This window comes from Rhineura floridana, chromosome 2, assembly GCF_030035675.1.
Source record: "Rhineura floridana isolate rRhiFlo1 chromosome 2, rRhiFlo1.hap2, whole genome shotgun sequence".
Lineage (NCBI taxonomy): Eukaryota > Metazoa > Chordata > Lepidosauria > Squamata > Rhineuridae > Rhineura > Rhineura floridana.
In genome coordinates this window covers 136841180-136963207 of record NC_084481.1, presented here as the reverse complement: position 1 = coordinate 136963207, position 122028 = coordinate 136841180, and the positions used below count along the sequence as shown (strand labels likewise).

Here is a 122028-nt window from a genome sequence, read left to right as displayed (position 1 = left end):
TAGTGGATCCTTCACCTCCAAGAAGACCTTCTAGTTGAGTCTCACAACTTCTGTTCTATTAAGAAATCCGTGGGCTGTATGTAGACACTCAATCGTCTCCTCTTTCTGGCTCTGGCTCTGGCTCTTTTCTCCTCACCCGCAGTCACCCACTTACACAGGTACTCCTCTCTCTCTCTCTCTCTCTCTCTCTCTCTCTCTCTCTCTCTCTCTCTCTCTCTCTCTCTCTCTCTCTCTCTCACACACACACACACACACACACACACACACACACACACACACCTCTTTATCTGGATGTACACCAATAGCCATTTTATGGAGAAAAGTTAGACATGAAACCAATATGAGCCATCATCACTGTTTGTAAGGGTGCTCTAGTCAACCCAGCGCACGCCAGTTAAAACCTCTGCAGGAATGGAGTCGGTAAAACAAAGGATTCTGACCCCTGGCAAGGAGGGGCTGAAAAATTTCGCTGGAAAATCCCTTGGTCAACTCTACAGGTAAGGTACAGATTGTCTTTGGTGGGCAAGCATTTTTAACTATGGGAAGCTTCCTAAGCTGAGACTCCTGACTGCACGTCTGATACAAGGATAATTTCACAGAGGTCTGGCCGAATAAAAATTAAACCTGTGTGTAGTTTTTCTTTGTGTTCTTTGGGTTTTGCTGACTACGTCTTTAACTTCAGTAGGATGGTATCAAAATTCTAACGCTCTTTTGTTTGGAAGTAGGCACCACTGATTTCAGTAGGTTGATTTCCAAACGTCCACAGCCTTAAAAATCGCACTAATGTTTTATTCTTTTATCCTGATCTGTTTATTTGTAACCACATTCAGAGCAATGTTGACAAGGCTTTCTTGTATGGGAGGGAGGACCCATTTGTACTGTATTTTTTCCCCTTCAGTTTACAATGTATTTATTTACAGGAAAGTTTCCATTTTTTCCTGAAGGACGAATTAGCACGATTTTCTATTTGGATTCCCCATTCCCCAGTGTATTCGCCCTTCAGACGAAGAAAAACATGGAGATGCATAAATAATTGATAATCTAATGTATTTTCTCTGGCTATCTAGAACGAACATAGATGGTATCCCATAAGAAAGATATCTAAAATGAAACTTGTGTCCTCCTGTTGAACCATCACTTTATCCTTATACATACATACACTACAAAGGAAAATCTTTTTAAAATTACCTTAGTAAACCTCATTTGTATTCGATTTCAATGGAACGTGAAGACTCAGCAGTCTGTCCTCTGCATGAAACAAAATCCAAAACGAAATTCAGCAGTAGTTCAAATAACAGAATTTTAGAATGAAAAGATAATGTCAAATCAATATTATTTCAACATTCTTTAATTCTTTCTTTAAAAAACAAAACATCAGTGCTTACTACTTCCCCCAATGCACAGTCAGAGTGGCAGGTTAATACCTCCACAGAAAGGTCACCTTTGATTTGAGCAAAACTACTGTTGAGACAAGCAAGCCTTGTTGTGTTATTGAAAAATATTAGGGTACATTTGAGTAACATTTAGAAAACGAGGCTTGTACTGATTTATAAGCCAAAAGGTATGTAGTGATTTTATCGTAGGAGCTGAGTTTATGCCCCCCCAATACACACCATCCCACGCATTTGCAATCATGCTCATTCATGTAAATGTTGCTTTATATAGACTACAGAGGGTTGAGATAGAAACAAAATATAATAAAAGGAAAGTGTTGGTTCCTATTATAATCTACTATTGCTGCTTTATTGCTAAAGAACTTCACAAACCTGTCTTCAACAAGAAAATGGTACGAACTGTACATTTTTTGATAGTTTTAAAAAACCAAATATTGTATTAAAATGGCAAATGAACCCTAGGAATGCTTAATTTCGCACTAGATACATAAATAAGTCTTCGCTGGAAAAGCAGGCTCTAGTTTTCTCTCCGTGGTTTTAGATGAGAGTAACCTCTTTCCCGTTCTATTTCTACAAGCCTTTTCTTCTGTTTTTCTTGCTTTGTTTTCTAAGTATGCAATAGTGAGCTTTGGAAAGGATTTTCTGTATGGTTGCAACGAGGCAATGTAAACATCAACTATTGTGGATTATATTGCTTGGATGAGCCTGGAACCGGCCATTCGATGCTGTGCTGTGTTATGCTATGCAAACTGAGGTCAAGAACAGAATTCCTTTCGAAACTTGATATTCGCAGGTATTACAAGGCACTCTGTCCTTGATCTCAACGCCATAGCGTAGCATCAGATACCCAATTCCATCTCACCCAGGCAATATCAGAGGTACTTCACAATAGTTGATATTTAGTGAAGTTTCATCATGATTTCCAATGGGGGTGGGGAAATAACTTGCACTCCTCTACCGAAAGGAATATGTGAGTAAAACTAAATCCTATACCCACTCATTTTTTAGTAGACATTTATAGGATTGTGCTGTTAGTGAGCTCAACTGGCACCGAATCTAGCTCAAATTCCCGTGCAGATGATCTTGATGCTAAAATCCTGTTCCTGGATAGGATCAGTCTGTCTTTATTGACTTGTATCTGGAAGCAATTAAGGTCACCGCAACACACCTGTTCAAAATTATTAAAGTAAGAGGGAGAATCCCTAGCAGTGGGAGCTCGGGTATACAAACCATCGACAAAATTACATTGTCCAAGTCGTCCTTTCATGAAAAGCAAGCATTTACCTGTGATGGAAAGACCAACGAAAATTAAGGAGGGCACCCAATTGAAGGGCATCACAGGAACGCCAGAAACGGGGGCGTGCATGGGATCCACGAGGATTCAATCCCCGCTGTATTGCCAAAGAATCTTTGAGTGACAATTCAGACCCATCCCTGTTTGCCTTAATAGTGCTAATCAGGGAAGAACTAAAAAAAGAAGTGTTTCTCCATGTAATGACTGCATATTCCCACCCACCCCCTTGACGTGCTTGAAATGCAGTGAAGCCTTGGCTTGAGCCCTCCTTTTCACACCAAGAGAACTGAGCCCATTTCACGTTCTTCGAGGCTTTTCAGACCTCAACGGGCAGGGTGTATGAAAAGGGAAGGCGTTCATGTGCGAGGACATTGGCCGACAGGTGCGGTGCTGAAGTGCAGGACCGAAAAACGTGAGAGGCAGCCATTTTGAGCTCTGGCATAAAACCAGGCACCTGGCCGTCTTGGAGAGAGGCTCTTCCCCTCTCAATATGCCTCACCAGGATGCACACGCTTGCCCACTTCCCCCTGGGGGTTGCCATGTAATTGTAAGTCAGTTACAGCCATCTCTCAAAGGCAAGCCAACGTGTTTAGCTTCCAGGGTCTGCTTCTCCTTGGAAGTAGCCCAACATGGCGTCTCTGCAGTTGCGGGAGGATGTCACGCCTCTGAGCACTTCCTATGCCGTATATTCGCGAAGCCTCTACATGAGGAAGGGGGGGAACATGACCGACACCACTGCAATGGCATCTCCTGGAACTTCTTTGTGATGCATTGCTACCAAGTGCAGAGACTGCAGGGTTGCCAAATCACACCTTCTAGTAGCTCAGATGTGTGATTGTGTGGGCGGTTATTTTTAGGGGTGAGGAACATGCATTCTATGCATGTTCAGAAGAGCCTTGCCCTTTGAACGTTTTAACGCAGGGGGAAAGGGAGAGCATCTGCTTTGCATGTAGAAAGGCCCTGATTCAACCCCGGGCGTCTCTGGGAAGTGCTGGCAGAGCCTCCTGTCTGAAACCCTAGAGAGCTGCTACCAGTCAGTGTAGACAACACTCAGCTAGATGGACCAGTGATATTACATAGGGTAAGGTGGCTTCCTATGCTCCTATATATTCCACTGTGACTTTGCACTGAAAATTGATTTTTAGTCCTGACTCCTGGTTCAGATGAAGCCCTGAATCTACCGGCCACTGCTTTAACCCCCCCCCCCCGTGAATAAATACATAAATAAATAAAAACCCGAAAGGGAATTGAAAATAACCCGCAGAATAATGGCTCCTCCGGTGACTCTTTTTCTTTGAGTCCCTTGACTGAGATCTCCTCTTTGGTTGGACAGAGTCCTAGAAAAGAAGCACAAGACCGGCGACAACATCGAGTTGACAGAAGATGGGAAACCCTTGGACGTGCCCGAGAAGAAAGCGCCCTTCTGCGACTGCACCTGCTTTGGGCTACCGCGGAGATACATCATTGCCATCATGAGCGGCCTGGGCTTCTGCATCTCTTTTGGGATCCGCTGCAACCTGGGAGTAGCCATCGTGGATATGGTCAATAACAGCACTATTCACCGAGGAGGAAAAGTCATTAAAGAGGTGAGAGAGAGAGCGCTTGGGTCAACCCTCTTCCACGGTGCACCATTACGACTTCCAAACGCTCTGCAACCATCCATTTTAAGAGCATAGGCGAGACGACAGAGAGGTGGCCTGTATATTGGCGTCTGGTTTCCATCTTCAGGGCAAGCTTAGCCTTCAATTGGGACAGAACAAGGAGTGATGGATTTATTGATTGATTTAAAACCTCTCTCCCTCACTCTTCCTTACCCCTCCTTTCATCCGCCTTCTTCCTCTATTCATTTCCCATTTCGTTCTTTTTTCTTTCTTTCTTTCCATGTTTCTCTGTTCACAACTTGACCCAATTTTGTTGTCGATGGTAGGAGCGTTGTAACGTACCTAGTGCCTTTTTATACTGCCCTGCTTCCATGGAGCTCGGGACGGCCTATATGGTTCTCTCCACACACCCCACACTTTATATTCACAACAACCCTGTGAAGTAGGTTAGGCTGAAAAAAGAGAAACGAAGTAAATGCCCCAAGATCAGCCAGAGGCTGAGTGGGGCGTTGAACCTGGGTCTCCCAACTCCTAAGTGCACACTCCCCCCGTCCTCTCATACACTTGTCAGAATCAAGCCATTGCTTTTCCGAAGGCAAAGTTCCCCTCAGATCAATGGGGCTCACAGCCCACCTTCGTCTGTGCCCTTTGAAGGAAGTCCCATTGATTTAAATTGAACTTACTTCCAATTAGATGTGGTGAGCAGGACCGCAACCTCAATCGATTTGAAATCCTAGGTTATCCAACTGTGCATGGGGCTGCAAGCAATTTAGGAGCCCCCAGGCCACCTCAGGAGAGTTTCTGCTTCTGCCTGTTTCCTTCTGGCCCAGAGCACGGGTCCGAAGATCAGACTTCAGCCGCTACATGGCAATGAGGCTTGCACTCAGCTCCTCTGGCCAAAATCGATAAGGAACAGGGCAGAGATGGTGTCTCTGGATCCTTAATAGGCCCTTAATAAATATTAATAAATGTTATAAATAATAATTACACGAAGCAGCAAAACGCCGAAAAAAAGGCTGACGAGGTTTTTGTGGTTTACGAACCATCGGGATTAATTCATCTGTTGTTTTGTTCCCAGATTGTCAAATCAGACCCGTATTAAAGTTTAAGAAGAGAAATGGGGGACGGAGGGAATCTTGATTTAGAAAGGGAGGAAAGCCAAGCACGTCTTTCACAAATCCCTAACCTAGGAGAATCGGGGGAAAGTGCAGCTCAGTTTATTGGAAGATAAACGTGCTTCATGGAAATGCACAATCTGGAATGCAAACTGTGGGGGGGCGTTTTCTTCCGCGAAGAAAAGATGAAGAGGTTCGTGTTGAATTGTTTTTGTTTTAAAACAACAACAACAACAACAACACACAGCCCGTAGTCCGCGAGGACACGAAATGCTTCTCAGAGTCACCCTCCCCTCCCCCACCTCGTTCCAGGAAACGTTCAGACTAACAAGGGAGGCAGTCCGCGTCGAGGTGTCTGGTTTCTACCATGAAAGGCATTGCAAGACGGATCTGCGCTCACCACTTGTGTCCGGAAGCTTTTGAACATTAGATTCGGCCTGAGCCAGGCGATTGCCCAGGAGAGAAGTTAGTCCTCATGTGACCCTTTTCTAAATGGAGGGTGACAGGATTAAAAACAAAACAAAACAAGCCACCAATTTGTCGCGACTGGAAATGAGATAATGCCCCCCCCCATATGGTAGTCCGGACTGAAAGTCCAGCAGTCCAGAGTTCTCCTAGTATACTAGTGCTAGGCATTACTATTCCTGAGGGTGATGAAGAGCAATCCCGAACATAGAGGTTGCGAAGAGACCTTAGCAACCCCCTCCCCCTTTTTAAAAGGAGTGGGCTTGGGGTAATTGTTGAATTTGGCCAAGAAGAGGGAAAAGACGTTCCTACGTTGCGGCTGTAATCGACAGGTAATCTCCGCGGACTTCCGCTTAGCGTCAAGCTGTCCGTTTATCACTGCTTTGATCCTGGCTTCTTACAACCCTTCTTCTTTTTCTCCCCCTTCCCTTTCCTTGGCTCGGTCGCTTTCGGAAGAAAGCGAAGTTTAACTGGGATCCGGAAACAGTTGGCATGATCCACGGCTCTTTTTTCTGGGGATATATAATCACGCAGATCCCCGGGGGATATATTTCATCCAGGCTGGCAGCAAACAGGTAATGGCACCCTCATCTCTCTCCTCCACGGGCGAAGTAAGTACACGAGAGTGGGGCTTTTCGGGGGGGGGATACGGCTCGTGTTTCTAAACAGTCAGCCGAAAAGGCGGCCGTAACAAGAGAAGGGACAGAGCCGCGGACCTGTGGTGGGCTCCCAGGCCCTCTTCTCTTCTGCGAGGGCAGCCGTTCGCTGCCGGGCGTCGCTGGTGGAAAGAAACAGCCTCCTCTCTTTGGGAAGCAGCGGCCAACAACCCCGCGTGGCTCCTATGTCAGAGCGGTGCGGCGTGAAACCCTCCCACGGTGCAGCCCGGATCAGCGCACTGCGGAGAAGCGCCCCCAGCATCCACCTGGGCACGTGGGCGGCCGGGAGCGCGCACACTCACAGCCCATAATAGTTTGCCCTGATGGCCAATCTTTGTAGAATGTTTGGGTTAGAGTAACTGGAGAATTCTCTCCTTCGGAGAAAAGGCAGGTCCTTTTGTCGACCCCCACGCTCTCTTTAGAAGGGCTGATGCCTGACTTCCCTGACTTCAACGTGCGGCAAAGCAGCCCAGCAGGTTCCGGGACCCTCCTGCTCCATCTGTTGGGTGGGGCCAGGCCTTCTGCCCCAATGGCCTGCCTTGACGGCACCACCAGACACCATTCCTGGCATTCTCTCGCTTCCTCTGCCCAGGACTTGCTGTCTTTTGCTGCAGGGGTCCAAATGAACGCTCAGATCGGAACAAAATCCACCGCCGATTCTGTGCAAGTTTAGATCCGTGAGACCTACTCTCAAATAAGTGGTCTATTGGATTGCAGCCTGAACACGTTCCTTGGGGCGTCAGTTCTACCTGAAATCACTAGGCTCGATGCTATTCTTTGAAAGTCCGCCGTTTATGTATTATTTATCGTTTCGGCTTATGCTCCGTCTTGCAGTTTCTACACAGAGCGCCCAAGGCGGCTCACAACAATGACGACAACAAAGAGGGAGAAAGTCAAACTACTTCGCAGCCTAGTTAAGATGAAGTCTTTTGATTGCTGAAGTAATGAAAGACGCAACACTGACCTTCATCAAACGCTTAAGCTTAACTAAACTGAAGATCATTCTACCGAAGAATCCAACCACTTTTATTTAGTTATTAAAATTACATCCCGCTCTTCCTTCCAAAGGAGCCCAGGGTGGCACAGTTATAATGCTAATTTTGCATTATTGACATAAATAATCATAATCATAATTACTATTCAGTTAGCAGGTTAACTACTGTACACATATTATATATTAGATTTATATCCCGCCCTTTCTCCCAATAGGAGCCCAGGGCGGCAATATCCCGCGGAGAAAGTAGTCGTAGTCCGGACAGTAATGATTGTTTTTATTAACATTTATTATGATTTTTTTTGTTCCTGGTTTTATTTCTAGATATTATTATTCGGACCTTAAGATATCATTCAAATATGAAAGCCAGGTAAATTGGCTCTAAACTAGTGTGTAAATCGTCTTTTCTGAAAGAGGGAATGCTTGTTTGTTTGTTTACCCCACGGTTCGAAACTATTTCATCTGTGCTGTTGGGCTCTCTGCTTTTATGGGCTACTTAGAGTGGAGACAGTCCATTATTTTGCCCAGGTTATACCCGTAGGGGTTTGTGAAAGTCATCGATGCAGAGTTGAAAACGTTATTATTAATTATCCTCCCCCCCCCTTTAAAAACACACACACACACAAAGACTCTATGCCTCTCTCAGATTAAAGGTGGCGGCATTATTAATGGACACGAATGGGAGCTGCATGAGGCGCCTTCTGTATGAAACCAGCGAGAAAAGGGGGAAAGTGGTTTCCAAGAGCTTTGGACGATGAAAGGGAAGCGCAGATGGCGCGGGGTCTTAAGGCTTCGTTTCTATGGCGTCTGCCAAGCAGGCTTCAGGCACCCCCGGGGGCGAGTCTACCTGTTAATTAGACCCTCCGAGCATTCCGGGCGCAGGAGGCGCGCAGAGCCACCCCGCTCCTTGCGGCCGACTCCCGGTTAGGAGACGGGTAAGGAAGGGGTCCTAGCGCCGCTCGCTCGGTGCCAAGGGAAGCTCGAGGCGCTGGAGCCGAGAGTCAGGCTCGGCCTAGACGGCTCGAGGACTGGATGCTCGTGAGAACGAACAGTCTCCTCGCCTAGCCTCTGGAGAGCCGAGAGCTCTATTAAAGAAGATGCCACCAACCAACCTGCCAATTGCAGACCTGCTGATCGCACCGCCTGCTCAGTTTCCCCTGAGGGTGTAGACCAAGAATGTTAGTTCTAAAAACCAAACACCCCCAACCCTCAGTCCGAAGTCCTTAATGAAGAAAACGATATTTACACCAGTAGTGTAGTGGCAAATTCAGAAGTGCAGGGCCCTTTCATAATAGCCACAGCCATGCCCCTCCTTCCCCTTTTTGCTGCTGTGTGGAGAATAGGGTCCTTGTTAATACCTTCTCCCACCACAACAGACGTCCCTAGGAGCCAATCAGCATGAAAGAAGAGAGTGTTGGCTACTGAAAAGAGATTGTCTCCAATCAGGAGGAAAGAACAAGGCAGCATGTTAGAAGACTCTTCTGAGTGGCTAACACACTCCCCGTTCATGCTGATTGGCTCGTAGGATGCTGGAAATATAGGGACCCTTCCGGGACCTGATCCCAAAAAAGTAAGGGGTCTTAGACCCCCGAGACCTCAGACCACTACACCTCTGATTTGTATGAACATACTTCCCCCCTCAAGTGCTTCTATGAGCTTCCATTTCACACCAGCCTAATTCTTTGAGGGGGTGGTATGTCAAAGCCATAGCTATTTCTTTTCTTGGCCAAATCTAGATTTCAACCGGTCCTTTGTCTTGAGTATAACAAAGCAGGAATTTAATCGCCAATTCTGTCATCGCTCTCCCCCCTCCCCGCACAAAAACATCAACAAACTACAGTTCCCAGGATTCTTTGGGAGAAGGCATGTTAGAGTGCTTCAAACGTATGGTGTGGAAGTTTACCGGCACTAACAGAAAAAGTGGTAACTCAGCTATAGCGTGACTTTCCCGAGGGAAGGGGGAGAAAGCGGCGGCAGTAGAGGGAAAGCGGGGGAAAGTCCTGAAAGAAGGGGAAAGTTAGGCAGCTTGTCTTCCGTGGACATCATCAACGCGAATGTCTCCGTTTGCAGCCTAAGGTGGGTTCTTCTCCAAGTCGGAGAGCATCATCACCTGATCCAGGAACTGCACTGGTTTAAGGCTGGGATCCTACCTCCAGTTATCTGGGAGGAAGTCCCATTGTAGTCAGTGGACCTTTCTTCTGAGCAGACATGTACAGGATTGTGCTAGTAGACATGCCCATAAATGGGCAGGTGGGGGGGGAGGAACTCCAAAGAGGAAAAAATGCACCTTTAATTCATCCAGACTAAAAACTCAGTTAAACCGGAATACACAGATTTTGAAAGGCAGCAGCATCTCATGCATATTGACTTGGGCTCCCTTTAGGAGGGATATAAATTTAACAAACAAACAAATAAGTTTGAATCTAATTACCTGCGCAGAGGAGTAGGGTTGTAGCTTCAGTCTTGGAAGGAATTCTTTCCAGCCAAAATAATATGCGGTTGGTCTAGCTGGTGTATCCTTCCAGACCTAGCAGCCGGGCTCCACTCACCAACTCTGAATCCTCACCATCCTTTAAGAAAGATTTTGTCTTCAAGATGGGCTACCACCCTATTGTCAGGATGACAGGCTGCAAGGCCAACTCGAAAAAATTTAGCTGACTCTGTCTTAGGGAAAATTAATGTTGCTGCCCCCTCTCTGGGGGATTTGCATTTCATCTTGGAGGTATCTCCTCTTCAGAGGGATTGTAGCTCAGTGGTAGAGCACATGCTCTGTATTAGTGGGTCCCAGCAGTGGCGGCTGGTGGTTCCATGTCAGTGGAATCCACTCCAGGTTTTAGTCCGAACTTTCAACTGTCCAAGGTGTGACCTTTCAAGGACTAGTTTCAAGGCAAGTTCAGACCAAAACCCCTGGCAGATTCCACTGCCTCACTGACATGGAAACACCAGCCATCCCTGGCTCCCAGGTTCCATCTCTTGCCTCATCAGTCAAAAATGTTGGAATATGTGGTTCAACTTGAACTGGTGGGTTGAGGCTGCATGGGGGTAGATAGAGAGGAGACCTCCTGATTGCTAGGCTATGCCTATCCTTTGATCTCCTGCTGACCCTTCCTGTTAGACTGATATTCTCAGGATGTTGACCACATCTTCTGGCTTCTTCGTTCTCTTGAGAGGAAGAGCAGGCATCTTCTCTTTGTCTGTCTCTCTCCTCCCACCATGAGGGCAAACACTAGGCCTAGTGTTTGCATCTCCAACTTAGCTAGTTAGCTAGATATAGAACTCTTTCCTATCAAGTATGTACTTCCAGAATAAAGTAGTAGTTTCTTATTTTAAAGCTTAAAGTCTCAGTCTGACTAATTCCAGGGAAGGTGTAATCTTTACCAAAGATTCAAACACACAAAGCTCACTCAGATGCTCAAGTGCCTAATTTTGCTACTCTGCAACAAAAAGGACGTGCAACTACTAGCAGCAGACCTCTGCCTAAAAGCCTGGAGAGTAAACCAACTTTGTGTTGGCAGTGTTGTCAAGTTTTGATCTCCTTTCTTTGGGGCAACAGCAACTTCTGTTTTGTTCTTTTGTTGTAGCTCCAGAAGGGAGATAGAGCTAGGATCCTCCAGATGGATAGGCTTGTTTACCTTTACCTGTGATGCTCTGACTGACTTCCTTCTGTCGCTAGACTGTTACATCTTTAGGGAAGCTTACCTGCCCCTTCTCCTTCCGCCCTTTCCACTCCTTTGTTCTCTGGCTGTCCGGGAGACAGGAGACATTCCTTTGTCTCTGCTCTCTCCAAGCACTGGGCTAACTCCCGCACCTGGGCGTTACATCTCCAACTTAGTTAGTTAGAACTAGGTTTGCCTTTCTATCTATGTATTTCTATAAATAAAGTAGATTTTCTTATTTTACTAAGTCTCAAGTCTCAGTGATGCTGATGCAGGGTAAAAGCCTGCTTTCTTAGGTTAACGCACGCACACGCTGGCGCACTCGCATTTCAACATCTGCTGTTACTCTGCTGCTGTTGTGTTGCTTAAACGAAATTAAGCACACAAATTACACATAGAGCAACACTTTGGCCAACCTCATGCGCTCCAGATGTTTTCGACTACCGCTCCCATCAGGCCCAGACAGCAGGTCCTCTGGCTGGGGCTGATGGGAGCTGTAGTTGAAAACAACTGGAGGGCACTGTGTCGAGGAGGGCCGGAGCAGACAGCCCTGCGCCAGACAGACAAATAATATCACCTTCTCCATCCATTCCCATGAGTCCGCCAGTTGCAGGACCTTAGAATGGAAGGGCTGCTATTGAGAACCCAATTGCGCTGGGGAGGGGACGGGAGAGGAGGGATGCGATCCTCCCACACAATCGAATCATTCTGTTTCCTCCTTAAGCCTTTTTCTGCTTCACGCTGGTCTGGAGCGAGGGAAAGGGCCTGCAGCTGGGAAAATCAACGGGGTGATCCTGCTCCAAATTCTCATCAAGGAGATGCAGGATGTCTTCTCTGGAGGATGCCCTCCAGATGTTTCTACTGCCACGCCCATCAGCTTCAGCCAGCTTTGCCAGTCTTCGGGGATGATGGGAGCTGTCGCCCACAATACCTGCAGGACAGCACGTTGGCTGTCCATGCAACAGAATGGCGTTGGACTGAACAAGGAACGTTGTGGGTAAATCTAAAGGAAGCTGGGGAGGAGGAGCGAGGGCAACGCGTTTCCAACCCCTGCGTGCGCTTCACAAGACAACACTGTAGAAGGGAGCCGGGCGCCTTGCAAGACGTCTAAATTGGGCGGAGAGAAGCGAGGCAGGTTGAAGCAAACCGCGGAGAGGAGCTCGGAGGGGAGAGAGCGGCATGTGGAGGGTGATTGGGCATTTGTTGCTGGCAAGGAATTGCTGGTCTTGTAAGGGCTCGCTTGTCTCGACATCAGCAATCGGGTATTAACTAAGCCCTTATTGCAGCCATTTTCGTATAATGCCATGTATTTTACACAATACAAAGGGGCAATGAAAGCCCCAGTTAACACACATTCAGGTGCCCACCAGAGAGCTCTTCTTACAAGTCCATTCAGCCTCGGGTTAAATAGAAAATTACGATTACGTTTTTACTTAACTAACATCTTATTAGCTAAACTTTTAAAGTCGCCCACGACGGTCTTCCCTGGTGCTGTTTTTGTTTTTGCCTCATTGCCTTTGTATATTTTTTGCCAGCGAAAGTCATCACAGTTGTGCCCATTTCTCTCTCAGGTCTGTTTTTAAGCTGTGCGATCAACGGAAAGTGTATTCGTTTTGTTTTGTGTTATTAATTAGGAGCAGGGTGTGATCTCTTCACAAATTATAGTATACCCGGACAGTTTGTAAGGAATGCAATATTTTAATCCAACGTCTTCTCAGATCTCGTTAACTTGTGTTAGCAGCACCATCAATCAGCCAATTCATTCAAGGATTTCTTCGCTGATTAACTGTCTTGTTTTTTAAACACTGCGATCAATACATGAATTGATTGATGTGGGTAGGATTAGAAACCTGGTGATAGTTTTAGGGGTTTAAAAGACTACAACAGGTTTAATTTGATGAAAAAAACTGAGAAAAACATCTGAAATCTACAATCAAAATCTAAACATTCTATAAATAAAAAAGCAAGAAATACACCAATGTTGTTTGTCCCCCATTGTCAAGGATGAACACTTTATTACAAGGGACAGGCTCTAATTAAAGCCTGATTAAAAATCCAAACATTAATCTATGGTTAATTAATAAAATCAGTTAAACCAATTTAAATCAATGACACCATTAATGAGATGTTGTCATGCACACAGAACCAAAAGTGCTATTATGAATCGCCTTTAGTGAAAGGAAGCATGTCTTGTAGTGATGGTAAGGAAATTCAGATAATATATATGTGGGTGTGGTGGCACTAAAATGACTAAACATAGTAATAATGATATTGTAGCAATGGACACATAAAGTGTGTTAATTAAATTTCAAATATTGACAAGATAGTGGTTTTTAAGACATTCCTCAAAGCTAGTCACAATGGCCCTAATTTTTATATAAATGTCATACATACACAGACTCCCTTCTCATATGTATGCCCCTATTTGATTGAGAGGGAGAAAATCGGCATGTAGAAACATAAGGACATAATAAGAGCTGTGCTGGATCCGGCCAAGCACCCGTCTAGGCCAGCATTCTGTTTTCAGTGGTCAACCCCAAGCCCATGGAAAGCCTGTAAGCAGAACCCGAGCACAACATCACTCTTCCCACCTGTGATTCCCAGCAACTTGGTGTTCTGTGGACATAGAACATAGCCACTGTGGATAGTAGCCATTGGGTTTTCCCCATATGAATTTGTGTGAGAATCTGCTCCATACTATGAAATACTTGGGAAAGCATTTATGGTTGGGAGAACATGGGAGCTCTGCAGCAAACCATTGCATTGGGAGATGTGACATGAAATCATTACAGATACTCTTTCACATTCTTCATCTGTGAATGTTGAAAGTGAAGAGAACCATTATCACTCTGAATGTATACCAATGAAAGCCTCACATTAAAAATGCAATGGAAAACATAAAACCCAATTGGTGTGAATGTAACCTATAGCTATGATTCACAGTCCTACACCATCAGCTGTACTTGGATTCAAGCTGGTCTGATTTCACAGATGCCAGCAAGATCACTCACAACCCCAGTTTTAAAAAACGCCACAGATGTCATTAAAATTTGGTGTGATAATGTAAGGCAATGATCCCAAACATTTGACATAGCTTCCACTGAAATATATGTCATTTATTCCTTCCACTTAATACTTGAGGTCAAGCTAAAAACCTTTACGTTCTAATTTCCCAGCTGTGCTGGATTGTGGATTGAAACACAAGAGGCAACGAAAAGCATAGATCTTTGCTGTGCAAGTACACATTTCTATAGGTTAACAGGTTATTTAATTATAGAAATATTTTGTAGGTGGCTACAATTTGAAGAAGAATGTGAGAACACCTGTGTCATATGCCTTGTATTTCTTACCTGAAGATAGGCAAATAGTGAGACTGGGGAGAGATTGTATGGAAACAGTGTGTCAATCCAATTCAGGGCACACATTTCTGTCCTGTCTCAGCTAAATTATCTGTTAGAACAGGCTAAACAGCTTCCGAACGGTTTCCCCAGTTGTGGGCCTTCTAGGCTAGTTCCTATGCATAGCATCATAGTTTCCATCTTCTTAAACTGTACTAAAATGGTAGATCCCATGCATAGCATAATTCTGATTGCACATGCACAAGAACATTCATAGACATTGTTCAGGCTTTGGCACAAACTGGAACCCTGCCCCATTCCTTTAGATGACTCCACCCTAAAAACAAAGGAAATAATCTTATAATGATTTAGACCACTAATCCATCAAGCTCAGGGTTGCCTAACCTTGATTGGCTGGGGTTTCAGACAGGGAACTTCCCAGGTGCACTTTTGCATGGGAACTTTTGCATGCAAATAAATGTGCTCAAACACTGAAGTACAGACTGCAGGCAAGCACTAATCCATTATATATATTTTGAAACCTTTGAAGATGTTTCTAGGAGCTGGGTAATCTATGAAACTAGGCAGAATTCACAAGAGAATATGACAAGCTAAAAAATAAATCCACAGCAGGTTCTTTACTGGCAGTATTTCCAAATCTGGTTGGAATCTTGCATGAGTTGGAATGTACTAGCAATTCTGTAATGAATTAAACATTTTACCTGGGAATAAATTCCATAACTTTCAAGAAGTAAGTTCCTGTTGCACTATGTTAATAGGGCTCACTTCAAAGTATATATGCTTCAGATGGAAGCACAAGATTGCAGAATGCTTAAGTTGTGAGAGTCTGTAAATGTGCCTTATACTTCCAATACAGTTGGAGTTGAACTATGAGACATTACCTTATCTTAACCTAGTGATCCCAAGCTTAAACACTTTTATTGAAATAGGATTGCTTTTGGTATACTGTATATGTAAAATTTTCATCCTAAATCTTGTACTTTGAAGCATAGTCCATAACTAATGGATCTTATTTCTAAGAAAGATGTTCTTAGAAATAAGGAGTAGACTCAGTTCTGAGTGGTACTAAATGCATCTATGTATTTATTTTAAAATTTATTTTAAAATCCATCTTTTGATGATTGTTCACAAGATAGTTATACACAGAAAGTAAAAGATCAGGTCATGACTATAGGTGCCAAAAGATAAGGCTTTTGTGTAGCACACAGCTTGAACAAAACAACATCTCCCTATTTAGCATCTAAAAATGGAACTGGATTTCCTTAGCCTTGTTATTCTAGAGATATCTCTTCTCTCTTGAGGTGCAAAGAGATCTGCCATTGGAGGAACATAATTGTGATATCATAATGTATGCTCTAAGGGCAGAAAATAAGAACAAAAGGGTGTTCACTGTTTAGTCACGAAGGTTTAATTTAGTACAGTGACTCCTTTCCTTTCAGGGAAATTCTCACTGAAACATTAGAAGCCTGGAATCAACTTTCCATTGATTAAATGTTAACAGATCTGTAGCACAGGGCTTGACTTCATTTTCTATGGATCTTACTGGCTGTCATTTGCTTCATATGTACGCGAGATCTTTGCTTCAAAGCATACAAATCCTGGAAATGTTGTAGGACTCAGCCAGTCTAACCATCTGTCTTCTAAATATATTAAGCTTGGGTGGAATCACCAGCTTCTCTACAATGGTACAATGTAGAAATCCTTAGCAGGAAATATGGCAGCATGGGTGTGATGATATGGACAGAGATGTATTCCCACAGCGAGGAAACATGACTACAACCTCCCCCCCAAAACACCATACTACCAAGTCAACCCAGTTTTCATGGCAAAAATCCTCAAGCATTTAGATTCACATGTATTTGCAAACAAGCAGCACTACATAGGCTGGAAGCTTCCATCCTGTGAAGTGCTGCCTTAGGAAGCAGGCAGGAAGAAGGAGGCAGGAGGCAGGACAGAGAGGCTGGGTGGGAAAGCTTCACCATCCTCCAACCATATATTTTAATTAGTGATTTAAAGACCCTAATTAAACATTACCCCCTCAGATGATCTGGGACTGGATAGGGCTTGGGTGGGTGGCCCCCAGGGCAATGCAAGGCAGGTCTGCCTGACTTGGGGGCCCTGGATGAGGGCCACGGGGCAGACTGGGGAGTCTGCACAGCCCTAATAAGAATGTGTTTCCCTGGACCAGTGACCCATCAAGCCCAGGGAAAGGTAACATACCAAGGTCTACCCTGCTTTCTTTCACTACACGTGAATCTCAGCCTTTCTCTAAGGATCTCAAAATATATGGCATTGTCTCACCACAAGCCCATATGTTCAATTAGGCTTAGACAGTGATTTATCCAAGACCACACACAGTGAGCTTTGAGACTAAATGGCATTTCAACCCATTTCCACCGTCCAAGTATAGCAGTGCAATCCAATACATTGTCTACTCAGAAGTAAGCTCCATTGGGTTCAATGCTGCCCTGGGATCCTGCTGGGTGGAAGGGCAGGATAGAAATTAAATAATAAAATAAATAAATAATAAATAAAATGGGACGTACTCCCAGGTAAGTGTGTATTGGATTGCAGCCTAAGTCTAAAATGTCATTCATACACCAGACTAGTTTGCACCTCCTGTGGGTTTCAGAGACTTGATGCCCTCCTCCAAGTAGATTATGAGCTTGAGCAGACCAGTGGCCTTGTAACTTTTGCTGACTCTGAACATCTCTGGATAGGGACCAGTGTTCTTAGGGATGGGGTATTAGAAAATATTATATTAAAAATATTAGAGCTGAAACTTTAAGAAGATTATCAGATTAACATAAAAACATTTTGATCTAATAACAATATGCTCCCAGTTAGTCAGTCGGGAGTTACTTTAAAAACACAAGCATGCAGGAGGTCAAAACTATTTCTCATGTTGATTTTACCCTATCGAAGTAAGAAAAAAACTGAGCTATTGTAACATGAACTTTGCCTTATTTTGCATCTGTAGTTGTGCCTGAACATGAATTGACATTGTAAGGGAGAATAGCAATGAACCAACTGGAAGATGTGGACATGAAGGCTTAAATGTGCATATAAGTATGGACACATTTAAGCAACTGCAAGATGTACACATAAGAACCAGGTCAGATGACATGACTGTGGATAAGGGCATGCAGCCAAAAATAGCCAACTGTTTGTGGAGACTGATGTTTTTCCTACTATAATAGTTGGATGTGCTACTTATCAAGTGAACTACAGTCATCTGGCTGTGACTCTCCTAGAGATGTGAAGGCCCAGCCCAGAAAAAGAACTAGAAAAAAAGGGGGAGGGAACAAGGTTTTCTTGCATCTCCGAATTTCCCCCAATTTTTCAGGAAAAAAGAGGGAAAATGGGGGGGGGCAGGAAAAAAATCCCCATGGGTTTTCCCCTGAATTTTTCCATTCCCCCCCCCACGAGGGCTTCACATCTCTACACTCTCCAGGCTTCCTCTCTATGTTCCCAATGGACATGGGGGAGAATATCGGAATTCACAATGTGACGGCCCCAATGCATATAGCAAATAACAGCATAAGCAAATCAGTAACTGTGATGAGGTTGTGTCTGGCAGCATCGTCTTGGCAAACATAATACGTGTTCTGACTCTTTTTCTGTAACTGGGCAATTGCAAGTCTAAAAAACCTGTCCACTGCATACAGAGAGGGCTCTTCTACCACAGCAAACTTGGGGTACGGCCATAGGTCAGTGGTAGGGCATCTGCTTTGCTTGCGGAAGATCCCAGGTTCAATCCCCCACTTGTCCAGGTACAGCTCGGAGAGAACCCAGTCTGGAACCCTGGAGAACAGCTGCCAGTGTAGGCAGTATAGAGCTAGATGAACCAATGGCCTGACTCAGTATTAGGCAGGTTCCTATGTTCCTAAAATAGATTGTTGCTTTTTCCAAAGCATGATGACTTGGAACAAGCTATAAATTGAAAGAGCAAGAAGACAAATAATATACATTTAAATATCCCTTCATCCACTTAATCTCAAATAGGAAGATTTTACGCTGTTTCTGAAATGTGGTCAGAAGAATAGTCCTCTAGTTAACCTCCCGGAAAAGAAAGTTCCATAAATGGGGATCACAAGTATCAATGTATCCTGGATGTTTAGACTTGATGGTCAGATGGCATTATTCACAGGAGCCTCTTGTTTGATTCCACAGATTGCAGTGGGCCATAGAGAATCTTCAAGCAATCTAAGTTTGCTGGATTCTTTACTGCAAGGTGACTGAAAAAGCAACTGCATCAAACAAAGTGGCTGTCTGGGGAAAAATAGATTAACCAGATTCTCTATGGGAAGCCAGATTCTGTAATTCAGAATGATCATGGTCACACAGTAAACAAGCATCCTTGAGTTATTTTCCCTTGGGCTTAGATTTGTGACAGCAGAATTCAAGGGAACTTAATTTATTTTTCCAGTCTAGTGGGTGATAATGAGTCCTATTAAAACTTGATTCCCTGTTAAAATAGAATAGTCGTATGTGTATAACTGGAAGTAAAGAATGCTTCATCACCATGGAAAAATACGAAGTATGGATTGTTGTACTATTAACTCCTGCTGCTGCTGTTGCTGCTACTATCACGTGAGCATATATTATTTTGATTCACACAGTGCTGATTTATAGCATTCTAAAACACACAAAAAAAGACTTTGTGTATATTGTAGATGCACACTGTGACTTGGATACTGAGTAGAATTCCACTCAGGGTACACTCCCACTGGCAGAAAAGAGGGAGGGTATTGCTGTGTCTCTCCCTCTGTGCCCCTGAAAATCTGCTTGGAAGTGTTGGGGAATTTTGGGGGCAGCATGGGGATGGCACAGGGACTGCAGGATGAATGGGCAGTCAGCAAAAATCAGTTTCCCTCCTCCTCTCACCAGCAGGACCCTCTGTTGGACCGGAGTCCCTATGGTGAATAGAAGGAGCTCTTCTGTTCATGGAAGGACATCACAGGAACCGAGTCAAAATTTGTTTAAAATAATATGCATTATGCTTTTCCATATATATATTTCAAAGGAGCTAACAACAAAATAAAATGCATGAAATTCAAATACGAAAATATCTAAAAACATCAAGGTGTAGTGGTTAGAATGTCAGATTAGGACTGAAGAGTATCAGGTTCAAATTCCTCACAGCCATGAAACTCACTGATTGACCTTGGGCAGTCACTGCGTCTCAACATTACATACCTTATAGGCAAGTTTACCAGTTCTCCAGTTTTCACCCAGAGACTCTGGATGTTTGGGGTCCCCTCTGGGTCTCCGGGTGAGTCACCTTATTCTCCAGACTCTCAGCTTTCAATAAGATAAACTTCAAGTTTCTAGATTGTCTGGTTCAAGAGATATACACCAAAATGTCAGCCACCCTCCCTACAACTTTTCTTAAGTGAGCTGATAGCTAGCTGCTCTAACCCCACCCTTTCAGGTTTGTAACCAATAAGTAAAGTCAGAGTTGTGATTGACAAGGGATTTGTTGACCTCCAGACAGTAGCTAGACCCTGTTGCAAGGCCAGAAAACTGTTTTTTCCTCTTTATCTGAAAATCTCATATATTGAGTGAGTATATAGCTTTCAGTCTTTTTCTCTCTTGTGTCCAGGAGTCAAACAAGTTTAAATTTTCCTGGGCTGTTGAAGAGGGCGGTGTTTTGAAAACCTTCCCAACATGAAGCTTTAATCCAATACTCGTTTTTCTGGGAGTAAAGCTGCAACGCTAATCCCACACTTACTTTTGAGTGGACATGGTTAGGACTGTGCTGTAAATTAATGGGACTTTTGAGTAAACATAGCAAATAATTGTGTTTGTGCTGTAAATCTTTCTCTTCCTCTCCAATCCTATTTTTAAAGCAATCAGGTAGGGCTTACTTAGGTATTACTGCTTTCATTATGTAGGAAACTAATAATGATTTTATTTTATTTTTTTTAAAAAATGTTCTGCAATGACCAACTGGTTTTAACAATAAACTATTATATGGGATGTATGTATTTTTACATCTTGTGTGTGTGTGCACGCGCATGTGTGTGCACAGTCTTTCCAACAACCCTGTGAGGTAGGGTTGCTGACTGGAAACCAAGGCAGCTCATTATAAGATAAATCCATTTAAAATGCAATAACCATAAAAACAAGTATAAACAGTTGCAAAATAGGTTAAAGTGGCATGATTCTGAATTTTGGGTTGGGTGAATGAAGTTCCTTATCACTTGAGGTTGCAGTTTTGTGCACGCTTCCCTGTTTGAGTAAGCCCTATGGAATTCATTGGGACTTGCATCTGAGTAAACAAACAGGATTGCACTATAAATATCTTTACAGCTTGTGTAAATAATAAACATATTTGACAGTCATGCTTATATAAATATTTATTCATACTATGTCCCAATAACTATCTAATTTCACACTATGGTTGTACATCATTATTTCCTTTATGTTCTTCCTTGGGCTGGTCATGGTTCCCCTCTGTTGTTTTCATCCTGAGGTGAGTAGCCCATGGTCACCCAGCAAACTTTATAGTTCATTTTAAAAAATTAATTAAAAGGATTTACATGCAGGCACAGTTTATTAAGTAGATCCACACAATACTTTTAAAGCACATTCAACTCTCATTTAAAGCGTATGACTTCCCCTAAAGAATCTGGGGAAGTGTAGTTTCCCCCTCAGTTACAGTTCCCAACACCCTTAACAAACTACAGTTCCCATGATTCTGTGGTGGGATTAATGTGCTTCAAATGAATGGTGTGGATATGCCCTAGATACGCTGTGCATTAATTAGTGGATTAAAACAACAATTTTAAAAGATACCTTTTTAAACAGGGGAAGGGTTGTAGCTCAATGGTAGAGCATATACTTTGCATGGAAAGGTCCAAAATTCAATTTCTGGAAAAGACTATTGCCTGGAATCCTGGAGTGCCAATGCTAGTCCATGTCATCAGTATTGAGCTAGATAGTACCAAATGGCCTGAATTGGTATAAGACAGATTTCTTCATTCCTAAAAGTGGAAAGAGACCCAAGGGCCACAGTGACTCCAAAATTTATTTATGTATTTTATTTGCAACATTTATATACCACTTTATTGGAAAAAAATCTCAAAGTGGTTTACAAAAAGAATTAAAACAATAAAATTATTGGCAAAAACAGTTAGACAGTTGTTTAAAATATTCAAAATAATAAAACCAACAATGAGTTAAAAACAGATAAAAACACAATAGTTTCTATATGTGTGCCTAAACAAAAATGTTTTTAGCAGGTGCTGAAAAGTGTACACTGAAGGTGTTTGCCTAACGTCAGTAGGCAGGGAGTTCCAAAGTGTAGATGCTGCCACATTAAAGGACTGATTTCTTACAAGAGCAAAAGAAATACTATGTGGCACCCATAACATGGCAAGCACACCTTGAACTTGGCCTGGTAGCAAATCAGCAATCGGTGCAGATTTCTGAGCAGAGATATTATATGCTGATAGGGTCTCACTCATGTCAGCAATCGTGCTGCAGCATTCTGCATTACCTGTAGCCCCCGGGTCAGATTGTGCTGCATGGGGATTTTTGTGACCTTGGCTGACTGGCTGCCAGGATTTTTTTAGTTTTGGTTTTTGGTTAGGAATCCTGACTGGTTGTGGGATGCTGCGTTTTCTGCCTTACTCATAGGAATCTTATTTTGGTTGGCATGGTATTGCATTTAGGAAATCATCACTGTCTTTCTTTTTCTATTTGCATTTCATTTACCTTTAACCTCACTCCCTTACATCCATAGAAGCAACAACCGTGGTTCCATGCACTCAGCTCAACCCCCTTAAACCCACTGATGATGCACCTTGTTGGTTGCTTGACCGTTTGTTTGTTGCCCGATGGCGGTAAAGAGAATTCACATACTGGGAAGTGTGGCTGCAATTGTTGTTGTTCCCAAGCTGCTGCCTGTGAAGGTAGACCAAACCATGTGTGTTTTCTCCCTGTCACTCACTGGAATTGTGTTGGCTGTCAAAGTGAGTTTATAGCAGCCCACGGGGTGGACAGAAAAGGGCAGAGAATGTTCTTACTCATTTCTCAGACCTCTTTCTGAAGTGAAGGGTCAAATCTGCAAAGAAGTTTGGAGCAGCCATGTTAAAAGGTAGGGGCAGGGCATTCCAGGCAGGGGGTTGCCAACCCTGCTTGGATAGGCATATATTTGCAGAGGATCCCTAGTCAAGCTTTACCAACAGCACAATCCAAGTTATATCTGTTGTTGTTGTTATGTGCCTTCAGTTCAATCACGACTTATGGCGACCCTATGAATCCCATGACCTCCAATAGCATCCCTTATAAACCACCCTGTTCAGACGTTGTAAGTTCAGGTCTGTGGCTTTTTTGTGTGGAATCAATCCATCTTTTGTTTGGCCTTCCTCTTTTTCTACTCCCTTCTGTTAAGTCCTATTGAGTTCTATGAGGCTTAGTCCCTTAGTACATGTGTTTAGAATTGCAGCCTTCAGGGGCATCGATCTTTACTCCTGAGTGCTCCCATCTAATATCTCCACAACACTAGGCTCCTTTCTTCCTACCATGGCCTTCAGGTGACTGGCCTGACCTGAGGGCACTTAAACCCTTTCTGCCAGAAGCAAGTAGGCTAGACAAGTGTTCCCTACCCAGCCTCCATCTTTTAGCTAAGATTTCTATCTTAATTTAGAATCAGAGAAAAGTTTTTGTTTGAATTGTATGCTCTAAGCAATTGTGGTTGATGCTTAATGTATCTCACATTTTGGGATGCTTCTGACCTGGCAACCCTACTTATTGGCCCACTGTGAGGATTACATGGGAGAGGGAGCAATGTATGCCACCTTGAGCTGGGCTAATAATAATAAAATAAAGCTTTAAAGAGTCTGATAATTAAAATGTCTGATAATTAAAACTATAGCTAGAATTTTGTGAATTGTCTATCATTAGATTTTAACCTAGAAAAATCATGATGTTCTAATTAGTTTCATCACACACTTTCAGCAATGCAAGCATTAGAGAAGACTCATATCCTGTGATTTCGTGTAATTCTGAAATTAACACCTTATTAAAAACTGATGTTATCAGACCATTTGTTGTTGTTATGTGCCTTCAAGCTGATCACGACTTATGATGACCCTATAAATCAGCAACCTACAATACCATCTGTTATAAACCACCCTGTTCAGATCTTGTAAGTAAGGTCAGATCTGTGGCTTCCTTCACAGAACCAATCCATCTGTTGTTTGGCCTTCCTCTTTTTCTACTCCCTTCTGTTTTTCTCAGCATCACTGTCTTTTCTAGTGAGTCATGTCTTCTCATTATATGCCCAAAGTATGATAACCTCAGTTTCATCATTTTAGCTTCTAGTGACAGTTCTGGTTTAATTTGTTCTAACACCGAATTATTTGTTCTTTCCACGGTCTATGGTAGGCGCAAATCTGTCCTCCAATACCACATTTTGAATGAGTTGATTTTTCTCTTATCCACTTTTTTCACTGTCCAACTTTCACATCCATACATAGAGATCAGGAATACCATGGTCTGACTGTAGTGTTCAGTGATACATGTATGCATTTGAGGACCTTTTCTAGTTCTCTCATAGCTGCCCTCCCCAGTCCTAGCCGCCTTCTGATTTCTTTTTTTTTTTTTTTTTTTCAATAATTTTTATTCAGATTTTCATAAAACATACAAGACAAAATCATAAAACATTCAAAGACAAAAAACAAAATCAAAAATAGTTAAACAAAAAGAAAAAAAGAAAAAAAAAACAAAAATAAAAAATAAAGAGTAAAATATTGACTTCCCATTTGTCAAAGATCAAATCAGTTATAAGTCTATAATATATAACAATCCTGTCTCTTAAGTCATATTATAAAATCACTTTCCTCCAGTAGTTATCTTACTTAATCATCAAATCTCATAAACATTACTTTATTCTTTCCACAAAAAGTCAAAGAGAGGTTTCAATTCTTTAAGAAATATATCTATCAATTTTTTTTTCCAGATAAGCATATCGATTAATCCATCTCATTACTAATTATGATAATCTTATTGTCATAACCATAGTCAAAATAAACATTTCAATTAATCCATCACATCAGAATCTGTTAGGTTCAATAATTTCAGTAGCCATTGTTCTATTATCTCTATTAGTTCCATTTTCCATCTTCCATCTTCAGTAGTCTTATTAAGTCCAGTAATTTCAATATCCAATCTTCCATTATCAGTATTCCATAATAATCTTGCTGTCAAAGCCATAGTCATATAGTAAGAGTCTGATGGGAATTACCTCTATCCCAAATATTTTCTTGCCATCCATTCTGAATAGGTTGCTGAAATACTGCTGTAAAATCATATCTCTGTTCTTTTTTTCAAAATGCACTGGGTCATCTCTTAAAAGTTTTTCCATTGTCACATGGCTGCAGTTAATTCCATAGATTTTCTCTATATTGGGCTCCATCACATCATTCCAGTCCAGAAGATTATCCATGCCATTGATAACTTTATCTCTAGAATCTTCATTCATTTCTTCAGAGATAACATTGAGTTCCAAACAATAGATTTTATTTCTAAAGTCCATAGACTCCAAATCTTGTTCCTGTTCCACGTTGGTTCCAATCTCCGGGATCTCCTCTCTCACAGGGACCCCTATTCCAGTCTCCAGGGTCTCCTCTCTCACAGGGACCCCTGTTCCAATCTCCGGGGTCTCCTCTCTCACAGGGACCCCTTCCAGGGTCACCTCTCTCACAGGGACCCTTATATCTTTAATCTCCTGCTTCATTTTACTCAATTCAATTTTCGTTATCTCAATCTCATCCATTATTTTCTGAAACATAGTTATTTCCAGATTTTCAGCCACTTTCTTAATTGCCATTTTAAAAGAAAAATATAGGAAAACCACTTCTTATTTCAGCAACAATTGGGTTAATACTCCAAACTTGGTGACATCACAGTATAAACAGTGCAGACAGCCTTATCTCTCCAATAGTTAAGTAAACAAAATGCAGTTCCCAGGATCGAAACAATTAATGGCAATCGTCAAGAAACAGATTCGTCAAAATAAAATAGACCAAAAAGAGAGTAGTCTCAAAACAGTATAATATTTTTCAAAATAAAAATCTGGAATAGAAATCCCTCTTCTGTGTATATCTTTAGAATGCAAATCCAGGACAGCTTTTTGCAACAAAAACAGAGATAAGCTATTAATTAGTGCGTAGCAGAGAGAAGTTATGGCTCCCCAGTGAGATGTCAAAAACTGATCAATCTGGCAAATCTCTTTTAAACAGCAACAATTTAAGTCAAGTAAAAGAAAAATATAGAAAGAAGGGTGCTTGCCTGTTAGTGCGTTCTCTCTTAGAAGATAAGATGAACGTTCGCTTTAACAGATAGAGCTTGCTGTTGAAAATCCGTCCCACCTTCGTCGGCTGGACCTCGTCCCATAAATTAATGAGATCTGGTCGTCCCAACAAAAATAGGCTTTGAGGTTAATCTCTTCGTTTCTCCCTACCCGGGAGAAGTTTAATCAGTCAAAAAAAAAAGAAAAAACTGACTGATATATCTGAATAAGCTTCTTTTGAGGCAGGAGCCCGTCTCAAAAGCAGGCACAGGCTAAGTCACCCTTCCCGGAAGTGCCGCCTTCTGATTTCTTGACTATTGTCTCCGTTTTGGTTAATGTCTGTGCCAAGGTATTGATAATCCTTGACAAGTTCAATGCCCTCATTGTCAACTTTAAAGTTACATAAATCTTCTTTTGTCATTACTTTATTCTTTTTGACGTTCAGCTGTAGTCCTGCTTTTGTGCTTTCCTCTTTAATTTTCATCAGCATTTCTTTCAAATCCTTACTGGTTTCTGCTAGTAGTATGGTATCGTCTGCATATCTTATATTATTTATTCACTAATAGGCAAAAAACCTTGTGGTTTAAGAATGTACCTATAGCCCACAGATATTTCTACCAAACTTTAAAAAGCAGGGAAATTGGGCAGCTATAGTGAATGCACCAGGGGAGCAGGAGACCTGAACTCCTCTCTGAGATATTGTACTGCCCTACAAATTTGTCAAAATGCAAACACCATTTGGGTTGGTCTTTCACAGTCCAATCCACTTGCTGTGTAACTTGGAAAAATTTGGTAACATATGCCTCTGAGCATATGGTGAGTGGTGGCAACACCTGCCATCTCCAAAGATGGAGAACTATATTTTTGTATGTTTGTTGGTGTTCTTCTTATTTTGCTTCTTTCCTGTGTTACTAATGTTTCTACAGAGAATCTAAACCAGAAAATTCCCCCCTCTTTATTCATCCTAGAAATCTGTGTCAAATGTATTTTTATTCATTTCAAAGCCTTTTTATTGGTCATTGTCATGTGATGGTGAAGACACCCTTTTATGTTTTATATTGGAGGTTATGTTCTATTTCTATTTTGGGTGCATTAACAGTTGAATCTGAAACTGCAGTTTGATGTAAAATCAGACTGATTACAATATGTTGCTACTTCAGCAATGACTATAGTTGTTGGAAAAAAGAGGATGCATGTTTTCAGCCTGCTATGTTTAAACCACTTTATTTAAGGCAAGGTGTTCAAGATCAATTTAAAACATAGAGCACACCTAGAATTTTGCTAGAATATATTTCACTTTCCACTGTTTTATCTTGTGCAGATTGAGACACTCCTGAGGTCCACTGGAGACTATTTTGCAGAAGTCAGTGCCGTTATTCCACAATTATGTTTGGAGTTTTTTTAGTATAAATTTTACAAAGGGTTGCTGTACTTCACATATTCATAGAAACAAAAGCAAAAGAAAATGATTTCCTATAGAAAACTTCACTAAAATTGCAAAGTAAATCAGACATTTAAAGTGACCATCTGAACTATATCAACTGTCTTAATAATGTTGCTTCCTCCCGGCTAAAACAAGTTCAGCACAGGGCATATCTTCTTTCTATTATCTGAGCTGATTACAGGTGTTGCCACCACTCACCATATGCTCAGAGGCAAATTCTTCCAAGCTGCACAGCAAGTGGATTGGACTGTGAAAAACCAACCCAAATTGTGTTTGCATTTTGACAACTTTGTAGGGCAGTACAATATCTCAGAGAGGAGTTCAGGTTGGTCTACCAATTTCAAGCTGCAGTCCTGCCCCTTCAACTTCATGTTTCCCAGGAGGGTCATAGATCCTTTTTTGGGAGAAGACTGAGCTAAAGTAGGAATTGAGAACTTCTGCCTTTTCTTTGTCATCTCTTATCATTCTGCCATCCTCACTGAGTAGCTGTACCATTTCTTTTGTTTTTTCTCCATTGTTTACTACGGATGTACCTGTTGTTGTTGTTACGTGCCTTCAAGACGACTAAGACTTATGGCGACCCTAGGAATCAGTAACCTCCAAGAGCATCTGTCGTGAACCATTCTGTTCAGATCTTGTAAGTTCAGGCCTGTGGCTTCCTTTATGGAATCAATCCATCTCTTCTTCGGCCTTCCTCTTTTTCTACTCCCTTCCGGTTTTCCCACCATTATTGTCTTTTCTAGTGAATCATGTCTTCTCGTTATGTGTCCAAAGAAAAATAACCTCAGTTTCATCATTTTAGCTTCTAATGATAGTTCTGGTTTAATTAACACCCAATTATTTGTCTTTTTCTCAGTCCATGGTATGCGCAAAGCTCTCCTCCACATTTCAAATGAGTTGATTTTTCTCTTATCCACTTTTTTCACTGTCTAACTTTCACATCCATACATAGAGATCAGGAATACCATGGTATGAATGATCCTGACTTTAGTGTTCAGTGAAACATGTGTGCATTTGAGGACCTTTTCTACTTCTCTCATAGCTGCCCTCCCCAGTCCTAGCCGCCTTCTGATTTCTTGACTATTGTCTCCATTTTGGTTAATGACTGTGCCGAGGTATTGATAATCCTTGACAAGTTCAATGTCCTCATTGTCAATTTTAAAATTACATAAATCTTCCTTTGTCATTACTTTATTCTTTTTGACGTTCAGCTGTAGTCCTGCTTTCGTGCTTTCCTCTTTAATTTTCATCAGCATTTGTTTCCAATCATTACTGGTTTATGCTAGTAGTATGGTATCATCTGCATATCTTAAATTATTTATATTTCTCCCTCCAATTTTCACACCTCCTTCCTCTTGGTCCAATCCCGCTTTCTGTATGATATGTTCTGTTTATAGATTAAATATATAGGGTGATAAAATACACCCCTGTCTCACACCCTTTTCTATTGGGAACCAACCAATTTCTCCATATTCTGTCCTTACAGTAGCCTCTTGTCCAGATTATAAGTTGCAGATGAGAACAATCAGATGCAGTGGCACCCCCATTTCTTTTAAAGCATTCCATATTTTTTCATCATCTACACCGTCAAAGGCTTTGCTGTAATCTATAAATCGCAGGGTAATTTCCTTCTGAAATTCCTTGGTCCGTTCCATTATTTAACTGAGGCTGATTCCCTCTCTCTTGCATGTGGATGGTGCCATTTTGGCTACATAAGGATTGGAACTCAGATAATGCCAGGTCCCAGGTACCCAGCCAGCTGTGACTAATTTCCATCACCTGTCCCTCTTTGGAGGGATACATAAGCCGGCTGGCTGAGGTGGCCTGGGAGACCCAGTGCCTGCAGGAAGAAGGAGAACATTGTCACCCAGGGAAGGAGAGCCTGCTGTTGCTGCTGCTGTTGGAACACCACCTCCACCGCCCTTCCCAGTGGGACTGCTGCCTGGCAGATGTGCCTCCTGCAGGACCAGGTCCCAGGTACCCAGCCAGCTGTGACTAATTTCCATCACCTGTCCCTCTTTGGAGGGATACATAAGCTGGCTGGCTGAGGTGGCCTGGGTTTTTGTCTTTTGTTTTGTTTTTTCTTTTTGTTTGTTTTTTCTTTTGGGTTCCATTGGTTTTAGCTATGGGTGGGTTCGGTTTCATTTTATATTGTAGTTCTTGGGTTTTTATGTAGTTTGTATGTTGTATTTTACTTTATCTTGTACGCCGCCTAGAGTGGCCGCTTGTGCGGCCAGATAGGCAGCCTAGAAATAAAATTTATTATTATTATTATTATTATAATGTATGTTTGGAATATGATTTCTGGTGCCTCTTCCCTTTCTAAATCCAGCTTGGACATCTGGCATTTCTTGCTCCATATATGGTAAGAGCCTTTGTTGTAGGCAAAGCTCTCCTCCACATTTCAAATGAGTTGATTTTTCTTTTATCCACTTTTTTCACTGTCCAACTTTCACATCCATACATAGAGATCAGGAATACCATGGTATGAATGATCCTGACTTTAGCGTTCAGTGTTCACATTCTAGAATTTCTGGTTCTTCATCATACGGTTCCTCCATGAATGAGTCTATCATTCTGGTATTTCTTTGTTGCTTTTGGTGTCTTCCACTAACCTCAGCTCATTCTCAGCTTTAGCCTTCCTGACACCATCCCTGCAATTCCGTGTAACCTGTCTGTACTCTTCCTTTGTGACCTGGCCTTCCTTCCACTTCCTGTATGTGTCCTTTTTTTTTGTTTTCAGGTTATCTCTTAGCTTATTGGGAGGCCACATTGCTGTCTTCTCCCTTTTTTCCTTGATAGAATTGATTGCCATTGTGCCTTTAGAATTTCCTTTTTTTAGAAACTCCCACACATCTTGGACTCCTGTTCTCATTAGTGATGCTTGCCATGGAACTTTACTTACCATTCTTTTGAGTTTATTAAAATCGACATTCCTGAAGTCCAGGGTACACATATCACTACTCTCAGCTTTTGCTTTCTTTAAAATCAAGAACTCAAGTATAGCATGGTTACTTTCCCCCAGAGTTCCTGTAACAGCAGTTTCATTCTCCAAGTCATTTCTGTTGGCTGGAATCAAGTCAAGGATAGCTGATCTTCCTGACTTGGTCAAGAGGAGAAGTGTTGCCATAGGAACAACTGGCTGATGATGCTCTCCCAAGAAGGATAGGTCTCCTCATCCCAATCCTGGGGTAGTCTGCATCTGTTTTAGACTGTGTGGAGCTGGGAGCTGGAAACACACAAAGACTCTGTGCTGAACGAAAAGCTATGGCTTTGGGGCACCTCTCCAGAAGCCTAATGGGGAAGCAAGATCTATTGGAGTGTTAATGTGGAGAGTTCCTCCATCTTACACTCAGGTTTTATATGTGTGTCAATAAAACGATATATCATAAAGACACCACTGTTTCTTGTTATCTTCATTTCAAGGAAACCAAACCCTGGGTAAGTGCTGGAACCCTTGGAAGTCTCCTGGCACTCAGATACTGTGGTGGATGCAACAACAGGAATTTTAGATTTATTGTTTACCTTTTATATGACAAACTATTGCTCTGCTGCATGGTGCACAGCTATCTTTAGAACATAAGAAAAGCTCTGCTTGATCAGGCCAAAGGTTAACCTAGTCCAGCATTCTGTTCTCATGGTGGCCAAACAGATGTTTATGGGAAGCCTGCCAACAGGATCTGAGCACAACAGCTCTCTCCACACTTGTGATTCCCAGCAATTGGTATTCAGAGGCATACTACCTCTGACAGGGGAGGCAGTTGTCATGGCTAGTAGCCATTGATAGCCTTATCCTCTAGGAGTTTTTTAATCCAGTTTTTAAGCTGTCTACATTGGTGGCCATCACAACATCTTGTGGAAGTGAGTTCAGTAGTTTAACTGGGGAGAAGCACAATGGGAAATTAGAGAACATTTTTAGATATATTTTATAATTGTTACATTCTTTTTTGTTTTGTATTTGATTTATTTTGTTCTCATGTTATGTATATTGTTTAGAGATTTATTGTTCAGTTATGCTTATTTAAAATACGAATTATTGTTTTGCTTTTTTACTAGCAATTGTACCAAATGTGAATGTATATTTTTATGTTGTAAACCACCCAGAGATCTTCAGATATGGGGCAGTATACAAGTATAATAATAATAATAATAATAAATAATAAAATAATAATAATAAAATAATAATAATAATAATAAAATAAATAAATAAATAATAAAATAAATAAATAAATAAATAAATAAATAAATAATAAATAAAAACCTATGCCCTGTGTGAAGAGGTTCTTTCTTTTGCCTGTCATGAATTATCCAATACAGCTTCATTGGATGGCTGTGGGCTCTAGTATTCTGAGGGGAGAGGAGTCTTCCTATTTACTTTTTCCACATCATGAATAATCTCATACACCTCTATCATGTCCCCGCTCACTTGCTTTTTTTATAAACTAAAATGCCCCAAATATTCCTCATAGGGAAGTTGCTCCAGTCCTTTGATTATTTTGGTTGCCTTTCTCTGAACATTTTCCAGCTCTACAATATCCTTTTTTGAGGTGAGGCAACCAGAACTGCACACAGTATTCCAAATGAGGCTGCTTTATATAACAACATTATGATATTTATTTATTGTTTAATTTATATCCCACCCTTCCTCCCAGCAGGAGCCCAGGGCGGAAAACAAAAGCAGTAAAAACACTTTAAAACATCATAAAAACAGACCTTAAAATACATTAAAACAAAACAACTTTAAAAACATTCTTTAAAAAAACTTTAAAAACATCTTAAATAAAAAGATAAAAAACATATTGTTCAGAAAAAAAGTTTTAAAAAAACATATTAAAAGTCATTCTAACACAGATGCAGACTGGGATAGGTTTTAACTTAAAAGTCTTGTTGAAAGAAGAAAGTCTTCAATAGGCACCGAAAAGATAACAGAGATGGCGCCTCTCCTAATATTTAAGGGGAGGGAATTCCACAGGGTAGGTGCCACCACACTAAAGGTCCATTTCCTATGTTGTGAACAATGGACCTCCTGATAAGTTAGTATCTGCAGGAGGCCCTCACTGGCAGAGCTCAGTGATCGACTGGGTATATAAGGGTTAAGATGGTCTTTCAAGTACCCTTGTTCTAAGCTGTATAGGGCTTTGTACACCAAAACTAGAACCTTGAACTTGGCCCGGTAGCAAATGGACAGCCAGTGCAATTCTTTCAGCAGCAGGTGACATGTTGGTGATATCCTGCCCCAGTGAGCAGTCTCACTGCCACATTTTGCACCAGCTGAAACTTCCAGACCAACCTCAAGGGCAGTCCCACATAGACCACATTACAGTAATCTAGTCTGGAGGTTATCCATGTGTGGACAACACTGGTCATGCTATCCCAGTCCAGAAATGTCCACAGCTGTCTTATCAGCCAAACCTGGTAAAAGTCACTCCTAGCCATGGAGGTCCCGTGGGCATCTAGCGACAAAGATGGATCCAGGAGCACCCTCAGCCTACAAGCCTGCTCTTTCAGAGGGAGTATGACCTTATCCAAAGCAAGCAACCGACCAATTATCCGAACTCATATTGGCAGTTTTATTTTCAATACCTTCCCTAATGATCCCTATAATGAAAGTTGCCTTGTTTTCTTTTGGCTATCCCTGATTTTGTTTTTGTTTTTGCTGGGATATCACAGTTTGCCAGCCCCTAATGGACAGGACTTTATCCTTGGTAAAATATATTTCCACACCCTAATTAGCACATCCTCTGCTAAAGTGACTCATGTGTTTAAATGTGGTTGAAGGAATGTCTGTACAAACCATCCAGTGAAAATGTTTGTGATGTCCTTTGTGGTGACTGAAATAACCCCACCCACCATATACCACAGCATTTAGCGATTTAAAAAAAATGTTTTTAATATCCTTAGTGGCTGCATGGTCTCTGTGTATTACCATAGTACTGGAGACTTCATTTGCTGCAAGGGTAAAACACAAGCTCAAAAAGCAAGTTCACATGCTGCCCTGAGCTCCTACTGGGAGGAAGGGTGGGATAGAAATCAAATAAATAAATAAGCAAGCAAGCAACAAGTGGGGAAAATCACTGCCTCACACTGCTTCAGTATTTTAGAATTTTCTTTATTCCTTTATAGCTCTTGCACTAAGCAACAGAAGTCTCTTTTCCTGAGCAGATTTTTCTTTAGAAGTAGTAGCAACATTATGTTGAAACCTATATTAGCCTTGTTATGGGTCAATCCCATATGGGGGTGGTATGTGGTAAAGGGTAAATGTTTGCTGAAGATTGAACTGGGTATTTTATTATGTTTGCTTTTTGATACTTAAAGATACTACTACTAATAATAATGATGATGATGATGATGATGATGTGGTAGCAGGTGAATGGGAACTTGGCTTTTCCAATGCAGAAGGCTAGCCTACCACTCCCCCAACTCATAATGTAGGGATATCAGCACTATTTGTATTGGATGTGATTATAGATTAAGAATACATTCTGGAAGGCCTCATGGTATGGATGGGGAGCCTCAGGCTCAGGGGACAAATGTGGCCCTCCAGGGCTCTTCCACCTGGCCCTTGGGACTCTTCCCAGCCCACATTTTGCCGCCAACCAATTCCCTCCCCGGCCCTGCTTCAGTCTTCCCTGAGTCATTTTGCTTGACTGGAATGTGTCCTTGAGCTCTGGTGGCTGGATGTAGGATAAACAGGCGTGTGTGCATGTGTGTAGAAACTAGCCTACTGCACAAATGTCAGATTCACATTCGGCCCTCTGCCAGCTTTGCAGCTTTTGCCTCTGGTCCTGCCCACCACTGGCATCCAGTCCTCAGCAGCGAATGTGGCCCTTGGCTTGAAAAAGGTTCTTCAACCCCAGAAGGTGTCTAAAGGTTCTTCTGCTCCAATAGGTCAATGCACATTTCTTTTTGTGTAACAAAAGGTTTTGTATATCGTGTGATCACCTACTGTAGGTATCAGAGGCAAAGGGGAAGGAAAGGCAGCTGATGCAGCACTTGGCTTGCCTGTACGTGCTTGAGGAGTGGTGTGCCAGCTTGACATCTTGTTGAAGTCAGAACCACAGAGATTTGACTTGGGAGTCGATCCCAGACACCAGCATGTGCTTCTTTGTTTTCCACACAGACCTGCCAGTACTGTAGAAGCCACATTGAAAGGTTCTGATCTCCCCCCGCTGTGCAGTGCCTTTTAAAATCCATTTTCCCAAAGAGGGGGCTAATGAAACATTGCGTGAGCTCCCTCTGCCATATGGCTTGAGGGTTTTCTATTTTTCTGTCATAGGTGATGAAGCCATGTTCACAACTTAATGATGCACAAAGGGATTGGAGGGTAGGGGACTGGAGGATTTGCTTAACAAAAAAAGGGGGCTCAGATGTGTGGCAAAAATTAATAATGTATTCAAGCCTTTATTAGATTAGAGGTGGTGGCAGAGAATCAGCTTATCCATATTAATCCTTCACGAAAGGCTTAAGATAGGATTTAGTTAGAGAAACACACACAGATGCCTCCACCCCCATGTCATTTAGAAAGGAATATATATTTTTAAATGACTAGAAATAGTCTATCTCATCACAGGTTTAATGTGACCAAGAAAACTGAGAATCTGATGCATCTGTCAGCATTCAGTAAAGTATATTGCATTATTTAACAGATTTGTTTTTTTAAAAATAATATTATTTATTCAAGCATATATATCCTGCCCTTTTAATGTGAATGCACTATTCAGGGTGGCTTATAACAGCCTTTTTTGTTTGTTTAGAAACTATAATCCCATTAAAAACAATGGCATAAAACAGCCAATAAAAGAGACAAGGTCAGCTGATAAAATCAAAGTATGCAAACACTGTTTGTCTCACAAAAGAAAAGCTGGTTAGAGTAGGAAAATCTTTTACAACTGGGGAAAAGTAGGAAGAGGGGGCGGGGCAACTGTACATCACAGGGCAATGGAGCCTGGTGCCCATTGGGACTGGTGAGGCAGAAGACAGGGAGCCCAACAGTAGATGGAGCAGGAGCCAATGACAGGCAGCGCCAACTAATTCTAATTTTGTCCCCCATCCTCCTTCCAGCTGAGTTCTACAAGGGCGACATCTGAGTCTAAAAAAGGAGGAAGCTGACAGCCAGTGTCACCTTCTGGATAGGTTGCAAGTGGGAAAGCCAGCAGGTGTGGGCTGGCTGAGGGCAGACTGAGGTTGGTACGGCAGGGTCCCATTTGCCCTAATGGACCAGCCCCCACTGTCTGGGGGGAAGGTGTTCCACAATCTGGGTTGGATCCCATGAGTGAAGCTTGCTCATACCAATGGAAGGGTGGACAATGATTTTCATCAGCTCCCTCTGTAGACCTTTCCCCACTGCCTGAAAATCTGCTCTGAGGGTTGAGAGACCACTGAAACAGTTTGGGAGGTAGTGCTGGGAGCAGTAGGGAGAAAGGGGAATTGACAAAAATAGCCTCCCCTTCCTACAACAAGTTGGAACTTCTCCTGGATCAAAGGCCCTTTGTTCACATTTTACAGATGGAAATATAAAGCAGAGAAATAGGATTTGGTTGGAATTGTAAAAGGAGTTGATAGTTAAGGAGAAAATTGAAACTAGAGCTCCAACCTTAAGCAAACTTTCCTGGGAGAAAGCCCCATTGCAAAGTTGGATTGACTTTTAAGTGAACATGCATATGATTGTGCAGTAGGACTCCCACATTCCAATCATATAGTGCCTCCTCAGGGGATCTGGAGAGAACCAGCAACTGAAAATCAGGAGTCAGGCATGATGCAGTTAAGAGGAGGGGGCTTCTATTGGGCTCAAAGAACCCTCAAGATTACTGTTTCCACTGGAGTTCTGAGTTCATCTCTACAAAGGAACTCCAGTGGCAGTTCACCCCCTGCAAATTAAAGGTGCAGGGACTGCAGGGATCTTTGGACTGGGACCATGGCAGGGGGTAAAGGGCTAAATCATCTATACTTCCACACCAGGGTCCTTATTTGGGTTGGGCCCATTGTACTGGCTAATCCTGCACTCAGGGGCAATTAACGTGATTAACATTGTGTAGCTTGGCTTCAGTAGGTCACATCCGCACCATACATTTAAACAGAGCTTGGAAGATTACTTTTAAAAAGTAATAAATTACAGTTACAGTTACATGGCTCCAAAAAAAGTAGCAATTACCATTACAATTACAATTGCTCTGAAAGTGACTGATTACTTTTACTCGAAAGTAATTGCTACAATTACATTTCAGTTACTTTTTTTAAACAAAAAACAAAAAATTGCCTACAAGGTGCTGGCCTTGGCTGCTGCACATCTAAGTAGCCTAAAACAACATTAAAAATAAGCACACACACACAGAGGGTAGTAGAATAATTTTTTTTATCCATAAGATTAACGGAATGGCATAACGCCCCACCCCCAGCAATGATGATACCCCAACACACATTTTTTTGTATATATATTGCCTCCAGCTCTTTTCTCCTTCCACTCCTGTCAATTTTTAAACAATTGTTTTCTCCATGCCATCTCACTCTCCACCTCCTCCCTCGTTGCCTCTTAAGCACCCATAGAGCATGAAGGAAGAGCAATGCTGCACAGAAGCCCAATTTGAAGCACATGATTTGTATTCACAAATCAGAGGAGCAGAAGACTTCCCCTGCTCGTCCCCCCAAGTAATGCACAAAAGTAATGCTGGAAACATTACAATTACTCCTCAAAAGTAATGAAGTTACTAGTATTACCAGCAAAATGTCATGCAGGTACCCACTCGTTACTCAAAAAAGTAATACATTACAAGTAATTCGTTACTTGCAACTAGTTACTTCCAAGCTCTGCATTTAAAGCACTCTTATTCCACTTCAACAGTCATGGAGAACCCTGGGAACTATAGTTTGTTAAGGGTGCTGGGAATCTTAGGTCTGTAAGATCAGCACTCTTGACAAACTACAGTCCTAGGATTTACTGAAGGCAGGGAGGGGGACAAGTGCCACAACTGTTAAAGTGGTTTAAGAATGCTTTAAATACATGGTGTGATGTGGGTGAAAGCATTCCTAGAAGGAAAGTAGATATAAAACAAAGGAACTGGGACCGTACAAGGGTTTTTCCTGATGACAAAAGGAACTTTTTTCCTCTTATTGTTTTATTTTTTGCTAGGACTGTTGCAATGCTAGTACTATGTTACTTTACATTCCCTCATAATGGAAAGAGGGGTGAATCTCCTGTGGGGAGTTGATAGCCCAACTTAAGCAGGGATTTACTCGGGATAAAGAAATACTCTTCTGAAAGTAGAATTTAGTGAAGCAATTGCTCCATCTGCTGACAGATAACCACATAATGTTCTTTAGTGTCCTTAATGAGGTTGGCTGAGTTGGAATGCATTTTTTTATGTAATGCAGAGGTGGTTCTAGTTTTCTCCTCCCATCATCTGCATTAAGGCTCCCCTCATATCCATGCTGTGAATGCAGTGGGACTTATTTCGGAATAAGCACAAATAGGATTGCACTGCTAGTCTCCTAAGCAGGTTCTATGGCTTAATGCAATTGTGGGGAATGTTTGGCCCTCCAGATGTTGCTGAAGTACAAATTCCATGAGCCCCAGCAAGTATGGTCAATTGCCAGGGATTATGGGAGTTGCAGTTCAGGAACATCCAGAGGGCCAAATGTTCCCCACATGGAGCTTAATGTTTTCAAAGAGGTGAAAATGGTAGAAAGCTATTAATTGGCTGTGGCGCAAATGTTGTAGTGCAGAATGGAGCCAAAATAGCCAGAGTGACTTTGGAATGTGAAGCTATTTTGACAGGGGAAGATAAAGGCATTTGTTTAAACTGCTTTTGCTGTCAGCTAATACCAGCTGGTTTTGAATTTCGTTAACCGTTCTGTTTCCCTGACTTGTATATGCTGCTGTCTTATATGCTGAACGTGCTGTTGTTTTGTTGTTCTGTTGCAATTTCAATGTTGTTACTGTACACTGCCTTGTGGTTTGTGATAAAAGGTGGTATAAAAATATTTTAAATCAATACATTAAGAAGAGTGTTGCATTTTTAGGCATTTGTTAAAAGAAGCCACAGTGAAAACTGTGATAATGTTTACAAGTGTAGATGTCTCCCTTCCAAATAGGGAAATGTATCAATGCAAATGTTTAGGAGCTGCTGCCAGAGAATATGGGGGGGGGGGGAATCTAAAAGGCCAAGTCTCGATATAGCAGATCAAGGCCTAGCATTTGTTAAATTTTATTTTATCCTCATTCTTTGGACATTAGATTTCTTCTTATTTTGATGCCATCTATTCAAACACCATTTTGAGAAGCTGGATGAAATTACTTGTTATATTGCAGAACAATTTTTTTTAAAAAAAATAAGCTAAGCTGTACTTTTAAAGGGACAGAAAATATTAGGAAATGAAATACTTTCATTTCTGCATTGATTTAGAAAGAAAATAACACTAGAAACAGAAAATGTCAGAGAAGGGCAGGGGAAATAGTGAGATTCAGGTAGGAGCATCCATACAAGAAGGGATTTTTAAAAAGTGAGAATTGCATCTCTTTCTTCTTGGTGTTTGATCAGAGAATTCCATGCTGACTCCCCAAAATGAGGAAGACAGAGAAAATGAAATGATATATTATAAGAGACTGTCCACAGCAGTAGTGTAGTGGCAAATTCAGAAGTGCAGGGTCCCTACATGTTAATCACAGCCATGTCGCTCCCCACTTTCTTTTTCTTTCTTTCTTTTTGCTGTGGGGTTGACAGTGAGATCCTTGTTAATGTCTAGGACCCAGTCAGCATGAAAGAGGAGAGTGTTCTTCTCAGTGTTTGACTCACCTCCTTTCACTCTTATTGGCTCCAATCAGCAGGAAAGGACAAGGAAGCACATTGGAAGACTCTTAGTAGCTAACACACTCCCCTTTCATGCTGATTGGCTTGTAGGATGCTGGAGACATAGGGACCCTGCTGGGATCCCACTCCCCAAAAAGGAAAGGGTCCTTTTTGACCCCCTGAGACTCCACACAACTACACCTCTGGCCCACAGTGTTTCATATGGTAGTTTACAGACTACGTGCCAGGGCTCCTTGGGCTGCTTAGATCTTTATTAGGGATTTGTCAGTGATAAGAACAGCAATGGAAGGAAAACATTAAAAAATGATTACCATTTTTTTCTTCACATCACACAGATGCAGGAGACTCATGAGCATGTTCTAGGATGTTCACTCAAACAGAGATAAAGCTCTATGGCCTGGCCAGAACCTTATTTGAATGCAAAGAAGTTCTGTGGTAGATATGTCTGGTTTAGAACAAACCCCAAATAAAAATTGTTACATGACAAGACTGCCAATTGATATTAGGCCAGATATATGCTAGCCTAAGAAATCCAAAGACAAACGGACTTGAATCAGAAATTTGGATAAACACAATCAGCTGTAACTTTTGTCTCTTGCTCTTTCTTACCTTAAAATAATTAACAGGCGGCTGAGTAGTGCATAGTCTTGCTTGTATAATTTTAAAAGAGAGCCAATGTGGTGTAGTATTTAAGGTTTTAGACTATGACCTGGGAGACCAGGGTTCGAATCCCCACACAGCCATGAAACTCACTGGGTGACCTTGGGCCAGTCACTGCCTCTCAGCCTCAGAGGGAGGCAATGGTAATACCCTCTGAATATTGCTTACCATGAAAATCCTATTCATAGGGTCGCCGTAAGTCGGAATTGACTTGAAGGGAGTCCATAATTTTAAAAACTTTGCCATTTCAGGCCAGCCCTTCCATTCTGGTGCTTGTATCGTCTGATAGGTTTTACAGTGTTAGGCTGCCCAAAATGTTGCTGTGGAGTTCTGAAGAGCTGCAGCTGCTGTTCTTAAAACAGAGCAACATAGGATTTCTTTTTGAAAAAAATAAACCTTAAATGAAGCTTTCAGTTTTTAAAACAATTCTCCACTGCTGTGCTTTAACAGCAACAACAGCAAATGCAGAACTTCTCAATCCTCTGAAGACATTTTAGACACCCTAGTTTCTTGCAAAAGACTTTGATATATATATATATATATATATATATATATATATATATATATATATATAAAACAGAGCTATAAGGTTCAGAAAGAACAGCAACAGAGTTACATGAGGCTATATGGGTCCCTTATCTGACATCTAGGAAGGGGGGAAAAGACCCCTGACTCACCCCAGTTGGCCTCTCTGCATAAAATCGATGCACACCCATCATTTATCCTGTTAACCAGATATGTAGCAAGATACTTTTACTCATATAGTATATAAATATCCTAGTAATGAAGAAAATACAAAGCCTATGATAAAATGAACAAAAGGGAGGCCGATATAAAGTAATATGAGCTTCAGGAACTACAATGGAAAAGTGATCACACACACAAAAAATGACATGTAGATGACCATTTCTTAAAATGATTTTACCAAACTAGGAATTATACCATAATCTTATAGATTTAACTACTTGACTTTATTGTAACCTTGATACTGTCATGTGTAAGGACAGGTTTTCACAAGTTAAACGTACTGAAGTGAATGGATGAAAATAATACACTAGGAAATGACCCTTTCATACTTTTGATATAGTTCATCATCCAGGAAATTCAGCCTATATGTTAAAGTAAACACTACATTCAAGCCAGAATAGTTAATCTAGGGAGGGAAAAAATACAGGAAACTAGTGAAGAAAAGCTGTCAAACATAGGTATATGTACTCCATCACACACACAGCCTTTCTCTCTCTCTCAAGAGAGAGATATTGTTTATATAGAAAGAGGTTTGATGGGATGTATTAATAAGAAGACAGTGGAGCCCCATCTCAGTGGAGCATCCTCCATGGACCAAGTGACCTTTTCCTGCACAGCTGCCTTAAGTCATTTGTCTGTCTTTTCAAACAAAATCAATCCTGTTCCTAGTTCAAGAATTCCTCTCTTCTTTTGTGTATAAACAGATGCATGGAAAGCATATATTGGAAGTGTGGTCCATGCTTTGTAATGCTTTGTATTTCCTGCTTTATTAATGAATTGAAGACAAGCCACATTTTTGTGTCAATGTAATGGTGATAGTTTTGTTGATGACCACCACCTACCTTTTGTTTTCTGTTGAAGGCAACACATGTTCCTTATTTCATTTATCCTGAACAGCAACTGGGAGAAGTAGGTGACCTCTTCAAATTGCGTAGGAAAGTCTTGGGTCTTAGTAGGAAATTGGTTTTGGACATATATTACTGTGGTTCAAAATCAACACTGTTCACAGGGCCAATGCTGATGTTACTTTCCCCAACCCATTTCTTTAAGGGTCTGTTCACACATGCATTTGCACTTTTCAATGTATGCAACATTATTTATTTATTATTTTATTTATATCGTGTCCTTCCTCCCGGCAGGAGCCCAGGGTGGCAATGATTCCTTGAATGCGTGAATCCAACATCAAAGAATGAGCACCATAGACAAAACATTTATATTGCTTGACCTAAATGAAAACACAATGTATTTTCGTTGGGGCAGTTTTCATGTTTAGTTATTAATCCTCAGGTGATAAGTCATTAATGATGATCAGTATATCGAAAAATTAAATACACAGCCCAGTATTTGCCTTGTGACTGTGAGTGATCGTTCCTTGTTAAGGTGATGGCTTTGCAATAGTTCAGGATGGTTAGTTGACATGGAAGCTAATAGTTAGGAGACATTTTCCAGAACAGGCAATCTACAAGCTGAGGTTGAAGTCAGAGATGAGTGTTCTGCAGTGTGTGTGTGTGTGTGTGTGTGTGTGTAAGAAAAGAAGAAAAGTTTGCACTTTGAATTTTGAGAGAAGAACGAGTTGGTTGAAGTGAAAGCATCTTTGGTTGTAGAGGCTCTGTCTCCGAGAATCTGCTGCCCTATTTTTATGAGACTGCTTACTTCTAATAGGCTATGCTTGTACAGTTTGTTTAAAAAGGTGTTACAAAGGCTCTATACATAATCAGAACACTCTTATCCAATGGGCACTGCATCTTATAACACTGACCTCAAACTTCTTGCCGCTCTGGGAAATGTGGATTGTGTAATAGTATTAATTGGGAAAATATTTCCATCTACAGATGGACCCTGCACGTGAAGAACAATTAAAATAACATTCTGTGATCCTTTATGAAATCACAATTCTCTTCCCCTAAAACAGACAGTTTGGCATTCATGGAACATATGTCATGGGTATATAAGTAAGTACATGTGTTTCACAGAAAGCATAAATATATATAAAAGAAACCCCAGATAAGTGTGTTTGAATTCTTGGCAACATTTTTAAACACTACCATACCATTGCCTTTCACTTCTCTTACAGGGTATTCGGTGCAGCTATCCTATTGACATCCACTCTCAATATGCTAATACCATCAGCAGCTCGAGTACATTATGGATGTGTCATCTTTGTCAGAATCTTGCAAGGTCTTGTTGAGGTATGGACAAGAAATACAAACTCTTTAACATGTGTGCCTCTCTATCACCATTGTCAACTTGAATAGAAGAAAATGTCATGATGTTCCTTGACATGACTTATTTTCTCTGTTCCAACATCTACTTTGGTGCTGACCTTATTTCCCATGAATGACCTACGGGGACTGCCTGTGACAGTATGTACAATGGCTGTATGTGAATGTATTGATGGAAATTCATTCTGAAGCTATGAAAGAGCTGATCAGAACATAAGATAATGGCAGGATAGAATCAAGAAGAAATGTAGGATAGGCATGAGGAAAGTGGTAGAAAGCAACAGCTTCACAGTATTAGCAGAAAAACTAACCTGTTGCAAAACCTTGTTTAGGAAAAAGGTAATCTGCTGCTGAGGGACATCAACAAGTTTGGAAGACATCTAACAAGCCATGTTTGCATCCTTAGCCTCTTCCACTGGAATCCCATATGCATGTATCAGAGATGTCGGCTGGAGACACACTTGTGGTTGTTCTGATTTCAGTACATCTGTTTGCTGAAACTGTTGGCACACAATGTCAGTCAAACTCTGCCCCGTTTTACTCCAGAACATGGGAAATTGGAGATCAAGTGTGTTTTATCTTGAAGTCAGCTTCACACAGACTTCAAAACTGATTGGCCGTCAACCCTGTTGACACTCTGAAGTGCATCCAATGGAAGTGCTTTGCTGTAGGCTCAGGCAGAGACAGTGATTGGTCCAAAACTTTTCTGTGGACAGTCCTAAAAGGTCCATAGGCAAATATGTTTCAAACCTTGGTCAGACAAAATGATCTCGCAGCTTTTGAAACAAGTGTGCACGTAGCCATTCAAGGTGCAAACAGCTTAGTGCTGGAGCTGGATTCAGCAGGTCAGGGCAGGAGTTGCAGAACAATAGATAGCTCCAAGTGAGCAACTTGCTCCAAAATCCCCCCCTTATTAAAGATGTTACAAGGCAGGAGGAAAGGCCCTATTCTTGCCACATACTGACTGTAATGTTATTACAGTACACCTCACTTACAATCACTCATAAAGCCTCGTATGGCTCAAAAACTTCCAGAGCCTCTAACACTGAGCACTGAAGATTTTTGTCTTGAAGGGCAGCCCCCAAAGCAAACAGCCTTTATAAGCCTCTGCCCCCAGGCTACAGTATGTGTCCCAGGCTCCACCTCCTTCTAGAGAACTTAGGTCCTTAACGGGCCTGAAAACGGTCATTCCTCCTGTATTCCATGACTTCCTGCCTGGTGTGCTCCCTGGACCAGTGAGATACCATGGGAAGCATTGGGTTCTTCTGTCTCAGGGGCAGATGCCTGTGAGGGTCCTGGTCCCGGTGCTACAGGCTCAGATTCTATGGGCGGTTGTTCTTTGAGTTGTCATTTGCAGGTCCTGTGATCTCTTGATCTCCAGCAGCAGGCTGAGAGCCCTGGATCTGCTCCATCTCCTTAGCTGGTGCCTCTGCAGCCTCTAAATCTGTAATTTTTAGGATTTTGATTATGTCTATATGGAATGTACTTGTGTTTGGTTGTAAGTCGCCCAGAGTGGCAGATTAACCTCTGCCAGGTGGGCGTCTAACAAATCTCATAAATAAATAAATATCTGGATTACTGCTAGACTCAGGGTCATGATGGGTCAGTACCTTGATGGGAGACTGTCTGGGAACCCCATGTATACTGCCTAGTATTCCATGATGGAATAAACATGGGATATCAATGAATTACATAAATGAAGCAGAACATATCCATACAGTCACTTCAAAGGGAAAAGGAGCTTCTCTTTCTTAGGCTGCCACTGGAGGCATGGATATGAGCCAGATGCCAAATGGTGACCCATTGTCCTCTGCTCTTGGCCTCCCATTGTTCCATGGGCAACAGTTGAGAGGAGATATTTGCTGCTCCTTGTGTTGGTTAAGAAAAACCTTAGACAGCACTATTAACTGTCCCATCCCCAGTCAAGGCTAGCACTTGCATATGGCCTTTTCCTGCTGGACAGTGGAAATTGCCCATGCATTGCCTGCAATTGGAAGTTTGGGAAGAAAGTGGGGAGAGACCTGGTTTCAGGCAACAATATTTTCCAGCAATAGTAGGGGGCTCTACCATCTCCTCGCCTGCCCCTCCCTTCTCTTTGGGCTCCAATGTGTAATATTACAGCAAATGTCAAAAATTTGCTGACTATCAATATTTGCATGAGAATGCTGAGAATTAGGCGACAGGCTGTAGCTCAGTGGCAGACCATCTGTCTTACTTTCAGAAGATCCCAGGTTCAATTCCTGGCCTCTCTAGGTAGGGCTAGGAGAGAACCTTGCCTGAACCTCTGGAAAGCTGCTGCCAGTCAGTGTAGACAGTGCCGAACTAGATGGTCCAATGGTCTTACTCAGTATAAGGCAGCTTCCTATGTTCTTGAATCAAAGATAAATAATGTTCTTAAGAATGTCCAAAAGCTTTGAGATATACCAGTGAAAGTTGACAGTCATCTGAATGTGATTGGCAGCATTCACCCTTTTGGATATTCAAAAAGTGGCTTATCAGCTTCCATATGTGAATGTTCACAGAATGAGAGTTGGAAGGGCTTTGCAGGCCATCTAGTCCAATCCTCTGCTTGATGCAGAAATCCAGAGCTAAAGTATCCCCAACAGATGATTGCCCATGTTCATGCATTTTAGCAATGCACCATAGCATACAGGCCCGTCACCAGTAGCTGAGGTCCCCTGTGACTGGGAGGGTGGAGCTCCTGCTCTGCAATCCCTGTCCTGCCTCAGGTCAAGGGGCGCGACCGGATGGTGGTGCAGATCATGGAGCGGGAGCTCAGGCGACACCACCCCCACATATGCACGCAGCCGGTGCATACTCAATACTCCCAGTCGCATCTCCTGTTACATCGTTGCATGCCTGCCATCAACCAAGATGGTGGTGGTGGGGTTTGACACCCCAACTGCCATCTTCGGTGATGGCAGGCATGTGTGCTGACATCACAACGCAAAAGGTAGCATGACCAAGTGTAATGCATGCATGAAGGAGGGGCCATGGCTGTCTGGTGCCCAAGAGCCCGCTGTGGTCTGGGGCTGGCCCTGATAGCATACATTTATGGATAATGGAAAGGACTGTGTAGAAGGTACACTTTCTGGGGGGGGGGGGAAGATGCTGAAATTAAACTCCCCCATGAACCTTCTGTAACAATTAGGCACTATAGTGTAAAAAAAGATAAAGATGTCCCCGCACTTGTAGTACGAGTCATTTCCGACTCTTAGGGTGACGTCTTGCGACGTTTACTAGGCAGACCGTATATATGGGGTGGGATTGCCAGTTCCTTCCCCGGCCTTTCTTTACCCCCCAGCATATGCTGGGTACTCATTTTATCAACCACGGATGGATGGAAGGCTGAGTGGACCTCGACCCCTTTTACCGGAGATTCGACTTCCTCCTTCCGTTAGAATTGAACTCCGGCCATGAGCAGAGCTTCGGCTGCATTACCGCTGCTTACCATTCTTACCCAAAATATGTCACTCAAAGGACACGTCCTTTTGCCCAGACAGTGGTAGCTGGTATTCATTGGGACTAGTAGAGTATAAGGAAGGGGGCCAACAGTAGGGGGAGCCAGAGCCAGTGATAGGCAGACCCAATTCTGGTTTTGTCTCCATCCTCCTCCCAACTGACTTCTACAAGTGCAGCACTGAACTAAGTAGGAAGAAGTTGCCTGACTGGTTGTTATAAGAAGTGAGACTGCCTGAGTGAGGGCAAACAGATTGGTGGGGCTGTGCCCCATTAGTCCCAATGGACCAGTCTCCACTGTCCCCAGCATATATTTTTAATGACTGACCATTGTATGTATGTATACATTTTATTACGGTCATAGACCAGCCAGAATGACTGACCATTGGATCCTATACATGTCTATTCAGAAGTAAGCCCCTTTGAGTTCAGTGGCAATTATTCTCAGGAAAATGTGTATAAGAGTCCAGTCTGAAATCCATATCATTGTTTCATGTATGGGGCAACATTCCTAAGACTGATCTGAAACTACTCACCATTTTGGGACCCATGCTGAAAATCCCCACTCTCCTTTTTGATAATTATGGATGGCTATTCATTTATATTATTTATGCTCAATTGCCTTCACTTTCTCTCACTGACATCAACATTTAGCCAGGTCTGATTGCATTATGTTATCATCCAGTTCATCCCTGATTGAGTGTGCTCATGCATATGACTAATCAAAGGAGGTGGGATAGTGAAGAATACCACCAAAGGCATCATAGCTATGGGAAGCTATGGTGCTGAATTTGTGCAATTAGTGTTTTTTTCCCCAGGGCATGTTTCTACCCCATAAAAATAAACAAATAAATAAATAAAACCTGGAAACCATTCTGTTCTGGCACAATAAATGTTGATGTTACACTGAAAATGAGTAATGCATTTCAAATATCACTTGTCATAGATAGTCAGCTCCTTTGTCCTTAGTGACTTATGAATGTCCTCACATTTTTATACAACTCAGATTTGTGCCATGTAATTGATTACTCCTACTACTCTTTGATTTATAGTTACCAGAGCAGGTATCATAAACTAAGTAATCTACTCCACAGGGTGTAACTTATCCAGCTTGCCATGGAATATGGAGCAAATGGGCACCTCCTTTAGAGAGAAGTAGACTAGCAACTACTTCTTTCTGTGGTAAGTAACTTCTTAATATCTCAAAACTGTCCTCCCCCTTTCTCTCACATTCTCTGACATAAGTTAGTTTTGTTTCTTCCCCCCAATTCATAAACAATGTTCACGCCTATTGATTGCTGTGGGATTTGCTTCCACAGAGGAGAGTTTGGAATAGCAAGCTCACACTTCTCAGTCTGTGAACATAAATTGGGAACTTGAGAATTTATCCCCGAGTGTTGCAGGTCTGATTCACACCAGTACAACTGGATTTATTTGTCAGCCTGAATGAAACACTGAGATGGTGAAACAATCATTTGTGATTCCTCAGTATCCATATACAGTAGGGCCCTGCTTATACGGCGGGTTAGGGACCAGGCCCCCGCCGTAAAGCGGAAATTGCCGTAAAGTGGAACCCATTGACTATAATGGGTTGCGTCGTGCAAAAATGACACAAAATGACGCAAAAGCGCAAAATCGGCTTTAAAACGGGGAATTTCCCCTAATTGAAAGCCGCCGTATCAGCAGAACGCCGGAAAGTGGAATGCCGGAAAGCTGGGCCTTACTGTAACAAATTACAGCTGCACTGGAAATGGTATTTTAAGACATTTAAATGGTGGCATTGAATCAAGCATTTGAATCTAGGCTGGTGTATTCAGATTACTATTTTATCGCATCTGATATACAACTAGAAAAAGCCAGCTGAATCTAAAAGAACAACCCTTAATATTCTTGGAATATGACAATTGCTTTAATTGATTTGTTTCTTCTTGTATTGTGGGATGAACTAATCATGTGGTAGTATCAGCCAATTAAAAATGGTACTGTTATCCATTTGGTCTACTTCATTTGGTCACTTTGTCCAGACCATCAACAAAACATTTTCTTCAGAAGGATGCAAAATCAAAGAAATCTGGACAGAAACTTGACTTCTTATGAATATTCATTTCAGACCTGTTGTCTCAGTAAGCATTTCCATTTTATTAATTGCTGTCTTCTTTCCCAGGTTCCTATGCAGGTGCAGTCATTGCAATGCCATTGGCTGGGATTTTAGTGCAATATACTGGATGGTCTTCTGTGTTCTATGTGTATGGTATGATATTCTCTGTTCATCTTGCCTCATATGCCACTTTACAATATGCTACTTAAAACCAAATAAAACATGGTAATAAAAAGATAGTTTCAGAAGCTATCAATAAAATAATGAAATAACTATGAAAGAGCAGAAATATCAAAGCTACTCTCCAAAGGGAAGATCTTCTGGAAGGCCCTAATGCTGAGAGGGGGAACCTGATACTCTCCAGACGATGCACTACAACTCCCATCATTTCTGAACTATTACATACACTGACTGGGGCCAATGGGAGTTGGAGTTCAGCGACATCTGGAGAGTCACAGGCTCCCCACCCCTGCCCCAATGGTTGTGCAAAGCTAGATGTCTCTGGTGAAGAAGTTTAAAAAACAACAACCTTCAAGCAACTACAGAACAGGCATTGGGCCTCACCCTTACAGCTTTGAAGTCTTCCATTGCTGGTCTTAAAGAGTGTTGGGTTCATATGAGAGAGGCATTCATATAGGGTTGCCATATTCAAGTCCCACAAATCCGGGCGGCATATTTGCATAGTATGCAAATCATTTGCTAATTATGCAAGTTAAGCATATTAAAGATTGCATTGTCCAGTTGTTGTTTTGTGCCTAGTAATTACTACCAAAACTGGGGGAGACTGTGAGGACTTTTTTAAAAAAAAAAAACATTTTCAGCCTTAAATGCCTAGAGTCCTAGACACTGGTTTCTAACACTATGGAATATTTATTTATCAAGAGAATTTATATCCTGCCTTTCCACTGTTAAAAACAGAGCTCAGGGCAGCTTACAAACATCATCATCATCATTATCAGGATTATCAATACCTTGGCACAGTTATTAACCGCAATGGAGACAATAGTCAAGAAATCAGAAGAAGGCTAGGACTGGGGAGGGCAGCTATGAGAGAGAATGAGCTATGAGCTAGAAAAGGTCCTCAAATGCAAACATGTATCACTGAACACTAAAGTCAGGATCATTCAGACCATGGCATTCCCGATCTCTATGTATGGATGTGAAAGTTGGACAGTGAAAAAAGTGGATAAGAGAAAAATCAGGAGAGCTTTGTGCATACCATGGACTGCGAAAAAGACAAATAATTGGGAGTTAGAACAAATTAAACCAGAATTATCACTAGAAGCTAAAGTGATGAAACTGAGGTTATCATAATTTGGACACATAATGCTGGGAAAAACAGAAGGGAACAGAAAAAGAGGAAGGCCCAACAAGAAATGGATTGATTCCATAAAGGAAGCCACAGACCTGAACTTACAAGAGCTGAACAGGGTGGTTCACGACAGATGCTTTTGGAGGTCACTGATTCATAGGGTCACCATAAGTTGTGATCGACTTGAAGGAACATAACAACAAAAGTATAAAAAATACTTTTTAGCCTTTTCTGAATTGCTGGGCAGCAGGGTCAGTGAGGCTGCATTCCAATGTAACTTTACTTGGGAGTAAACGGGGGGCAGGGCTGAAAATGCAAATATTACTATCTCAGCTTTTTCTACAGAGAGGTTTGCTTTCATATCATGTATTTGTTCAGGGGAGGGAGCATTTTGTGGATTCAAACCGCTTTATTCCATCCGCCATGCTGACAGGCAGACTCTCCCATTGCATTCACCACTTCAGATACATATCCCGAGACAGAGAGGCAATTGAGATGAAGGCTGCTCTCCTTGCTGACTCAATCAGAAAGTCTATGGATAAGGGGTGGAGCTGCATGCGTTGATCAAGTGAACATGTGCAGTTAAGGCTCTTACCATATATGGAGCGAGAAATGCCAGACGTCCAAGCTGGATTTAGAAAGGGAAGATGCACCCGAGTTCATATCGCAAACATATGTTGGATAATGGAATGGACCAAGGAATTTCAGAAGAAAATCACCCTGTGTTTATAGATTACAGCAAAGCCTTTGACTGTGTAGATCATGAAAAACTATGGAATGCTTTAAAAGAAATGGAGGTGCCACAGCATCTGATTGTCCTGATGCGCAACCTATACTCTGGACAAGAGGCTACTGTAAGGACAGAATATGGAGAAACTGATTGGCTCCCCATCGGAAAGGGTGTGAGACAGGGGTGTATTTTATCACCCTATTTGTTTAATCTGTACGCAAAACATATCATACAGAAAGTGGGATTGGACCAAGATGAAGGAGGTGTGAAAACTGGAGGGAGAAATATCAATAATTTAAGATATGCAGATGATACCATACTATTAGCAGAAACCAGTAAGGATTTGAAAAGGATGCTGATGAAAGTTAAAGAGAAAAGCACAAAAGCAGGACTACAGCTGAATGTCAAAAAGAGATAAAGTAATGACAACAGAACATTTATGTAACTTTAAAGTTGACAATGAGGACATTGAACTTGTCAAAGATTATCAATACCTCGGCACAGTCATTAACCAAAATGGAGACAATAGTCAAGAAATCAGAAGGCGGCTAGGACTGGGGAGGGCAGCTATGAGAGAACTAGAAAAGGTCCTCAAATGCAAAGATGTATCACTGAACCTTAAAGTCAGGATCATTCAGACCATGGTATTCCTGATCTCTATGTATGAATGTGAAAGTTGGACAGTGAAAAAGGCAGATAAGAGAAAAATCAACTCATCTGAAATGTGGTGTTGGAGAAGAGCTTTGCGCATACCATGGACTGAGAAAAAGACAAATAATTGGGTGTTAGAACAAATTAAACCAGAACTGTCACTAGATGACAGCTAAAATGATGAAACTGAGGTTATCATACTTTGGACACATGATGATAAGACATGATTCACTAGAAAAGACAATAATGCTGTGAAAAACAGAAGGGAGTAGAAAAAGTGGAAGGCCGAAGAAGAGATGGATTGATTCCATAAAGGAAGCCACAGGCCTGAACTTACAAGATCTGAACAGGGTGGTTCATGACAGATGCTCTTGGAGGTCACTGATTCATAGGGCCGCCATAAGTCCTAATCGACTTGAAGGCACATAACAACAACAACAACGATTCTGCATATGCAGCAGGCAGGCAGACTAAAATTCTTGATTTTCCCAGAACAGCTGTGGTGTCCCTCATTGGTTAAGAACAATGGAAGATGGGAGTAGGCTGATTTCTCCCTCACAAAAAGACAGAAAACTGCTTCCACATTTTGCCTTGTATCTACAAGAGCTAGAGACTTGCTTTTTAAAAAAACGAAAGATGGGAATCCTGGCCACCTCATGGGTTAACTGGGCACCACTTCTAGCATGGCTAGAATCTGGGTAAAACCCAGCTAACTGGGCAATATGGCAACCCTACATCCAGATAGGGTTGCCAGGTTTCTGGCCTGAGACTGATCCTGTATCTTTAGGAGAAGAGAAAGTCAGCCAAGTGCAGGTGTTCTTGCAACCCTGTAATGAGAAAAACCACAAGGTGGAATTCTCCCTTTGCCCTGCACAACTTTTAAAGATACAGGAGACCTCTTGGAGGCCAGGCCTGGCAACCAAGAGGTCTTCTGTATCTTTAAAAGTTGTGCAGGGGGAAGGGAGAATCCCACCTTGTGGTTTTTCTCATTACAGTGTTGCAAGAACACCTGCACTTGGCTGACTTTCTCTTCTCCTAAAGCTACAAGATCAGTCTCAGTCCAGGAACCCGGCAACCCTACATCCACAGCACTGTCTGTCCCATTTGTAGTGGATCAGTTTTGGCCTGAGGATGTGGCTGACCACCTGCCCTCTAGATCCTTGCCCATCTTGGCTTCTTAGAGCTAACTTTAGGGGATTGACTGGTGGTTCCAGGGCATTACTAACTGCTTCATTGGAGGAGGGAGAGGTACCATCCATCAGTCCCAATTCAAGGTGCTCACATTGGTGTTTAAAACCCTACATAACTTAGGCCCCAAATAGCTGAAAAAGCTGAAAAAGCACCTCCTCCCCTACAGACCATCCCAGGTGTTAAGGTCAGCAGAGGAGGTTCTGCCCTCAAAAGCTGTGAGTGGGTGGAGCAAGGAGAGGTGTCAGCCCCTAAGATGTGGAATTCCCTCCCCACAGAGGTGCATTTGACACCTTTATCATATGCTGAAGACACAGCTCTTTACCCTGGCCTTTAACACATGAGAGACATATTTTTAGGACCCACCCTATTCTTGTGACTTTTTGTTTTAAACTGTTTTTAGTATTGTGAGGGACAGAATTTCATAATTTAAGAAATAGTAATTATTAATAATGGTGGTACAAACAAGATCAACTTCTTAAGGTCAGCTGGCTGTGTAGCACATTAAAGGTTCAAACCAACACCTTGAAACTGTCCCTGATGTGTTACTTCTGTAGGATTGGTATTATTCACTCCCCAGTTTTCTCCATCACAACAAAGATGATCAGCTACTGTCTCCACTACCTATAGCTTTTGAATACTCTACAGTATTACTATGATACACGGAGTGTATCATAATATGCAAGCTTGGCATTTACAAGAAGGAGCTTGTCAAATTCCATCTCTCCAGATAAAACCATACAGTTGCACCCAGCTAAATTCTACTCAAAGTAAACCAGTTGAAATTAATGAACCTAAGTTAGTCATATCCTTTCATTTCAATGGGTCTGCTCAGAGTATACTTAACGCTGGATACAGCTCATAGTCATCAAATCAGACAGAAGTGGTAAAATTTCTTAATGGAGAGTAAACACCAACATAGTATACACCTGGCCAAATATTTTGGTGGAGATGTAGTCTGTATGAAAAGTCTGACACCTTTGAAAAAACTCAATATGCATAAAGCTCAACCTACATTTTCCTGTGACAAGCAAAGAATTCTAAATTCTGGGAGAATGAAAGACCACTGCTGAAAAAGCCCTCCCTGGATCCCTCTTTACTAGGCAACTACTGGCCAGTCTCCAATATTCCATTTTTAAGCAAGATAATAGAGCGTGTGGTGGTCACCCAACTCCAGAGATTCCTGGATGATACGGATTATCTGGATCCATTTCAATCTGGTTTCAGGCCTGGCTATGGGACAGAGACGGCTTTGGTCGCCTTGGTGGATGACCTACGCAGAGAACTGGACAGGGGGAGTGTGTCTCTGTTGGTTCTACTGGACCTCTCAGCGGCTTTCGATACCATCGATCATGGTATCCTTCTGGGCCGCCTTGCTGAGTTGGGACTTGGGGGCACTGTGTTACAGTGGCTTCAGTCCTTCCTGGAGGACCGAACCCAGAAGGTGGTACTGGGGAACTCCTGCTCGACCCCTTGGCCATTGACCTATGGGGTCCCTCAGGATTCAGTTTTGTCCCCCATGTTATTTAACATCTACATGAAACCGCTGGGAGAGGTTGTCCGGGGTTTTGGGGTTCGGTGCCATCAGTATGCCGATGACACTCAACTCTATTTCTCTTTTCCACCTGAAGCCAAGGAAACCGTACAGGTCCTAAATCAGTGTCTGGCATCAGTGATGGACTGGATGAGGGCAAACAAGTTGAGATTAAATCCTGATAAAACAGAGGTACTCCTGGTCAGTCGGAGGGCAGATCAGGGAATTAGGGATTCAACTGGTGCTGGATGGGGTTGCACTCCCCCTGAAGTCTCAGGTTCGCAGTTTGGGTGTACTCTTGGACTCAGCTTTGAATTTGGAGGCCCAGATTACTGCTGTATCCAGGAGCGCCTTTGCCCAATTAAAACTGGTGCGCCAGCTGCACCCGTTGCTGGAGCTGCCTGATCTGACTAGGGTGATGCATGCCTTGGTTACATCCCACTTAGACTACTGTAACGCGCTCTATGTGGGGCTGCCTTGAAGACTGTTCGGAAACTTAAATTGGTACAAAGATCTGCAGCCAGAGTGCTAACCGGAGCTGGTTACAGGGACTCCCCTGTTACAACAGCTCCACTGGCTGCCAATTTATTTCCGGTCACAATTCAAAGTGCTGGTTTTGACCTACAAAGCCCTATACGGCTCAGGTCCAGGCTATTTGACAGATCGTATCTCCCTATATGAACCTGTCCGGGATTTGAGATCTTCAGGTGAGGCCCTTCTTGTGCTCCCCACACCTTTATTATTATTATTATTATTATTATTATTATTATTATTATTATTATTATTATTATTATTATTATTATTATTATTATTATCTCTGTGGATATGAAAGAACATTGCTTAAGGAACAGACAGCTTTAGGATCCCAGAATAAGGAATATGGTTCAGAATATGTCTCCCTTCCTCCATCTTTAACCTTGGTCTGCATGCAGATATGTTGAAAACAGGAAGAAAATAAAGCTCTGAAGGGATATTTTAAGGAATAACATTCAAAATGTTATTTTAACAGAGAGAAAATAGGTCAGATGAAGATGGTTTATAATTTCCAGAGCAGCAGAATTCTTCAAACTGCCAAATTAGGCCTTAAATGAGAACTGTGACTCAGTCACATTGCACTTACCTCAGTGTAAATCAAGAGAAGCTGAACTAAAGTTCATGAACTAGATCCTGATCTAGAATAAAGCTTTATTGAAATTGATTTAATTACAGCGGACAGCATAGAAAGGTCTCAGGGTGGAACACAGGAAAGATCCTCTTTGGAATGTCCTTTTTATGCTCTCTGTGAAGAACGTTTTCAACAGATTAGGTGTGTCATTTCACCGTTTTTTTCTCCTGGCATGTGCATTTCCCCCCCTGTATCTTTAGTCACTCCATGCAGGCACACATTCATTAGATAGAGCATTTCCTGCAGTTGAATTTTGCCTTCTGTGCAGCTCTTAGGGTGGAGCATAGACTGGGATGGAGGCAGAGCCTCTGAGAGGAATTTTATCAGGGGTACAAAGTTTCTTTTGGGCCCCTTCCCTTCTCCATTAGTCATTCTGTTTTTACCCACTACGGTTTTATGCCATGAGCTGTAGCCTGTAAGGTCAAAAAGGGTATGGAAGACGAGAGAGGGGTGGAGTGGAACGCTCTATTAATTTTCTGCATTTAACCCTTATGCTCTTATACTCCCTCCATGATAAATATAAATAAATATAAATAAAATAAAAGAGGATCAGAGATAAGAAAGCACATTTGATTTGAACATCTTTGTTTATGCTACAATACAGATAATGAGAAAGAATTCACATTGAAACAAGGTAGATAAACTTACTATTTACTTTAAAAAAAGAGCTTTCCTGGCCTTTTTTTGTGAAAAAATTTGAATCACAGCATGAAAATTAATTGTTCTGGCAATGTTTGATTCATTACTTAGCCTGGCCAAATCCACAAGACGTTCCTGAGACATTGTAGACCTTAAATAATTCTTAATTAGCTTAAGTTTGCTAAATGACCTCTCTCCAGAAGCTACTGTTGCTGGAATTGTTAATAGTATTCTTAAGCTAACACAAACATTTGGAAACAGGTCACCAAGTCTGTACTCTGTTAACTTCAACAGATCTAATGGCTTTAACTGTGCATTTACAAAATTTGCTTTATGCACTGAGGGTAAATGTTGCATTTCTTTTCCAAAATCATCACCGTTAAGGTCAGCAGGATATTGCTTGGATAAAGATAAAGCTTTTCTCTCCACATCACTTTCGGACATGGTGAGATATGTCCTCAAGAAATCAAATTTTTCTGCCAACTGCTTAACAGCACTGAAGCGGACAGTTAATCCTGCTATAACATTGTTTACCAAAACGTAAAACACACACTTTCTGAAGTAGGCCTCTTCTGGAATATCATCTGTGTCATTCATTTCTTCCAAGTTAGCATCAGGTGTGCTATTGTCATGTGGCCTTGCCCTCTTGTGCCTAACTCCATCACATCTACAGGAGAGTTTTATTTCTGTATTTAGGTTTGACGCAACCAATTTGGGTTCATTCCACATGCATTTCCAGTTCCTTCGAAGTTTTGTCAGCTCTGTGAGGAGAGTTTCTATGTTTGCTACTTCAATATCCAGTGTGGCATCTCTAGCTTGGATGATCTTGTTGCAAATATCTATGCCAGCTAATATTTTGGAGGATATGGAATTGCTCCTTAGAAATACGTGCAAAGATGATTTGTGCCCTGGAATTATCTGAAATGTGACAGAACTGTCCAGATTTCCACAGGGCAATCAAACCCACAGAACTGAAAGCATGAGAACATGAAAGAGAGAACTGCTGGATCAGGTCAAAGGCCTATCGAGTTCAACATTCTGTTTTCCATAGTAGCCAACAGATTTATTTATTTATTTTAAAAACATTTATAAACCACTTAATATTTTAAAAAATTCTAAGTGGGGTACAACATAGAAAACAAGCAATATATTAAAACAAAAATCTAAAAAGGCATCTAAAAGCAATTCAGACACATAAAAGAGAGTCCAGTCGTATGGGTCAGGGAAAACCCAGGCAAAAATATGTCTTTACAAGATGTCTGAAACAACTGGTGGTTGATGCTTCACGTAAGAGAAAGTATGGTTGATGCCTCTGGGAGGCTCACAAGGTGGAAACTGCTGTTGCTCCATAGCAACTGGTATTCAGAGATATGCTGAATATAGGATCTATTCTGTATTGTATGGAATACAGCCATCATGGTCAGGAGCCACTGATAGTCTAATCTTATAGAATGTGTTTAATCTTTTAAAGCCATCTAAATTGGAGGGAGGGGGGTCATGACATCTTGTGCTAATGAATTTCATAATTTAACTATGTGTTGTGTGAAAAAGTACTTCCTTTTCTTGCCTTGAATCTCCCACCATTCAGCTTCATTGGATGACCTCAGGTTCTTGCATGAGAAGAGAAAAAAAGCACATCTAGCTGCTCTCTCTTTTTATACACCTCTATCATGAGCCCCCTTACTCGCCTGTGTTCTAAATTAAATAGCCTATATACCTTTTCCTCATAAGAGAGTTGTTCTAGGCCCCTGACCATTTTGCTTGCCGTTTTCTGTACCTTTTCCAGCTCTATAAAATCCTTTTCAAGGTGTGGCATCCAGAACTGGGCACAGTATTCCAAGTGTGGCCGCACCATAGATTTGCATAAGGACGATTTTATTTTTACTCCCTTGCCTGATGTTCCCAGCATGAAATTCACCAGGACCTGCAAGAATTATGTAGCCCTTCTAACTCTGCTGCCTGCCCCACACAAATTTGGGCTGCATGACAGAACCTTCTGTAATGGGGCAAAAGATTTGGGGTAGCATTCCAACTTCATGCACCCTGCCTCTTTCCACCTGCCTCTTATTTGTGTGGCAGTCACAGTATGCGACTGCTACCAGCTATAGGAACAAACACGGCCAACAGAGCATTATGAGTGAAACAGGCCGCCACTTTCTTGGCTTACAGCAAGTAAGCAGGATTGGCATGGCAGCAGGGCAAGGATCTGATTTTCCATTCCAGAAGCCCTTGCTGTAAGAATGTATGCCCCAACTAGCCAGCTGGTGTCACCCTTGGGTGTTGTCCAGTGCTAGATCCCAACATTGTGCATGCCATGCTTCTGGGATCCCGCTGGGCAGCCAGTGTTTGGGGGGGGGGGAATGATGAGGAAGGCCACGCCCTTCTGAGCTAGGGGTGTGGTCAATGCTTATCTCCACTTGACCCCTTACTGGAGTCACGCTTATGTTTCATCCTGCCCAATGCCATTTCCACCTTAAGTTATGGCAGAAGAAAAAACACACCTAACAGATGATGAAGCAATCACTGAGGGCCAACTAAGGGCCAATTGCGACTGAGAGGAAGAATTTCTTTCTGGCCCTGTCAACCAGGAACCAGCTAGGATTTCTCTCTTCTATCCATCCACTGACCTGGAAACAGATGGGGACTGTGCTGGGTTTGGACCTTGGGACAGCAGTTTCCCAATCCTGAAATAAACATTTATAGGCAAGTACTAGTGCATATAACTAGAGATTTCTTTGTGCACCTGTTGGGCCCTGCATGCTCCTGTGGGCTAAAACAAATCTGAACCTGGCCAGTGACCCTTCAAAGAGAACTTAATTATGCTACAAATATTATAAGGAGCCACAACTCATATACACAAGCGTATGAAGGATAGGATTCTTTTGAAAGAGATTCTATAAGAGAAGCAACATCAGCTGCCAAGTAACAAGCAGGTGCATTTTTGCTGCTTGGATGATATTGCTGAGAGTGTTTTTGTTTACATCCATTGTTTCTTTATATGTTCCACAGGAAGTTTTGGCATTGTCTGGTATATGTTTTGGCTTTTGGTCTCATACGAGAGCCCTGCAAAGCATCCCACAATTACAGATGAAGAACGCAGATACATAGAAGAGAGTATTGGAGAGAGTGCCAATCTTTTAGGAGCAATGGAGGTAAGGACTCTAGTACTATGTATGTTTTTATCCCGACATTAAGAGATTAAGAGGTACGCCTGGCGCCAACGCTGCTATCTTTTCGGCGCCAGGTGAAAACCTTTTTATACTCCCAGGCATTTTAAAATGTATCTTAATAATTGTTTTTATCATGTATTTTAAACAGTATCTTATTATCGTTATATTTTGATGTTGCTTGGTTGTTGTTTGTTGTTTTGACTTCTGATTCTGTTATATTTACTGTATTTATATATTTTGCTTGTTTTATCTTTTATGTACACCGCCCAGAGAGCCTTTTTGGCTTAGGGCGGTATATAAATTAAATAAATAAATAAATAAATAAATTATGACCTTCTAGCATAGCCAGGAGCTGAAATGAATGTTGTACCAACAATACACAGATGCAGGTCAGGAGTGATGTCCATTTTCATGTTGAAAGGAGGTGGGATTAAAAAGGGTATTTGGGAATCCCAAGCAGCTCCCTGTGCAGTCTAGGCCTTAAACATGCTGAACATTATCTTATTATCACAACTTGAACAAGTGAAATAAAAAGAACAGGGGGTTCTGAACATATTTTAGATATGTATCATAAGCACTTGTGCATTTTTTATGCTCCTGTTGCTAATTCTTGGTCTTCCAAATACTTATGGATTTGCTGCTTGTTTTTGCAAGTGTGCATAGTCAAACCTGTTAGCAGATTCGGATTTAGAGATGGCATGCCTAATAAATAATCAAAAGTGCATGAAAACCAATTATATGCTGCTTTGTTTCAGAAATTCAAGACTCCATGGAGAAAATTTTTTACTTCTATGCCTGTCTATGCAATCATTGTTGCAAACTTCTGTAGAAGCTGGACTTTTTATCTGCTGCTAATTAGTCAGCCTGCTTACTTTGAAGAGGTGTTTGGATTTGAAATAAGCAAGGTATTTATATTATTTTAAAGCAACTAGAACTGGCTACTTATGTAGCCTTATTTATTAAATAATTAAATTTATTTACTAAATTTATATCCTGCCCTTCCTCCCAGAATGAGCCCAGGGTGGCAAACACAAAACACTACAAACATCTGTGCAGGGGTGTTTCCAGCTATCAACTGCCTAATGAAGGTGGAAGTTGTTTGTGAATCAACAAGACACTTTCTGACACAGCTCAGATGGAGTTTATGGAACATCTTTCAAAGTGGCTCTGGAATGAAAAAAAGTCATACAGCCAAAGCCCTGCACTGCAAAACAAAAAAATGTTCCTTTTATCTGCCCCCCCATGGCTCCCCATAACTCCAAATATGGATTTTTCCAATTTAGCTTACAGCATAGGATTCTCAATATTATTAGGGCTGTACATGAACTCAAACTGTAAATACACATCAGGCCCAATCCAATATGGACAGATTCAGACCTGATCGGATCGGATCTGGATCCTAATCACAATCCTATTACAAATCTCCAGAAATTCCATTGATTTACATTGCAAAACCAAAATGGTCATAACTTTCTTATTTTTTAACCTAGGTAGCTCCACAGGTTTTCATGCTAGCCAAAGTTAGTTTGCTTATTCCAAAACAATTTTTAACAGAGACTTTGAGTGCTCAGTCATGCCAATTCTCATGCTCCTGTGTTTCCCCATTCCTTTCTTCAAGATTTTGAAAAAAAACAACCTGAGGTTTCCCTTTTTTAAGGTTTGTGATACTAGACATGAGTAGGTAGTATTAGGCAGGCATAGGCTGGCAGCACATGAGATAATATGCACATAGGGACAGGAAATATGGCAACGTGGTAGCTCCTATAGAGGGGATTAACTCTGCCAAATTTCAGGCGAGTAACTCCAGGGATTTTCATACTAGCCACCCTTAAAATGGTTGCTTTTTCCAAGAACTTTTTTTTAAAAAGACCCTGTCATATCGGGGGGTAGATTGCCAACAGCAGTAGTGAGTGAAGGAAAAATAAAAATAGTACTTAATATTAATAATATTCACTGCGGTTCGCAACTAGAAATCAGCAGCAGCATCTCAGAATGCTGGCTAATATGCCCACAAGGTTTGACTGGCTGGCTGGCTGGCTAACAACAACAATAATAACAATTTCACAAAGTTGTGGTTAAATATGCCCATAAGGCTTAATAATAATTCTTAGCAATAAGAATAGAACAAAACAAAACAGAACACAAACAACAAACATTTTTTTAAAAAATATGTAAATAAGGATGGGACTGGGATTGACTTTGAAAGAACAGAAAACATGCACAAGTTGAACAAATTGGCTTGCAAACAATCTAACACTACAGCCAAGAGTAGGCAAGCAAAAGGAACGCAAATAATTTCAAGCAAAGATAGCAGCACAATCTCCATATCGCACTCATTTATTTATTTATTTATTTATTGCATTTGTATACTTCCCCAAAGCTGAAGCTCTCTGGGCAGTTTACAACAATTAAAAACATTTAAAAAAATATACAAATATAAAAACACATTTTTAAAAAGCAATTTAAAAATCATTGCAGGAGGAATCAAATTTCTTGTAATCTTTTACACAGAATCAAATGCTCACAGTCTCTGCTATGCAGAATGGCATCCAGAAAGTTCTTATCAAAACAGTAGACTCTATGTTTTGTACAGCATAGTATTGTTTGGGTTCTAATACCTTCCACACCTAGAAGAATTATGGGCTTGAGTATAGAACTGGGGGTGGGGTGAGGATGACCTTCAGTATCTACTTGTCCAAATGGTACAATCATATCTTCATACTGGTAAGGCTGGTCTGCTTCTTCCATTGCATTCTATGGCTGTCTTTCACCACCACCACCATTTTGCACTGAGATATCAATTCTGCTTTCTAGGGATGGAATTTTAGTTTCCCAATGACTCTGACCACATACACACCAGACATTTATTCCTCTTTAAACCATCATGGCTTCCCCCAAAGAATCCTGGGGAGTGTAGTTTGTGAAAGATGCTGGGAGTTGTTAGGAGATTCCTATTCCCTGATGGAGCTCTAGTGGCCAGAGTAGTTTAACAGTCAGCTCCTTTTTTCAGAGAATTCTGGGAACTGGAGCTCTGTGAGAGAAATAATGGTCTCCTAATAACTCTCAGTGCCCTTCACAAACTATCCTTCGCAGGATTCTTTGGGGAAAGCCAGGACTGTTTAAAGTGGAACAAATGGTTGGTGTGGATATGGCCTGTGTCATTTGCTTTAATTTGGCATTTTAAGTGTCTACATATCCCATTAGTGACACAGGAAATGTCAATGAATATTGACGTATCTGATTTACACAGAAGAACAGAACCAGATTCCTCCAGCATCAGACACATTGTTTCAGCACTTGAAAAAGGGCCAGTTTGCTATTCACACCTGGTGTACAGATGGATGGACAAAATCCATCTCGATCTGGAACAGGTTCAAGTCTTTACCATCTCCCTGCCAAATTCTTAGGAAAGCTTGGGTTTTTCCCAAGAATTATCTGAAAGCTCATGAAGACTTGGCTTACTCAGAATGCCTCCACATGGGCCTTCTGGTGTTCTAGCCTTCCTGCAGCTGGTTTTACTTCTCTCCCTTTAACAAAATTTAGTTTGAAAGGGGGAAAGGAGTGAAACCAGTGGCAAGGAACCCTCCTTCATTTTCATTCATCAAAGTGTCCTTTTCCACTTAACAAAAATCCCAACACCACCATTTCACACCCTTTCCTTTTGACTTGTGGCATGACAGATACTGAATCCAGGCTGAATTTAGCAGGTGGAGGTGCAGTTAGAAATCAGCACAAATTCAGATTTATGCTAAAATGCTACATGCTGAAATGTTCACGTTAACTGACCTTCAGGTGCTTGTGAAATGGCTTACCGAGATCTTCTGCAAAGTGAAGAATATAGTTCTGGTGGTAGCTAGATTCAGAATGGGTGGCTCCTAGTTCCAACTTGTGCTTGATCTAGGAAACTGAAAGCGGCTAATATATGCTGTATAGTTCACAAAAGGATATATTTACAGCTGGAAATGCATTTTACATCATTATGGGCTGTTTGCAGATTTATTCCCAGGACTCAAAATTCCAAATGCCTATCTATCCACACTGGTGACATTCTTCTTCAAAGCGATGTTGTCTCTTTCAAAGTTTCCTTGAGCTTACAAAGAACCACTGCTGATTCCCCCTCCTATCCAGAGCTTGGAAAAGTTACTTTTTTGAACTACAACTCCCATCAGCCCAATCCAGTGGCCATGCTGGCTGGGGATGATGGGAGTTGTAGTTCAAAAAAGTAACTTTTCCAAGCTCTGCTCCTATCAAATGTCCAATCAATACATTTCATTAGAACTCTTTTTGTTATTCTAATCTTAGGTGGGAATGTTATCCGCTGTGCCACATTTAGTGATGACTATTATTGTGCCTATTGGGGGACAAATTGCAGACTTTCTAAGAAGCAGACAAATTCTTTCAACCACTACTGTCAGGAAGATTATGAACTGCGGAGGTAAGCCATTACACTTTATTAAAAGGCTTTGAGCACACTTTGAGCACTGTATAGTGACAAATATTCCTCTTCTCCCAGGCATTTTAGCATGTGTTTTTAAATTGTTTAAAATTGTTTTAAATTGTGTTTTAAATTGTTTTTAAAAGATGTGTTTTAAATTTGTATATTTGTTTTTAATGTTTTTAGTTACTGTAAACCACCCAGAGAGCTTCGGCTATGGGGCGGTATACAAATACAATAAATAAATAAATAAATAAATAAAATAAAATAAAATAAATACCCAGTTGACAACAGTTTCACAGAATCTGATAGCCTCATAAAATTGCTTTTGCTTTCAGTTACTATGATAAAGCTACATAACTAAAATGGTTATACTGTGCTGGTTTCACATGTTCACTGAGCTATCAATCCTAATTATATGTCAGAAGAGGCACATGCACCCCCTTTACACATGCACACAAGGCAATTCTCACACCTCAAATGCATGGTGGGGAGAAGATGGTATAAATATGGCCTATGTGCTTATAATGGTATGTGGATCATTCATGTCATATGCTATTTCTTTTTGCATGCTGGAGGGGACATGTGCACCTGTTGCTACACCATGCAAAGAGGACTGAATAATTAGCTTTGAGCTATGATGTTCTCTTAGCTGAGTTATTAGGTTCTGCCATTGTGGTTTTGTGCATCCTTGATTGATATTTGCTTATTTATTTATTTATTTATTTATTCCTTATACTGGTAACTTCACTTCCTTATATTTGCACTTCAGCCTGGAGGTTTCCAGAGTGGTGCAGAGCACTGTATTAAAATATAACATGTACAGGATAAAAGCATAACATTTCATATAACATAGAAATATAAAAACCACAATGGAAAGAACATGCCCAGTACCATCACTACTGTTTAGTTTCTTGGGGGTCTTCCTAAGGTAGAATGATAACATGGTATGAACACTCCATAGCACTAAGGCTCCAGGATAGTTAAACTATGGAATTTGCTCCCACAAGATGCAGTAATGGCCACCAGCTTGGACGGCTTTAAAAGAAGATTAGACAAATTCATGGAGGACAGGGCTATCAATGGCTACTAGCCGTGATGGCTGTGCTGTGCCACCCTAGTCAGAGGCAGCATGCTTCTGAAAACCAGTTGCCGGAAGCCTCAGGAGGGGAGAGTGTTCTTGCACTCGGGTCCTGCTTGTGGGCTTCCCCCAGGCACCTGGTTGGCCACTGTGAGAACAGGATGCTGGACTAGATGGGCCACTGGCCTGATCCAGCAGGCTCTTCTTATGTTCTTATGTTCTTATGAATCTTGTGAAGAACATCTCCTTCCATGTTAATCATTCTGATCATCATTTGAAACCCTGGTTGAAAAGACTGTATCTTCTGTGGTTTGGTTGGCAGTGACATGGATTTGGGGTCTATGCGTTGTGGTGTCTATTCTGTGGAATACCCTTCCTAAGAAGATAGGTCAGCCTAGCTCCCTTCAAGGATAACAATATTAGCGTATGATGGAGCCCTGCTGCTAAATCCATCCCCATGAACTCACTCTTTTTACATTACTCAAGTAGTACAGAAAGGAGCTATGCTTCTGTGACAAATATATTGTGTCATTAATATGTGTTTTTATTGTATGTATATTTGAACTCTTTTCCTGCTCCTTGACTATGTAAGCTTCCCTAATAATTCACTGAAGAGTGGATATAAATATCCAAATAAAGAAATATAAATAAAATGTTGTGGCTTCCATGCTACTGGAAGGAGCCACATAAGGCATGTTACAAATTATTAGGATTTGGATCTTTGTCAAATGTTCCATAGTAGTAGAATCTTGAAATATTCTATCTTAAAGCTTACAGTTAAGAAGATGGACACTGAAAGGTTGTCTGTCCATCTGTCCATCTCCTGAGCTTTAATAGATTCCCCAGTACAATGTGTAGCATTAATACATTTTTAAAAAAATTCTTAAGGTTTTGGCATGGAAGCAACTCTTCTCTTGGTGGTTGGATATTCTCATAGCAGAGGTGTGGCCATTTCCTTCTTAGTGCTGGCTGTGGGCTTCAGTGGATTTGCTATATCTGGTAAGTGAACTTTTTTTATCAGTAGAATCTGTTTGATTACAATAAACAAAAATAGGATCTAGAATCATCATGCAATTGCAAGGTTTCCTGTGAATATGGTAAAGATAGCAATGACTGGTAAATTAAAACAAAAACTTACACAGTGCAGTGTCTTCTCTGCTGATCAGTTTTTGCTGTTATGTTACAGGATTCAATGTTAACCACTTAGATATTGCCCCAAGATATGCCAGTATCTTAATGGGGATTTCAAATGGAGTTGGGACATTGTCTGGAATGGTGTGTCCTATAATTGTTGGAGCAATGACAAAGAACAAAGTAAGTTTCATTATGATATAGTTTCCAAAATAGTTCTCATTAATTCTGCTTGACATGTTTAGGAAAGAATGAACAATCACATAAAACTACATTGTCATTCTGTTGCACCAGTAAACAGAGTAATATGTCATCTTTTACAGTGTTCCCATGCCAAAAGTCAATTCATAGTAGCTTCCTATCCTCACAATGGTTATACGAACACATCCTGCAAAAAGAGTAGAAGATTAGTGTAACATTGTTTGGCTATTCTTTTCACAACATAGCTGAATTTGTAAGATCACTCTAACTGTGTGCTGTATCCTCTGTGATAATATCATATCTTAGAAAGATTGAGTCTAGTGTTACAAGAGCATGCAATGGGCAGCAGGTTCACCATCTTGCTGGGAGCATGTGGGACACCATTACATGAGCTGATGCTTCTACTGCAGCCTTCACCAACCTGGTGTTGATGCCCTCCAGATGTTTTGGACTAAAGGTTAATGAAAGCTGTTCTGAAGGCTTTCCCCATGATCTTTTGTTCCCTAGACTGCTCTTTCTATATGTACATATATTCTCTTTCTTCAGGAAGTTCCAGCAGTAGGGTAGAGCTGAGATCTAGAGTTCCAATATTCACAGAAGAAGACTCCTCATCTTGTCTGTGGTAGATTCCAATCCCAGCCTAAGTGTTGGAGCAGCAGCTGCCACTAGTTTCCATCTAAAGATTGGTTTCCACCTAAGTATCCTGCTCCAAGGGACTTGCGTGTCATGCTCTGGTCTAATGCTGGATCCCACAGAGAAGGCAGCAAGGCAGGCCAGCAATTACAGGACCACAGATAGCTCTGAGTGAGCAACTTGCTCCAATAAATGTTGAGACCAAATCAAGCCTTTTTAAACATCTGCCCCCCAAACTAACAGGCTCCTCCCTTTCATGGATAACTTTAGAGCCTTAAGAGGCTAACCCTTTGGCCTGAAGATGAGCACTCCTCCTCCATTCCATAGTCTCCCTCCTTGTGCACTCCTGCACCCCTGGACTGGTGAGTTATGGCTGGTGAGTTGTCATAGGAGGCACTGAGTTTCTCAGGCTAAGGGAAGATTCCTGTAAAGGTACTGGCTCTAATCCTACAGCCCCTGGTGGTATGGGACATTGCTCTGTGGTCTCCCAATCTTCTGGAGTAAGCTCAAAGCCCTGAACCTGATCTGACTTCATAGCAGACGATTCTGCAGCCTCTGACTCTGAACCTTGATCACTGCTACACTTTGATGTCATTATATTGTGTGACTATGTGAGTGGCAGGAAGGATTTAGCTCCAATGACAGCCCCTTTAGCTGTGTCACATGGATGTTGTGGAGCCCAAAAGCATTCAGCACACTATTATGTTCTACTGTAGTACAGCAGTAAGGAGAGCTAAATTAGGAATCATACCTCAGTGGTGGAGCTCATGCTTTATATACAAAATTTTCAGGTTCAGTTCTTGGCATTTGCAATTAAAATGATTTGAAGTAGTAGGGCTGGAAGTGTCCATTTCACCACTTCAGGAACACTTTTGCTTAGAGCCGTGTTACTTCAGCAGTGAAGCAGCTCAGACTGAGAGCTTATATAGATACTGGAAGCTCTTCCCTTTCTTGGGTCTCAACACAATTGGGCACGTGCTTACATGCACTTCCCCCTCCTCCTAAGTTGTCTCATGTGTTGGTCCTGAAGCTCCTGCCTGGCTCACTATTTCTTCTGCTCCTGTGGCCCCGGGGATGTGGTTGGAGAGGGGCTAAGAACCACCCAGGAATCCAGACAGTTGCTCAGAAGACCTCTGGCCCTGAGTCAGGGATATCTGAATCCTATGGCTCCTCAGGGTTGCTGATGGCATGAAGTTCTGCTGTGGGGCAGGGTCCTCCTCCTCTTGCTTCTCCTCAGAGGATACCTCAGGTCTGGGCTTGGCTGAATCCTGATACTGAGATTTTGGAAAGCCACTGGCAGTCAGTCAAACTCATAACTCACTCAGTGTAAGGCAGCTTCATATGTTCAGGAGCTGTAAGGACAGAAGGAGACAACAGATCTTCTCCATATCCCATGCATGTGGGAAGCTGCTTTAACTACTTGAATCAAGCCCCTAGGGTAGGGATTGCCAACCTGTGCCCTACAGATGTTAAACTCCCATAAGCTGCCAGCATCATCTGGAGGGCCAAAGGTTAGCCACCCTAGCCATAGGATCTGTATTGACCAGACATAATTCCTATCAAGAGTAATTTAAGAATAGAAGAGCCAACCACAGCTATTCTGACACTGCAATCTTCTTCTTTGTAGACACGCGAGGAGTGGCAGTATGTCTTCCTTATTGCTGCTTTGGTCCATTATGGGGGTGTCATTTTCTATGGTATATTTGCTTCTGGAGAGAAACAACCGTGGGCAGACCCAGAACAGACAAGTGAAGAAAAATGTGGCTTTATTCACGAAGATGAACTTGATGAAGAAACAGGGGACATTACTCAGAATTATGTAAATTATGGTACCACTAAATCTTACGGTGCTATGACCCAGGTCAATGGTGGCTGGCCAAATGGTTGGGAGAAGAAAGAAGAATTTGTACAAGAAGAAGCACAAGACTCATATAGCTATAAGGAAGGAGAAGAGTATTCATAACAGACCTATGCTGGATATATTTTGTAGTGTTTGTGATTTATTCATTGTGATTGTTTGCACACACACAAAATGTGGTATAATGTAAACACATATCAGGCAAGAAGGTCTTACTGTAAAAATGAAAAAAAAACATTCAAGTGCAATCTGTTTGAGTTTGTGACATCTCATCACTTCCATTTGGGTGTCTCCATTCTATAGAGTTTTAAGGGTTATCTGGTCATAACTACAAAGGAAACTAGGTACTTGCAGTAAAATGAGTGGAAAGCTCATAACTAAGGATTAAAGCACAACTACCAACCAAGTTGGGACATCAACTATTCTGTTTAGAAAGCCAAAACTACTTGATTGTTTTAAAATGCACTTACACATTTGTTACACTGTCTTGAAAGACGTCATAAGATTGATTGTGTGAAGTTAACCACATGTTGACTTGGTACAATGTAGGAAATGTATGGTTGGTCTAAGACAAGGATTTCTTAGAGATTAAGGCTTCTGTTTTAGATTACAATAAAGCTCCAATCCAGTTCCTTTTCAAGAGAGTTGAAGTGGGCTTTACAGAACAGTCTAAAATATAATGAATATTTATCGGGATTATATGCTGCAGGCTACTCTGTGATAAAGGAATTGTTATCACTGAATGTTTAGGCACAAATATTTTATTTCTATTATTTAAGACTCATACAGTCATTGTATGTGTCATGTTCTTCCTTACATGTACCAATCAGTATAAAGTCACATTTAGTCTAACTTTCCATGCAGAATGTTAAATAACTTATGCAAGACAAAGGCGTATTTAGTATACTCATTGTCTGCAGTAAATTACTGGTCTCATTAGAAAGAGAGCATCACCCAAATAAACCCAAAGAAAATTGTACCGCAGACAAGGAGCCCTAGAACAAACTGGATGTGTTTCTTTTGAAGCTTCTTTTGAAATAAATGCAAGAAAGGGAGAAGGAATTAGCTATTTGTTTAATCCTGGATAGTTTTTCATATTTTCAGATGCTGTGCCACAATTATATAAATAAAGACATAGTTTATTGAAGATGCTGTATAATTATAGAAAATAGTGCTATTTTAAAGATTTCTGAATTTTAAAAAATGTATTTGTCTTTCAAATAAATATAATTATAATGGAGCCTGAATACGAACAACAATCTTCATGGTGAGCCAAAAGTGGCCAATAACTGGGGTTGGGCTTTGGAAGAGTATAATTTCTACTTTTACAATGCTCAAGTGCAATTCAGATCCATCAAGATCAATGGAAGGTTTGCCATTGGCTTCAGTGAGCAAGCTCTTTGCCTTGATCAAGACTCTTCATACAGTGCAGGAGCACCAGTGAAAACACTGGGCTTCTACAGGCTTTCATTTGCATGCATGGGGACCTGACCTCCTTGCTGAAGTTAACAGGGAAGTTTGAGAAAGCAGGAGCTCTATATGTGCTCCATGAACATGGAGCTCTGGATCAAGGCCTTACATTTTTTTAAAGCATTATTCAGCAAGAATTGTAATGTAAGTGTACCAAGCAATAAGTGCCATGCACGATGAAGTGCATGCTCTTTTAATCTCTTTGTTACTGTCACTGCTGAGCTTGAAGGTCCTTGAGACAGTTGGGATAATAAATAAATAAATAAGACCAGACCAATCAACAATGAACTTCGTTATAATGCCAGACCACTTAATGCTCTTACTAGTATCCATTTCCCAACTCCAATGAAACAACTATCATTGTATGTTTAAAAAGCCATTCTGGGTTTTTCTGCTCCTTGTATTGTGATAGTATTTTAAAGCCCTGCTACTGCAATATACAACTTGAGGATTGTTTTTCTTTTCTTCTTCTTTTTAGTTAAACAAGAATAGAATAAAGTGAACCATACTTTGATCTGGAGAGGGAAAAAATCAATTATATATTTTGCTTTGTGCCTCAAAGTGATGTAAAATGTGGCCATAGCTTTTGCTGTGAAAAGATGTGGACTGTGTCACTTTTGTTGCTGCAAAAAAAGTGTTAATAAATGCTCTATTTATCCTTTTATACATAAAGGAAGTATGTGTGTAGTTTCTTCTGGCATGATTTGTATGGATCAGCTCTCTTACCTCTTCGCAATAATTATTTAACACACACAAAAGCCCAGATGCTGTAGGCTTCCACTATCTCTTTGGCCCACAGCCAGGGCCGGTTCTAAAGGGCAGCCAGGTGGGGAACTGGCCCAATGGCCCCTAGAGCTACAGAGGCCCCCTCAGCCGCCCCTCCGCTCCCCTTCCACGATCCACGTGCCCCCCCACCTACCTGTCTGCTGTCTTTTACCATTGCCCTTAACAAAGATGGCGGCCACGGTTTCCCTAAGGTACTGAAGCCCCTGCCGCCATCTTAGCTGATGGCAGAGATGCGCACACGTGCCATCAACAAAGATGGCGGCAGAGGCATCATCCTCTTAGGGAAACTGCGGCCGCCATCTTCATTAAGGGTAATGGTAAAAGACAGCAGACAGGTAGGTGGGGGGGCCAGGGCAAGCTGATACCCAAGGGTCCCGGCATGCTTGGAGCCGGCCCTGCCCACAGCTATAGAACCAGAAAAAGGGCCAATGTATGACAACTCCAGAGTGGCAGCAAAAAGAGGAGACTTATTCAGTCCCATATATGACTTCTAGGATGCATTTGGCTTGCTAGATGACATGTTATGCAATCCTGTCTTAAGGGCTTTCAGAGCCACAGTACAGGGAAACCTGACAATATGTGTCATGACTTACAGACACAACACAAATCTTCCTAATTATTCAGCTTGGAGGTTGCAGCAGACACTAGTCTTTGTAATCGGATTAGGCAAGCCAAAGACAGGCACAGTGGCTTCAGTTTAACCGTTAGGGTGTGAATGCTATCAACCAGCCAGATCAGCAAATGAGGCCCTGCAAAGGATGAGACATGAGGCGTAGTGTATATGGAACCTGTTTCCCACTGAGGTGTGTCTTGCCACTTCACTCCATGCTTTTAGATGACAGGTAAAGACATACCTCTTCTGCCAAGCTTTTGGAGGGGGGTAGGACAGTTTGGATGAATTTGATGAGTTTGCCCCTGTTGTACTGTTTTTTTATTGCATTGCTCTTTAATGTTGTAATTTTAATTTGATATAAGAACATAAAAAGAGCCTGCTGGGTCAGGTCAATGGCCTATCTAGTCCTGTTCTCAGAGTGCCAATGGGAAGCCCACAAATAAGACCTGAGCACAGGATATCAATTTTAAGTTGTACTTGTTTTGTTTCTGTACACTGACCTGTGACTGTAAGGAGATGGACAATATATATACAAATATATATACACACATTCATACAAGAGCAGCTGGCGGGAAAGGGCAGCAGCGCTTACCTAACCTCCAATGTGGCTTACTGAGAGGGAGAGAGGGAGGGGCAAGATGGTGGGGAGGTCGCCACAGTACAAATGCACCAGCAGAGACAATCCAGTGCTCTCGCCAGTGCATTTGCTCTGCATCAAGCTTCCTGCTGCCTCGTCCTTCTCCCTCCTGTTAGGCTGCAGTGATACCTGTGCCAGGAGGCCAGGTAAATGTTACCGCCCCTCCCAGCCAGCTGTTCCTGCATATAAATAAATAAATATGCAGCTTACATTGCAGGTCCAGCTGCTGTGTATTTATTTATTTACATGCAGGAACAGCTGGCTGGGAGGGGCAGCGACACCAGCTATTTGGCATGAGCAAGAACATGGCTGCCAGCCCACACTCCTCATCCTGAAAGGCTAATAGGTGAAACTGGACAATATTCTAGGATGATATTTGCACACCCTAATGACTCTTTGCACACCCTAATGACTCATAGCACACATGGCAGCACCCATTTGCATGGATGATTCCTATCCACCTAGTGATCAATGCATGGAAAACTGCTTCTACACATTTATGACTCATGGCTGGACTGATGTGAGTTGTCTGAAACCTTTCTACAGGCTTAGATGTACATTTTTTCTTTCAGGAACTGACTGGGTTTATCACAGGAAGAACACTATTGTGTTCCAATGATAGTCACAGCAGTGTGAAGATTCTGGCCCAAGCAGGGAGTTCATAACCAGAGTCTCATGCCTGACACAAGTGAGATAAGAAGGGCAAAATCCTGATTTCAGTGATGCAGAGCAGGGTCAAAGAAGGCAAGGTGAGGTGAAGCAAAGGTCAGGTTCCAGTCTGGTAATTTAAGCAATGCAAGTTCAAGTAAACCAAGGCAAGGGAGGAAGTTCAGGATGCAAATAGCACCCTGGGCAGCTCTTGGGTAAGCGTATACTGGGTACTCCTAGGATCAAGAGTCAAATGTTGGCTCAGCAACACCCAACCCCAAACTTGAGCCTTAAACAAAGTTACAGCTCTGCTGGAATGGCTACCTTTGCCTTCAGTGAGAGAAGCATCTTCATTTAAAGGAGCCTAGCCTGCTTTAATAGCCATTGATTCTGGCTGAGAAGTGGTTTCACCGTAGCTTCTAGGATGGAGCCCTTGGAGGGCAATGTGACCTCCTTGAGTCGGGGAGGTGTTTACGTGATGTGCTAATGTTATACCAATGCTTCTGGGAAAGTAGGGGCATCCAGAGTTGGCTCTGAGAACAATTTCCTTTCCCATTCCAATACCTCCTACAAACCCATGGCCTCATTCCCTCTGAAACAGATAGCGACCCTAGAGTCATGGCAAGTATTTGAACAACAGGGAGTTAAGGAATATTTACAAAATCATTAAACCACTTCTGAATTCCTAGCAGCATCTAGGTTAATGGACCAGCATTCTTCAGCATTTAAGAGTGAATTTCTCCTAATACTTTTTTGTATGTAGTTTTGACTAATGCACACATTTTTGCAAGCAATTTCTCCTAATATGATGCATTTTTGTATATTATTTTCACTAATATTGCTGCCCTGGGCTCCTACTGGGGGGAAAGGCAGGATATAAATCTAATAAATAATAATAATAATATATTCATTTTTATCACATTTTCCCTCTGATATATGCATTTTTATCAACTTTGCTTGTTTGGAGAACTACATTGCAAAATTCAGATAAATGCAAATTTTGAAGGTTGGCTGTGTTTTAGTTCTCATATTATTTCAGAAAGTGTGAATTTGATAGATTTGGCTTTAATGAAAACTGAATTGAATTCCCCCCCCATCCCTAATGGTGAGTGAAGTGGGCTGCCAATGACCTGTAGTAATAATTCATAGACCTCCCCTCCCCGAAATGTTCCTGTGGATACTCTTGGCAGGGTGCAATTTGCTAGGTAATATTGGCCAGCCAATGTGCTTCAGTGGTTAGAGTGACAGATAAGAACTAGGGAGTCCTGGGTTCCAATCTCTCAGCCCCACTTTGACTTTAGAGGGTTGCTGTGAGGATAAAATGTGTGTGAGAGAGAATGATCATGGCACTATGGAAGAAGGACATTATATAAATGCAGTACACTAAATTAATGTTTCAGTTTTAGCATATGACTCTGAAACCTTTCTTCCAAGCCAAGCTTTCACTGCATTCAGATTTTCTCCACTTTGCTGTTTTCTCCCATTTCTAACTGTCAGCAGTTAATGAGCTGGATCAACAGTTCACATGAGAACTCTCATGGAATACGCCTACTGGTAGAAAGGCGAAGAGGTCATTTTTGTCAGTTCTTCCTTGCCCCTGCAGTTCCCTGCACAGCTGCTCTGGCAGGTTGGTGGATGATCCAGAATAGTGTAGACCAGCCTTTCCCAACCTTTGGGTTCCCAGATGTTGTTAGACTACAAATCCCATCAGCCCCATACAGCATGGCCAATGCTCAGGAATGATGGGAATTGAGTTCAGCAACATCTGGTGACCCAAAGGTTAGGAAAGGCTGGTGTAGAAGGTGGCACAGGGGGCTACAGCGAGAAGGGAAAATAAGATAGCTTATCTTCTTCTAGCAGGACCCTCTGCTGGATTTCCGTCCTTCCTGTGAATGGAAAAGCCTTTCAATTCATGAAAGGGATGCTCTAGACTCAAACCATTGTCTTTTCCCCAGCACTTTTTTTTTGCCTATGAGATAAGGCCAGAAAAAACAGAGCAATGAATAGATTTATTACATCTCCTGCAAAGAAGGAACATGGATTTCATCCTCCTGGAATTTATGGTCTTCTATGGAGGGACATTTTAAGATGAGCTATGTGAAACCTGCCAGACTGTCCAAGAGCTGGGTGGGGGAAGTGGTGTGTGCATGTGCATTCTTGCTTCCTTTTCTGTCTGTTTTGTTCTTTATATTTCTGGTGCCTAAAATTCATAAAAATTATTGTTTAAAAAGAAAAAAGGAGTAAGAAAGCAATACTATGGATTTCAAAGCTTATGGGTTCTTTCTATCTTTGGTAAACATATTCCAAGAAATATGAGGATATCAGAAGGATACATGCCTCCTACCTATTCCATTTACATATGCAGGCTCAGGGTTCAGAGGCTATGCCTCTCAGGAGTAGTTTTTGGGGAACATAACTGGGGGAGGAGCATTGCCTTCATATTCTGCCTCTAGGTTTCCAGAGGCAGGCATCTGGCCAGTCTCTGTGGGAAACAGAATGCTGGATTAGATGGACCTTTGATCTGAACCAGTAGGGCTGTTCTTATGTTCTTCTGTACCTTTCCAATAAGGCATTAAAGACAGATGGCCTTTGGTTTGGTTCTGTGGAGGTTTATTACAGATGCAACAACTATTCTAAAGCACGTTGTTTACTAATGAATGCAGCAGCTCTGGAAACCTACAATGGATTCCTGTATTGAGTTTTGCAGTTTCAAGCACTTTAGGTCATGAATTGAAAAAAAAATACAGTAAATTCCAAGGGGAAAATATTTATGCAGAAAAAAAATCTCTACATGATCTCTGAATAATAGTCACAAAAGAAAATCTGTGCATTGGAATTCTCTTTCAGTAAGAAATAGAGAATGGGAACAAATGCTGGATGTGGAAGAAATGTCATAGCCGAAAGCTGCAATAATGGAAAGATCAAATCATCATTTCAAGCCACTGCCACAGAGAGATAAAAAAGGTTTTGTTCCTTTTTGGGTTAGCCCCAGAGAGGCCTGAAAAGAAATATATTAATCTAACTTCTATGAACTGCTTAAGAACAGATGCGTTCTACTGTACTTTATTTTTGCTTGTATCAGGATATGAAAAGAAATTAAAATTACATATCAGAATGGTACCAATATATGTTTCATTACAGGCAGAGCACATGGTCTTCTGTAAGGAATTTCCAAATTCTGTTTTGGTTGTAAGTACCTTATCAACAGTGGTGGCTGGTGGCTCCATGTCAGTGGGGCAGTGGAATCTGCTCCGGGTTTTAGTCTGACCTTTCAAAGAGCTGAAGCAGCTTGGACAGCTCCTTGAAAGTTCCAGTGAAAACCTGGAGTGGATTCCACTGTCCCACAGATAAGGAGCCACCAACTGCCACTGCCTATAACCATCAAGCAGAGTTCATATCATCCCTAAATATACTCAGATCTTTTTTTGTTTCCTTCTCCCCCTGCCCTGGAATTGCTGAACTGACAATTAAACTTTCCTTCGTATATGTGCACTAAGAATTGACTACTGTGGAGAGGATTTTAGAAATATAATACTATAGTCCATGGCACACCCCTTAATTGTTTCAGTTCTGTCCCCATACAAACTAATTGTTTGTAGACAATGTTTGTATTGTGTAGTGTGACTACTCCAGCCAGTCTGCATGAATCAAAATGTTTCAATAAACTCTTAAAACTCTGATAACAGGACATTCATGGCATTATCACTGAGTAGCCAGAGGCTGAGGATTTCATCCTGCCTATGTCTTGTATAGGATGATCACAGACATCATGTAATGAGAGCAGAACCGGGCACAGGGTCCTTTCCAATTAATGAGCCGTCCTCCCAATTTATCGGCCATCTTTAATTACAATGAAAGCTTCAAACTTCACTTTCCTATTTTAGTTTTATCCATCTCACACTGGATCCTGCCAAAAGGCCATGTAGAAGTGTTTTTGTTTCTGTCTGTAATCTACTTTCTTTGTTTTCCCTTCCATATCTTGACATCCAGAATGGTTAATCTGATTATTACTAGAATTACTCCACATTAGGCTGCAGGCAACTAAAGCTATGCTTTTTCATCATTTTGGACTTAATGAACTTGGGATCCCCATATGTTATGGAAATTTGTATATGCAGCGATTGTCAGCTGTCTGAGATGTATGTGTGCCATTGTGTGTATTTACCTAAGAAGCAGGCTTTTACCTTGCATTTAGATCACTGAGACTTAAGACTTAGTAAAATAAGAACAAGCTACTTTATTTATAGAAATACAGAGTAGATAGGAAAGGCATGCCTACTTCTAACTAACTAAGTTGGAGGAGCAATGCCCAGACTTGGGTGTTGCCCTCATGGCTCAGGAGAGAGAGCAAAGACAAAGATGTCTTCTCTCTCCTCGGACAGTCGAAGAAGAAGACAAAAGAAGGAGGGGCAGATAAGCTTCCCTGAGCAACGGAAAGAAGTTAGGTAGAGAACAGCACAGGTAAAGGTAGGCAAGACTAGCCAGCTGGAGGACCCTATGTCTATCTTCCTTCTGGAATACAAACAAAAGAACCCAAACAGGAGTTGATTTTGCCCCACTTCCAACACCATATAAAGACCTTCTTAAGCAATAGAGCAGTAATGTCATGTAAAAAACATAAGAAGGGTTGGAGAGAATTTGCTAAAAGCAATTCTCAGTGTGGAATCACCTCCTGATGAATGCATGGATTGGATTCAGTTCCACTCCTGAATCCATACTTTGCTAAAAACCCTACTTACCTTATAGATATCATTCAATGTGGTTAGCACATTGCCTCTCTGTCTTCTCTTTGTTATTTTAAAAAAGTAATTCCATTGCCTACAAGACATTAGCTAGCATGCAGGACTCTGTTGCCACACACATTGAAAACAAAGTCCTCTGACCCATGCCCATTTGCAGCTAAAGATCTGGAAGGACCTATGGATGGAGTTCTTGACTCACTTGAAGCACCTCTCGAGGGAGAGGCCCAGCTACCTACCAGCCCCAGGGAATGCCAGCATCATAAGGTGGAGGTACAGGGAATCACCTGATGATAGAGCTCACACATTTCCAGGCCCAGAAGAATCAGGCTGGGCCCTCCTTGGAAGCAAAGAAACTGGTCTAACCAGTTACAGCTAGACCTGGGTAGGGTCTGGGTAATCAGGCTACATAAGCTCCCAGACAAAGACTGTTAGTTGCAGGAACAACACAGTTCCTTGAGCACCCCATGCTTCTTGTTACTGCTTCCTACCCTGACTGACCCTGTGCTTATAATCCTTGCTAACACCATACTCTTGCAATCCTATCGAGGAAGGATACAATTATGTGCTGCTGATGCCCTTCAGAGAACTATACCAAAAAAGCATGGCTACCTCCAAAAAACAAACATGGGGGTAAACTTGTTTTCTCCTATTTTTTTCTAAAGAAACAATTATAACTTTTTATGTATTATCTCCACCCCCCATAGATGATAGCCAAGTTAGGGACCAAAAGCTGATACAATTTAGTCAAGAGTGTCAGCCTAAAACTGGAAAAGCACTGATCTAGCCCCTTCCCCACTTTTCCAGAGGTGCAATCCAGTCCAATTCTCATAGTAAAGCTGAGCCCTTGAAAATTACAGTTCATCCTGTTCACGACGTTAAGCTACATTGATAAACTTGAAATCTGACCTTGTAATGAATCAATAACCTTACATGTCCAACTGAGTAATCATTTTCAGAGAGTGAGCATATCCCGCAGAGATTGTCATTAAAATTTAAAATGAAGAGTTACTTCTTTTCAATCAATGCGTGTAACAACTAAAAAAAAAGCCTTTTCAATATTCTCTTTTAGAGGAGTGCAGCGAAATGTAGCAAACAAACCTCTTAAACTCTGCTTGTTTACCTAGAGTCTTAGATAGTGAGTTTGCTCATACAAGTGCTCAACAAGCCTTTTAAGTTGAGACCTATCCCAGTCTGCATCTGTGTCAGAATTGTTTAATATGTTTTTTAAATAATGTTTTTAACCCTTTTTAAGGTTGTTTTTTAAAATGTTTTTAATGCTGTTTTGTTTTAATGTATTTTAAGATCTGTTTTTATGATGTTTTAAAGTGTTTTAGTGCTTTGTTTGCTGCCCTACTGGGAGGAAGGGCGGGATACAAAATAAATAAATAAATAAATATAGATACTATCAGTCAGATTCTTTGTCTGTCACTTGCTAATTTAATTATGCTGTTCTGTGGAGCCTTGTATGAGTCATTTATTCCTAAAAGAATATTGAAGAGATAGAAGACAATGTTGTTGAAGATCTATATTATCTTTTTGTTAAGGACATAACTGAGTAAGTAGTGGAAATGCAAGATATGCCATAAAATTATACACATACAAGTCAGCGTATGTTTGTCAGTATAATAAGGCCCCTTACTTGTGCACTAACACCAGGTTCCAGGGCTATGCTTTGGTTTAAATGTAATCCTGAGTATTAGGCAGCCATCGTTCAAATGACAGAGCACCTGCCTTGCATGCAAAAGGACCCAGAGTCAGTCCCTAGCATCTCCAGGTACAGCTGGGAAAGAGCCCTGCCTGAAACTCTGGAGAGCTGCTGCCAGTCAGTGTAGACAACACTGAACTAGATGGAGCAATGGTCTGATTCAGCATAAGGCAGCTTCCTATTTGAGAGAGTCTAACAGCACTCTCCAATTCTCTTGCCTATGTTAGGTATGAATTTGCTTCTGTTCTGTAACCAGTAGCGTCTGAGCTACTGGGACCTTATGTCATTTGTACAGCAATGCAGCCTCTCTCCTGGGGAACTCTGGGGGAGTCATTCTGTCCTGTGCAGCCATTAATTTAGTCAGGGGTTGCCAGCAAAGTGCAAGAAAATGCAGATGGATGAATTATTGATTTCCACTAGGGACACTGATTGGAATATATTTGCAGCTCATCTTTAAAACAACAGCCCAACAGCTTAAAAAAAATCTCATAGACAATTAAAAATGAAGCATTTTCTTATTAACATTTTATTGGATTTTTTTAAAAAAAATCTTGTTTCCATATTTTTTATTTTTGTGATTAAGCAACTCAGCCCAGTATCCATAATAATTCACTTATACATGAACTTTCAAACTACAATTCTCTTTCTCTTTCCTGATAACATAATCAATAGTGTATCTGTTGAGAAAGAGAGTATGCCTCAAGAAAATGAGATGTAGTAAGAATAATTTTATTCCTATAGTTATGTGGATGGAGAATTCTTGTGGCAGTACACAACATAAAGCTTACGTCTTTAAAAACTCAATATAGTATTAACTGTAAATATAATACATCCATATTATTCTTCCCCTTAACAAGACATTCCCTTGTGGACAGTAGCTTAGCTACAACACTGAGAACTGCCTTTGAGGCTGTGCTATTGTTAGTTAATCCTTGGGGATAGCAGAGTGTGTCTGAACCTTCATTCTGTTGGTTGAGATACAAGTGGCTTCAAAAAGCAACCTCTGGAGTCAGCTGACATATTAAAATAAGGTGTCTTGCCACCTGTGCCTCAGTTCAAAATTTCATGATACCGCTCCAACATTAGGATTTGAACAAATAGTAAATGATGTTATATTATTTCACATAGGAAAGCATGTTTTTGTGTGTGTGTGTGTATACATATAGTATGTGTGTGTGTATATATATATATATATATATATATATATACATATTGTTGTTATGTGCCTTCAAGTTGATTATGACTTATATAGTATCTGTCGTGAACCACCCTGTTCAGAACTTGTAAATTCAGGTCTGTGGCTTCCTTTGATTCATATTAGTTCAATTGGAACTAATGTGCTCACTCATTACTCTGTTGCTTTCTCCCTCCCTCCAGCCCCCGCTTGCCTTGGTGCATGCATGCAGTCAAGGCGCCAGAGCATTGTAGGGAATGGGGATTCTATTTAATATTGTTGTTGTTATGTGCCTTCAAGTTGATTACAACTTATGGCAACCCTATGAATCAGTGACCTCCAAGAGCATCTATCATGAACCACCCTGTTCAGATCTTCTAAGTTCAGCTCTGTGGTTTCCTTTATGGAATCAATCCATATACTATAATACAACTATAAGGAAAATAGTAAGAAAGCAAATATATCATTATGGGTTTGAGGTTGAGATGGGTGATTTCTGTGAGTCCCCTTCCAGCCTCTGATTTGGAACCATGTACCTGGGGGTGAGAAACCTGCTCCGCTGGTCAGATGAGTCCCCTTTTGTTAGCCTAGTAGAGTGGCCAGGTGAGTTAATGGGTCTATCAAGTGCCCATTAACTGGTGAATGAGCCAGGGAGATCCTATTGTTATTGAAACTCTTCAGCCCCCCCCCCTTCCTCAGGCCAAGGAGAGGCTTGTGTTTTGAGTTGAGTCTGAGGAAAGGCTGGCTCCCTGCACCATGGCTTTAGGGTGCCTCCTGTAAGCCTGATGGAAAAGCAAGATATTGGACTGCTAATGCCTTGAACCCCTCCATCTTAAGCTCAGGTTGGAATGTGTGTAAATAAATAAACCATATTTCATAAAGACACCACAGTCTCCGCTGACCTTCTTTCCAAGGAAACCAAACTCTGAGTAAGCGCAGGGGCCCCTGGAGATCTCTCACCACTTGGAGATTGGGGTGGCGCACAACAAGATTAATGGCCATTGGCTTAATGTTTAACACACTTTCATCCTCCATGTTTGTTACTTAAACACATAACCTGTTACTTGATAGGTACTAAAACCATTTGCTCTTTCAACGTAAGGTACAGTGAGGCATAAGGCATGGATGAGAAACCTGTGGCCCTCCAGAACTCCCATCAGCCCCGGCCTGCATGGTCAATGGTCTGGGATGACATCAGCTAGAGTTCAACAACTTCTGGAGGACTACAGGTTCCCCATCCCTGACATAAGGTAACTTTATAAGACGCCAATAGACTCTAGTTATTTCATTAACTCTTTAACACACAAAAAATCCTCTTAAGCAAATACAGCTTTTGGAGAATGGTGTGGAGGTAGCATAAAATTCGTAGTGATACAGTTGTAGAGCACATACTTTGCATGCAGAAGGCCCCAGGTTCAGCTCCTTACATCTCCAGTTGGGGCTTGGAAAGACCCCTTTCTGGAACCCTGAAGAGCTGCTGCTAATCAGTGTAGACCAGCCTTTCCCAACCAGTGTGCCTCCAGATGTTGTTGGACCACAACTCCCATCAGCCTCAGCCAGCATGGCTGAGGCTGATGGGAGTTGTGGTCCAACAACATCTGGAGGCACACCAGTTGGGAAAGGTTGGTGTAGACAGTACTGAGCTAAGTGGACCAATGGTCTCATATAGTGTAAGGCCTAAGGAAACCAAGAAGTTGCTATGAAATATTGCTCATTATTAGCCTCATTTTCAAATAATATTTTAGGAGTTTAGCTGACAAAAGGTTAACTAGTTTTGTATCCCCCCCCCAATTGTTTCTCAGTAAATCTCAGTTCACCCAGGACTTTTCACTCTTATAAAATTGTTGTCTGACCCTCAAAGCTCTGGCTTTTGAACAGTGAATATTGTTTTTCATTAATTACTGACTCCGGTGTTCAGAGAAGGTTGACATAAACATGGCAAATGGTAATATTGCTACAATTTCCTTTTCACTACTGAATTGCCATAAGAAAGCAGATTAAGAATATTTTGCAGCTGGTTGACCTACAGGAGTGTTGCTTTTATATACATTTCTAAAGAATCAAATAACTGAGTGCCTCTGAGAAAAGTGAAGGTGTAGGACGCCCACCCATATCCACACACATATATAGAGACCACCATCAAAAGGGGACAAGGCAGGGGAGAATTGCATGGCTCTAGCATCTATGTGGAATGTCCACATCACATGCTACTTTACGAGCATGACAGATGGAGATGCCCTCTCTTATCTACCATGGCAATACAGCCATTAGCCCAGGTAGGTGTCTTGAATGGACCTATAAAGATCAGATATAAATGGCTGTACTGTATCCCAAGGGAAGGAGCATCATCAAAGGAGGCATATTTTATATTTTATTAGCTTGGATGTGTGGGTTTTTTCTGTCTTGAAAATAGGATTGCATCACCACTAACATCTGTTCCCCTGATGCCACAGTGCCAGTTACGGTGCCAGAAAGTGACCAGTAATTCCAGACAGACAAGCAATGTCCTGATTTCTAGTACAACTGTTGTCATGTACCATGTAGTGGCAGACACATGCTTCCTGTAATGTTTTTCTGCCTGACATACCTCTTAATATTCAAAAAGTAGCTATATGGCTGTTTGAAAGTGCTGGAGAAAATAAGTGTGTGTACAGATGCACATCAGCTCATTGAAATATACTGGGTAGGGTAAACATTAAATATGATACCAAATGGTTGCAGCAAAGCTTTCTCTGCCTATGATAGATGCAGACACTGCCAGTGTTGTAACTAATTTGCTATTAGCACCAGCTCCACAAAATCCAGTTAACCGAGTCCTTATGTAATAGTTGAAGCCAGCGTCTGTCTGTGAGCTGGAAGCTGGCAGCAAAAAGCTTCAGTACTAAGAAAAAAAACACATGCTTTTAAAAAATGTAAATCAGTGGTCTCATTCTAGTATTGGAACATTACAATTATCTGTTAATTACCTTTGCACTGTTATATTGTTCTCCCCCTCCCCAAATCCCTTGCAGATGAGTAGTGTTAATCCGTTTAAAAAACACCTATGATTTATGTAGCATTTTTAGCACATATCTTTTGGCGATAATTAAATTCAGGTATATTTAGTTAGTGAGCTGGCTGGATAGTGATGCTGTCCTCTGCACATTTATCTATGTATTGTCGGTGCGTGCGTATAGATATCATACAAGTAAGAAATTCTGGTGTCAAATAGATCCAGTGAATAAGCCAGGCCAGGCAAGTTTCTTGTAAGAGTCTTTACTGACAAAATACAAAACACAGTTCTCTCACTCCAAACAACTTTCCCCCACACCAGAGCTTCTGCGAGAGCAGCTTCTTATCTACCAGGTTGCCCTTGCCAACCACCTGCTGGCCTTGAGGAACCTGGCAACCCCTCTTGCTCTGTTTAACCCGTTTATTGCAGGTTTCATTCTCCTCCGAACAAACCTCTGTCTGTGAGTCACATAGATTGCACTACCGGCCAACATGTATGAATTGCACTAAAGTGTGCTTTAAATGTCTGACTGAAATGTTTGCCTTAGATTGCAGCCCAAGACATTGGCTTGCATCCAGAGAACCGCAAGCAGAGTTCTACTTGATCAATTGGGTTTTTCCATCTTCTTATCTGTGCTACAGTAATTTATGCTCCCCAAAGCCACACATCCCCAACAGTGATAAACGTGGCATGAGGGGCCGCAGTTGGTAGAGGAAATGTATGGAAATCAGGTACCCTACCTTTGCATGAGCAGAAGTACCTTCAGGTTGTGCAACAGAATCTTTGGATCCAAGCCATTATCACTATATAATACTTAATATAATTGTTGCATGTGTTAACAATTCCCTTGACTTGGGTCAGACTTTTTGTCAAAGGGATACGTGAGAGACAAATTTGCACTCATGTTTTCTGGACATTGATCCATGTGGGAGCACTTTGATGGAAGACATCTCACCATCTGGTAACTCTGCTGACCTGTTGACAAGCTTCTTTCCTTTTACAAGAAGGCTACAACTGGATGTACAAGCCTGGCATGCACTAAATAATCTCCCCACAAAAAAGCCAATTCAGCAACAAATGTTAGGAGGAGAGTCTTTAAAATGTACAGGAAGTTATGGACACCTGTGTGGACAGAAGATTTTTCATGGCATCCTATAAATAGGATATTTAAAACAGAACTACATATTAATAACAACCTGGAGATGCCACTGAAATTTCCTCCCCCTTGTTGAATTCTCTCCCTTTTATTACATTTATATTCTGCCTTTCCTGCAAAGAGGTCAAGGTGGTGTACATGATTCTTTCTCTCCTCATGTTATCCTCACAACAACATTGTGAGGTAGGTTAGGCTAAGAGAAAGTGACTGCCCCAAGGTCACCCAGTGAGCTTCATGGCTGAGTGGGGATTTGAGTGCAGGTCTCCTGGGCCAGCACTCTAGCCACTATTATTTATTAATTTATTTTTATTGTATTTGTATACCGCCCTATAGCCGAAGCTCTCTGGGTGGTTTACAACCATTAAAAACATTAAAAACAAATATACAAATTTAAAGACATATTTTTAAAAAGCAATTTAACTACACCACACTTCCATTGTTACATGTAGAAATGTTTCCCTTGTGTCATGATCATGACATCATTGTGCATTTTTCTGACTGCCCCCCAGCCCACATTATTAGAAATGACCGTAATGTCAACATACATTACAGAAAGAGAATTTTACTTGGGAATGTAGATTTCAGTAGAATCTCCATGTTGTTGATTACATGTAATTCTACCCTGAGCATTGGTCTATGCTATCTTCATGTGGATGAAACTGAAAAAGGTATCACAAATAGGACAGACTGTCATGTGGATCTTCTGGTTGGCATTGAGAGTACTAGCCTCCAATACTTTTTGGGGCCTCCAAGAAAGTGAGATGAAGCACATAAACATGTATTTACATGTACTACACAGCATCCTGTTTCCCACAGTTGCCAAAAAAGCCCACAGGAAAAGCATGAGGGCAATATCCCTTTTCTGCTGCTGCTCCCCCGGCAACTGGTATTCAGACGCACATTGCCTCTGATTGTGGAGGTAGCAAACAGCCGTCATTCCCTCTGTTCCCAATTCAGTTATTAGTGCTGGTGCTTATGTAGCCAAGTGATTGTATACAAAACAAACTGAGACTTGCAGAGTACAAAAAATATTTAAAGAAACAAAGAATGAAAGTCAGGGACCCTCAAACAGCCCAATGAAAACTGATCATGCTCAGGGCCATGAAATGCTGATTGTTGGGAGGGAAAAAATGGAAAACTGGGTGGGGGTAAGGTGAATGAAATGGAGTGGTTGGAAAAGGAGGAAAGAGATACAGAGAAAAATTCTGTAGCAGTAACTATCTCATTATCTAGGTAGGTCATTCTCAGGCTCACATTGAAAATCTATTTTTCATGTCCCCATGAATGGAAGTGACAGCCATCCATGGAAATAAGAAAAAAGATATGAATATAGCTGGAACTGGGCACCAGTGTGTCCACATATACCCTCAAAACACAACAATGAGGACTGAGCATGCTCAGTGGGCATGGGATCCTGGCTCATTGTTGAGGAAGGGGTGGAACCAGAATGAAGGAGGAATGGAGTGGGGTGCCTGGAAACCTGAACAGAAGCACTTCACATTCCAACATCATGTGGCAGCCCCCTCCCCCCACTAACTATTATTTATTTATCATCTTTGACACACACTTCTCAAGGCAATGTACAATAACAACAGTTAAAAACAACTAATTGTTGTTATGTGCCTTCAAGTCGACTATGATTTAGCAGCATCCAGTAGCATCTGTCGTGAACCAACCTGTTCAGATCTTGTAAATTCAGGTCTGTGGCTTCGTTTATGGAATCAATCCATCTCTTGTTTGGTCTTCCTCTTTTTCTACTCCCTTCTGGTTTTCCCAGCATTATTGTCTTTTCTAGTGAATCATGTCTTCTCATGATGCGTCCAAAGTAGGATAACCTCAGTTTCATCATTTTAAATTCTAATGATAGTTCTGGTTTAATTTGTTCTAACACCCAATTATTTGTCTTTTTCACAGTCCATGGTATGCGCAAAGCTCTCCTTCAACACCACATTTCAAATGAGTTGATTTTTCTCTTATCCACTTTTTTCACTGTCCAACTTTCACATTCATACACAGAGAGCGGGAATACCATGGTCTGAATGACTTTAGTGTTCAGTGATAAATCTTTGCATTTGATGACCTTTTCTAGTTCTCTCATAGCTGCCCTCCTCAGTCCTAGCCTTCTTCTGATTTCTTGACTATTGTCTCCATTTCAGTTAATGACTGTGCCAAGGTATTGATAAACCTTGACAAGTTCAATGTCCTCATTGTCAACTTTAAAGTTACATAAATCTTCTGTTGTCATTACTTTAGTCTTTTTGACGTTCAGCTGTAGTCCTGCTTTTGTGCTTTCCTCTTTAACTTTCATCAGCATTCATTTCAAATCATTACTGGTTTCTGCTAGTAGTATGGTATCATCTGCATATCTTAAATTATTGATATTTCTCCCTCCAATTTTCACACCTCCTTCATCTTGGTCCAATCCCGCTTTCCGTATGATATGTTCTGCATATAGATTAAATAAATAGGGTGACAAAATACATCCCTGTCTCACACCCTTTCCGATGGGGAACCATTCGGTTTCTCAATATTCTGTCCTTACAGTAGCCTCTTGTCCAGAGTATAAGTTGCGCATCAGGACAATCAGATGCTGTGGCACCCCCATTCCTTTTAAGGCAATCCATAGTTTTTCATCAACTACACAGTCAAAGGCTTTCCTGTAACCTATAAAGCACAGGGTGATTTTCTTCTGAAATTCCTTGGTCTGTTCCATTATCCAACGTATGTTTGCGATATGATGTCTGGTGCCTCTACCCTTTCTAAATCCAGCTTGGACATCTGGCATTTTTTGCTCCATATATGGTAGGAGCCTTTGTTGTAGAATCTTGCGCATTACTTTACTTGCATGGGATATTAAGGCAATCGTTGGATAATTACTGCATTCCCTGGGATCCCCTTTCTTTGAAATTGGGATGTATATGGAACGCTTCCAGTCTGTGGGCCATTGTTTCCATATTTCTTGACAGATTTTTGACAATATTTGGACAGATTCAGTCTCAGTAGCTTGTAGCAACTCTATTGGTATTGTCAGGCCCAGGATGAGACTCAGGAACCAGACCAGGGGTTGTAAGTAATTCAGTTTTTATTAGAGTAATGTCCAAACAAAGACTGCGTCTTCTCATGAAGCAGTACAGAATTACAGGTCCTGCGGCATTGAGAGAAAGTTGACAGAGCAAGGGGCTGCTTTCCCGCCGGTTCTTTAAGAAGGGGCCAAACGGGCGCGCAACCTTTCGCTCCTCCTTAACTGCCCCTCAGGAACTACCCGCCTTCCCCCCTTTCTCTCTTGTCTTTTCAAGTGCCTTCGTGTGCGTGGCGAAGGGGGAAGCATCGGCCCCTCCTCTTCTGAAGGTTCCGATTCCAGTATGGGGGATGGGGGGGCTGATGGTAAACTGACTCGCGGCTTTTCTGCCTTGGGCAGCCCTCCCTCTTCCCCCTTCTGTTCTGAGCTTCGGAGCAGGGGGGGCGTGGGAATGTCTAGGGAGGATTCTGAAACTCCAAAGCTCTCAGGCTCTCCGTTGCTAAGCAACCCTATCTCTGGCATTTCCTCTGCTTCGTCTTCGCTCCACTCGGGTGAAGTTGCTCCCCCTCCTCCCTGCCATCCGTCTGAATCCTCTTCTTCCAACCCCCCGGGACCCCAACTCTGCCTCCCGACATCATCCCCTCTCCCAAGCTGCCCCCCCCTTTTGCTGACTTGGGGCGGTGGGGAAAACGTTGATGGAAAAGTTTTACCAAGTCTGGAGCATGCACGTCAACTTCATCTTCCCATGATCTATCAGCTGGTCCATAGCCTTTCCAGTGAATCAAGTACTGCAACTTGTGGTGTCTTATTCTGGAGTCTAGGATTTCCCCAACTTCAAACTCAGTCTGCTCATTTACCAGGAGTGGAGCTCCGGGAGGCTCCTCCGGCCATAACTCACTGGGAGGGGTGGCTTTCGTTAACAGGGATCGATGAAACACAGGATGTATTTTAAACGTGTCAGGTAGCTTCAGTCGGTACGCCACGGGGTTAATTTGAGTTTCTATTTCAAAAGGACCCACCCTCTTGTCTTGTAATTTTCTACATTTACCTGGCATTTGGAGGAAGCGGGTGGACAGCCAGACCCGATCTCCCGGCTGCAGGGGGGGGCTCCTTCCTGTGCAGTTCAGCAACTCGCTTGTACTCCGTTTTGGCTTCGTTTAACTGTTGTTTCAACGTCTGTTGCGCCGCCTGCAATTCCCTAAGAAAGTTCTCTGCCGCCGGTACCAGCATACCCTCTGAGCTGCTTGGAAAGACTTTAGGATGGAATCCATAATTAGCGAAAAACGGGGTTTGTTGAGTGCTGGAATGCAGGGAGTTGTTGTAGGCAAACTCTGCAAAATGCAAATATGATACCCAGTCAGTCTGTTGATAGGACACATAACTACATAAATATCTTTCCAGAACGGCGATCAAGCGTTCCGTCTGGCCGTCTGTCTGGGGGTGATGGGCGGAGGAGAGTTTTAACTCCGTCTGCAGCTGTTTCCACATGGCTCTCCAAAATTTGGCTGTGAACTGAGTTCCTTGGTCCGAGACTACACTGTTTGGCAACCCATGCAGCCGGTAGACTTCTCTGATGAATAACTTGGCCGTTTCTTTAGCCTCTAAGGCCCCTGCACAAGGAAGAAAATGCACCATTTTGGTGAGTAAATCTACCACTACTAGAATGGCTGTCATTCCTTGGGACTTGGGTAAATCAGTTATAAAATCCATGGATAGGTCCTTCCAGGGTTCGTGTGGGACAGGTAACGGTTGTAACAGTCCTGCTGGTTTTCCTGTTTGTGTTTTTGTCCGCATACAGACAGAGCAGGACTTTACATAGTTTTCAAAATCCCGATGCATTTTAGGCCACCAAAAGTCCTTGGCCACGTTCTGAATGGTTTTGTAAATCCCAAAGTGTCCCGCTGTGATGGAATCATGGCACTGGCGTAGGATTCTGAGGCTAAATTCCCCTTCTGGCACATATCTGGCTGTTTTGAACCATAACAGTCCATTCCTCCAGTGGAAAGTTACTTCTGAGTCTTGATCTTGTCCCGTCTCTTGCCTATATCTTAGCATGTCTACATCCTCTTGTTGTGCCTTTTTGAGTTCCTCTTCCCATGAAGGCTGACACGATCCCAACGTTAATTTCTCTGGCGGGATCACGTACTGAGGCTGGTCATCTGATTCACTTTCTTTGAATTGTGGCTGTCTGGATAAGGCATCTGCTCTCTGGTTTTTGGCTTGGGCATGATAAGTAATCTTGAAGTTAAATCTAGTGAAGAACTGGGACCATCTTATCTGTCTCTGGTTCAACTTTCTGGCTGTTTGGAGGCTTTCCAGATTCTTGTGATCGGAGCGCACTTCAATCTGATGAGAGGTATTGTCTCCAGTTCTCAAAAGAATCCTTGATGGCCAGCAGCTCCGTCTCCCATACTGTGTAGTTCTTCTCTGCTGGCGTTAACTTCCTAGAGAAGTATGCACAGGGGTGCAGCTCCTTTCCCCCTTGGTCTAATTGCAGAAGGACCCCCCCGATGGCAAAATCCGAACCATCTGCTTCCACGACAAAAGGGCGGGTCGGGTCAGCAAAGCGCAGAATGGGCTCGGAAGCGAACCTTCTCTTCAGCTCCTCAAAGGCCTTGGTGGCATTCTCTGTCCATTGAAACTTCTTTCCCCTTAAGCAGTCAGTCAGAGGAGCTGTTAATTCAGAAAACCCTGGAATGAACTTTCTGTAATAGTTGGCAAACCCTAGAAACCGTTGTACATCCTTTTTGGTAACAGGCAGGCCCCAGTCCAATATACAACTTACTTTCCCTGGGTCCATCTCCACTCCTTCCGCTGAGATTCGGTACCCAAGGAAGTCCAAAGACTTGAGGTCAAATCCACATTTCTCTAACTTGGCATACAAGTGATTCTCTCTCAGTCTCTTCAGCACCGTTTTCACATGCTGACCATGGTCTTCCTGGCTCTTTGAGAACACCAGGATATCATCTAAGTAACGGATTACATACGTGTCCAACAGGTCTCTAAACACGTCGTTCATGAACTTTTGAAAAACTCCTGGACTTCCACAAAGCCCGAACGGCATGACCAGGTACTCAAACTGACCATAAGCAGTCAAGAATCCCGTTTTCCATTCATCTCCCTCCTTCATTCTGATCAGATTGTATGCTCCTCTCAAATCCAGCTTCGTGAAAACTTTTGCGGAGCGCAGTCGGTCTAGCAGCTCTGAAATCAGGGGCAGCGGGTAGCTGTTAGGGATGGTGATCTGGTTCAATGCGCGATAGTCGTTACAAGGTCTGAGTTCCCCCCCTTTCTTTTTCACAAACAATAGTGGCGCTCCAGCAGGGGACTGTGAGGGACGTATGAATCCTCGCCTCAGGTTTTTATCCAGAAATTCCTTCAGGGCCTCCCTCTCAGTCTCTGTGAGCGAGTAAATTTTCCCCGATGGGATGCTGGCTCCTGGCACGAGATCAATCGCACAGTCGTAAGGGCAGTGGGGGGTAGAGTCTCTGCCTCTTTTTCATCAAATACATCTTTGAATTCCTCATACTTCAGCGGCAGGGTCACTTGCTCGCTCTCCTGCGCTGCCGCCGCCAAGGTGTTCTTGATTCCTTCGGGTTGACAGTTCTCCTGACAATACTGTGAGGTGAACCACACCACCGCCTCCTTCCAACTTATCTTGGGTTCGTGCTTTGCTAGCCAGGGCATTCCCAGAATCACCTCAAAATTCGAGAGATCTGACACGTATAGCGAAATGAACTCTTCATGCCCAGGGATTTGGAGTTTCACTTCCTCCGTGGCTTGTGTCACCCCTCCTGACTTCAGGGGTCTCCCATCGATGGTCTCCACAGATAGGGGAGCATCCAGTTTCCACCGGGAAATTCCATGACGCTTGGCCAGCTTTGCATCAATAAAATTTGTGGAGGCTCCACTGTCAATTAAGGCAGTAGAATTAAACACCACTCCTCTGGAAGTTGTAATCTGAATAGGTAAGACCAACACCCCTTTTGAGGGAGGTTGGATCGTTGGAGGGCCTTTATACAATGCGGCCCCCAGTCCACTGGCCTGCACGTGGACTGGGTGTTCTAGTTTCCCGACGGCTCGGCTTTCCCCCCTTTCAGTCCACAGTCTCTGGCCACATGGCCCGGTCTTGAACAATAAAAGCATAAACGTTCTCGACGTCGTCTTTCCTTTTCTTCTTCTGACAGTCTTGGCCTAGCCCCTCCCTGTCCCTCAGTTGCATTACCTGCTGCCCCTGCAGTGGAAAGGGCCTTGCTGCGGGATGCCGAGGCTGAGTATCTTGGGACCTCCTGCTTCTTTTCCAGGCGTCTTCCTTCCATCCGGTGATCTATCTGTAGGCATAGCCGGATTAGCCCTGGCAGGTCAGTGGGAGGGGTGGTCCTGGCCAGCTCATCCAGGATTTCAGCATTTAATCCACTCCGGTACATAAACATCAAAGCGGCATCATTATAACCCGTTTCCTGGGACAAAATTTTAAAAGCGTTAGTGTATTCGGAAACAGTCCCTTTAGCTTGTTTCAGAACGCCTAGCTGCCGCGCTACTGTTTCAGCTCTTTGCGGGTCTTGAAACATCTCGGTCATCTCCTGTATAAATCCTCTGTATCTTCTTAAGACAGTATCCTTTCTCACCAGATATGGAGTCACCCATTTTGCAGCTTCTCCCTCCAGAAGGCTAATCATGAAGGCGACTTTAGCCCCATCGTCTGGAAATTCTGTGTGCCTGACATCCAGATATAATTCACATTGAGCCATGAAAGTTGCCAACTGATCACTCTGTCCCGCATATTTTGGGGGCAATCCAATGGGAACCTTTACTGCGGCAACTGGAGGGGCTGTTCGCATCTGGTCTATCATGGTCTTCAAGGCTTGATTATCCGTTTTCAACGCCTTGACGGCTGCTAGCAGGGCTTGGACATCCGTCTGCAAATCAGCTACCTTAGTCCTCAAGAGTTTCACTTCTTCCGTCTCGGAAGTGGAGTTCGTTCCCCCCCTTCTCCCTTTGATATCTTGTCCCAGTCAAGTGAAGAGAGCGTTGAGGGTGATTGAGGTGGCTCTGTCAAGCTGTCAGGCCCAGGATGAGACTCAGGAACCAGACCAGGGGTTGTAAGTAATTCAGTTTTTATTAGAGTAATGTCCAAACAAAGACTGCGTCTTCTCATGAAGCAGTACAGAATTACAGGTCCTGAGGCATTGAGAGAAAGTTGACAGAGCAAGGGGCTGCTTTCCCGCCGGTTCTTTAAGAAGGGGCCAAACGGGCGTGCAACCTTTCGCTTCTCCTTAACTGCCCCTCAGGTACTACCCACCTTCCCCCCTTTCTCTCTTGTCTTTTCAAGTGCCTTCGTGTGCGCGGTGAAGGGGGAAGCATCGGCCCCTCCTCTTCTGAAGGTTCCAATTCAAGTATGGTGGATAGGGGGGGCTGATGGTAAACTGACTCGTGGCTTTTCTGCCTTGGGCAGCCCTCCCTCTTCCCCCTTCTGTTCTGAGCTTCGGAGCAGGGGGGGCGTGGGAATGTCTAGGGAGGATTCTGAAACTCCAAAGCTCTCAGGCTCTCCGTTGCTAAGCAACCCTATCTCTGGCATTTCCTCTGCTTCGTCTTCGCTCCACTCGGGTGAAGTTGCTCCCCCTCCTCCCTGCCATCCGTCTGAATCCTCTTCTTCCAACCCCCCGGGACCCCAACTCTGCCTTCCAACAGGTATGCCATCTATTCCTGCTTATTTGTTTCTTCCAAGTATTTTGAGAGTAGCTTTCATCTCACATTCTAGAATTTCTGGTTCTTCATCATACGGTTCCTCCATGAATGAGTCTGACATCCTGGCATCTCTTTTATAGACTTCTTCAGTGTATTGCTTCCATCTTCCTTTTATTTCATCTCAGTCAGTCCATGTGTTTCACTGTTGATTATTTAACATCCCTACTCTTGGTTTAAATTTCGCTTTCATTTCTGTAATCTTTTGGAATAGGGCATTTGTTCTACCTTTTTGTTGTCTGCTTCTATTTCTATACAATAACTATTGTAATAGTTCTCTTTGTCCCTACGTACTAGTCGCTGTATTGTTGCATTTAGGGTTCTGACCATATTTCTATCTCCTTTTGCTTTTCCTTTCCTTCTCTCTTTAACAATTTTAAGAGTTTCTTCAGTCATCCATTGAGGTCTTTCTCTCTTTTTAACTAGAGCAGCCTTTCCCAACCAGTGTGCCTCCAGATGTTGTTGGACCACAACTCCCATCAGCCTCAGCCAGCATTGCCAATGGCTGAGGCTGATGGGAGTTGTGGTCCAACAACATCTAGAGGCACACTGTTTGGGAAAGGCTGAACTAGAGGTATTGTCTTTTTGCATTCTTCCCTGATAACGTCTCTGACTTCACTGCATAGTTCTTCTGGTTCTCTATTAACTAACTTTAAAGCCTCAAACCTGTTCCTTATCTGATCTTTATATTCTTCTGGGATGTTATTTAAATTGTATTTTGGCATTATGATTGCTTTGTTGGTCTTCTTTAGCTTTACTCTGATTTTCAATACGACCAGTTCATGATCTGTACCGCAGTCTGCTCCTGGTCTTGTTTTTGCAGAAAGTATGGAACTTCTCCATCTTCTGTTTCCAATTATATAATCAGTTTGATTCCTATATTGACCATTTGGTGATGTCCATGTGTACAGTCATCTTTTCGGTTGCTCAAAACAAGTGTTCACAAGAAACAAATTATTGGCTTCGCAGAATTCAATAAATCTCCTGCTTCATTTCTGTCTCCTAATCCCCATTTCCCCACAATTCCTAGTTCTTCTCTTTTCCCTACTTTTGCATTCCAGTCCCCCATGATTATCAGCACATCTTGTTTTGGTGTGTGATCAATTTTTTCCTGTTCTGCATAAAATCTCTCCAATTTCTCTTCTGCATTTGCTGTTCGAGTATAGACTTGGATGATGGTTATGTTAATAGGTTTCCCATTTAATCTCATTGATATCACTCACTCAGACCTTGCGTTGTAGCTCCTAATTGCTTTTGCTACATCACTTCTCACAATTAAAGCAACCCCGTTTCTTCTTTATTTCTCATTTCCTGCATAAAATATTTTGTAGTTGTCTGATTGGAAATGTCCCATTCCCCTCCATATTAATTCATTCGCTGCAAGTATTGTAATGGTGATACATTCCATTCTTGCTTGACAATTTCAAACTTTCCCTGGTTCATGCTTCTCACATTCCATGCTCCTATTGTGTGCGTCGTACACCTCCGGACTCTCCTTTCGCATCTGTGCGGATCAGCCTCTGGGCTTCCTTTCGGCTTTGACCCAGCTGCGTCATTAGTCACAGCGCTACTCGTACTTGCCCTTTGTTCTTCCCCAGTAGCTCAGTGGGTGCCTTCTGACCTGGGGGTCTCATCTTCCAACACTATGTCGTGTTACATTTTGGATACTCTGTTCATAGGGTTTTTGTGGTAAGAGGTATTCAGAGGTGGTTTACCATTGCCTTCCTCTGAGTTTGGATGCATCTTAGTCTGGTGTCTCAGCTTTGACCATTCTGCCTTGGGTGCTCCTGCTAGGAGTCTATCCTCTTGGTCTAGACTCCTGATGGCATTGCTCTCAAAACAACTAAAACAACTAAACAACTAAAGAAGAGCAGATATTCTTTTAAAAAATACAAACATAGCAGAGACCACTTTCATCTAGGAAAGTCTGTTGGAACAAAAATATTTTCAAGTGTTAGGAAGCCAGATTTTGGCTGATAAACCTCCTGACTGTTAGAGTGGTACGACAATGGAACCAGTTACCTAGGGAGGTGGTGGGCTTTCCAACACTGGAGTCCTTCAAGAGGCAGCTGGACAGGCACCTGTTGGGTGTGCTTTAATTTGGATTCCTGCATTGAGCAGGAGGTTGGACTCGATGGCCTTATAGGCCCCTTACAACTCTATGATTTTATGATCTTCAGTTGTTTCTGGAAAGTGTAGATAGTGTACACCTGCCATATCCTGAGAGGAATATCTCCCCACATAACAGGGACAGCCACACTAGTAGCTATTAATAGTCTTATTCTCCATTACTCCATCTAATCCTCTTTAAAAGCCACTTAAATTGCAAGCCATCACTACATTTTATGTGGCAACAGCTTCTATAGTTTAACTGTGCACTGTGTGACAAGGTTTTTCATTTTGTCTACCGAAAGGGGAAAATCTGAAGGGAAATGTGAAAAGTGTCCTCCTCCCTCTCATTTATTTTTTCTCATCTGCCATTTTTTTTAGATTGTGAGCCTAAGGGCATGGATTGTCTGCTGCTGATTTTTGTTAGCCATTCGGAGAGCCTTTTTTGCTGAAAGGTGCAGTATACTGTAAATCACATAAATTAATAATACTAATAATAATTAATAAAATTAAAAATCTTCATTCACCTTATTGAACCAGGTACATTCTCTCTCTCTCTCTCTCTCTCTCTCTCTCTCTCTCTCTCTCTCTCTCTCTCTCTCTCTTTCTATGAGAACCATCAGACATGGTGAATTTCATGATGGACACAATGTCACTTTTCTAGTTCATTTTTCATTTTCTCTGGAAAAAACATGAAGAGCGTTTCACCTTTAGCTGAGCTGAGATTCTTTTTCTACATTTAACTGGAACAAAATGTTTTAGGGCACTTCACTACGTACCTTAGAGCTTGCTGCCAGCCTTTGTGTCCTTTGAATGAATGACACATTTTGCTTGAAATATCGAAATAATCACCCACAAATGAGATAACATCCAGCCTCCTGATGTAGCAGGTTCCTGAGATGAAGTATCAAAACTGTATAGCAGACCTTTTAAGGGTTCTATTATGACCATGACCATGATGTTAATTTAAAATCCAGATCTTATTAAGGCCTTTGGCAATTCTGAGATGGATTTCAGTGGGATCAGAGTTCACCGCTGATCCCTGGATATCACTTCTGCAGGGTTTTGTTTTGTTTTTTGCCTTTCATTGTATCCTGTAATTAGAACAGAGCATGGACAGAGTAAACCTAAAGGTAAAGTTTGATTTCCATTTCCCAAGTTTACAGAGATATTTCTGAATGAAGTATAATTTCATTATTTTAAAAACCACACAGAGAAGGCCTGTTACCCTTTGAAGGAGAGTATATTGTTTCAGCAGTCATTTTAAAAGCACTGCACTGCAATAGAGTTTAATATGAAGGAGAAATGTTCTGAATTTGAAAGCAATTTTTTCAAGCATCAGGTCATGGGGAAAAAAGGGTATGTTTTTCCCAGGAGAAATAAATTGAATCATCTCTCTTCATAACTATCACCCTTCAAACATTTACTAGTTATTGAAGTATATGAATAATTGTGGTGATTCTTTTCATTTGATTTTTAGCCCCGGATGGTGATTACAGAGGTCTCAGTGGGAAAACAGCTTGTTCGAAAAAAAGAAACTGGCCACTTAAAGCACATAAATAAAGGACCAATTGATTTTTTAAAAAGAAATTATTGAGAGAAGTTTTAATTTAGGATAATGAAACTCAGGGGGAGCTATAATGTGTGCACTGGCAATATAGGTGGTTGTTACTGACCTGTTCGCTGTGAGGACTGATAATGCATACAGGTGGTTACCATGGTAATTTCTTAATCATAGAATAGTCATGAATTATGGAGAGATAAGAGGGCTGTATGTACACAAGAATTCTAGCCAATCTGCCCTTTCCTCAACATTTGGGTTTTCAAAGAATTTGGATTCCCCCCCCGCCCCAAAACAGGGCCCAGATGGAGAACTTGTGGCCCTCCAGATATTGTTGGACTTCAGCTCCCATTATCCTGGACCTCTGACCAACAACATCTGATTCTGGAGGACCATAAATTTCCTGTCTATGATATAGGTGGAAGTTAAACAAGATGGAAAGAAAAAAAAAACATGACACTGTGAATAAAATGAGAGACAAGAGTCCTGTTTGGGCATTGTCCCTCATGTGATTCTAATCACAAGAGCAGGACAACCTTCACTGCCCCTTCCCCTTCTTTTGCGTTCCTGTTGCCTGCTCCTACTGCCTTCCATTTGTGATTGCCCAGGATTCTAAATCGCATTGGGAGTCTACATGTGTAGAGCAGGGTCCTTGCTTCAGAACCTTCCCCTCCATTACATGGAAGGTAGTGGAGGGATTATGACAGAGCGATGGGACCAGCAAGTACAGCCCTTCTCTGCCCCTCACCCAATTGAAATTATGTGAGGGAGAATGTCTGGATAAGGTGTAGGTTTTGGAGATGTAGGATACAAAGGAAAAAGCAGGGTTATAAGCAATGGGGGTTGTTAATCTCTATTAGGAAATGTGACCCAGTTCAACCTTGTGTAGAAATCACCATTTTGGGCTTCAAAACGTCTTCCCACCCCTGTTCTCAAGACATAGACACATAAACAATTATATCAGTTTAACAGACACATTTTAAATATTTAAATCTAATTTAACTCCTATCTTCTTCATAGAAGGAACCTATCAAAAAAGTCAGGAGCGCAAGTACATTCTTTCTTGGAAACTAAATCTGAAATGCATTTGCTCCCAAAAATTCTCCTCAAATTTCTCATTTGCAAATGTTGATATTGAATATTCCCTAAATTATTCACTTAATATTTGATATCTATACTTGACAAAGAACCATGTTTGAATTCAGTATTTGGCAGCCAATATGTGACAATTTTCAACAGGTGGAACACAATGATAATTAAGAACATAAGAACATAAGAAGAGCCTGCTGGATCAGGCCAGTGGCCCATCTAGTCCAGCATCCTCTTCTCACAGTGGCCAACCAGGTGCCTGGGGGAAGCCCGCAAGCAGGACCCGAGTGCAAGAACACTCTCCCCTCCTGAGGCTTCCAGCAACTGGTTTTCAGAAGCATGCTGCCTCTGACTAGGGTGGCACAGCACAGCCATCACGGCTAGTAGCCATTGATAGCCCTGTCCTTCATGAATTTGTCTAATCTTCTTTTAAAGCCATCCAAGCTGGTGGCCATTACTGCATCTTGTGGGAGCAAATTCCATAGTTTAACTATGTGCTGAGTAAAGAAGTACTTCCTTTTGTCTGTCCTGAATCTTCCAACATTCAGCTTCTTTGAATGTCCACGAGTTCTAGTATTATGAGAGAGGGAGAAGAACTTTTCTCTATCCGCTTTCTCTGCCATGCATAATTTTATACACTTCTATCATGTCTCCTCTGACCCGCCTTTTCTCTAAACTAAAAAGCCCCAAATGCTGCAACCTTTCCTTGTAAGGGAGTCTCTCCATCCCCTTGATCATTCTGGTTGCCCCTCTTCTGAACCTTTTCCAACTCTATAATATCTTTTTTGAGATGAGGCGACCAGAAATGTACACAGTATTCCAAATGTGGCTGCACCATAGATTCATACAACGGCATTATGATATCGGCTGTTTTATTTTCAATTCCTTTCCTAATTATCCCTAGCATGGAATTTGCCTTTTTCACAGCTGCCGCACACTGTGTCGACATTTTCATCGTGCTGTCCACTACAACCCCGAGGTCTCTCTCCTGGTCGGTCACCGCCAGTTCAGACCCCATGAGCGTATATGTGAAATTCAGATTTTTTGCTCCAATATGCATAATTTTACACTTGTTTATATTGAATTGCATTTGCCATTTTTCCACCCATTCACTCAGTTTGGAGAGGTCTTTTTGGAGCTCCTCGCAATCCCTTTTTGTTTTAACGACCCTGAACAATTTAGTGTCATCAGCAAACTTGGCCACTTCACTGCTCACTCCTAATTCTAGGTCATTAATGAACAAGTTGAAAAGTACAGGTCCCAATACGGATCCTTGAGGGACTCCACTTTCTACAGCCCTCCATTGGGAGAACTGTCCGTTTATTCCTACTCTCTGCTTTCTGCTTCTTAACCAATTCCTTATCCACAAGAGGACCTCTCCTCTTATTCCATGACTGCTAAGCTTCCTCAGAAGTCTTTGGTGAGGTACCTTGTCAAACGCTTTTTGAAAGTCTAAGTACGCTATGTTCACTGGATCACCTCTATCTATATGCTTGTTGACATTCTCAAAGAATTCTAATAGGTTACTGAGACAGGACTTTCCCTTGCAGAAGCCATGCTGGCTGTGCTTCAGCAAGGCTTGTTCTTCTATGTGCTTAGCTAATCTAGCTTTAATAATACTTTCTACCAGTTTTCCAGGGACAGAAGCTAAGCTAACTGGCCTGTAATTTCCGGGATCCCCTCTGGATCCCTTTTTGAATATTGGCATTACATTTGCCACTTTCCAGTCCTCAGGCATTAGTATTTGGTAACACTGATAGCTGATACATAATTGTTTCAAGCTGTCTGTATTCAGGGAATACTTTGCACTTTGACTTGTGAAGAAAGAAAAGATAGTTACTGTTCTCATGAAATATTTTGTAGCCCAACACATGTATTAGGACAGAGTGAGCTTTGGTTCTCTGTGTGGATCAAATAATGAGAATCAGGGTAATTCAGGGCCTTTCCTCCTCTTGAATCAAACTGGGATGTCTATAGCCCCCCCCCAAGTTGGATCAGGGCAAAACCTCAAATCGTGTTGTTGTTTCTGTACCTTTCTGTGTCTTATACTGCTATGTTTTCCTATCACTGTGTTTCTCTAGGTCCATGAGCTGTGCAAGAAGTGAGGCTGTGAAAAATGTTGCCTGAAGAGCACAGAAGAGCTCTGAATTGTTTTTTTATTAAACACAGAAGTGGAGGATTTTTTTAAAAAATTAAAAGCTTCGATTGTTGCTTTTAAAATCCCATACTGCTCTGCTTTAACAAAAACAAAAAAACCTCAAGAGTTCTTCAGAACTCCAAAGGCAGTGTTCTAAATAGCCTCACAACATAAGACCTATTGGAGGCCTGTAAGGCTAGTGAAGCTGCAAAGATTTAAACATTTACAAGCAAGAATACATACCACCTGGCCACCTCTTAATTTTTTTTAAGGTAAGAAAAAGCAAGAAACAAACCCTCTCTCCCCCAGTTGAAAATATGAAACTAAGATGGATTATGGAGGAAAGTGAATCCCTTTTACTTCTCCCACAAAAAACCTCCAGACATATTTGTTTGCAATTTGGCAGGCTTGCAATTTGGAGGGACTCCTGTGCCTATAAAGTTCATCCACTTTGGCCAAAAGAGGAGAAATTGTAGCTGTGTGTGAAGGGGGAAGACAGAGCTTCATTTAACGAGAATGACTCAGAACCCAAGCATGGACTGAAGCAGAGAATGCATAGAACAATTCAGAAACAGACTGGTTTTTTTTTAAAAGCCCAGATACAGCAGCAAGGCGAATCTTGGGGACTGTGCATACCCCTATCATATACTCAAGTATAAAATGCATGTAAATTGTGAATAGTTACTGTGGTCATTGCCCTTGTTTGCCATCACCCTTTAAAATATATAGAAACTATATAAAAAGGTTTTTACTGTACAATCAAGCAGCAATTTTATTTAACTGGGATGTGGAATATTTTCTCTCTCACTACATCTAGTTTATGACAGAACTGGAAAGGTAAAATGAAGGGAGTGACCTTCAGAATCTTTATATTCAAGATTATTATTGAACTTGTCAGGCTGAACTGACTTTTGTTTTTTTCCTGCGACACAACTAATAGCGCTGGGTGGCCCAGTGGGAATTTGGTAGCCTCATCTGCATTCTCTGCACATTAAAGGCAACACCATGATTTTTAATTTCTTCCTCTACCATTAGGAACTTGCTGCAGTGATTACTTCTTTCAACATTTCTCATTCTCATATTCAATATAGCCAGCAACAGGAAAAATAAACAAAACCTTACAGCAAGAACGGATAGTAGGATTTAGTGCTATATCTTCCTTTACAAGATTGTATCAATTTCAGAAAGGAATCCAAGAGATTAAAAATGTACAGCTGGTGTGTGTGTGTGTGTGAATGTGTGCATGCGTGTGTGTGCAGGGAAATTCACAAGTCTACTCTCAGTATATTACATTACAAACACCAACATTTTTAAAGCAAGGGTAGCCAATGTGATATAGTCCAGATGTTGTCATCCCTGTCTATTGGCCACATGGCTGAGGTTGATGGGATTTGTAGTCCAAAACATCTGTAGGGCACCATATTGGCTATCCCAATTTAAATTATTTGCTGAGTGATATCTAACAATCCAATTTTGGCATATAAGCGGTATATAAATCAATTAACAGCAGCAACCACTTATACTTGGAACGGGCACATTGAAATCAATGAACTTAGGTCCATTGATTTCAATACATCTGCTCTGAGTATGACTAACACTGAAGATCACCTATTCTGTTTTGTTTTTGTGCCTCATATAAAAGCAAAAAATATTGTTCCTATCTTTTAACTGAGAAATATCAGAAGGGACATCTATTCTCCAAGAATGGTGTCCCTGTTCATGGCATGGTTGTGAATAGGAGTTGATCCCTGATATATACTGTCAGCTATGTTATCTTACCCCTTAGTTCTGATTTGTGAACATTTCAAGGTGCAAAACTGAAAAACAAAACAAAAAAACCCAAGCCCAGTTATGGTTGGCTTCTGTGAAAATGTAGAGAGGTTTAATGCTGTGGTCTCAGGGGTTTTCTGCCAGAAATGGTGAAATTATGAAGAGTTGCTACTTTTTTCTAGCAGACATTCGACAAGTCAAACGTTCTCCATCATTCCATCTCCATTTTGCCAAAAAAAGAAAAAAATAGAAAAAGGACAAGGAAGGAAGGAAGGAAGGAAGGAAGGAAGGAAGGAAGGAAGGAAGGAAGGGGAGGCTAACCGTCTCTGTCCTATAATGTAGCCTTAATCAAAATCATCCTCGCCAGATGGCACTAGCCACAGAGATGAAAACTTATGCCTGTAAATTGCTCCCTCTATAGATAATAGCATCATCTAGACTGGGGCAATTCAAACTGGGTAATAGATAGAGGGACGTGTCTCTCTCTTTGTACACTGTGGCCCTTATCCAAATGACCACCTGCTTTTCGTTAAGTAAAAAGATGTAAGGGCGTCCACGTATTACGTTCAATGCATGTGCAATCTGTGCATGTGCGTACACAGATTATTGATCTTTATGCAAGTATTGGTAGTTATAACCACAAAATCCCCATCTCATGGGACTCTAAGGTCCCTTTAAGAAAGGTGTGGCAGTAGAACAATTGGAATGTTCTCTAAAATGATGCCTCCTTCTGTCACCTAAAATTAAAGTATTTGTTGTTATTAGCAGATAACAGTGTATTCCTTATAACATTACTGTAATAGCAACATGACCTTTATTTGTTTTGGCTAATAACTGTGCTGGTTGGGTAATCGCTCCTGCAGGGATTAGTACACCCAATGGTATATAAGAAATGTGACACTTGTGATATTGATTCTTTATAATGTGCTGCAGTATTCCTCTGAATAGGAGTTGCTGGAGCATACAAAAAGGCTATAGCCTTCATGTCTTGCTTGTAAGTGTTCTAGAGATATTTGGTTGGCCACTGTAGGAAACAATGCAGGACTAGATGGCCTTTGTTTGATCCTCCAGGGCTCTTCTTGTGCTCTTATGTAAGCCTGCTTGGCCACTTTTTAAATAGAACGTCAGGGTATAAATGTTATGTTATAGGCTGCCTTTTGACCAAAAAGGCCCCCAAGACAGCTTACACACAAATAAAAAACACAAATACAAAAAAAACCACAATACAATTTAAAAAAAAAATCAAACTAACAAAATTATAGCATTTCTAAAAAGCATCAACAGCTATCCAAAAGCATGCATCTTCCTGGTAAAGGAACACATAATAAACTCCAGCGTGGACAAGCCTGCAGTATACAAACTGGTGTGAGGGCAAATTTACTCTGAAAACTGCTTCAGCAGTTATAGAGGCAACTTGTGCCAAGTACACCAATTTACCCAGTTTGCATTGTTTATTCCAGCCTTTGCCATCCAAATACTTTGGACCACAACTCCCATGAGCCCCAAGCAAACAAGTTAGTATTGGCTAGGGGTGATGGGAGCTGCAGTCCAAAAAATGCAACAAATAATAATAATACATTATAAATATACTGTATTATATTTTATGTCTGTTGTCTTTTCGATGCCTAATGAAGACCTTCCTCTTTCAACAAGCCTTTTAACTAGATACCTTTATTACAATCTGCATCTGCATTCAAATTGCTTTTAAGATGTTTTAAAATGTTTTGGTTCTAAGATGTTTTTATTGTTTTATTATTGTTTGCCACCCTGGGCTCCTTTTGGGAGGAAGGGCAGATATAAATTTAATTAATTAATTGATAATATAAACTATGGGTTGCATTCAGTGTAGTGCTAAGGCAAATTCCATCATCTCAAGGATTTCTCCTGTGCAACGGAACGTTCTCCCCCATCCTCCCCCCGTGCATCCTAAATCTGTTCTGGGTTTTCCCCTCAACCCTCCAGAGCAGATTTGGGGATGGTGCAGGGTACATGCATGGAAAGAAGAGGATGGGAAAGTCTCATTGCACTAGCACTAATCCTTGCACTAGCACTTTTATTTAGCACTTTTATTTAACTGGTTGCATAATTTATAACATAAATCGTACAATTATAATTTATTACTTATTAATAAATGTTATTATTTTTAATAATTAAGTATTAGGCAGGTGCCATCTCTGCTATCTTTTGACACCTTTTGAAGACTTTCCTCTTTCAACAAGCCTTTTAAGTTGAGACCAATCCCAGTCTGCGTCTGTGTTAGAATTGCTTTTAATGTGTTTTCTTTAACAATATGTTTTTAACTCTTTCTTTGTTTTTAAAGATGTTTTTAAAGCTTTTTAGAAATGTTTTTAACATTGTTTTGTTTTAATGTATTTTAAGGTCTTTTTATGATGTTTTAAAGTGTTTTTAGCGTTTCTGCTTGCCGCCCTGGGCTCCTGCTGGGAGGAAGGGCGGGATATAAATCAAATAATAAATAAATAAATAATAATAGAAAGGGGGAAGAGTAATGCATATTTAGCCATTTTTGTAAGCAACGAGGCATCCCCTCTTTCCAGAGGAGTTAAGAGATTTCAACTACTTCATTCTTAAATTCACCAGTGACTTACCTTCTTTTAGAATGCTTTTTTTTTAAAGTATTTTGCTTTGAAATCTTACTTGTTGCAGCTGTAAGATACTTTTAAAAAAGAATTCTCAGTCTTGGGGGGCAGGAATAAAACATAATCAAAACAAGGAGAGAGCTGGCAAGCACTTCCTCCCCTGGGCCCCATTCTCCCAAGTTCTGCAAGTTCTTCTGTTTCTTCCACTTAAAATCATGCTGCCATTGCAGCAGTTTCTGCTCCTTGCCACCATGACCTGGCTTGGGCCACACAGAGGTATTATTCATCTCCCTGCAAAAATGCCTCCAAAAGAACTGTATAGCATCAAGCTTAATTGACAAGCTGGAAAAATAGCTATGGTTTACCAAACCACCAGCAATATCCTACTGGGAATTTGCTTCTTTTCTTTCTTTTCCTTCACTTCTGAAAAGGCTGCTGAAATGAGTCCAAAACACATGCCACAAGAAGTCACAATGTCCATAGTTACATTTGCATCTTATATTTAAAGATCAGATATCTTAGTGCTATTCCAGCCCCACACTGTAAATCAAGGAGCATATGCCCTGTATCCAAACATTTGTGCTGAAATGGCTAAGAATGGGGAACGCTGCTAGAGAAAACAATTATTGGCATCCAATAGGCCAATTGGAACAACTGAAGCAAACTTTGCTCAAGCTTCTGGGAGGACAGAATCTATATTACCACCACAACAAGTCAGGATCAGGGAGATTAAGCCAGGTGTTGACAAGTAACACAGCACACATTTGAAATGTAGGTATTTCCCTCTCTCCATGGAGGTAACCCAACCCACAAGCACTGCTGAAAAGTGTCAGGCACACAGATGCTGTCAGATCAGTCTGCATGAACTATGGACTACCACATTCTTTTTTCAGGTTCTTTGAATTATGACAAACATGTGGTTTAAGACCCAGAGGCCATGTGCCCTTCTTCTTCTTCAGTTGATGCTTAATTTATTTATTTATTTATTTCATTAAACTTATAGACCGCCCCATAGCCGAAGCTCTCTGGGCGGTTCACAAGACAAGAAACATCAAAAAAAAATAAATGTGTAATAATATAAAACAGATTAAAGTTTAAAATGTTAAAAAGTTAAAAACAATGTCAGTGCATACTAAACATGTTAAAAAGCCTGGGTGAAGAGAAAAGTTTTAACCTGGCACCGAAAAGATAGTAACGTTGGCGCCAGGCGTATCTCCTCTGGGAGATCGTTCCACAGTTCGGGGGCCACCACAGAAAAAGCCCTTTTCTGCGTTGCCACCCTCCGAGCCTCCCTACGAGTAGGAACTCGGAGGAGGGTCTTTGATGATGAGTGTAGTGTACGGGCAGGTTAATAACGGGAGAGGCGTTCCAACAGGTATTGTGGTCCTGTGCCGTGTAGGGCTTTATAGGTCAAAACCAGCACTTTGAACCGGGCCCGGAAACAAATAGGCAGCCAGTGCAGGCGGGCCAGAGTTGGTGTTATATGGTTGAACCGTCTGGTCCCCGTTAGTAGTCTGGCCGCTGCATTCTGCACAAGCTGCAATTTCCGAACCGTCTTCGTAGGCAGCCCCACGTAAAGCGCATTGCAGTAATCTAATTTCGAGGTTACCAGCGCATGAACTACTGAAGCGAAGTTCTCCCTGTCTAGATAGGGGCATAGCTGGGCCACCAGCCAAAGTTGGTAAAAAGCACCCCGTGCCACCAAGGCTACCTGAGCCTCAAGTGACAGGGATGGATCTAAAAGAACTCCCAAGCTACGAACCTGTTCCTTCAGGGGGAGTGCAACCCCATCCAGAACAGGTCGAACATCCCCCATCCTGTCAGGAGAACCACCAACCAGCAGCATCTCAGTCTTGTCTGGATTAAGCCTCAGTTTGTTAGCTCTCATCCAGTCCATTGTCGCAGCCAGACATCGGTTCAGCATGTCGACAGACTCACCTAAAGAAGATGAAAAGGAGAAATAGAGCTGCGTGTCATCAGCGTATTGATGGCAACGCACTCCAAAACTCCTGATGACCGCACCCAGCAGCTTCATATAGATATTAAAAAGCATGGGGGACAGAACTGACCCCTGCGGGACTCCATACTGGAGATCCCAGGGTGCCGAGCAATGTTCCCCAAGCACTACCCTCTGGAGACGACCCACCAGGTAGGAGCAGAACCATTGCCACACAGTACCGCCCACTCCCAAATCAGTGAGTCGTCCCAGAAGGATACCATGGTCGATGGTATCAAAAGCCACTGGGAAATGGAGGCCAGGACAAGGCCTTGTTATTGCCACCTACTGTCAATCTCATGCAACACAACTCATTCACAACCTTTCATAAAGCTTAGCATCTCTAACTGACTGCCAAATAGTCTACAGTACCAAGCCTCAGAGACTTTTGTCTTGAAGGGCCAAACCCACATTCTGTTTTCTAATCCCCCAAACACTTAAACTTTCACAGGAGAGGCTCTCTATCACATACCTAATGCAATCCCAAATGACATGGTCCACATTTTCCACCACCCCACCGAGCTCACAATCCTCAGAGTCCATATGTCCAACCCTGTACAAACCACTCCTCAGAGCACAGTGTCCTGTTATAATTCTAAACATGCTAACTAGTCTCTGCCATCCTTTCAAGTGAAACACTCTGAAGTCCTTCAGAGTTGGACAAAAAAAAAACACCCGCCGACCCGTAGTTTCCATCTCCCACCGCCTCTGCCACTCACTCAGCATCATCTGTTTAACCCTACTTCTAACTTCCAAAGTGGACAGAGGCAACATAAAATCAATGTTCCTCTGTCCCAATGCCTAGCCACCTGATCAGCTATCTCATTTCCAACAATGCCCACGAGCTGGGATCCAACAAAACTGAATACCCATATGTAATAGCTTAGCATTCAGCCTCCAAATCTCATTCACTATATTACTTTTGCATCCTATACCACCAGTGCTCGGTCCCCAACAGCAAAGCCATTCCAAAAGCCTTACTGCAAATAGACACAGGGTCAGCTCTAGGTGTTAGGACTCCCTTAGTAAGATGCTCTTGGTGGCTGCCCTCTGGTGTGATTTCCAGGTGCTGCCACCACTGCTGCAGAACTAGCTCTACCTGCTAACCAGCTGCTTACAGACTAACACAGACTTACAATTCCCAGAGTTCCCTGGCAAGAGGGGCTGACTGTTAACACTCTAGATATTGTAGCTCTGTGAGGAGAACAGGGGATAAAAGTGTGATAAGATCCAGCAGTTGATTTCTAAAATGACAAATGGCCAGGCTCATTCTTGCTTAATAAACACACCCTCAATGACTTTCTTGGGCTGCGATTGTATGCATACTTGCTGTTGAATAAGTCCCATTCAACTCAGTGTTTTTTTTTAAATAAGCAACTGTGCATAGGATCAGTTTACAAGAAACCTTTTCCCCAAATCTGAGATATATGGATAGAATGGTAGTTCCCCAGTGAGAGGAAAATTCACTCTGCACATTTGGAGTGAGGTGCCAGCAATATGTGGATGACACCCAGCTCTGTCTCCCTGTTTCATCTGAATCAGGAAAGGAAGTAGAAGTGCTAGACTGGTGTTTGTAAGCAGTGATGGACTGAATATGGGCCAATAAATTGAAGCTGAACCCTGAAAAGATAGAGGTGTTATGTGTTCCAAGTTCTTGATTGCTAGGGGTGAGTTCTAGATGGGTTTGTACTCCTGTAGAAAGAGCAGGTCCATAGCTTGGGGTGTTCTGGGATCCAACACTGTCACTGGAGGGTACGGTAGTCTTGTTGGCTAGGAATGCCTATTTCCAGCTACAGTTGGTTCACCAGCAACAGCCCCTTTTGGACAGATAAGAGTTGGCCAATGTACCCCGTGCGTTGGTAACCTCCAGCATATTGCAGTGACTATTGCAATATGCTCTATGTGGGGCTGACCTTGAAGACAATTTGAAAACTTCAGCTGGTCCAAAATAAAGCCACCAGATTATTGGGGTTTCATTTAAAACCCATATAACCCCTATTTTAAAACAGCTGCACTAGTTGCCAGTTCATTTCCATCCCCAATGCAAGGTGTTCATATTAGTTTTTAAAACCCTAATCAAGTTAGTCCCCAAATGTCTGAAATACCATCTCCATCACTACTGACCTTCTCAGGTATTAAGATCTGCAGAGTGGGTTTTCTTGATAGTTCTGCCACCCTCAGAAGTGTGGAATGATGACCCGGGAGAGAGCTTTGTCTGTGGCAGCTCCTAAATTGTGGAACTCCCTCCCCACAGAGATGTATCTAGCATCGTCACTGTCAAGCTTCCAATGTATACTGAAGATACACCTCTTTACCCTGGCCTTTGACAGTTAAGGTATTTTGTTTTGCTAATTTTGCTGGATTTGTATTGTTCTGTTCCATTTGGAATGGCTTTATGTGTTTTATAATTTTATGAACAGATTCAGAGAATAAGGGCTGGTTCATGCTACACCAATTGACACCAATATATTTATCACCATTTTCCAGATATGTATATGTGAATGTGAACATACAATACATCCCATTTATCTAATTTGTTTATTATTTTTAAGGCAAAAATATGCCAGACATGTAGGCCTGGCACCAGCAGGTATCCAGGTCAAGCACTGGCCCAAGGGCCCAGGAGCTCACAGGGGCCCCTCACTTGGCCCAGCCACTTCCTCCCATCTTCATTGCTGCAGTGACCCATCAGCACTGCTACCTCCTTCTCAGCACTTACCCATCCTTCAGTGGCTGGAGACTCCAAGTGTTCCGCCACAAGTCCTTCTGTAGCTATCACTGCCAGAAGTACGTCAGGCCCGGCCCCCTTGGAAGCACCTTCCATGGTGCAGGAAACTTTGCCTCACAGATACCACTGTGGCTACAGTGTCCGCAGGGCCAAGTTTTCCATGGAGCCCCAATGTGCTTCTGGCAGCAGTGGCTGCAGTGGCTGTGGAAGGGCTCACAGCAGAGCACTTGGAGCCTCTAGCTGCTGAAGGAATAGGCAAGCATGGAGGAGGAGGTGATGGTGGCAGCGGCACTGGCAGGCTGCAAAGCAAGAAAGATGGGCAGTGGAAGGAGGTGAGCAGACCCAGCCGTGTTGGTGGTGAGGGGCCCACTGTGCCCAAGGGCCCCCAGAAACCTGGAACGGGCCCTGCCAGCATGTTAAATTATACTTAACATTGCTTTTAAATGGAAATTTATAATAGAAAGAATACAAGAGCGGTCATGTTTCAGATAAACAGATTTTATTGGGTTTGTTTAATATATTTCACTTATTGCCATTTATCTAGGGATAATAATTAATTAAAAAACAGAAATAGCTTTAATTACAACACACAAATTCCCTAAGGGATGAAAATAATTATCAGTTCTACTGCTAGATTTTTCAACTTTCAAATGGGTTTTAGAAACTTGCTAGTTATAGAAGTATGCTGGCAAAATGAAATTATTTTTTACTTTGAACCAGTACTCCAGTAATCTCAGCATTCTGTGTTTAATCCAAATGTGTTCTTTTCTGTACTTAAAAGGCCCCTCTAGACTGGTGGGCTTTTTTTGTGGGTGTATTTTGCAACATGTATTTGATGCAATAAAAGTGCATTAGTGGTGATTTATACTGGGCCATCCAGACATCATTCCACTTTATTAGTCGTTCTGCAATGCTTCCCCAATGTTACCATAGTACTGCCGCCTGGAGGGCATTGTCAGCTCTACACTGCGTCAGCAGTGCCGGTGGGGGGCTGGAAATTCCTGGGTGGTTGGCAGGGAAGCAAGTCCTTAGCCGGCAGTCTGGTCATAAATCTGCCAGGTCTAGGAGGAGGGGAGCTGATAAGGGCCAGGCTTGTCCGAAGCGTACTTGCCGAGTCAGGAGTCCAGAAGTGAGGTCAGTAGAGGTCCAGGATCAAGTGCCAAGGGGTCAGTCCGAAAGAGGGTGCCAGGAAACTAGGAACACACAAGCCACACCTGACGTTGCAGTCAGCAACAAGCTGCAGCCAAGATGTGCCTTATAAAGACCAAGGTTGACAGCAGGTGTGAGTCCTCAGCGTTTGGGCCTTAAGGAGACAGGCCTGCCTCTCTTCTGCCTGACCTTCTGCTGTCTACGTTCTCAGGTGAGGGGGGAGTATCCTGTTCACTGTCTGTGTCTGGCTGCAGGGACTCTGCTGTATCTGGGGTGCTCTGCAGCTGAGGGGGAGAAGGAGCTGGATTCTCAGGAGGCTCCTCCATGTCTCCTTCTGAGTCTGCTGCTCCTGGGTCTGCTGCTGTTACTCCCGAGTCGTCCTCATCTGAGGAGTCCTCTGACGGGGCCATGACAGGCATCGTCTGAGCTCTGCGAGTGCTGCATTCTCCTGAATGAAGCGTAGAGTGTTTGAGGATCGTGATATTCACAGGGAGACCAAAATGCTTATTTACAAAGCCATTGTACTGCCAACCTTACTGTATGCCTGTGAAACATGGACCATCTATAAATGCCACTCCCAACTTCTTGAAAGATTCCACCAATGCTGCCTCCGGAAAATTCTGCAAATTACTTGGGAAGATAGGTGGACTAATGTTAGCATATTGGAAGAAGCAAAGACCACCAGTGTTGAAACAATGATCCTCCAACATCAACTTCGCTGGACCGGCCATGTTGTTTGAATGCCTGATCACCGTCTTCCAAAGCAGCTACTTTACTCCCAACTTAAGGATGGAAAACAGAATATCGGTGGACAACAAAAGAGGTTTAAAGATGTTCTCAAAGCTAATCTAAAAAAATGTAACATGAGTATCGAGAACTGGGAAGCCTTGGCCATGAGCATGCCAATTGGAGGTCGGCCATTATCAAAGGTGCTATGGACTTTGAAGAAGCACAAGTACAGGGTGAAAGGGACAAACGAGCTAAGCGAAAGGCACGTCAAGCAAATCCTCATTGTGACTATCTTCCATCTGGAAACCTATGTCCTCACTGTGGGAGGCTGTGTTAATCCAGAATTAGCCTCTGCAGTCACTTATGGACCCACTGTTAAAGACCTTATCCTGGAAGACAATCTTACTCGGCTACGAGTGATCGCCAATGACTCTTGCACTCTAGTGCAACCAAAGTACAACAAACAACAACCTAGAACGTTTGTGGTATGAAAAATTAGAAGATTTCAGCAGGAAGTTATAGGACATGCAGTGACTGGAAACACAACAGTATGTGTGTCCCAAAAACTTTTGCAGGCACAAACAGTATTGAAGCAGGTTTGTGTATTACTGCTCCAGTATCATAATGAGCACAACTCATTATGAATGCACAATAAAAAGGAAGGCTGGAGAGGCCCAAAGTGTCTTCTGCTCACAGAAGGGCTTTGTACATTAAGAAAGGGAAATTAAATTAAAATATGTCCTTCTGTTTACACCAGAAGCATAAGTGCGAGAAGTCATCTAAACCTGTGTTAACAATCTCTTCCAAATAGTGATTGCACAAGCACTTACAGAACAATACTAGTGGATATCTTCCTGCCACTCATAGTTCTTTGGATCTAACCCTCTGTTTCCATGACAAAAAGTCCCAAAGCAATTTACAACCTGAATTAAAATGCAGTAATAAAAATACATAAGCATATTAAAAACATAGAATACAAACGTCCAATCATTGGTGCTGCCCAAATGTCCAGGAAAACATAAACATCTTTGCCTTATATTGAAATGATGACAGTGCAGGCCTCCCTGTAGAGAGTATTCCCTAAATAGGCAGTTACTATGGAAAGGCCCATTCTATTGTTGCCATCCTCAGAGCTCCCTTGAAGGTGACAAACAGAGAAGGGTCTCAGATGATCTCTGGGTGTAGTAAGGTTCATGTGGAGAAAGGTAGTTCTTCAGGTTTAGAGCCAGGTTATGTTATTGCAGTATGGAGTAATCTATGTACATAGAATTTCTAACCCATCCCGAACGCTCATGCTCCCTTGTCCCCGTAAACAATTTAGCCACTGTGTTGTACACTTGCTGTAGTTTCTGAGCCATCTTCAAGGGTGTGATGCCCCTGTATTTATAATACTGTAAATATGGTAAGTGCGGGTTTAGTAGAGTTCGGTTGGTGGGAGTTCTGAGGGAGGTTGGAGTTGGTTTTGTGGGTTGGATTGGATTAGGCTGGTAGTGAGGCAGGTTATTGGCAGCGAGAAACATAAGAGTAACACAACTGATGAAACCATACACTTGTTAAAGTATACCTTTAAGTAATCTTGTTATTCCTGTGTATATAAATAAATATTTCTTGGTTTACCTAACACCTGATCCTTGGCTGGGTTTACACAGACCAGAAGGGTGGGCAGGGCATATACCAAGGTTGGGAAACAGTATCAATTGTGGCAGCGGTGAAGAGATAGTGTAACATTATCAGGTATCCAGAGCAACCCAGGGCTGTATTCTTTATAGGCACAAAGATACAGGGGGGTTGTGGCCTGAAAGTGCACCCAGACACAAAGTATCAATAGGCCAGGAGGAGACTAACGCACAGTCTCAAGGCAATATTGAATTATAGGGAGTGACTGGTGGTGCTGCCTAGCAGTGGGATCTTGAGAGATATTTGCTAGAGCCGGTGAGAACCATTTAAAGACCAGGACCCTGAGGTGGGACCGTGACAAGGTGGTGACCACAGGTGGGATCCTAGCAGGTGGCGCCTGAGGTGGGATCCTGACAGGAAGGGGCCTGACAAAGAGCAGTCCCACATATTGCAGTAGTCTAACCAAAGTGGGTACAAGAGCACAGGCAACTGAAGCTAAGCTAAGCTACCAGCTGACACAAGACACTCTGTGCCACTGAGGGACTGGTAAACCAGCTCCTCTATTCTTTGGGAAGGTTTGTTGGGTTATCTTCCACTTTTGATCTGGGGTAGGTGCCCACAACTTTCACAGCTTCCCAGAGGCATCTGGTTGGCCTCAGTGGGAAACAGGATGCTAGACTAGATAGGCCTTTGGTTTGATCCAGTAGGGCTCTTATGCTCCTGCTGCTTTTTGATGCCTCCTCTTCCTCCTGTGTGCAGTACCAGCTTGATTTACATTGATTTACTCATGTAACTAACTTTGCATAAATATCTACAAGCATAATTTATCACTTAACTTCAACCTCCTTCCTCATGGTAATGGGCTTGCAGCTCAGGCTGGGCACCCCTGGACTTCTGAGTCTGGAAAAGTGCCCTTCACTTCTGCTTTGGCCCTGCCCTCTACCTCTTCTTGGCAGAAGAAATATGAAAGGATATCTTGGAGAACTGGCCCTTAGGAACCAGTCTCACCTTTCTCACTCTTTCACAGTCCTTGTGCAGGGCTCTGTTCCATAGTCCATATGAAACTACAGTAGGGCCTCACTTACCGGCGTTCCGTTTTGCGGCGTTCCGCTCATGCGGCGGTTCTCAATGCGGGGAAATTCCCCGTTTTAAAGCCGATTTTGTGCTTTTACAGCGTTTTGCAACATTTTGGCGTCATTTTTGTGTGATGTGGCCCATTATAGTCAATGGGTTCTGCTTTACGGCGATTTCTGCTTTACGGCGGGGGCCTGGTCCCTAACCCATCGTATTAGCGGTGCCCTACTGTACTTGTATGCATGGAGGTGGAAAAGTAACTAGATGACTATTGATTGCCCACAGCTCTATATTGGACGCAGTGGATTCACTTCTAACCCACAAGAGAAACACACAGCTGTGTAACATGATTTTCTCTCCTGATGATTAGGCTGAAAATTGCCTTTTCTCATCCAGGCATCGCCATCTTCTTATCCCTCAAGCTTGTTTTCAGGTTTCATAGAATTCTTGCTTCCTCCGCTTTCCACGAAAAGTCCCTGGAGTCTGCCCTGAATTGAATTGCCTGCCAGGTTTTATGCTGGCAGACGGGCTTTAAATAATTTATGTCTTAATTACATCTCATCAATTTTATTTTATTTTTTAAAGATGGAGGGGTGTGGAACCTTGGAAATCTCCATTCCATTTATGGAGAAACACAAAAAAATATAATAGGATTCACTATGAGGTCAGGAAACACTTTCTAAGGAAACATGTTTAAACAAACAAACAGATGCAATCATAATTTCCTTGGGTTCAACAACCCTCTATGAAGAATAGTACTTCCAAAATACAGTGTTGTAAACAAACTAAATTAATCCCTGTTTTTATGGATTGTACATTATTTTACTATAGCTAATATGAACTGAATTCATAGTTTGTCCAAAAATGTAACACATTAGATTTCTCTGTGCATGTCCTTATTGATTAATCTCTTCAACAGTATCACTCAATTTACAATTGATATTCTGCCCTTGTAGGCATCATGACTGAGCTCAATCAATATCTACCAACACAACAAGCCAAACAAAAGTATTTATAACATGCTGCATGATCCTGCTATGCCTTTAGTCCACAGTTCAAAATTTAATTTTATTCTAGGACTGTTGTTGCTGTTATTATAATGTTAAAAAGCCTCTTCTCATCTAGACTCTGCCAACTCCCTAGACCTCTAAATGGTTTACAAATTTCATAAAATTCTAAGATTTTGAAAAGGAGTGATTCTAATATTTCCTAGATGCTAATGCATCTTTAATCATATCTTATGTCTACCTGTTGGGTAGATTACCCCCCCCCCCTTTTGAAAGAGTTGGTGGAGTTTTTTCACATGAAGGTTCTGACTGACAGGTATATACATGTGCATGCATCTCTATGCATGTATCCAGCAGATCAAAATAGCAGGTATTTTAGAGTCTGGTTTTTAGATGTGCAGTGGGTAGAGGCTACAATCCTATATTGTTTATCTGAAGTAAGCTCCATTGAACTCAATGGGATGTATTTCTGAGTAAGCATGTGGAGGGTTGCATTGCTAATCCTTATTATTGGGATAAACTTACATTCATTGCACATTGATGTCCTCTTTAAGAAAACTGATTTATTTATTTATTTATTTGATTTTTATACCGCCCAACTAGCGATAGCTCTCTGGGCAGTGTACAACTGAAAATACAAAAATACATCTCATAAAAGTGCATAATAAATATTACAAAAACATATAAAGTGCAGAAAATCAGATTACATAATTTTTAACATTTTAAATTAAATTAAAACACCATAGAAAAGAGGCAGGTCTTAAGCTGGCGCCGAAAAGACAGCAGCGTCGGGGCCATGCGCACCTCAATGGGGAGACTATTCCAGAGTTCGGGGGCCACCACTGAGAAGGCCCTAGTTCTTGTCACCACCCTCCAAGCCTCTCTATGGGTCGGGACTCGGAGGAGGGCCTTCGATGTAGAGCGCAGTGTCCGGGCAGGTTCATATCGGGAGAGGCGTTCCGACAGGTATTGTGGTCCCGCGCCGTATAGGGCTTTGTAGGTTAAAACCAACACTTTGAATCTGGCCCGGAAGCATATTGGCAGCCAATGTAAGCGAGCCAGAACAGGTGTTATATGTTCCGACCGCTTAGTCCTCATTATTAATCTGGCTGCCGCATTTTGGACAAGCTGTAGCTTCCGAACTGTCTTCAAAGGCAGCCCAACGTAGAGCGCATTGCAGTAGTCTAATCGCGAGGTTACCAGAGCATGTACAACTGATGTAAGGTCCTCTCTGCTCAGGTAGGGATGTAGCTGGGCTACCAACCGAAGTTGGTAGAAAGCATTCCAAGCCACCGAGGCCACTTGAGCCTCAAGTGACAGGGAAGGATCTAAAAAAACTCCCAGACTACAAACCCGTTCCTTTAGGGGGAGTGTAACCCCATCCAGCACGGGGTAGGTATCCACCACCTGGTCAGTGAAACCATCCACGAGCAGCATCTCAGTCTTGTCTGGATTAAGCCTCAGTTTGTTAGCTCCCATCCAGTCCATTATCGCGGCCAGGCAACGGTTCAGTACATTGACAGCCTCACCTGAAGAGGATGAAAAGGAGAAGTAGAGCTGCGTGTCATCAGCATACTGATGACAACGCACTTCAAAACTCCTGATGACAGCACCCAACGGCTTCATGTAGATGTTGAAAAGTATGGGGGGCAGAACCGACCCCTGCGGGACTCCACATTGGAGATCCCACGGTGTCGAGCAATGTTCCCCAAGCACTACCTTCTGGAGACGACCCGCCAAGCAGGAGCGGAACCACTGCCAAGAAGTGACTCCAACTCCCAACTCCATGAGCCTCTCCAGAAGGATACCATGGTCGATGGTATCAAAAGCCGCTGAGAGATCAAGGAGAATCAACAGAGTTACACTCCCTCTGTCCCTCTCCCGACATAGGTCATAATACAGGGCGACCAAGGCTGTCTCAGTGCCGAAACCGGGCCTGAAACCCGATTGAAATGGATCCAGATAATCAGTTTCATCCAATAGTGCCTGGAGTTGGCCAGCAACCACTCGTTCCAGGAGTTTGCCCAGGAATGGAACATTCGCTACTGGTCTGTAGCTGTTGAAATTTTCTGGGTCCAAGGAAGGTTTTTTCAGGAGTGGTCTTACTGCTGCCTCCTTCAGACAACCAGGGACCACTCCCTCTCGTAAAGAGGCATTTATCACTTCCCTGGCCCAGCCAACTGTTCCATCCCTGCTAGCTTTTATAAGCCAAGAGGGGCAAGGATCCAGTACCGAAGTGGTTGCACGTACCTGTCCAAGCACCTTGTCCACGTCCTCGAGCTGAACCAACTGAAACTCATCCAATAAAACACGACAAGACTGCGCTCTGGACACCTCAATAGGATCAACTGCTATAAACTGGGAGTCTAAGTCCCGACGGATGCATAGGATCTTATTCTGGAAGTGTCCAGCAAACTCATTACAGCGGGCTACCGATGACTCTACCATGTCCTGAGAGCCAGAATGAAGTAGCCCTCGAACAACTCTAAAGAGCTCCGCTGGGCGGGAAAGAGATGACTTAATGGTGGCGGCAAAGTATTGTTTTTTCGCCGCCCTCACCGCTTCTAAATACAGCTTAGTGGAACCACTTACCAGCGCATAGTTGCATCCATCGGGAGTTCGCCTCCACTTCCGCTCAAGCCGTCTCCTATTTTGTTTCATCGCTCTCAGCTCCAGGGTATACCATGGAGCTGCATGAGCTCTACACAGGAGAGGGCGCACAGGAGCAATCGTGTCAACAGCCCGAGTCATCTCTGCATTCCACGGTTCGACCAGGGCTTCGACAGGAGCGCCAATCTTCTCAGCCGGAAAATCCCCCAGAGCCCTCTGAAAACCATCAGGATTCATTAGTCTCTGGGGGCGAACCAATTTAATAGGTCCCCCACCCTTGCAGAGGGTAAAGGCCGCTGTAAGTCTAAACTTCAGCAAGCGGTGATCTGTCCATGACAAAGGGAGAGATGTAAAACTCCCTACATCCAGATCACCATCTCCATGTCCAGTCGCAAAAATAAGATCTAGAGTATGCCCCGACACATGTGTTGGGCCACTAACATATTGGGACAGCCCCATGGTTGTCATGGAAGCCATGAAGTCCTGAGCCGCCCCGGATAAAGTGGCCTCGGCGTGAATGTTGAGATCCCCCAGTACCAATAATCTGGGGGACCTCAGCAGCACCTCCGAGACCACCTCCGTCAGCTCAGTTAGGGAAGCCGTTGGGCAGCAAGGTGGGCGGTACACCAACAAGATTCCCAGTCTGTCCCTCTGGCCCAACACAAGGTGCAAACACTCCAGACCAGTAACTACATGGACATGGTGCTTGATGAGTGAGATGGAACTCTTATAGACCACGGCGACCCCACCTCCCCGACCCTCGGATCTACCATGATGCTGAACCAAGTACCCCGGTGGGCAAAGCTGGGAAAGACTAACTCCCCCCTGCTCACCCACCCAGGTCTCGGTTATACATGACAGATCGGCTGCCTCATCCACAATCAAGTCATGGACGAGGGAGGTTTTGTTATGTACCGATCTGGCATTTAAAAGCAGCAACTGGAGATCCGAGGGTTGGCTGAGAGGACAACCAACAACCCTGTGGATGTGAGAAGGACCGGAACATGACACAGCCACTACATGTCTGGGCCGCGTTCCCCTTACCTGGCACGTCCTACGCACAATGCCGTACCTCCCTCTGCCCGTCACTACACTAATTGGGGCCCCCTCAAGTCCCCCCGATTGGTGCAGAAGCCTCTTTCCTAGGCACATAATAAAACTATATGCAGACACACACAGCCACTCACATCAAAAACACTTACATATATAAATCTACATCCTTTCACAACCAAACATACCAGCACAATCCCACCCACTATACCAACAAACAGAGCACCAGAACAACTCTCTGCCTAGCAAAACCTCATCGTCAGGTGATATTAGGATGGTAAAAAAGACGCATCAGATGGTCTCGGCAGGGCAAGCAAGTGGACAAGAACGCCAACCGCAACCGCAGCGACGGCGACGAGGCCACAGAACGAAGCCAAGCCGAAGCGAAAAATACAAGCCACAGCGGCAACGCCTTCCAGCATGATGAACCATATGTAACTGGATATCTGTTAGCTTTCATGGCTGCTGTGTATGTCCTTATTGATTAATCTTTTCAACAGTATCACTCAATTTATAAATGCTGGCTGAGGCTGATGGGAGTTGTGGTCCAACAACATCTGGAGGCACACCGGTTGGGAAAGGCTGCTCTGGATGGTCATTTAGTGAAGGCTCTGAGCTGAGGGATCCCATATGTTGGCCCTGAAGTCCAAGCCAAGTAGAGTAGCTATAATCAACACTCATAGTTTTTGGACTAAGAGAAAAGACTTCTGTGTGGCTTCCAGATGGCTTCCAGATGGGCTTGACACACAGAATCTTAATAATAATAATAATAATAATAATAATAATAATAATAATAATAATAGATTTGAGTAAAGATATGAATGAGCAATATAACCCCATTCAAAGAATGAAAAGTATATTAACCGTTCATACTACTTCAACATGCTCTCAGGCAACATAGACTGCTATACTGTTTAGCTCAATAAAATATTTTGAAGACTTATCTTCTTAAATGGAGCAATTTCAAAAAATATTGGCAGCAATATCATCTCTGCCTTTAGAGAAATTAGATTAGAGCAGAGTTCCCCAATCTGATGCCCTGCAGATGTTTTGGATTACAACTCCCATTAGCTCCAGACAGCATGGCCAATGGTCTGGGATGATGGGAGTGGTAGTCCAAAACATCTGCAGGGTGCCAGATTTCAGAAGGTAGGACTAGAGCCATGCAGATTATGGTGTTTCTTATGTCTAATCAACCATTGGTGATGGTAATGTAATCACTCTTAGCTGATTTATTATTTAGTCAAGACTAGTCACCAAGACGTAAATGCAGTAACATTCTGAAATGTGCTTTCTGCAGGGTTCAATACTGACAGCATAACATATGGCAAAGGATAGTGTATTAGTAATGGGCCAAAAGGATGGTCAAACAGCAGGATTAATTAGCAAGATATCAATCAAAATGTCTCAGCTCTGATACTGACAGTTTCCAAGAGGAATACATACCTTCCAGCTCTTAAAGAGGCAGATGATCCATGTTAGGGATGGAAAGATCTGTCAATTTCAGGTCTTTCAGTTTCCCATTTTTCCAATCTTAAATTCAATTATCCACATTTCTGCAGTAATTTGCAATTTTTTTAAAAAAAAACCCTCATGAAAATTATCCAGCAGTGTGAATTTCTCATAATAAACACATTTTAGGCAGTTTTGACTAATGTACATATTTTTGCAAGCCATTTCTCATCACATGATGCATTTTTGCATCCTATTTCCACTCATATATTCATTTGTATGCACTCTTTCCCCAAATATATACATTTTGGTAAGCATTGGTTGGTGAGCTGCATTGCAAAATTTGAATAATTGTGAATTTTGAAGGGTGGCTGTGTTTAAGTTCTCATATTGTTTTGGAAAGTGCAAATTTGCTAGATTCAGCTTGAAATGCAAACTGAGCTGAAATTCTTGCCCACCCCTAATCTCTCTATATAGATTAGTCCCAGGTATGCCCCCGCCCTAGCGACGTAGTTGTCAACAGCTTCCGCTTTATTCATACTATGCGTAAGTTTATATACCTCTGTCATGCTCTCCACTTATTCAGGTTTTCCCTAAGGTAAAAAGCTCCCCATAGGGAAATTGCACCAGTCCCTTGATCATTTTGGCTGCCCCTTTCAGCATTTTTTCCTGCTCTGCAATATGCTGGTTGAGATATGGTGACAAAAACTGTACACAGTATTCCAGGTGTGGTTGCACCATAGATTTGTATGAAAGCATGAAGATATTGGCAGGTTTTATTTTCAGTTCCTAATGATCCCCAAAACGGAATTTGACTTTTTCACAACTGTTGCATATTGGGCTGATGTTTTCATTGAGTTATCCTCTACAACTCCAAGTTCCCTTTCATGGTCAGGTTGTGTTTTCTTCCAGATCTCTTCAGTGTATAAGTGAAATTATAACATAACAAACAATATAAAACAGCAGCACGTTATAGCCAAAAACTGACAGATTAATTTACGAGTCCACAAATCCTGAGTAAACAGAATATTTCCTTTCTGAAAGAGAATACAGACCATCTTTCCACATGCTCTGTGCTCACTATAATAACTGATGTTTCACTATTTCCATAAATATGAGTGTTGTTTACACAGGCTATGCTAATGATGTATAATATATATTATACAAGAGATTTGGATAGCCTCACATGGGTAGGCATCCATTGTAACTCCTTACCCTTTTGCTCTTGTATTTCAGTGCCATTTTTGCCTGATTCCCTATCAGTAAAGACAGCCATATTTTCTTTGAGGCATGTGGAGGAAAACAATAAAAGATTTAGGAGGATATATCATCTTGTGCCATATGCACGTGCAAGTACGGAAAAAAATGCTCAGAGGGAATGAAAGCACAAAAACCAAATAAAAGACTGCTGATGTTTGGTAGGAGACATTAACCATTCAGCAAATTATTTTTAAAGGGATATGTCTCCAGTCTCTCTCAATCTTTTTTAAACTTTCTATTTGATATCCACTAATGTTCTGTTGCTTATCTTGCACTACATTTCCTCCTTTTTATGTTGTCTACAGTAGTTATCTAAATATATATATTTGTCTGGAATTTGTTTTAAAAAATCATGCTATAAACCTCCTTGCTTATACAGAATCCTTGCTTATGCAATATGAGGCAATGGGCAGAAATCACATCTTAATTACTACAGAGCAATCTTACTGAATTGGGGAACACCCAGAATTCCCCCTTCAGCACCCAATTGGATGCGAAGGATGTTGTATTTTCATACAGGGTTTTTACTCAGATTTCTTCTGCGTAGACTGACTCTGCCACCTCCCTGATTCCATTATTCCCCTGGCTTATTATGCAGATTTGTGGGATTGATGCAGAGTCAGCAGGAATAGACATCTCTCACATTTTCTGCGGGTATAGCAGGTAGCTAAGGAGAGAGAGCATTGAAACAAACAAGGTAAACACAGCAGTTCACTTGTTACTTTCTTCCTGCGGTGCAGTGACAAGGATATGTGTGTTAAGCCTTGAGAAAAAACAGGTTGCGATTTCTTCCAGAACAAAACAACTCAACAAAATACTTGAAAAAATGATACATTCTGGGAACATTCATGATTTCTCAAACTTGTAACATTTTCTAAGCTGATATCTCATCAAACTGAGTTGCATTATTTATTTGTTATCTTGCTTATTACATATATATCCTTCCTTTCCTGCAAGGAGCTCAAAGTTCTCTCTTCTCCCCCTGCCCCTGGCATATTATCTTCATTTTTAAAAAATCCTGTGAGGTAGGTTAGACTGGCCCAAGATCATCCAGTGAATGCCAGTAGAGAGTTAAACTTGGGTCTCCCCACCCTTAATTTTACGATCCAACTACTACGCCACACTGGCTTTCATTCAAATTTTAAGTGTAGTTTAATCTATTATTATTTATTCACGGTTACATTGATACCCCCTGCCCGTCCTCCCAAAAGGAGCAAGTGCCTGTGCAGACCTCAGTGGAAACCTCCAGATCTTTATGAGTGTTGTGCAAGAAAGTGAAGACAAAATTGGAGGTGAGGGGAGGAGAGAGAGATCCTTGCACCAGTATAAATATTTACGCCTGCATAGCAGTTGTAGGGATGGGTTAAAAAGGATATATTGCGGCCAAAGGTTGAAATAATACACAAAC

At 42.1% G+C, this 122028-nt stretch overlaps 1 protein-coding gene across 1 annotated transcript; it reads left to right on the top strand.

The window, feature by feature from the left end:
- Positions 1-411: 411 nt before the first annotated feature.
- Positions 412-68103, top strand: SLC17A6 (solute carrier family 17 member 6). The gene is made up of 12 exons (XM_061613138.1): positions 412-497; positions 4022-4274; positions 6326-6444; positions 42566-42680; positions 47267-47354; positions 48337-48423; positions 58499-58641; positions 59415-59564; positions 62962-63094; positions 65064-65174; positions 65362-65489; positions 67768-68103. Exons 1-12 carry the CDS (start codon positions 412-414, stop codon positions 68101-68103), a joined length of 1749 nt encoding a protein of 582 aa, XP_061469122.1.
- The last annotated feature ends 53925 nt before the right edge of the window (positions 68104-122028 follow it).

Excerpts from the sequence above, each read along its gene's own strand:
- SLC17A6 (XM_061613138.1), top strand. The coding sequence starts at position 412 with ATGGAGTCGGTAAAACAAAGGATTCTGACCCCTGGCAAGGAGGGGCTG. Across the intron at positions 42,681-47,266 it reads TCTTGCAAGGTCTTGTTGAG|GGTGTAACTTATCCAGCTTG; the intron begins GTATGGACAAGA and ends TCTACTCCACAG. Across the intron at positions 58,642-59,414 it reads ATCTTTTAGGAGCAATGGAG|AAATTCAAGACTCCATGGAG; the intron begins GTAAGGACTCTA and ends GCTTTGTTTCAG.